Source organism: Phacochoerus africanus, chromosome 11 (assembly GCF_016906955.1).
Source record: "Phacochoerus africanus isolate WHEZ1 chromosome 11, ROS_Pafr_v1, whole genome shotgun sequence".
Lineage (NCBI taxonomy): Eukaryota > Metazoa > Chordata > Mammalia > Artiodactyla > Suidae > Phacochoerus > Phacochoerus africanus.
In genome coordinates, this window is record NC_062554.1 from 132,469,079 (window position 1) to 132,609,337 (window position 140,259).

The 140,259-nt window shown below is 50.3% G+C and overlaps 4 protein-coding genes and 1 long non-coding RNA gene across 12 annotated transcripts in view; 1 reads left to right on the forward strand and 4 right to left on the reverse strand.

Moving 5' to 3' along the window:
• Nucleotides 1-15,156: 15,156 nt before the first annotated feature.
• On the reverse strand, nt 15,157-65,201 carry HSD11B1 (hydroxysteroid 11-beta dehydrogenase 1). 3 transcript variants are annotated; one of them, XM_047753760.1, is made up of 7 exons: nt 65,094-65,201; nt 43,805-43,918; nt 42,922-43,052; nt 41,962-42,073; nt 41,673-41,858; nt 17,478-17,621; nt 15,157-15,776 (listed from the first exon to the last, which is right to left on the reverse strand). In XM_047753760.1, exons 2-7 carry the CDS (start codon nt 43,890-43,892, stop codon nt 15,559-15,561), a joined length of 879 nt encoding a protein of 292 aa, XP_047609716.1. In that variant the 5' UTR covers nt 43,893-43,918; nt 65,094-65,201; the 3' UTR covers nt 15,157-15,558. The 3 variants fall into 3 exon arrangements, with proteins under 3 accessions (XP_047609716.1, XP_047609718.1, XP_047609717.1); XM_047753762.1 differs by lacking the exon at nt 65,094-65,201 and adding an exon at nt 54,074-54,092; XM_047753761.1 differs by lacking the exon at nt 65,094-65,201 and adding an exon at nt 53,964-54,042.
• An 8,657-nt stretch (nt 65,202-73,858) lies between these two features.
• On the reverse strand, nt 73,859-74,856 carry G0S2 (G0/G1 switch 2). The gene is made up of 2 exons (XM_047753763.1): nt 74,692-74,856; nt 73,859-74,544 (listed from the first exon to the last, which is right to left on the reverse strand). Exon 2 carries the CDS (start codon nt 74,512-74,514, stop codon nt 74,203-74,205), a length of 312 nt encoding a protein of 103 aa, XP_047609719.1. The 5' UTR covers nt 74,515-74,544; nt 74,692-74,856; the 3' UTR covers nt 73,859-74,202.
• A 7,236-nt stretch (nt 74,857-82,092) lies between these two features.
• On the reverse strand, nt 82,093-84,876 carry LOC125111708 (uncharacterized). Its single transcript, XR_007130920.1, has 3 exons — nt 84,172-84,876; nt 83,800-83,995; nt 82,093-83,677 (listed from the first exon to the last, which is right to left on the reverse strand). It is a non-coding gene; the product is annotated as an uncharacterized LOC125111708 (long non-coding RNA).
• An 8,576-nt stretch (nt 84,877-93,452) lies between these two features.
• On the forward strand, nt 93,453-138,830 carry LAMB3 (laminin subunit beta 3). 5 transcript variants are annotated; one of them, XM_047753754.1, is made up of 23 exons: nt 93,453-93,471; nt 102,050-102,117; nt 103,449-103,603; nt 113,747-113,861; nt 114,373-114,446; nt 118,887-119,078; nt 120,108-120,171; nt 120,561-120,757; nt 122,738-122,858; nt 123,732-123,920; nt 125,136-125,291; nt 125,593-125,789; nt 126,124-126,235; nt 127,233-127,611; nt 128,674-128,834; nt 128,948-129,168; nt 129,440-129,637; nt 129,934-130,081; nt 133,022-133,229; nt 133,586-133,727; nt 134,102-134,278; nt 135,217-135,370; nt 138,300-138,830. In XM_047753754.1, the coding sequence occupies exons 2-23, from the start codon at nt 102,090-102,092 to the stop codon at nt 138,434-138,436; spliced, it is 3,525 nt and encodes a 1,174-aa protein (XP_047609710.1). In that variant the 5' UTR covers nt 93,453-93,471; nt 102,050-102,089; the 3' UTR covers nt 138,437-138,830. The 5 variants fall into 5 exon arrangements, with proteins under 5 accessions (XP_047609710.1, XP_047609709.1, XP_047609708.1 ...); XM_047753753.1 differs by lacking the exon at nt 93,453-93,471 and adding an exon at nt 99,811-99,945; XM_047753752.1 differs by lacking the exon at nt 93,453-93,471 and adding an exon at nt 100,397-100,625.
• A 308-nt stretch (nt 138,831-139,138) lies between these two features.
• The window catches only part of CAMK1G (calcium/calmodulin dependent protein kinase IG), a 28,339-nt gene continuing 27,218 nt past the window's right edge, over nt 139,139-140,259 (reverse strand). For both annotated transcript variants that reach the window (XM_047753758.1, XM_047753757.1), the window contains 2 exons: nt 140,130-140,257; nt 139,139-139,976 (listed from right to left, as the gene is read on the reverse strand). In XM_047753758.1, the coding sequence (XP_047609714.1) occupies nt 140,167-140,257 (91 nt within the window). In that variant the 3' untranslated portion in view covers nt 139,139-139,976; nt 140,130-140,166. The remainder of the gene's footprint in view (nt 139,977-140,129; nt 140,258-140,259) is intronic.

Sequence of the window (140,259 nt, forward strand, 5' to 3'; positions counted from 1 at the left end):
CCCAGGCTAGGGGTCTAATTGGAGCTTCAACTGCCAGCCTACACCACAGCCACAGCAACGCCAGGTCTGAGCTGCATCTGCGACCTACACCACAGCTCACAGCAAGGCCAGGGATCTAACCTGAAACCTCCTGGTTCCTAGTCGGATTCATTTCCGCTGTGCCATGACGGGAACTCCCAAGCAAACTCATTTTAAAAAAAGAAAATACTAAAACATTTTATCCCTTACAGCAGGATTTTCTGACCATAGTACAGTTAAATTAGAAATAATTAGCAAAAGTTGGAAGAAATAAACACTTTAACCTGTTGGAAAAGAAATCTTGTTTACTCTTGAAATATAGAGAAAACCAAATCTGCAATTAAGAGTGATTTGAAAAAAATGAAAAACAAAAAAAAAAAAAGAAGAGTGATTTGAGGAGTTCCCGTTGTGGTTCAGTGGGTTAAGGACCTAGCATTGTCTCTGTGAGGATACAGGTTCAATCCCTGGCTCAATGAGTTAAGGATCTGGCATTGCCACAAGCTGTGGCATGGGTACCAGGTGTGGCTTGGATCTGGTATTGCATGGCTGTGGTGGAGGCCAGCAACTGCAGCTCCGATTCGCCCTTTGGCCCAGGAACTTCCAAATGCTGCAGGTGTGACTGTAAAAAAAAGATTTGAAAACAATGCTAATGAAAATATAACAAAATCTGAGCGGTATGGTGAAGGCATAGTATTAAATATTTCTATATTTATAATATAAAATATTTTCATTACTTAAATAAGAAAGTTTAAAACATTAGCTATTTATGGAGTTTCTGTTGTGGCTCAGCAGTAACGAATCCAACTAGCATCCATGAGGATGTGGGTTCGATCCCTGGCCTCACTTAGTGGGTTAAGGATCTGGTGTTACCATGAGCTGTGGTGTAGGTCGCAGGCAAGGCTCAGATGTCATCATGTTGCTGTGGTGTAGGCCGGCAGCTGTAGCTGTGATTCCACCCCTAGCCTGGAAACTTCCATATGCCATGGGTGCAGCCCTTAAAAAAAAATTAGCTATTTATTTATTTTCAAATACATTTCTAAAAAATTGATCAGGAATATCAAGGAAAGGAAGTGGGAATAAAAGGAAGATAAAAAGAGAAAGCAATAGAATTAGTTAGAATTTAGAGTAGAATTGATAACTGGATCTGCGTGTGTATGTGGAGGGAGGTAGGCATACCAATGGAAACCAAATCAGTACCATAAACTATTAGCTATTATCCAAATCAGTTTAAAAAAGAGAAAGCACATCTGTAACCGTGTACGCATGGATACATGGAGAGGAAATATAATTCGGTGGAAATGAAAATAAATTTAGAGTTATTTGTGTAACTGTGCTCGTGTTTTGAGAATCTGGATAAGGTGGACTTAGGAAACTGATTTAGGAGTTCCCAGGTGGCTCAGTAGGTTAAGGACCTGGCATCTGGCATTGCTGCAGCTGTGGTGTGGGTTTGATCCCTGGCCCAGGAACTTCTCCATGCCAGGGGTGCTGCCAAAAAAAAAAAAAAAAAAAAAAGAGAGAGAGAAAGAAAGAAAGAAAAAGAAAAAATAGAAACTCTGATGTACCAAATTAGACTCAATTAGAGATACATAGTCTAATTGTCCGCCTCTCCGAGAGGGTCCCCTTTGTCTAGTGTAGGTTAGCAAAGGGGAGGACATCCATCAGGTCCCTGCTGAGGTGGTCACCTGGCATTTACTGGCCAACAGTCTGTGCTTCTTCTCACTATTTCCAGGTCTTTTTGTGGATAGTGATGTCTTGACCTTTGGAGCGCAGTCTCCTTAGTAGATGCTGAGCCTGCCTTCGGCTCCCACGCTCGGATAACACAGGCCAGGCAACACTGTTGCTTTGCCTTTCACGACATCATGTGAGGGCGCGTAGGGCGCTCAGATTTTATGGTGGGGTTGGGGTATTGAAAGGGAACCCCAGTTATGAAAGAAAAATCTTTAAACCGTATGCTAATATGACGTCTCCTACACTCCAGAAAGCAGCACTGAGCAGTTAACCCTATATGGAGGTCCCCCTATGGGAGCTGCTAGTTCTGATCTTGTTTCTCCTTTTTCTCCTCTGCTGGATGACTCCATTCATTTTTTATTTTTTATTTTTTGCTTTTCAGTGCTGCACTCTTGGCATGTGGAGATTCCCAAGCTAGGGGTCGATTCGGAGCTACAGCTGCCAGCTTACGCCACAGCCATGCAGGATCCAAGCCGTGTCGGCAACCTACACCACAGCCCACAGCAATGCTGGATCCTTAACCCACTGAGCGAGGCGAGAGGTCAAACCTGAAACCTCATGGTTCCTAGTTGGATTTGTTTCTGCTGCGCCGCGACGGGAACTCCTCCATATTCATTTTTCGGGAAATGGCGACATTGCCCGTAAGCAGTTGTTCTTGCCCTGGAATCACTCCCTCCACTCCCTCCAGTGTTCCCTCCGCAAAGCATTCCTCAAGTCTAGGTTATTCGTCTTACAGCAAGGTCACAGACATTCGACAGGATAGGACCAGGTGGCCCTGGCAACCCACATTTTGCGGAAGTAGCAGAGAGAGGTGGTGAGGGGAGCTTGGAACTGCAAGTCCTGCAGAGCAGCTCAGGGGGGGACATACTTAAGTCTGTTCCTGCTCAGGTTCTCCCCGGTGCAGACTTGCAGACTGGCCTCTTTAGTCTTCCAGGTGTCTGGCTGGTAGCTGTTTAATCAGATGTCCGTACACACCTCCTAAGGACAAATACTCATGCTCAGAGGTGATACAGTCTAACCTTATCAGGAGGAAGATAAATATTTTCTTAACACCTCCCTTTGCAAGGTTGCCTCTCAGCGGAGTTACAGCTTCACATTCCTGGTGGGACGGAGTCCTCAACCCTCCTCTTCTCTGTGGTTACTTTGTGTCATCATTGTTGACAGAGGACCTTTTATTGTAATAAAGCCTCACAGTTATGCTGGAAGAGGTGATCGGAATTGTCATGAGATTCATCTGTAGTATAGACGCTAAGAATCTTCGAAAGACTTAACCCCAAGGCTCAGCTAACCCTGGATCCATTCTTGTGGGTCCCACTGAGCAAATGACAAGTTACTTTTCATCTGAGGCTTCTAAGAAGGATGGTCTCACTGCCTTTGACCTGGAAGGGCCCACAGATGGAGACAGTGTGTGTGTGTGTGTGTGTGTGTGTGAGAGAGAGAGAGACAGAGACAGAGACAGAGAGACAGAGAGAGAGAGACAGAGAGAGAGAGAGAAGACAGACAGAAAAGCAAGAGGAAGGTTGGCCAGAAAAGGAGGATTTCCCAGGCACGCATCTCTGTTTGGACTAAAAGGAAAAACTATATGTTAATCTTCAGAGCCATTTAGTTTCCCTCGTTTGGACTTCATTTCAGATTGGGTCCCCTTGGGCCTGCCAGAAGGCAGAGTAAGGCTTATCTCTAAGTCAGATAGCATCATGACTTGTCCTCCAGGTATACCATACCTCTTTTCAAAAGTTATTGCTTTTTAGAGTTCAGTTAAAGCTCTGCCCTTCTCTCCTCCTCTCCACAAGTGTGAATTGTCCAATAATAGCACTCTGAGCAGTGGGTTAAGGCTCTGGTATGGCCCCAAGCTGCGGCTGGCTTCGATCACAGGTGTGGCTCGGACCTTGGCTGTGGGGTAGGCTGCACCTGCAGCTCCGATTCAACCCCTGGCAAGTGCAGCATAAAAATTAAAAAAAAAAAAAAAAAAAAGGACTTTGAGAACTCCCAGTTTATCACTAAAAGTCCATATTATTTATTTAAAAACAATATACTTGTGTACATTACTGAGCTACTAAAAATCATTTAACAAAAATAAAGATATGAAGCTTCTGTTCTTTCAAATCTTACTTTACTTCATTTATATATTGTTTTTTCATGATAGCCTAGGTCATCAGAACAGTACCTATACTTAAGCCAAGAATTCTGAAAGCCTCAGCAATAACTGTTTTCACTAACAGTGTAATTCCAGAGATGTTTGCTCTCTAGTAAAATGAGGTTATTTCATAATGTTACGTTCCTTCTGAAACTGGCAGTTTTCCTTCCTAGTTCAAACTCATTTTTTTTTTTTTTTTGCCACAGCTTTGGTGAAGCGATCCCAGTTATTTCGCAGCTGGCCTCACATTCCAGACTGTAACATCCTCTGGAGGCTTTTCTGTATGTCTTACATGTTTCTCCCCTTATTTTCTGATCTATTTATATTCAGCGCAACCTATTAGCCGTAACAGGGAATATAGGGATTGATGCAGTAAAGGAGAACCCAAGCTGCCTTCACAAAGCACTGATGCGTTAGATGGCTGTCAGCCTGGTCTGCAGAGGACATTCCAGCGGCTCTGAAGACTAATAACCGAGGCAGCTTGGTGGAGAAAAGCGTTCAGATTTTCTTTTCTTTTTTCAGCTTTCTAAAAATGACAATCGGGTGCACTTAAAAGAATTTTTAAAATGGAAAAAGACCTCATCTTACCACCCAAACACAGATGGGGTTCACATTTTTCACATTGACTTCTAGTTTTTATCTGTATGCACGTCTTTTTTTTTTTTTTAAAGGTTTTGTGTCGTGAATCTGTGATCAAGTGTTTGCTTCCCACTTGATACTGTATTGTAGTCTTCATGTTTTTACCTTTTAGTGTTGTCATGCTCTTTTGTAATATTAGTGTCCCATGATCTTAATAATTTCCTTAATATTGAATGGCAGCTACCTCTCCCTAGCCGTGCTCAGTATAATTCTTAACCACCGGTTAAAACCATTTGATAGACAGAGGAAACCTAACTATGAGTTATACTGATGTTCTCTAATTGCGGTGAAAGTTTCAGAGCTGTGTTAACCTTCAGTTTTGGAAGGAGACTGCCTTACCTATCACTTCTGACTCCTCTCCAGGGCTGTTGCTCACTCTGAAGCATTTTGCCCTGAGTGGCAGCCTAGGGCCACAGAGCTCAGGGGCACTGGGAGGTAGGCCTGCCTGAGTTGGGGGCCTGGCTTTACCTTTATGGCCTGTTTCAGTTTTGTAGATTATTATTGTTATTATTATTATTATTTTGCTGTTTAGGGCTGCAGGTGCAGCATATGGAAGTTCCTGGGCTAGAGGTCCAATTGGAGCTGCAGCTGCTGGCCTGCACCACAGTCACAGCAACACCAGCTCGGAGCTGCGTCTCTGACCTGCAGCACAGCTCACGGCAACACCGGGTCCTTTAACTCACTGAGCGAGGCCAGGGATCAAACCTGCATCCTTATGAATACTGCTCGGGTTCGTTACTGCTGAGCTACGACGGGAAACTCTGCAGTTTAGTAAGCTGTCGAATCTCTTTACATCTCAGTTTCCTCATAAAACAGCTATAAAGATAATCCCTGCCCTAGGGATTATTAGAGGATCGCATGATCTAACACTTACGTGGCACTGTTATTGTAAGCAGTGTCTGCCATTTGGAGCGCCTGCCCTTGTGACCCATGCATGGTGGACAAAGTGGATCCTGTCTGGGAGCTGCGGTTGTGTGCCTATGAAGGCGTGGTTTCAGTGCATTTTGGTCTGATATAATTTTGTCTGATGTAATTTCATAAGTATTTCCAAAGGATTAAATAGAAGCATTTATTTATTCATTTAGCCACAGCCACAGCATGCGGAAGTTCCGGGCCAGAGATTGAACCCGTGCTACAGCAGTGACAGGAGCCACAGCAATGACAATGCCAGATCCTTCATTGCTAGGCCACCAGGGTACGCCTAAAAAATAATTTAAATTATCACTTCAAAAAATTAATAAACAAGTGGAACCTCTTCATCCATGGGCTGATGGCAAAAGTTAAAATATATAACTTGAAACTCACTCAAGTCAACTGATCGGGTTATTTTAAGTGTTTTATACTCCTCTAGGTGGAAGAAAAATATTTGAGGTGCCTCACAGAGTTCCTCCCAAATGATTGTCTGGAAGGGCATTTACTTCTCTATTATGCTGGACCTAATCAAGTATGTTCTGAAATAAATAATGGGAACCATAATAGCACCCACCTCAGTAGGGCTGTTTTGATGATTCAATGAGTTCATATTCACATAGTAGAACAGTACCTGAACAGAGTAGGTACATGGAAGTGTGTGCTAATAAGTGAGGTAAAAAAGCCATCAAACTGTTCCATTTAGAATGGAGAAGCAATGAGGTCCTGCTGTACAGCATGGGGAACTCTATCCAGTCTCTTGGGATAGACCAGGATGGAAGATAATATAAGAAAGGGAACGTATATATTTGTATGACTGGGTCACTTTGCTGTACAGCAGAAATTGGCACATTGTAAATCAACTATAATAATTTTAAAAAAACAACGAAAAAAATCATCCCAACCTGTTTATACTCTTTTGTTTTTTGTGTGAAGTGATTGATAATTTGATTCATATGGCAATTACATGGAGGAACTTAGTCTTATTTACATGGAGATTTTGGTCATTTCTAATTTTTAGCTTTTACTACACTGCTGCAGGTGAGCATATTATGCCTGCAGTTATGTGTTTTCTTCTTTTAAAATATTTCCTTGAGGATAAAAATCTCAGGAGTGGGTTGGCTGGGGCAGTCTCATGAAGAAGTGGCTTAGTTCTGATGAGAAAGCTTTGCAGGAAGCAGGCAGGAGGACACAGGGCTGGGTTTAGGGCACCGCTGCCGAGTCAGGAGAGCGCAGAGAGGTGGGGGCCTAACAGCATGGTGGCATGATGGGTTGGTGTGGCTGGGTGTTAGCAAAGGGGCAAGACCAGGATGGTCTGGGATAATGGTCGGGGATCCGGAGAAATGACATTTAGGTCCATCTATGCCTTGCTTTTGAGATGCAACGTTGTTTTGACTCCACGGGTCTCAGCTTCCTCCAAAGTCTTTCCCTGTATTGGGGTCTAAAGGTCCTTTACTTTCCTAGACGTTAGTGAAATACCTTGTACCTAAGGTCTGTGCTCAGTGCTATGGGTGCCACAATGAGTAAAATATAGTAAGTCCCTTGCCGTGGTTACATAAGACATTTTTAAAGGTAACTTTAGAGTGTGGTAAAGTCAGGTGGTAGACAAATACAGGAATTTATAGAGGCGTCCTGGGGAGCACCCACCCCAGCCTTGAAGGGTGGGCCTTGGTGGAAGGGAGGAGAGTTTTCCTGGAGGAGGGCATGTCGAGCCGGGTCTTGAAGGATGAGCAGGGGTTAAGCCAACTGTGGGGAGAGAGGAGCACTGTGGGCAGAAGAGGTGGTGGGGGCAAAGGCAGGCGGGGACAGCGCCTCCAAGAGGACCGGCAGTTCCCGGCCCTTGGGAATCAAAAGCAGGGCTGGTGGCCTTGATGTGTCAGGGGAGGTGGCCAGGGTCCTTGCACACCCGACTAAAGCGGTTAGGCTTTGTTCTCTGTTCCGTCTTACTCAAGGATGGCTTTGGAAGTGTGCCGGCTTCCGCTGGAGTCCAGGATGGGCCTTGATTTCCGCCGGCCCTAACGCTGCTCTCCCGGGAGGCGCAGAGCACCTTGCTTTGGCGGGTGACCACTAGTTGTCGCTGCTGAGCAGCTCTGGCTCCCCGCCGCTAAAGGCCCCTGTGTCCTAGGCCGCAGGGGCCAGGGCGGCCCTACCGGATGCTAGAGGGCCGCCCCTCCTCCTCCCCGTCTGTTCATCCGCCCCAAGAGGGGACGCCTTGGCAGGCGCGAGGTGACGAGGGGGCGGTAGCCCTTGAGCAGAACCCGGCACCGGTTGCGGGAGGTAATTGCGGTGAAGAGGGTCCGCCCCACCGCCGCCATCAGCCACTGGGTGGCGCTGCCACCCCTGACGGCAGAAAGCTCTGGGAAAAGGACAAGCCTTTGGAGAGCACTGCTTGGCTTTTCGGTCCTGGGATGCGGTAGCTTTTGCATCCACTCCGTGACCGGGGGTTCAGGGTGGCACAGGACTGGCGAGGACAGTGAGGGAGGTCCCGGAGCACCCCGACCCAACTGTCCCCAGTCGGCCCACGCTGCCGTGTCTTGGGTCCTTCAGTCCTCAGCCGTGGCTGGTGTGGTCTTTTGACCTGTCCCCTGTTTCTACCCTCTGGCTCCAGGTCCAAGATGCCCCCCTCGCCCCGCCGCCACTCCCCTGGCTTCTGCATCCTTATCTTCCTTCCCAGAAACTCCTCTCCCAAGCCTCCCCATTCAGCCGGTGTTCCTGCCGTCCTGTCGGTTTTCTAGGACCCATTGCCCCTCCCTCCTGTGGCACTGCCCTGACTCCGGGCCGCTGCTCATCCTGCGTGTTGGATCTGTGCGGATTTGTCTGCTTCTCCTGGCTGTTTTGACTGTGGGTGTTGGAGTTCTAAGTCCTCTTGTACCTTTTGGAAAATTCTCTCTCATCTGTCTTTTCACACTTACCCCGTCTCCTAACTACCCCACCTTTAAAAACTAGAGAATTTAGACATTTTCTAAGTCTTACTAGAAAACCACTCAAGAGGTGTTAAGAGTGGCTGAGGGGGTGACAGAGGGGGAAGGGTGGAGGGGGGGGCTCCCCTAACTTTCCTTGGCATCCTTCACGAACTGATGGGTCTCTGGGGTGGGCTGGTGACCCAGAGCTGCCCAGAGGCTGACACTGAGCTAGAGCTGCTGGAAACATTCTGAGAAAGCGTGAGCACGGACGCGTTTCCCTCTTCCCCTCATGCTGCAGGTTAGTGTGGGTGGCGTACCTCCCTGGAGAAATGAAGGGATGCTTCTGGAGTTGGAGGAGCGGATGTGGCCCAGTGCTCTGGCCTGGGCGCCCGGGAAGCAGAACGTGGGGTCTTGGCAAATTCCCTGAGCAGCAGGCCCTGCCAGAAGGGCAGTGTGTTCTCCTCAACATGTAGTGCCCTCAGGGAACTCGCTCTGAGCCAGGGAAGGTTTGGCCTGCAGTTCATTTCCCAGAGGACTGGTGAACAGTGTAACCTACGCCGACTTCTTTCTCTCGCCCAACTTTAGAGCCGTAATCTCCAAAGGGGCTGCGTTGGAGGAACTCCTGGGGTGTGGGGAGAAAAATATTAGATTTCTCTTTATTTTTTAAACTTGTCTTTCAAAGATTTCTGTTTTTGCATGGTTTATGTTAGTAAATAGTAGTGCATATATTATATAAATAGTAACCGTATCTATCAGAAATGCATATGCCAATCACTTCTTAATGCTGAAGTGTGGGGATCCGAAGTTTCAGAGACCACTGCTCTGGAGAATCTTTGGAGCTTGTCGTGGACCCCAGAGGAGGTCTGATATGCTGGCCCAGAGCAGTTCAACCAAGGAGAGAGGCCCAGCCTGTGTGGACAGTTTCCGGGTGGCAAGGTGGGACGTAGCCGCCCTGGAGAGGAGCTCTCAGAAACAGCCGGATGACTGTCACCCCTACCGGTGTGAGTCACCGCCTCTGAGGTCACCTCAGGGCGCCCTGCTACCTGATGTCTAGGGCCTTTCATCAGTTCTTTACTGAGGAGAAGATTCACTGTTTCTCAAAGGGACTTGGAAGAGGTGGGAGGCCCAGGGCGTTCTCCACGCGGAGGGAGCTGTGACCAATGGGGACCTTGTAGATGGCCCGTGGGAGTGGATCCTGTCACCTTAGCCAGGAGCCTGGCATCCTCGGGATTGTGTCCTTCTGCTCTGACTGTATCTCAGACTTACTTTTGAGGTGATTTATGTTCGTGACCAACACTCGTGGCTCCTGGCAGACCCCATATTTGTTTGGGGAGGAAATGTGCTCAGCTGAAAATTCCATCTCTTTCTATCTCTTTTTCTTTTTAGGGCTGCACCCATGGCATATGGAAGTTCCCAGGCTAGGGGTGGAATCAGAGCTACAGGTGCCAGCCTTTGCCACAGGCATAGCAACACTGGATCCCAACTGCATCTGTGACCTAAGCCACAGCTCACGGCAACACCGGATCCTTAACCCACTGAGCAAGGCTAGGGATTGAACCCACGTCTCCATGGACATTATGTTGGTTCTTAACCCATTGAGCCACAATGGCAACTTCTGAAAATTCCACTTCTTAACTTCTCTTGAAGGGAGGGGTGGTCCCAAGACATGACTCTGGCCCATGGAATGTGAGCTGAAGTCCTGGCCAGGGTCTTCCGGGTGGGCAGGTCAGCGGGTGTACACCTTCGGCCCTTCACACCCCCCCACCCCCGCTCTCTCTGTTTGATGCTAAAAGTAGAGGAACTGCCTTATGACGCCACAGTGACAAGGTGGAGGATGGCTAGTTGGAAACTGAGAGGGAGCCTGGTTGCCAGAGGTGCTGGTCTCCCCCACCCTGACTTTTTGTCATGGGAGAAAAAGAAATCTCTACTTGATTCAGCCACTGTCAGGGGTTTTTCTGTTACTCACAGGGGAATGCAGTGCAAGCAGACATGAAGGTGGACTCAGGGCTCGCTGACACGTGGGCTGAGGCCAGGGACTTCCCGCATGATGCTGACACTCCTGTATCAAGAGGTGGGGTGTCTGTCCTCTCCTTGGAATGGGTGGATCGTCACAGCTGCTTCACTGACAGTCTCTGGGCGGCCATGCAATGCAATACAGCGACTGCCTGCCTCTGTCTCTCAGGACAGGTGCCTTTGGAGTCTCTCGCAACAGGCGCTTTCTTACACGGGGCACAGGGTAAGAAGCCCGGCGGCCCTAAAGCTGCTGTCCTGAGAAACGACAGAAAGCTGGAGATGCCCGAGTAGCCCCTGGCTGTCCCGGCTCCAGCTAGTCAGGTCACAAGCCGCCTGTGTGATGGAGCCTGCAGATGCGGGCTCTGAGCCAGCCCAGCTGTGCCGAGCGGAGCAGGAATGAGCTGTCCCCTCTGAGCCCTGCCCAGACTGCAGACTCACGAGTGAAGTGAATGTTTCCCTGAGGTTCTGGAGATTGACTACAACTTGTCTTTTAGGGACACCTTTCAACCCATAGCCCCGCCGTTATGAGTCACAGGTCTGCTCCTCCAGCCAGTCCTGATTTGGTCTCAGGGCTGAGAATAGTGCTCCGTGCACACTAGCCCTCCTGCTCCGCACTCACGCACACTCACCCAAGCCCGTCTGCACATAAATGGCATTGTGTTGCACTTAGTTGCAAGCAGCTTGTCTAATACTCTTAACAGTATGTCTCAAGGGTCCTTCCATGTGAGTTCGTGCGCATCCACGTCCCCCCTTGTTATCATGATACGGTGATTTCAAAGTTTGGACCTCCTACAGGCAGATATTAAAGTGGCCTACAGTTTTGTTGGTTAGGGTTAGCCCTACTCGCAAATGTAATGTTTGGTGACTTTTCAGTTTTTCTAAGCTTTAGCACAATTTCTGGTGGTAAGAGAATATTTTTGTTAAAAATATTGCTGCTTAGTGACCTCAAGTTGGAGTCAGAGTCCACCCGGCATGATAGATGAGGGAGCAGAAGGAGGGTGGGGGCTGAACACCCTGGGGGTCAGAGTCAGGAGAGGTGGAACCGGGAGGAGGGACTTTGAAAGAGACCTGGCCCCAGGGAAGCCTGGAGGGAAATGGTGTCCACCTGTCAAATATAAACCCAGCCTTCCTTCCCTGCCCTGAAATATAAGGAGAAGGTGCCATTGCTCACTATACATTCAGCGGGGGTGGCATTGCCTGTGGACTCCACAAAGAAATGCTGAACTCTTCTGTCATTGTGGGTGAGGAATGAACAACAAACATCTGAATTTCACATGCAGTGTGAAAAAAGACATCCATTGCATGTTTTTTTTTTTTTTTTTAATGGCTGCGCTGGCAGCATTTGGAGGTTCCCAGGCAATGGGGTTTAATCGGAGCTGCAGCTGAGGCCTACACCACAGCCACAGCAGCGCTGGATCCAAGCCACATCTGTGACCTGTGCCGCAGCTTGTTCCAATGCCAGATCCTCAACCCACTGAGTGAGGCCAGGGATCAAACCCGCATCTTCATGGAGACTATGTCGGGTTCTTAAGCCACAGAGCCACAGCAGGAACTCCTGCACACATACTTTTGAGCTCATGATAGGCCAGGAGCTAGGCAGGCCAGGATCTTGTTCACTAACAAGGGCCATTATGCTGCTGGTACCACTGATACTGGAGCTTGCCTCTGGAGAGGAGGGCAGAGAGCTGAGCGGTAGGAGAGCCAGGTGGGGAACACTTCGAGGGCCTTTGAGAGAGCCTCTCGGAAAGGGCCCCCTGAAAAGATCGCTGCAACCACCTATTGGTGAGACACAGAGCTGAGTTTATTGCTAACTCAGGCAAGAGGTTCTGCACTCCCTCGATGGCATCTTAGCAGCCTTTCATGATGGGAGGAGGCAAAGTCAGAGTATTTACGAGTCTAGTGTGGGTGGGCCTTCAGTGTGCTGGCTTGATTAGAATTGGGAAAGGATCCCGATGCCAGCATTTGGGACTGGTGAGCACGTGAAGGTAGGGATGGGACGCGAGGCTTCCAAAAAGTCTTAAAGAATCTGTTGATGTTGTCCATTAAAAAGCCGAGCATTTGTGAAGGGGTTTGCAGCATTTATCTTCCTGGACAGAGCTGCTTGGAACGGTACAGTCGTGCTGCTGAAGACGCGGGAATGGTAATGGCCAGGCTCGTGAAGACAGCAAACGATGAGTGTGCCAGTTGCTTTTGGTTCTCAGACCTAGTTTCTGAGATCATCCACTCGGGGATGGTGGATTCTGAGGAAAGCCTCATCCAGTAAGAGGTTTAACCTCCACCCAGGCAAATTCTAACTAGCTTTTAATATTGTCCCCACTCTTCAGTAAAGGAATTACTGCACTCTGTCTCGTCACCAAAGTCTAAGCAGGGGGAGCCTCCTTTCTACAGGAGACTGAGGGGTGTTAATCTGATTGGTCAGAAAGCAAGACATCCCCTAGACCACATTTTGTGTGTGTGTGTGTGTGTGTGTGTGTGTGTGATGCTGTGTGATTTTGGTCTAACTTCTCACACACAGGTGCAGTGAGGTCTCTCCTGCTCCCTTGCAGTGGGCATATACCCTGGGAAGGACCTCTTTCTAAGAAAAATCCAGCCATATTCACACTCCCAGATCCAGCTCCTTGTCCATGTGGCTGGCAGCTCAATGAACTCCAGTTTGTTCAGCTGTCCAGCCATTTATTTATTTATTTATTGTCTTTTTTTTTTTTTTTCCTTTTCTAGGGCCACTCCCATGGCATATGGAGGTTCCCAGGCTAGGGGTCTAATCGGAGATGTTGCCGCTGACCTACGCCAGAGCGACAGCAACGCGGGATCTGAGCCGCATCTGCGACCTACACCACAGCTCACGGCAACACCGGATCCTTAACCCGCTGAGCAAGGCCAGGGATTGAACCCGAAACCTCATGGTTCCTAGTCGGATCCGATAACCACTGAGCCACGACGAGAACCCCTGTCCAGCCATTTAGACTAGGATACGAGAAAAGGAAATTGCCACTGCAGGTCCAGGCCCATGTCTTGTGTCCCAACATCACTTCCCATGGAAACTCTACATTTGGGGGTGTCGGGTTTGTGCTGGATATACTCCACCCGTCCCTCCAAACACTTTTCCTATCCTTTTCCATCACTGCTCTGTGCATGGGGAAGCTGCCCTCTGTGGTTTATGTCAGTCTGCACTCTGGCCCTTTGTTCACCTAGTAGAAAATACCAGTAAGAAATCAGTGAGAGGGAAGAGAGCGAGGCTGGGGTATTTATTTCCCCAGATCCCTCCTTCACGGTCCTTGATTGTCAGGTTGCACCCTTGAACTGGATGTCATTGCTCCTGTCATGCAACATTCTGCAAACAGTTCTATCTGGGCTTGCTTTCTTTTTTTCTTCCTTCCTTCTCCTTTCTTCCCTTTTTCCTCCTTCTCTCCCATTTCTGTTTCCCTCCCTTGCTTCCTTTTCTTCCTTCCTTTCTCTTTCTTTTCTTTTCTATTTCTTTCTCTTTCTTTCCTTCTTCCTTTCCTTCTTTCTTTCCCTTCCTCCCTCCCTCCCTCCCTTCCTGCCACACTCACAGCATAGGGAAATTCCCAGGCTGGGGGTTGCATCAGAGCTGCAGCTGTCGGCCACAGCGACAGCAGCACCAGTTCTGAGCTGCATCTGCGGCCTACACCACAGCCTACCGCAATGTAGGATTCCCAACCCACTGAGCAGGGCCAGGGATCAAACCTGCATCGTCATGGACACTAGTCAGATTCGTAACCTTTGGAGCCACAATGGGAACTCCCTATCTGGGCTTTCTTAACAGTTCTCTCCTCTTGTCCCTATGGTGGGCCTAGGGTTGGAATTAGCTGCAATTAGCCCTAAGACACTGCATTACCTCTGGCGATTCCCTGCAGCCTTGCCCGCACTCCATTTTATTAAACTCTACTCAAATTATCCAGTTTGCCATCTCTTATCTGTTGGGGATCTGGCTAATATACAGCTTTGCTGAGCTGTTAATGTTTTGGTTCCTCTTTGGCTGTAGTCACGTGATGTCTGGTAAGTGTTTGACAGATATTTGTTGAGTGAATGAATGACTAAATCTGGATTTGAACTCCACTCCTTCCTCTACAAACCTCTAAAATGCTGCGGAGCATTCACGTGTAAAGTGTAGAAGCTCGGTGCACTCGGAGTGCAATAAATCGGTGTAGGTTCTATGGCTCATGTTTCCAGGGACCTCCACTTCTATGGGTTTGCCCTAGGGATTCATGCCCAGAGGGGCAAATATGAAGTAATACAGAGGATCTGAAGGATACAAAAGAGCCAAGACGTTATGTTCACTACACAAAGAGTAGGGTGATTTCTTCAACTCAAGAGCAGACAAAAGATTCAGATCACAAAATAAGAAATGCTGGCATTCCCGTTGTGGCTCAGTGGTTGACGAATCTGACTAGGAACCATGAGGTTGTGGGTTTGATCCCTGGCCTTGCTCAGTGGGTTAAGGATCCAGCACTGCCGTGAGCTGTGGTATAAGCTACAGACGTGGCTCAGTTCCCGCGTTGCTGTGGCTGTGGCGTAGGCCGGCGGCTACAGCTCCGATTCGACTCCTAGCCTGGGAACCTCCATATGCCACAGGAATGGCCCTAGAAATGGCAAAAAGACAAAAAAAAAAAAAGAAAGAAATGCTGGAGTTACCTCGTGGCCTGGCAGGTTACGGGTCTGGCATTGTCACGGTGATGGCGCGATTTAATCCCTGGCCTGGGAACTTCTGCATGACGTGGACGTGGCCAAAAACAAACACACACACACACACACACACACACAAAAACCAAAGAAGAAATGTACATTGAAAAATTTCACATGTATAGGTTACGATTTTAATGGAACTGTACTGAATGAACCGAAGTTACAGCCACCAGGTGTGGATTGATAAGGTCTGTGTGACCTTTACTATCATTAGTATTGGTTAAGCCTCATAACGTCATTACCCGTGAGGTAATGTGACGTAACTACCTCGTAATTATACCTACACTTACTATGAATTTCAAAACTGCGGGTTCATGACATTCATTATAATTGCGTTTCCATTGTACAAGTGTTAGAAGAACTTCAGATTGTGAGATGCGATGTGTGACTTGCAACCCCGTGGGGACACTCATTTATCTCTCTGGGGAGATGCCTTCATCATGGAGCTCAGATAAATATCAGGCAGAATACCTGCAAGCCCCCTTATCATGCCCAGCCCTAAACAAGTGCCTAGTTGTTTGTAAACCTTTCCATATTATAATGTCGTAAGGACAGAAATTCCAGGATCTTCCTCCCTGGATTTCCCAGCAGGAGAGAAGTCAAGATTGAGCTGTCATAATACACTTCCTCTTGGCGCAAAGCTGCCCCTTTGATAATTTCCAGGGCGCATTCTTCCTTTGGAGATGGTTGTACGTTGAGTATCCCAGCCACTGCTGTCATGGCCGTGTCTGTAGAATGACAGGAGAAGAGTGGGGTTACCCAAGCAAGTAGGCTCTACACGGTGGAAGGCCTGCAGACACCAGGCTTTCAGAGGCTGTTTGCCAAGTGCTCGCTCCGCAAGGCCCACAGGACCCTGTTGGGAATACGTGGGGAAGACTGGGTATGTTTAAGCCCGTTGGGCAAAGAGAGGCATAGTGTTCATATGGGGCCGGCCTTTCTGGATGGAGATTTATGGGGGTAGCTAGAGTCGCTAGTGGAGATATTTGAGTCCTCCTCCTCCTCTCTGGGGTGTTCTGGTTGGAAGTACGGAGGAGCAGAACGAGGACAGAAGTCACACAGGGACTCAGTAGCTCATGGAGGTGCCAGTGGGCAAAACCAACGTGCCGTGTGATCCTGACTGCTGACTTGGAAAAGGAAGAGACGGCACGATCCCAGGCCTTCGCTCCCTTGTCAGCACCCACCGCTTTCCCTTGGAAGGAAACTATTGTTCCTGCTCCCTCATTCCCCAAATCCGCCTCCTTCTTGCCCAGCTTCTCTCTCTATATATATCCCTTGCTTGTTTCACTGTGTGTCTTTGTCTTTGCCTCTCTCTCCATCTATTCAATTGCTCAGCTACTCTTTTTTTTAAAAAAAAAAAATTATCTATTTTATTTATTTAGCTTTTTAGGGCTGCACCCGTGGCACATGGAGTTCCCAGGCTGGGGTCAAATCGGAGCTACAGCTGTCGGCCTACACCACAGCTCACAGCAATGCCGGATCCTTAACCCGCAGAGCAAGGCCAGGGATCCAACCCGCAACCTCATGGTTCCTACTCGGATTCGTTTCCGCTGCGCCACAGCGGAAACTCCCTCAGTTACTCTTAAAGTTTTCTTATCCTTCCTGCCACATGTTTTAGATCACCTTGCATTTGGACGTATAGAAAAGTAAAAAAAAAAAAATGTGCAGTTTTTCCTTATATCCTTCACCTTTGCTTCCCCTTATCACAAGGTCACACGTAACCCCTGTACAATTATCAACGCTAGATACGCTATGGTTGGAACAGTATCACCGACTACACTGCAGACTTGATTTTTTCACTGATGTCCTTTTCATGTCCCAAGGTCTCATCCGGGAGTATGCTTAGTACTAACTTCTTCTGATGTTCCCTCCAATCTCTGACGCTTCCTCTGGCTTTCCTTGTCTCTCTGGCCTTGGCACTTTGCAGAGTACTGTTCCATAGATCTGTGGAATGCTCCCCAATTTGGTTTTGCCCATTGTTCTCATAACTGGAGTGAGGCGACACATTCTTGGCAAGACCACCCCAACCATGATACTGTGTCCTTCTCAGTGCATTATATCCAAGGGTTCATGATACCTATGTGTCTTGTTACTGGCGGTATTATGAAGAAACATGAACTCGTGTTTGGTAAGTCTCATATAAGGAAGTAATAGCTCTTGAGTGTTCATGAGAACGTAGGTGTTCAGAAGAGGGTCAGGTAATGAATGAGCTGTCACTCAGCACGCGCGTGGCGGTCAGAACGGGAGGAAGGAAAGGTCAGAGCATTCAGAGGCTCCACTAGTGACAGAAGGCTTCATGAAAGGGGGCCTAGTGCTCTCACAGGCTTTCAGTGCATGACCCACGATGATGTCGGGGAGTCTGGCACCCCGTTGACCTCACAATGGTGAGACACTCGATCCACAGGCCATTTATTCCAGTCTGTTGACCTTACCTGTGTTTATGAGACCGAGGATACAGAGCGTGATTGACACGTTGACCTTGGTCACTGAATATTCTTTCCTGATAGAGGAGAAGAACCCGTCCAGAGCAAACTTGCTTGCAGAATAGGCAGCAACAAGTGGATTAGCCATTTTCCCTAAATGAAAAAGAAATGCGTTAACAAGGGGACCCACTTCAGCTCGGACAGAGCTGGTTTGGGCTTTGTCTGTAGAGGTCTTTGTAACCCTCGTGGAGTCCTTTCACAGCCTGAGTCTTAGTTTCTCTTTACTCCCTGAAGAGATGATGCCATGTTGAACTTCTCAAAGACAAAAATTACTACAGTATCAAAGAAATTCCCTTTGAAGAGACTGAGTGGCAGGAGGAAAGCGTTCATTGAAGAGGGGGTAAATATTTTTTTAAAAATTTTATGGCCACACCCCTGGCATATGAGAGTTCCTGGGCCAGGGAGTATATCTGAGCTGCCACTGTGACCTACGCTGCAGCTGTGGCAACACTGGATCCTTTCACACACTGTGACAGGCTGAAGATTGAGCCTGTGCCTCTGTAGTGACCCGGGTAGCTGCAGTTTGATTCTTGACCTACTGTGCCGCCATGGGAACTCTGGATTAGTTAGATTATTAGAAAGGGCAGCAGATAAGCGGGATTACAAAAGAACCATGTAATTCCACAGCTGCTAACTCTTCTGCTTCTGTCCCACGAGCGCTGGAATCCAGGGGTTTGGCAAGCGCTCTCTACCTACACAGCCACCTATCATTGGTTTACTTTCTATGCACCGGAAATGAAAACTCCCTTCTTTGCTTTTCTACCCTCCCCCCCTTTTTTTTTTACTTTTATCAGCCTGGTTAATTCTCACTCAGCTTTTGGGGGGCTATGTGGACATAAGCCTGATAGCATAACATATTTCTTATGCCCTTTCAAAGAGGGGGGCATAGGAGTGTCCTGAGACCTTATGCTCTTTGCAGAGCGGTGTTAAAACAGCTACTTTAAAATCCTTGTCTAATACTTCTAAAATCTGGGTCATTTAGAATTGATCTCCATTGATTGCCTTTCCCCCTGTGCATGGGTCCCATATCTTATTCTCGGACGGAGAGTAGTTTTTTATTCAAACAAGTCTCTGTAGGTAACCACTCCATCCTTAACCTCAATCATAAAGTTTGGCTTGAAATAATTCTTCAGTCAAGTTCCAGGAATGGGTGTGTGACAATCAGAGTTTGTGTTCAGCCCGCGTTTCTGATATTGCTGGGCTACAGACACCTCTAAGGCTGGACCAAAGACCCAAGCAGGGCTTCGGGACACATTGTCGTTGCCTCACCAGGATGTAGTTCCCTTTCCTTCCTCTGTGGTAGAGCCCCAGTTGAAGTCATGTTTCCACCTGTTGCAGAGAACGCAGTATTCTCTCCATATGTATTCAGCCTCTCTTCCCTAGTAGGAGGACCCTGGTTTGTAGCTGGGCTCGTGGTTATCTGGAATATAGCCCACATTTCTCAGCTTCGTTCAGCCAGATGTTGCCAAATGACTAAGTACTGTCCCCTAAGTTGTACACAGAAGTGTGTCATGTGATTTCTGGGATATGTCCTTCGAATGAAAAATCAGTCTCTCCCTTTTCAACCCCTCCTCTGTCTTGGTTCCTGAAGGTGGATATGAGGGCTGGGGCTCCAAAATTATTATGGTCCATGAAGTAGAAGCCACATGATGGGAATGGCAGAGCATTTGGAGAAAAGGAAGGAACCCAGGTGACCAAGGAGCTGCCATCCTGGCCCTATACTGCCCGCTTCTAGGCTTGATTTACCTTTTAACTTATTATGCCCACGGTGCTCTTAGGTTTTCTGTGTCAGAGAGCTGACCTAATCCATGTAGATATTCCCTCTCACCTTTATGTAGCCCAGGTGCCAAAGGAAAGCTGATACCATCTCTAACTCTCACAGTGGGCTTGTATAATTTATTTAATACCATGCTCCTTGCCCATAACTGATACAGAAATAGGCATTGGGCCCATTGTGGACCAATGAGACTCAAGGGAAATTCTGTTGGAGTGTCTGGGAAAGTTCTTTGCCCTCTTGGGAGAGTTTCTGAAAGTAGATATCCCGTTTCTCTTCTGCTGGACATTTTTCTGCATGGATTTGGGGGCTGAAATTCCTACCGCTATCTCATGGGCAGCCTGAGGATGAAGCCACACGTGGAAGAGGGCAGAGTCAAGAGCATCACAGGGACACTGAACTTGAGCCAAGTCAACTGCGAAGCCCGCCCTGCATCTGGACTTCCAGTTATGTCAGTGATTTTCCTTATTGTTTAAGCCAAAAATAAATCCAAATTGTTTATAAGACTATAAGAATGGTTAAAAGTATGCACTCTAGAGTCAGATGACCTGGGTGTGAATCCCAAGTAAGCCATTCCTTAGCTGTAATATGTGGATAATAATATTCCTAAGCTGAAATAATCCATGTAATAGACTTGGCACAAGCTGGCAGATAGACAGCATTTAATAAATGCTATAATTGTTAGTATTAGCATTTCAAATTGGTGAGAAAAGTATGAACTGTTCAAAAAAATCACATTGGAACACATAGCTAGCTAGCTACTTGGAGAAGAGAAAGATGCCATTTTAATAAATAAATTCAAATTATATTAGAGAGCATATGTGAAAAATAAAATAATAAAATATGGATGAATATATAACCTCAAGGTAAAAGATACTTTTTAAAGCATGAACTCAAAGGCATATGCTATAGAGCAAGAAATAAATATGGGAGTTCCCGTGGTGACTCAGTGGTTAACAAATCCGACTAGGAACCATGAGGTTGTGGGTTCGATCCCTGGCCTTGCTCAGTGGGTTAACGATCCGGCGTTGCCGTGAGCTGTGGTGTAAGCTCCAGATGCGGCTTGGATCCCTCGTTACTGTGGCTTTGGTGAAGGCTGGCAGCTACAGCTCTGATTTGACCCCTAGCCTGGGAACCTCCATATGCCACAGGAGCAGCCCTAGAAATGGCAAAAAGACAAAGAAAAATAGAAAGAAATAGATTTGAGTCTCCATGACGTAAAAAGCTTCGGTGTGCTAGAAATGCTCTCCACTCTCTTCCTACACACATCCCCTTCCAAGAGACTTTCCTTTCCGTCCAGAGAAGGTCAGGCCAGTCTTCGTTAATATGCACAGCGGCTTGAACACGTATCATGGTCTCTCTCTCAAGAAACTGAAATAAGCAGCACCGGGATTCTAATTAGCTGCTGTGGAAATCTGCACTAAAAGGTCATATAAAATAGGGACTGGGGTCACTTTTCCAGTCAGGGAAAAGGTCAAGGACGCAGGGACAGGCAGCCACATGGAACAGACAAACTAATCCTAAAAATCGGAGCTAAATAAGAGCTCTGACACGCTAGTTTAAAGTCCAAAGGCTAGCTAATTGCCTAACGTTGCATAGCTGATGAGTTGGAAAACCAGGAGTCAAATCAGCATTCAAATTTTGACTCTAGTGGCCCACAGTCTCAGGCGTAAGGTGGTGTGTCCTCTGTGGAAGCTATTGTTCTTCATATGAGTGTTTCTTAGTTGCCATGTGTCAAATTAGCCATTCCTGTGAAGATTCTCTCTGCTTGACAGTTAAGCTCTCCATAGCCAACAATTACAAAGAGCAGAAACATGTTCACTTCTAAGCTGACAGACAGGGGTACCCAAAAATAGACAGGGCTAGTCACACCTAGTCCTTTTGCCTTAGTTTCCTAGGGCTGTCATAAATTATCACAAACCTGTAATAAACAGGGAATTATTCTCTCCTAGTTCCAGAGGTTAGAAGTCCAAAACCAAAGTATAGGCAGGGCCATATTCGCTCCACAGACTTTAGTGGAGATTCCTTTTTTCAAAAAAATTTTTTATTAAAGGAGAGTTGATTTACAGTGTTCTGTCAATTTCAGCTGTACAGCAAAGAGACCAAGTCATACATACATACATATCTATATACATTCTTTTTTGTTGTTGTTGTTGTTGTTGTTGTTGCTATTTCTTGGGCTGCTCCCGCGGCATATGGAGGTTCCCAGGCTAGGGGTCCAATCGGAGCTGTAGCCACCGGCCTACACCAGAGCCACAGCAACGCGGGATCCGAGCCGCGTCTGCAACCTACACCACAGCTCACGGCAACGCCGGATCGTTAACCCACTGAGCAAGGGCAGGGACCGAACCCGCAACCTCATGGTTCCTAGTTGGATTCGTTAACCACTGCGCCACGACGGGAACTCCCATTCTTTTTCTCATATTATCTTCTATCATGTTCTATCACAAGAGACTGGATGTAGTTCCCGGTGCTATACAGCAGGACCTCCTTGCTTATCTATTCTAAATGTAATAGTTTGTGTCTGCTAAAACCAGACTTCCAGTCCATCCCTCTCCCTCCCCCTCCCCCTTGGCAACCAAAAGTCTGTTCTCCCTGTGCCATATTTTAGATTCCTCATATAAGTGATATCATATGATATTCAGCTTTCCCTTTCTGACTTATTTCACGTAGTATGAGAATCTTGAGTTGCATCCATGCATTGAAATCTGTAGATTGCTTTGGGTAGGATGGCCATTTTACAATATTAATTCTTCCATTCCGGGAGTATGGAATATCTTTCCATTTCTTTGAATCCGCTTTAATTTCCTTGATTAATGTTTTATATTTCTCAACATGTAAGTCTTTTACCTCCTTGGTCAGGTTTAGTCCTAGGTATTTAATTTTTTTGGATGCGATTTTATTTTATTTTATATTTTAATTTAATGTTTGCTTTTTGGAGCCACACTCGCAGCATGTGGAAGTTCCTAGACTAGGGGCCAAATTGGAGCTACAGCTGCCAGCCTATGCCACAGCCACAGCAACTCAGGATCCAAGCCATGTCTGTAGCCTCCCCACAGCTCACGGAAACACTGGATCCCCAACCCACTGAGCAATGCCAGGGATCAAAGCCACATCCTCATGGGTACTAGTGGGATTCATTTCTGCTGCGCCACAATGGGAACTCCTTTTGGATGTGATTTTAAAAAGTATTGTTTTTTTAATATTCCTTTTCTAATATTTCTTTGTTAGAATACAGAAATGCAACCAAGTTCTGAATGTTAATCTTGTATCCTGCTACTTTTGCTGAATTCGTTGATCACTTTGAGTAGTTTTTGTGTGGAGTCCTTAAGGTTTCCTATATACAGTATCATGTCATCTGTACAACATGAGTGACAGTTTTACCTCTTCTCTTCCAGTGTGGACACCTACTTCTTTTGTCTGTCCGATTGCTGTGGCTAGGACTTCCTATACTATGTTGAATAACAGTGGTGAGAGTGAGCATCCTTTTCTTGTTCCAGTTTGGAGCAGGAAGGCTTTCAGCTTTTCTCCATTGAGTATTATATTGGCTGTGGGTTTGCCATAAATGGCTTTTATTGGAGAATCCTTTCTTTCTCCTCAAGCTTCCGATATCTGCTCATATCTTGGTGTTCCTTGACTTGTAGACACATCACTCCAATCTCTGCCTCCATCGTCACAATTTTGTGTGTGTCTTTTGCTCTTCTTCTTAAGACACTTTTCATTGGATTTAGGCTTGCCCAGATTATCCAGGATGATTTCATCTTGAGATCCTTAATTACATCTGCAAAGATCCTTTTCCACATGAGCTCACATTCACAGGTTCCAGGTGGATATATCTTTTGGGGGCCATCCTTCAGCCCACTATGCCCTTCTAGGTGATGATGAAGGTATTGGCGTTTTATAATGGCTCTGTCCTGGTAGTAGTAGAAATGCAGAAGCAAGGGACCACATGACCCCATAGTCTGTATTCCTGTACCTGTGGTTTCTGTCCCCTTAATGGAGCTTAGTGTATCCCATTTTCTATTCTTAATTACGATGCAATGCTCAGAGTACAAAAAAGGATTCTCAGGTGTTTTGGAGGAGAAAAGGAGAGGGATGTTGTTATTGTTCCTGAGAAGAAGGTGAGAAGTGAGAGAAAAGGAAAGAGGAAGAAGAGAGAGGGTGTTAGGAAGGAGCCAGACATGGCAGAAGAGTCTTTGAAAAATTCATCAGATAGAAGTGTGGTTTCAAAAAGCATTCTACGTGGTGAAGAAAAATGCTGAATTATTAGGCAAGGTTTGAGACGGAACAGACTACTGAAAGTTATTCATCTTTATTCTGAAAATTATGCATGAGGTACCCTGTAACCAAACTACCTATGGGAACTGTCAGTTTTTCAGCTGAAGGCTACAGCTGAAGTGGCATCCATTGTAACTATATTTCATCTCTCAAATTCTGTGACCTTCCACTGTTCTGAAAACCTTTCAATTCTCAAATTTAATTCCCATAAGGACCATGTGGGGAGATTCTTCTAGTTGGTGTTCTGGTGGAGGGCTGTGCCGAAGCGTTCAGGAGGGAAGAGGGTCTTTCGCCATAAACTATATTTATGATGGTTTTAAGAGTGGATATGGGAGCAGGAAATGCCTGGCGGCATAAGCTTATTGAAGATGACCTGGAAATTCCCAGAAGTGGAGGGGAAGGGTCTTTGGAGGAGCTGAAGTTTCACAATGACAGTTGGGTCAGTGTCACTAAGTTATCAGTTGTGGAGTTCCTCTTGTAGCTCATCGGTTAAGGAACATGACTAGCATCCACGAGGACACAGGTTCGATTCCTGGCCTTGCTCAGTGGGTTAAGGATCTGGCGTTTCCATGAGCTGTGGTGTAGGTTGCAGTCATGGCTCAGATCTCATGTTGCTGTGGCTCTGGCATAGGCCAGTGGCCACTGCTCCGATTGGACCCCTAGCCTGGGAACTTTCATGTGCCATGGGTGTGGCCCTAGAAAAAGACAAAAAGACACACGCAAAAAATTATGAGTTGTTATGTCTCATTAAAGCCCAAACTAGGAGTTCCCATTTTGGTTCAGTGGGTTAAGAATCTGACAAGTGTCCAGGAGAATGCGGGTTCTATCCCTGGCCTTGCTCAGTGGGTTATGGATCTGGCGTTGCCATAAGCCATGGTGTAGGTTGCAGATGTGGCTCGGATCCTGTGTTGCTACCGCTGTGGTGTAGGCCTCAGCTGCAGCTCTGATGTGACGCCTAGACTGGGAACTACCATATGCTACTGGTGCTGCCATAAAAAGAAAGAAAAACAAAAGCCCAACTGGTATGATCAGGGAAAATACATGTCCCATATCTCAAGTGAATATTCCAGGGAAGAAGGATACCAGACTAACTAGGAAATTTCACCTGCAGGAGGTAAGTTCTGAACTAGGCTTTTTTTTTTTTTGCTATTTCTTTGGGCCGCTCCTGAGGCATATGGAAGTTCCCAGGCTAGGGGTCGAATGAGCTATAGCTACTGGCCTACGCCAGCGCCACAGCAACTCGGGATCCGAGCCGCGTCTGCAACCTACACCACAGCTCACAGCAACGCCGGATCATTAACCCACTGAGCAAGAGCAGGGACCGAACCCGCCACCTCATGGTTCCTAGTCAGATTTGTTAACCACTGCGCCACGATGGGAACTCCTGAACTAGGCTTTGATGAAAGAAAGGGCTGGCAGGACCGGGGGGGGGTCTTGAACAAAGACTAGAGTTAGTTACGGTGACAAACCAGTAGAATGAGTAAAATAATAACAAAGTTTACCATATTTTCTCCTCTATAAAATTATAGGCTTATAAGCACTTATCTGAAACCCTTAGGGCCTGATGTGTTATAGAAGAGTTTTGGAATCTAGGAGACGGTGTGGGACGTGTACCGGATATTACACAACACTCCCAGTGTGGTCTGGGAGGCATCCTCTAAGCAAACACATTATTATTTCTGCACTGAAATATCTGAAGGTTCACACTGAGATCAAGGCTTTACGTAGCCTCAATTTAGTTCAAGTTAAATTAACTATATAGAATTAATTGTGAGAAAAACCCTTGGTTTTCAGTGCTCACCCTCACCCCCTCAACTTTTTGGATTTTAGAATTGCAGATAAAGGATCGTAAAGCAGTCTAGGCTCCCTGAAGGAAAGCTGAAACACATGAAAAAACAGAAAAAAGAGGAAAGAGGAAAGACACCTCCTAGGTTCCCAGTATTCCAGAACAGTCTTGGTGCATTTCATTAAAGTCTGTTTTCCCTTCTCCGTCTTGTTCTTAAACATTTTCCCACATCATGCTAATTAGCTTGTGTGAGGAAGCTTGCATGTTGCTGTAGATAAAATATATTTAGAAGTTTCAGAGAGATGAAAAGGGCAAAGCACCTCTAAAAAGGTGGACTTTTGTTTTTCAAAATGCATCTGTGAGCCAAGGGGCCCTGGTCAAAATGGAATAAATAATGTGGGACAGGAAGTTAGGATTTGACTTTTCCCATTCTAATTTCAGCGGAGGTTCAAAGGCTGCTGATATAGTAATTAGCAAGAGCCTCTATGTTCTGAAGGGAGCTCCAGATGACCTGTGCGCCTTACACAGGGTATGTGGTAACACAGACACTGCCCCCCCCAATCCTAAAAACAAAATCCAATTTGCAGCACGTAGACCCTTAACCATCCTGAGGGGTTAGAAAGGGCCAAAAAAAAAAAAAAAGGAGTTCCCGTCGTGGCGCAGTGGTTAACGAATCCAACTAGGAACCATGAGGTTGCAGGTTCGGTCCCTGCCCTTGCTCAGTGGGTTAACGATCCGGCGTTGCCGTGAGCTGTGGTGTAGGTTGCAGACGCGGCTCGGATCCCACGTTGCTGTGGCTCTGGCGTAGGCCGGTGGCTACAGCTCCGATTCGACCCCTAGCCTGGGAACCTCCATATGCAGCAGGAGCAGCCCAAGAAAGATCAACAACAACAACAACAACAACAAAGACAAAAGACAAAAAAAAAAAAAAAAGAAAGGGCCGAAGGTGAAGCAGTCAGAGAGGACAGGTCTCAGGGCAAGGTCACGAGCAGGGTCTCGCAATCTTCCGAGAAGAAGAGGTCAGTCCTGTGAGATCTGGGTCCCCAGGAGTTTGAGGGGTGCTAAGGGCTTGGGTTTGACCCAGAGAGAGGTGCTGGTTTTGGGCAAGGCCACTGCAGAGCTAGTGTAAATTGTGTCCCTGTGGGGGGCCTGAAATCCAGCCCACACTCTGCCCACCACCCTATAGGCCTTGTCCCCGGGCTCATCCCTTTTGCCCTGGAGTCATTTCAGATCCTGCCCAAAAGGTCAGCCTGCGCGCTGGATGCATTTGTCTGTACCTGCCCTGTATTCCTGGGGTCTGAAGGAGGTGATATAAGCAGCTGCTGCCCAGCTCACAGGAAGAGCCATCACTGTCCCAGCGTGGACCTCCAAAGAAGCCATGAAAGCACCCAATGCCACGGTCAAGTGTGGTCATCCTCCCAGCGCAGAGAGCACGAGCTCTCAGAAAACGCTGTGTCTGGAGGAGACCAGTGCTGCAATGGCTGGGCACCCACCAAGTAAGAGCTTTTCTACCCTGACCTCATCTTCCCTGCCTTCTCCCCTTCCTTTTAGACGAGGGGCTAGAGGGAGCCTGGTGGGTCAAGACGGGGAGCAAGAGGAAAGGCTGGACACATCTCTCATTCCTCGCCCAGGTTTCCTCCAGTAGCAGGTTCAAGCTGGGTGAGCAGAGAAGCTTTAGTTCAAGTTGAATTACAAAGGACTGGACTTGTAGTTTAATTTAATTAAATTTTTTTTTTTTTTTTTAGGGCAGCACCTACATATGGAAGTTTCCAGGCTAGGGGTCAAATTGGAGCTACAGCTTCCGGCCTACACCACTGTCACAGGAATATGGGATCCGAGCTGCATCTGCGACCTACACAGCAGCTCACACCAGATCCTTGACCCACTGAGCGGGGCCAGGGCTTGAACCTGCATGCTCATGGTTACTAGTTGGGTTCGTAACCCGCTAAGCCACAATGGGAACTCCTGGACATTTTAATTACTGAAGTGAGACCCGTCCTGAGACCGGAAGCAGAGGATCTTGTATAACCCTAGGGAAATTGCCACCTGCCCTTGGTCACATCCAGGTTCAGGGAAGGACTCATCATGGAACAGTCTGAAGGAAAGAATAAATTTGTTTACTAATTGCACCCTACCAGGTCCACTTGTTCGACTTCTGCTGTTCGTAAAAAATATGCCAGAAAACCAACCTAATTAAATCACATGAATAAGTAAATAAATGGACTGTTCTAATATGCAGGAAGCAGTCATGAAAGTGAAGGGATTAGAAGCCCGAGTGCCCAAGGATAAGTTTTAGTTTATGTAAAACTAAAAGCATGGGGAGCATGGGGCCATCACAACAGAATAGACATATGGCAGTTAGATTTATCTTCTGGAAACTTTATACCACAAAGAAACAGATATGGTGACCATATTTTCTGAAGCAAAATATGGGACGTGGGTTTTGACAAGAGTGCAGACTTGGTAATAAATGCGACAGACTGCAATTAGCTCTGTCCCAGAAACACAAGGACTTAGCCACTGTAGAAACAGCAAGAGCCAGAGGGCTGGCAGATCAGTTGTGCACTGGAGCTTGTTAGCTGAGCAGAAGAGGTCAAAAGCAGGCCTCACTGCCTTTGTTCATCCACTCCACGCCCTCCATCCCCAGCTGCTTTGCTGGGACTTTGGAATTCTTTCCATTTCAAAGGCAGACTTCAAACTGCTTTAATTGAGAGCTAGGAAGAAAGTGCACAGGATTGAAAAGCTTCATTCCTACGTGCCTTTAGATTTTCACAGTGGCCCCAGGAAAATGTGCCACATCTTCTATTGAGCAGAAGGTTCATCAATTTGAGGTTCATTAGGGCTCAAGGGCTTTGAGGCTGGGAACCCATCCTGGTCCTGCCCACTTTTTCTAGCTCATTCTAAAAATAATTTTTTTTTTTTTTCAGCTAGGACCCTCATGGTCTAAACTCTTTGGTTGTTTGAGTTGAGTTGGAGTCTAAAGATAAATCCATGTCTTTACTCCAGGCTTTTGGATCTGAAGTGTCGTTATAAGCATTGAGACAATTCACAATTCAAGAATAACTGAAGCAGTGGGGATGGCTGGCACTGCCCAGGCAGAGCACGTTGGGTGAAAAGAGATGAGGGCTTAAGCTGAAAAGAATCCCAAGGAAACCCACTAGAGAGAAGGGGGCAGTAAGAACAGCTGGAGGAAACCCAGGGAAGTGTTTTGGTGGAAGACAAGGGAGGAGTGTGGTGTTGAGACAGCACAAAATCCTGCAGAGAGAAGATAGAACCTGTTTCTAAATTGCATCAGGTGATTTTGGCAAGAGCATTTCTGTGCAGGTCCAGGGCCTGGGGAATGTAGCTCCTCCCATTGCTTTAGAGCCTCAGCACATCTCCCAAGGAAAGAAGAAAAAAACAGATTTTAAGGCCCCCCCCACTGTTGAAGGGTGGGCCCAATGCAGCTCCACCAGAATTGCCAAATCTCCCACAAAGCCGCCTAAACAGCTAGGCTTGGAGAGGAGAGTTGTCAGTGGACTGTAAGTTCATCCACCAGGGGTCTGTTTTTCCACCAAGGGCTAGGTTCATCCCTCAGGGGACAGGTTCATCCACCAAAGGTCAGGTTAATCCTCTAGGGGTCAGTTTCATCCACCAAGGGTCAGGTTCATCCACCAAGGTCAGGGGAAGAATTTACATTCCCTTCACCTTGAGCCACATCAGAGGAGCTTCAAGAGGATTATTTGGAGCCCTTTACCAAGGTTCCTCTGGAGTTTGGGGATTGGTATTTGACTCACTCCTGGAAGTCTAAAGGCAGGAGGCAGGGCTGGAACTGCCCTAGCTTGAGAGCAAAGCTGAGTGCATTGTGGGATCAAATATATCCACACACAGCATGCTTTCCAGAGACCTGGAGGGATGGTGGGGGACTGGCCTGAGGTCACCTGCCTAAGGGATGGTGGGTGGACTGGGTCAAGAAGGCTGGACTGATTGAAGCCCTGGAGCTGAGGAGGAAGCTTAAAGGAGTGAGCTAGAGGAAGTATTGCTTATGCTAAGGGGGTCCCCTGCAGGAAATCTCTGAGGAACCCATGGAAAAGCCCCATGAAATCCACCCTCACCTCCTCCAAGTTCCTAGAGCCCTAGGATGAGGATTTCTTTTTTTCTTCTGAAATAATTTCAAACCAAAGGAGGAGTTGCAAGAAGAGTACAAATGGCCTTTTCCCCTCCCCCTCCCTGAACTGTTGGAGAGAAAATGCTACAATTGAGGCAATCACTGACCTGCTATCCCAGCACTCCTGATCTTATTAGCATGCATTTCCTATGCATAGGGACATTCTCCTACATAACCATCCAAATGAGGAAAGTTATTTATTTGTTCCCTAGACCTGTGGAATAAATTATCATCAGCCGAATGATTTAAGACAACAGATGTATTTTCCCATGGTTCAGAAGGCCAGAAGCCTGTAATCAAGGTGTTGGCGGAGCTGTACTCTCTCCAAAGGCTTGAGGGCAAGAAGCATCTTCTCTTGCCTCTTCTAGCTTCTAGTGGCTGTCAGCATTCTTTATAATAGCTGCATCACTGCAGACTCTGCCTTCATCTTCACACAGCCTTCTTCTTGTCTGCTTCTGTCTTTGTCTTCTGTCTCTTACAAGGACACTTGTCATTGGATTTAGGGCCCACCTAGGTCATCCTGAATGATATAAATGCAATTACAGCTGCAAAGAACTTTTTTTTTTTCCAAATAAGGCCACCTACACAGGTTCAGGGAGTTAGGATGTAGACATATCTTTTGAGGGTCACCGTTCAACTTACACCAGGAACACGGATGTATCTCTCTCATCTAGTTCACAGTCCCATTCAAGCTTGTCACATGTCCCAATGATATTCTTTAGAGCAAAGGATTCAACTGAAGATCACATGTTGCATTTAGTTATCACAACTCCAGCTTCCTTTATGCTGGAACATACCCTTGTCTTTCCTAGACTGTCTTTCATGACATTGATAAAGCCAGAGTACTTACCGCTAGTCATTTTGTTCAAGATGGTAATGCTGAGTGGGCTTATCCTGGATCATGAGACTTGATTTGGCAGTTTTCATGAATTTTGCCAGCAGGTTGGTCTTACGTCAATATGGCTGTCACGAAATTATTTACACCACAGAAATGCTACGCATTGTATTTCTTGATGTTCGCCGTCTAGAGAGCTGGTTGGTAAACATTTCCTAGCCCACTGCTGATGAGTGCCCCTGAGTATGGATTTCTCATGATTTGATTCAGGCATATATTTTTGGCAGGATCACGCAAGTAATTCTCTTCACACTGCATCTCACCAGATGATACATGATTTCAATTTATTTCATTACTCGCAACTAACTTCGATCCTTTGATTCTGGTGGTGTCTGTCTGTCCACCGTAAAATTGCTCTTTTTCCCTAGTAGTCAATAAGTATTTTGTTGAATAGCATTAAAAAAAACCTATCTTGGAGTTCCCATCATGGCGCAGTGGTTAACGAATCCGGCTAGGAACCATGAGGTTGCGGGTTCGGTCCCTGCGCTTGCTCAGTGGGTTAATGATCCAGCGTTGCCGTGAGCTGTGGTGTAGGTTGCAGACGTGGCTTGGATCCTGCGTTGCTGTGGCTCTGGCGTAGGCTGGTGGCTACAGCTCCGATTCGACCCATAGCCCAGGAACCTCCATATGCCGTGGGAGTGGCCCAAGAAAGATCAACAACAACAACAACAATAACAATAACAACAACAACAAAAAAGACCAAAGGAAAAAAAAAACAAACCTATCTTAATCCATTTTAAGCCTACAGTTCATATTGTTGTGCAACCATCACCATCATTCATCCCCAGAGCTCTTTTCATCTTGCAAAACTGAACCTCTGTACCTATTAAACAATAACTCCCCATCCTCCTCTCCCTGGAGTCTCTGGCAACCATCATTCTATGTTCTCTCTAGGATATGGACTATTCTTAGTAACATATGAATTTAATCATGTAGCATTTGTCTTTTTGTGACTGGCTCACTTAGAATAATGTCCTCAAGGTTTATCCATGTTGTAGCATTTATCAGACTTTCCTTACTTTTTAAGGCTGAATTGTATGTACCACAGTTCAACTTGCTTATCTATTATCTGTGGATGGGCACTTGGGTTGCTTCTATGTTTTAGCCATTGTGAATAAGGCTACTATGAACATGAAGGTACACATATCTCTTCAACACTCAGATTTCTAAAAATACCGAATCACTAGGTTGTGCACCTGACGTCAATATAAGACTGTAAATCAACTCTATTTCAATTTAAAAAAAGAAAGAAAGAAAAACGACTTTGCTTTCAATTCTTTTGAGTATATACCCAGGAGTATAATTTCTGAGTCATATGGTAATCCTGTTTTTAATTTTTTGAGGAACCTCCATTTATTTTCTGCAGCAGCTGCACCATTCTGAAGTCCTGCCAACAGGGCGCAAGCTCCAGGGTCTTCATATTCTGTCAACAGTTGTTATTTTTCGCTTTTGTTCTTGATGTTGGCCATCCTAACAGTTGTGAGGTGATACCTTCTTTTCAATTTGCATTTCTTTGATAATTAGTGATGTTGAGAGTCTTTTCACGTACCTGTGGGCCATTTGTGTATCTTCTTTGGAGAAGTGTCTTTTCAAGTCCTTTGCCCATTTTTGTTCGTTTTTTGTTGCTGAGTAGGTGGTACTTTGAGACTATGTAGTGGGATTTTTAGTAAACTTTTACCCACTTGGTTTACCATCCATTGATGCTTCCTGGATGACTTATTACTATGACAGTGGCCAAAGGGTGATTTTACTTATTTAGTTGCTCCTTCTATATTTAGCATTTGGTTTTTTACCTTGTGGAAGAAACTTCTCATACCTGCATTTATTCATCCATGTACTTATATCATTATGGCTTCTTTCTGCATGTCATGGTTTATAATCTGTTATTATCATTATTATTCACTTGACTGTCCCAGTGGTCCCAGATTTGGCTAGTCGGAGCTCATAAAAAGTTTCTGTGTTCTAGTAACATGTCCCCATTATTCCTCACTTAGAGGCATAACAAAAATTTCAGGTTCATCTTCTACCTTTCTGGCCACTTCCCTGGAATCAACCATTTCTCTGAGAAGTGGTGGTTTCTTTTGGTGGAGAATGATATTTATAAACCAAGATCTGGGTGCTGACTGTGCTCTCAGGGCCTCTCAGATGACAGAGCTAGGGAATTTATGCACACATATATAGACACCTGTATCTTTATTTCCATATCTACCCATGTATGTTAAAAACTGTTGAGTCATACAACACCTCCAATTCCAATTCAGCATCACAGAGTTCAATCAAATTTTCTTCATTTTCATATTTGTGATTCTGAAAGTGAGAACCTAGTTTCTGTTACTGTCAACATATTTGGTGAGTGTCCACATGTATGATTTTACTTGGGCCGCATTGGGCCTCTATGTGGATACCCTCTCCAGTGCACTTAGGCTCTGACACCCCATGCTAAGTGCCACATGGGCAGCCTCCTCAGCCACTTGGGCTCTTAGACTTTCCACCAGGATTAACACTAGGCTACAACAGCTGCCCCTTGTGTGGAACCCTCATTTCAGTCTTGCTATCCCAAGTCAGGCTGTCGCTGCTTCTCGACAGAAGCTCTATTTAAGGAGGACTACCCAAAAGCTATGCAGGTGACTTGGCCACGTCTACCACCGCCTACCCTTCTTCTAGGCAAGCTCTGCCCTCCCCCAGTGTGGCCTTGCTGATTAGACCTGAGACACTGACTGTACCTTTCTAGGCTGGTTATCATAAATGTCTTGTGGGGGATGACTTATAAAATTCAGCTGAGCCAGTGTTAGATACCTCTTCTTTGGGGGGAAATTTGGAGTTGGAATATTGAGAGACCTAGAGAGTCAAAAGTGTACTGAGAGGTGTCATGCTGAGAAAGGGCTGTGACAGCCACACTGAACTCTGAGCCAGGTGAACAGAGGCTAATAGAGTGGGAAGAGGAGCTGATGAGTTAGGGAGGCAGGTAGGGCCTAATGGTGCTCTCTCTCCCCGGGAAATCCCAGCTGCAATTCCCCTGAGGCCAGCTGTTCCCCCGGAGATAGATGAGTGCCTGGTGTGGGCCAGTGACTTGGCACCCTTTCAAAACAATATTCCTTACATATATTCCCATTTAATTATTTAGGGAGTACAGGGAAAGACTAATTTTCTAACGCTGGAAATAAAGGATTTAGCATACGCACTTGATGCATGGACGTTCCTGAACCAGACAGCTTCATGGGAAAACATTAAATAATTTAAAACCCCTTTTGTCAGCTCAACTCTGCCATACATTTATTGGATTATGACTTTCAGCTGACTGTGGTGGCTGATTTCGGCTCATGTCCATTGCCTGTTTTCAGCATTGGTAGCTTTGCTTGTATGTGCAGACATGTTGAAAAAAATCCTACAAGGAATGTTTTTGTACATATATCTGTGACAGGATTGATGATTATTTCTTGAAGGCATTATATTTGCTGAATGAGGTTGGAACTGAGTGGAACCCTATAGCCCCCCCCCCCATACAAAAGCCCTTCTATGTCCCCTGCCTCTTACTGGTAGAAAAGCTGAAATCTCCGAGGCCTCCCAGAATCACAAAAGGGCAGGCTCAAGCAGGTAACCGTTAATACAACAGAGTCACAGACTCATTGTCTGATGCTCAGTCCTAAGTTGCTTTACAGATGCTGTAACTGCCACCAAAGGAAATGACATAAGCTGCTCCATCATGAGCAGGACTGGATCTAGACTAACACAATTCTAAGAACTGGCCTCAGGAGAATAGGATTAACATTATTGCTCCTAATGATCTGTGTCTTCGTGGGCATCAAAATAATGGTGGCTTGCTCTTCCTGTATATATAAGTGGGCAACCCAATTGTCAGCAAAGAGACGCTACAGACCCATGTTGACGTCTTCCGCTCTGAGAATACGGTGCCCTTACGTCAGCACGAAGTTACAGAAGATGGACCTCTGCCCCTAATCCCATAGACATGGAGTGAGGTTTGACAGTGGGGAATTGAAGGCAGCTCTTTTGCCCCCTTCTTATTTGCCCATCTCCGTGCCCCTCTGATCTTGATTATGGGAACGAGATCCCCAGGCAGTGTACACTAACTCCTGACTCAGGCTCTCCCGAACGTACACCATGCCTTGCCGAACGAGGGGATTCTTTGCCTAGGTGAAAGGAAGTTAGCGTGAAGAATGAAGTAGCTAAAAAATGACTAGCTCTCTGCCCCGGTTACCCCCCTAGCAATCCTGCAGGCAGCTCACACGGGCAAGACAGCATCTGAAGAGAGAGTCGGCCGGGGAGCAGGCAGTGGAGGATGATGCAGAACCACACCTGCTGCCTCGATGATTCACTGAGAACCCCCCCCCCCCGAGCCCCCATTTTCCCCTTTGAAAACTGTCACTGCTGAGCCGACTCTTTAGAGTTGCTCTCAGGACAGGAGTCCACCCCCTCCCCGGGCTGCCGGCTTTTCTGATCAATGCGACTTTCCTTTCTACGGACACTGGCCTCTCGAATTATTGGCTTCTGAGGGGTGAGTGGCCAAAGCTGAGTTTGGTAGCAAAACGATGGGGCCACTCAAGGCTATTGATACACACTGCTAAATTGCCGTAGGTGAAACGGAAAACGAAGGACTAGGCTTTTAAAAGTCTAAAAGTCGATAGCGAAAAACAGTTAAAAGGAATGAAAGAGGCACACCGCCCCCCTCCCCGAGCGTAGGAATGCCCTTCTCACACCTCCTTTGCAGAGCGAGCAGTTTGCAACAACAGACAATGTTGTAGGCAAACAAACAAACAAAAAAACAAAACAAGAAAAAAGATGCCCCTACTCCTTCCATGGTATTTAGTACCTTGAATTCTGTATTTTAGAAGTTTCAGGCATTTGAATTTATTTGAGATTGAGTGCATGCTCTGTCCTCCTGAAGTCAGTCATTCCGGGAGCTGACCCCTCACAATCCTCTCCCTTTCTTTCCTTTCAAAAATGTATTCTCACAAAATTCGTATCAAGCTTGTTGTACAATAAGCCATCCCAACATGCATAAAATGGGACTTCCCGTTGTGGCGCAGCGGAAACGAATCTGACTAGTATCCATGAGGATGCAGGTTCAATCCCAGGCCTCACCCAGTGGGTTGGGGATCTGGCATTCCTGTGGCTGTGGTGTAGGTCAGCAGCTGTAGCTCCAGTTTGACCCCTAGCCTGGGAACTTCCATATCTGCAGTTGTGACCCTAAAAAAACAAAACAAACAAACAAAAAACCCAAACTGCATAAAATGAAAGATAAAAGACCCTTTCCTTAAACACAAGCGAATTCATAATGCATATGTGTGTGTGTATATATATATATATAGAGAGAGAGATCTCTATTTTTCCTTGAATTTAGAATTTTTGTAGTCACTCTGCATAAAAATCTATATAGTATCTCACTACAATTCAGGAAACTGTCCCTAGTGGTGGCTGTTCACATTGCTTTCAGAGAACATGAACAAGGCAGTGACATCGGCTTGCACTGGAACATGGGCTCGTGGTGTCAGGTACTCTGCCTGACGTTCTTGCTCACTGTCATAGCCCTGGCATCTGGAACTGTGCCTGGCTCAGAGTGGACCCTCCATTCAGGTTTTTTGAATAAATGAATGAACAAATTTGGGGAACATCTGTGCAAGTTTATCTATAGAATAATTTCTGAGATATAAAGTTATGCATCTTTCTTCCCATCCGTTTTTCATCTTGAAAGTACCTTAAACGGACTTCTCCTATGCAATCAGTGCTTATTTCAACAGGAATCCTCCTTGGGTCAGCCCCAGTCATCTAAAGCTATCTAGTCGCACCATTCAAATCCACTTTTCACTTTGTTAACTTTAAATTTAATGGTGCTTCATAGATATGTCTGTCAAAGTTTGCAACGAGAAGCTACATGTGACATGGATTTGCTGTATTTATCGTGAGAAAAGCTTTGCTAATATCTCATTGGGCAAGGACATAGAAAAACAACTTCACAGAATAAAAAATTTAAATGACGTACAAACACACGAATATGAAATTCATTCATTCATTATCTGACTGTTATTAAATATCTACTATGTGCCAGGTGCTGTTATAGGAAATAAGAATATAAGTGTAACAAAAAAACAGAATACTGTTGCCCTTAGAGGACAGGGACCTCATGCTCCGTTTCACAAGTCAGCGAAGAATTCAAATTATAACCACTAAGTGCCTTTTTCCTTTACTTAGAAAATTATCACTTGCTGAAAACTTAGCTAACTCTGCAAAGTAGATGTGAGATGAAAACTCATCTGTATATTCAGGGTGGCAATGGAACATGATGCTCATATTCATTCAAATTGGTTTTTATTTTTGTCTATTTAAAAAGTCAGGTTCTTTATTTTTTATTTTATCTAGCAAGTTGGAAAACGGTACCAATAGCCTTAAAAATTGTTCCGTCATTTTATCCAGTAAATCCAGTACTAAGAATTTATCGACTAAGCCACAGAGTTATGTGCAAGATACTTGTTTTAGGGGTGTGTGTGCGTGCGTGCGTGCGTGCGTGCGTGTGTGTGTGTGTGTGTCTGTGTGTCTTTTTCGGGATGCACCTGCACCTGTGGCATATGGAGTTTCCCTGGTTACGGGTCCAACTGGAGTTGTAGCTGCCAGCCTACACCACAGCCACAGCAACGCCAGAGCTGAGTCTCACCTGTGACCTACAGTGCAGCTCGCCAAAATGCGGGATCCTTAACCCACTGAGTGAGGCCAGGGATCAAATCTGTGTCCTCATGGATACTAGTCGGGTTCGTTACTGCTGAGCCACAATGGGAACTCTTGTTTTAGCATTTTTAAAATACACTGAGGAAACCAAGTCCTAAAACTGAGTTTCCCTGCTGAGTTTATGATTCATCTCTCCATCCACAACTTGATATCCTTTCTTATTGCACCCCCATTCCCCTTGAGATTGGGCAGCATCAAAGAAAAGGGGGGATTGAAAACAAGCAAGACCCTGAGGCGCCTTCCCAGGTACAAAAGCCTCTGCATGTCTCCCCTTTCTTGCTTGTAGAAAAAAACAAGCTTTCGTCTCTTAGGTCTTCCCTGAGTTCCAAAGAGCAGACTCGAGCAGTTACTAATTAGGTCAAGAGTCACAGGACCCCTGGTTCCTCCTGAAGGAATATAAATAATAATCTGATGCACATCTTTGAGTTGTTCTGCAGGAACTAAGCCCCCCGACTCAGGTGGAGGATGGTGACTCTGCTGACCACAAGCATGTAGATTTCAGACTGGCTGGAACAAGAAGGTTGACGGAGATTCTCGAAACATCACCCTGTTATCTCAACGCAGCCAATCAGAAGAAGGTCCACGAGCTGACCGTGCGTCCCATGACTCTCTCCCCAACCTGTCTTGCCCCAAAGCCAAAACCCTTGCCCCCAAGCCAGTAGAGAGTTTGAGTCTTTTCCACATGAGCTGTCAGTTTTCCTTACATGGTGCCCTGCGGTAAATGCTGTATGTTCCTTCACCACCACCTGGGGTCAGCAGATTGGCTCTGCTGCACAGCAGGTGAGCAGACCTGACTTCTGCTCAGTAACATAACCTAAATACCTGGCAGCTGGAAAATAATTATTCTACATCTGTCTAGAAGGAAATTCTCCACAATTTTTATTTTCAGCTTTATGCTTCTCTTCATCTTCCCAGTTTTCATAATCCATGTGTATATGTATAGGTTTTATATCACGGAAACATTTTTAAAAAGTTGTTGGAGGCATCGCTCGTTCCATTATTTTGTGCCCTCAGTTTATAATCTTTTATGAGAGGTTTATTTCAGAAATTATTTGCTTCCTGCAGTGCTTCTGTCTTTTGAATATAATCTTGTCTATATACTGATCCTATTCTTTTTCTTTTTGTTAAGAAACTCAAGAGCCAAATTAGAAACGTAAGCACAGTATCTGTATTGGGTCTCATTCTGGCGTTTTTTATATTCTTTTAAGACCTGGTTTTCTGTTTGTGTATTTCCACATAGAATGTATTTGTTCTAAGTCTTTTCCGACTCCTTGGTAAGTAAACGTAGGGGCATGCATGATGGTGGAACCTGCTGTTTTCAGCAGGAAGAGGCCTCGAACGAGAATGGTCTAACAGGTTAGGGAGCTCTGCCCACCCAGCCCTTTCAAGGGAGTGAACGGGAGGAGTGGTCCGGGGATAGCATTGAGGTGTTCTCAGTCCGCACCGAGTTGTCACTGTCGTCGGAAGAGCAGTTTCTCTTCCCCTCTCAAGTCTCCCTTCACCCCTCTAGAGGGGCAGAACCAACACTGAACTCCAGTGTTAAGTCCAGCAACGCGTTTCATTCCTCCACGTGCTTCCCACGCACAGTCTCTTGAATTTAGGCAACAGTGAAACTGACATTTTTATACCCAGGCTTTTGATTCTCCTTTTGGGCCTTCTTCCAGGCCCTGTAGATGACATATCTATACACACACACACACACACACACACACACACACTCACACCTCGCCTCCTTACAGTTCTCCCCACGTGCCTCCAAACAATCCAGACCTGGAGGACCCACCCCCGCCCCCTGCCCCACGTACACCTGTATATCCGCCTGCAGGAACACTTCCACTCACCTTGGAAATTGTGGTCCCTGAACATTATTTCTGAGGTAATTAGATTTAAGGGTAAAGATTTTTCTTTCTTAGAAAAATTAGGACGGTTGGGTGAGGGATAAATTACCCATTCAGCCGGCTTTCTGAGGTGCCATAGGTGCCCTAAAGGGTGCTGAGGGGTGGATGGAGGTGGACGGTAAGGGAATTCCCAGAGGCAGCAACACTGTCTCTGCTGATGCTAAAGACGTAGCTGAGACTTTAAAGAACATACTAAAAGCGTGGGACTTCCAGTAATGCATGGCCTGGAAATACACTGGGGATGAAAACAAGGGCTGGAGTTCCCGTCGAGGCGCAGTGGTTAATGAATCCGACTAGGAACCATGAGGTTGCGGGTTCGGTCCCTGCCCTTGCAGGGCTGGTCCCTGCCCTTGCATTACTGGAAGGGCTGCATTACTTCCAGTAATGCATGGCCTGGAAATACACTGGGGATGAAAACAAGGGCTGGAGTTCCCGTCGAGGCGCAGTGGTTAATGAATCCGAACCCGAACCATGAGGTTGCGGGTTCGGTCCCTGCCCTTGCAGGGATCCGGCGTTGCCGTGAGCTGTGGTGTAGGTTGCAGACGTGGCTCGGATCCCGCGTTGCTGTGGCTCTGGTGTAGGCCGGCGGCTACAGCTCCGATTAGACCCCTAGCCCGGGAACCTCCATATGCTGCAGGAGCGGCCCAAGAAGTGGCAAAAAGACAAAAAAAAAAAAAGAAAAAAGAAAAAAACAAGGGCTGATCACTGTAATTCAATGACAACTTAATGCAGTCCCTGGAAGGAATGATTCAAAAACCATCCCAGGACTCTTTGGCTGACCTTCGCATCAGTTTGAGGTTTAGCATCCCATGTTTGTGGAATTCAGATTTTTCAGGAGAAAGGATTGATGAATTTGCTTGCTGACTGCTTGAAAGACTATAGCCTATGTAAATTAACTATACTTCAATTAAAAAAAAAAAAAAAGAATACAGCCTAGAGCGGACACATTGTTTCATTAGGGAGAGAAAGCAAAGTGTTTGTGCTTTACAAATTCACAGACAGGTTTCAGACTGGCTGAACTCTTGGCAATATAAACAACAGACACGAAGGAGAGTGGTCTGACTAGATTTCTACCTCCCAGAGTCCACGGAAATTGTGAGATGATGTTTGGTAGGTGTAGAAGAGGTGTGGAAACAGAGGTTATCAGAATTTCATCATGCCCTTGAACTTCTATAGGAATTCTGTTCCTTCTGGGAACATTTAGGCTGTGTGTACATTGTAGAAAGTTAAACTCTCCAACCAAAGATGAAGCACAGCCTTGGCCTAGAGTGGATCTGCTATTAATCAGCTGAGACCATAAAGCCACCTACACCATGACTGATGTGAGTGTTTTGGCCAGTGTCCTAGGATGGGTTGGGCATGTGCCCAGCACCCTCTCACTCAGTATGCATCCGGAAGCTCTCCCTTCCTTTCAGCCCAGAGAGACGCTGTGTCTGGGGAGGGGTGGGGAGTCTGTGTTGTCCAGGAAGCACAGGGATGCATATCAATCACTCTGTTTGGCGGGTAGCACAGACACACTGCCCTTTCATCCCGTCCCCAGGCAGGCCGTTCTCGTCCAGGAAGTAGAACTCTTTACAACATTGATGCTGTTCTCATTTACAGTATTAACCAATGTTTTTGAAGTCCTTGAGAAATTGCAAAATCCTCTAGGTTATTTGTTTTAACACTGCTGGGAACCACATGTAGATGGCTAATTTTGACCCTGGTATTGATGTCTCTGGCCACATCCTTATCACTGCTGAATCAACAAGCATGTGTGGAACTTCTCTCCTGGACCCGTTATAAAATGGGTCTAGGAATCCTCCAAGCTGGAAACTCTCTGGCTTTTTTTCACTCGTGATAACTTCGAATGCCGCCACCATCCAAAGCCTAGGAGAACCACTCTGCAGAGTTCGCTCATGAACTGCTCTCTGCGCACATTCTCTCCCGACCCCATTCGTTGATTAAAATGGACTTTTGATGAAGCAAGTTCAGATTTTGGAGAACACACCCAGTATGGACAGGTCTCTTATAATATGGTGTTTGTTTTCAATGTTCCTTTCATTTTGCCTTGGCTTAACCCCCTTATCAGACAACGGTATGCTGCTAAGACATTTCACCTCTCAGTTTTACTTTTGCATCAACCATTTTCTCCAGGCTGCACCTCTTGGTCATGGAGGAGGCAAAATTCTCTTATCTGTGGGGACCAGGTCTCTCCCTGAGTCTCAGGACAGGCTGTCCTTCCAGCAGCCTCTAGGTGACCCTCTGAACCCCCGTTTGATGAGCACAAACCAACAGTCTTGAGGAGAGTGCTCTGACGCACTGCTCTGCCTCTGTTACTTCCAGAAACCTGAGAGCCCCTTTACCTTGAAGAAGCCTTCCTGGTTACGGCCTCCTGTGTCCCTAACCCTGCCTCTTTTACTTAGTGTGCCTGCTCCTCGCTCTGACTCGCTTATCTGGCTGCCCACGCCCAGGGGCAAGTTGTTAATCAGCGCGTGTTTAACCTCACGGTGAGCATTTCAGCTTTGCAGTTTCTATTCGGTTAGTTCCCAGCACAAGAGACTGATAAAAATGCAAATTCATCCTGAGCCCCTCCCCTCCCTGCACGTCTGCCTCTCCTCCCTCCACCCCCGCCCTTGCCCCACTCACCCGCCTGGGATGAGACCACCACGATGCTCCCGTTGCTCTGCTTCAGCATGGGCAAGGCGGCCACGCTGAGGACCACGTAGCTGAGGAAGTTGACCTCCATGCTTCTGCGCACGAGGTGGATGTCGTCACTAAACGGAGTCATGGAGGTGTAGGTGATGTGGTTGAGAATGAGCATGTCCAGGCCCCCTGCAAGAGACGGCTGCGTTGAGAGAAGCCATCTGAGCTTGCTCCCCCTCCCTGCCACCAAGCGCCCTGTGACCCCCAGGGAAAAGTCCAGAAGCTGTCTCACCCAGGAGCTTTCCAGCTTTGGCGACAAATTGCTCTGCGAAGGTCATGTCCTCCATGGTGCCAGCAACGTAGTGTGCTGAAGACGCGCCAAGCTCCAGGCAGTGGGACACCACCTGTGGGGGTACAGTGGCCGTGCTCCCAGTCTTTGCCGAAGACCTTTGGGGCGCCGTCTCTGACGTGATGGGGGTTTACATGAGTGGTTACTCACAGCCCTGCTTTGATAAGAAATGGGTAGGAGCGTGTGCCTGTGGGGGTGTGTGTGTGTGTGTGTTAAATGCAACCCAACACAAATATTTGTCCTGTTTTAAATGCTCTTTGGAAAAAAGTCGGGGTTGTGCTGGGGTTGGAGCCCATGATTTGTGCTCTGGAGTTTCTGAACACATTATTGGTAGGGATGCTAGTTTCTGTGTAGGTAACCCCAGGTTTGTGAGTATCTGTGTATCTTTGGGTTTGTGAGCCTGAGGATATAGGAGGGCATGTGTCTGCCTGGGTACAAGAATTGAATTCATGAGTAATTGCTAGAAGGTTGGGATCTGAGCACCTGTCGGTATGTCTGTGACTCCATGTTTAAATTTGCATGAGTCGGCATGCCTGGGAGCATTTAGAGCCCGAGAACTTTGTGTCTGTGTACGTGTGCCTGGGAAGAACACTTAATGCCTATTTTTATATTCCTGTGGGTGTTTGAATCCTGTGCCCATCGGTATGTAAATATGCCAGATTCTGTGAGTATACGTAAGAATACATCTGGGTGAACCAGGACACTGTGGATATGATTTGAATTTAGAAGCTGAGGAGTAGGGGAGAGAGGGCATTCTAAGGGAGAAATTAATGATAGTAGAAAGTAGGATTACTGGACTATGGGCTATAGTATGAAAATGAAAATAAAAAGCTCTTGAGGCTTAAAGAGAGGATACGTCTGGGCACACATGGGTGCACGGAGTTGTGGGTGCAGGACCCTCACCTTCTTGAGAGTTCCTTCTGACCGCGCTGTCACCACCACGTGAGCTCCCATCCTCGCCAGATGATAGGCCATCTCTCTTCCGATCCCCTTGCTGGCCCCTGTGACAATCACTTTCTTTCCTCGGAGCATCTCTGGGAAACCCCACAAGGAAGTGAGGACCACACTCGGCCGCAGCAGTCCTTCCCCTGCTCTGGGGGTGGGCAGCCTTGTCTCAATGTCTCAAGGCTATGAGCCCAGATCAACTCATCTCAAACCATGTAAATCAATGAAGGAACAGTTCGAGTCTTTCATAAACATGCTCTGAAATGGGCGTTTGGGTTGGTTGTTCAAAACCAAGCCTTTCCTGCTGTCTTTTAAAAAACAAAAAACAAAAACCCTGTGGACAGAGGATTCAGCTAGAACCCTGGAGTTCCAGACATTTCTGGGCTCATCCAATTGCTCAATTGAAATAAAATTCAAAAAGTCATCAAAACACATGTGCTCACAGTGATTCCAGGGATTTTCTCTCGCTTCTCTTAGTCATCAACTCCAGCATGCTATCTCTTTTCCCACTGCTCTGTCTCTCCATAGAGCCCAATTATCTGTACACGTTGTAAATTTTGGAATTACCCTCATTTTTGTAGGCGATCTGAAACGGCTTTTGACTAAAGGTGCCAAATAAAACAGAGACCATTTGGCAATCTTTTAGCACCATGACTATCCCTCCCCACACCCCAGTTACCCAGCCTCTGGCTGGAAGCTGTAAAAATACAGTTTCACCCTCGGGTCCCCTCTTGCCCAGCAAGTCTGGGGATCGAGAACTCATTTTCGATCCTCAGAAACACTCTAGCCATCCCTGGGCTTTTAAATCCATCCCTCCAAAATTAGACACATCGGTACTCACCTGGTCTGAATTCCTCATTTGCGGAATAGTAGTAGTAGGCCAAGAAGATCCCCAGAATAGGGAGGAGATATTTTTTCATAAAAGCCATCAGACAGGGACCTGGCCCGAGGAGCCCTGTAGGACACACAGAGAGAACCTACAGAGCTTTCTACAACCTCCTAGGCAGGCAGCAGCCTCTGAATTGTGACATCAGGGACGGAGGAGGCTGGAGTAGTCTCAGGCAGAGCTAGCCAATTTCCCTGTCAGAGCAGCGATTGGCTTTGGGTGGGATCCATTCGTCCCTGGCAGCCTGCGTGGTAGATTTCATAATGGACAATGTTTACTCCATTTCATTGAGCAAGAAGAGACTTCCAGATGGCCAAGCTCAAGACTGTACAGGACCGGATTCCTCAGTGTCCCTGCCCCGAGCCCATCTTCCCCCGAACGCCATTTACGCCAGGAATCAACAGCCTTTCAAGGGTGGTATATCAAAAGGCAGCGGCAGTGTGTGCGGGCAAGTGTGAGTAACAGCAAAGAGAGCCAGAGTCAAGCAAACCTCACTCTCAGCCCCACCTCCCAGTCAGAAGCAATTAAAAATAACAGCACAAATCAGAAAAATAAGCTTGAGAGAGAAAGGGCACATCTTGGGAAAAAAGAAAAGAAGGCAAACAAGCCCTATAAACCCCACACTCAAGTTGAGTGAACAATATTACAACATCAAAGGGGAATGCAAGCCAGCCAGAACCCAGATGGCGGGAAACCCATGACCGGTCAAGACTCTCAGACAAGTGCAATGGAATGTGCACTTATTACTTTAACAGCAAACAAAGAAGAACTAGTGAGTGCCGAGAAAAAAGGCTCTAGGCTATTAACGTAGGTCTCATAAGTGCTACAGGGACCAGGAACTATGGAGATGATGCTGGGAAGAGAGTTTCTGATGGAGAAGAAAGAAAGAAAAAGCACCTGAAGCAAAGCCAGCCTGAAAAACCCATATTCAGCTAATAGCTGACCTAGTAACAATAAAAGGACCAGAGTAGGGGGAGAAACCCTTAGTAATTCAGACTTTATCGCGGAATGAATATACTCAGAAATACAGAAATAACCACTGCGGTTATGTCTGCAGCAAGAATTCATTAAGGAACAATCCACAAAGAAAGATCTTAAGATACACCGTTGGTACCTTTTGCAACTTCAATCCAGGTAACCAAACCATAAACATTACCCTGTCACAGAGCAAACCCAGAATTCTGCAAGTGACCAATGGCGCCAGGAAACCATTTAATTACTAAGGGTTTCTCCCCCTACTCCGGTCCTTTTATTGGATTTGCTCCCTTGGGATCGGGAGGCTTGTCAGTTCTGGTGTGTGCGTGTGAGTGACTGGAGAGGACGGGAGCCCGTGCTCCACCGTCTTTGGACTGCGGAGCCAGAGTGAGTCCTAACCTGCAGTTCCGCGGAGACCTCATACGGCTTCTGGGGGCCCTCTTCGGGGGGATCCTGACGTTGGGGTTTATACAGTCCCACCTATGCTAAGAGGCGCCTGAAATATCTCCTCCGGGGGAGCCGTCGGGCGGACGAAGCGATTGTTACCTGAGGCCTTGTCCTGGCTGTTTGTCTTACGTCGCCAGCACAGGGTGGGACTTCACACAATGGGTAAGTCGGCTTCCAAGCCCACTGTCTTAGAGTGTATGGTTAAGAATTTTAAGAAGGGATTTTCTAGAGATTATGGTGTTAAACTGAGTCCTGGAAAACTGGGTACCCTCTGTACCCTAGAGTGGCCCTCCTTTGGTGTTGGCTGGCCTCCGGAAGGGACCTTCGATGTGTTCACAGTTGCAGCAGTATATAATGTTAGAACAGGCGACCCTGGACACCCAGACCCATTTCCGTACATTGATCAATGGTTGGAAATTGCCTATTTGAGGCCCCCGTGGGTTCGGTTCTGCACCACAGACCAGGGACAGTGTAGGGTGCTAGTAGCCCAGTCCAAGAAGAAAACCTTGTCTCAAAAGAAGGTGCCACCTATTTATCAAGGGGAACCTGAGGACTCGCCCCCTATGCCACCACCTTATGTGCTGCCGGCCCCACCTCTGGGAGCCGAGGGTCCCCAGGTGCCAGATAGCCCACCACCTTCTGTTTCTCCTCCTCCTTCAGCTTCTGAAGTTCCCGAGGCGATATCACCCCCGCAGCCAGATTCTCCAGAACCAATAAGCAAGCGTCTCCGGTCAGCTCAGGAAGCAGCCACTCCAGCATTGCAAATGCCCTTACGGGAGACAGGGAGACCACGGCAAGACGCCCCCGATGGGACCATACAAGAGGGGGGATGTTTTTTTTTTTTTTTATTACCAGCCCTTTTCCACTGTCGATCTCCTCAACTGGAAACACCATACTCCCTCATATTCTGAAAAGCCTCAGGCACCGATTGATCTCTTAGAATTCATTTTCCAGACACACTGTCCCACCTGGATAGACTGCTGGCAACTCCTTTTTACTCTGTTTGACACCGAAGAGTGCTGGCGAATTGTAACAGAAGCCCAAAAATGGCTTCAGGCCAATGTGGGCGGTGGGGGGGGGGGGTCGAGCAGACTTGGCAAACTGGATGAGGGAAGCCTTCCCAGAAAAAAAACCCACTGGGACTATGACACTGAAGAAGGGAAACGTAACCTAGAGAGGTACCGGCAGGCCTTCCTACAGGGGGCAAAAGCTGGGGCTAAAAGACCTACTAACATAGCTAAGACCAGTGAGGTACTACAAGAGCTGAATGAAAGCCCAGCCAAATTCTATGAGAGACTATGTGAGGCTTTCCGAATCTACACCCCTTTTGATCCCAAGGCCCCTGAGAACCAACGGATGATAAATGCTGCCTTTGTGGGACAAGCCCAATCAGATATCCGTAAAAAGCTACAGAAATTAGGTTTGTAGGAGAGAATGCCACTAAACTGTTGGAAATAGCACACAAGGTTTTTATTAACCGAGACCAGGTGGCCCGCCGTGATGCAGAAAAGAGAATGAAACAAAAAGTGACTCTTCTGGCAGCCGCCCTGTCAAAACCAGTGCCCCCAGTGGAACCACCCCGTAGGGGACAAGGCCCAAGGCCAGGGAAAAGGAGTTCCCTGGAACATGACCAATGTGCTTACTGCAAAGAAAAGGGACATTGGAAAAATGAATGCCCCAACCGTCCTGAGAAAAAGACCAAGGCCCCACCTAGCCGGTACCGATCTGAGCCATTCAGCACCAACCCGATCGGCCTAGCTGAGTCTGATTAGGGGGGACCAGGCTCTCTCCAATGGGGCCCCCGAGAGCCTATGGTCAGAATTCAAGCAGGGGGCCACCCCATAGACTTTATGGTTGACACAGGTGCCGAACTTTCTGTGGTTACACAACCTGTGGCTCCCCTCTCGGGGAAAGAAACCACCATTGTTGGGGCCACAGGTAACCAAACCCACAGGCCCTTCTGCGGTCCTCCACAATGTCGGTTCGGAGGCCATGAAGTAATACATGAATTTCTTTACCTGCCTGACTGCCCAGTCCCCCTGATGGGAAGAGACCTGCTGGCTAAAATGGGGGCACAAATTTCCTTTTCTACTGATGGATCGGCCCAACTCAAATTGACAGAACCCCCCTCTCCTTTAATCATGGCTCTTGCTGTAAAAAGAGAAGAGGAATGGCGCTTGTACTCTTCCCCTTCAGAAATGGGGGCCATTCCCCCAGAACTAAAGACTAAGTACCCACTGGTTTGGGCTGAAGGAAACGCCACGCTCCTGTCTTAATTGATCTAAAACCTGGAGCTCAACTGGTAAAGCTACGGCAATACTCAATTCCCAGAGAAGCTCGACTGGGAATCCAGGTTCACCTGGATAGGCTGCTTCAGCACGGACTGTTAATAAAATGTCAGTCCCCTTGGAACACCCCTTTACTGCCCGTGAGAAAAAATGGGAACACAGGACTACCGCCCAGTACAGGACTTGAGAGCCATAAGTGAAGCAACAGTCACATTACACCCGTCCGTCCCTAACCCGTATACCCTGCTAGGGCTGATCCCCTCCACTGCTGAGTGGTTTACTTGCCTGGACTTAAAAGACGCCTTTTTCTGCCTCCGGGTGGCGCCTGCCAGTCAGCCCTTGTTTGCTCTTAAATGGGAAAATCCACATACAGGGACAAAGGAACAGCTCACCTGGACTAGACTCCCACGAGGATTCAAAAACTCTCCCACTCTTTCTAGCGGCGCCGTAGCCGCTAACCTGGCTGAATCTCCTGGACAAAAACTGGGCTGTGTTTTGCTACAGTATGTTGACGACCTCTTACTAGCTGGCACCACGGAGGCTCAGTGCCTAGAGGGAACAAGAGCTCTCCTTTCCCTACTGATGGAGGCAGGGTATCAGGTATCAAAGAAAAAGGCACAAATCTGTAAAAAACAAGTCAAGTATCTGGGCTTCAACATCATGCAGGGCCGAGGAATGCTGGGGACTGAAAGAAAGCAGGCAGTTTGTGCCATTCCTGTCCCTACCACCCGCCGGAAGGTTCGTGAGTTCCTAGGGGCAGCAGGACTCTGCCGGATATGGATCCCCGGGTTTTCAGACTTGGCCAGGCCTCTGTATGAGGCTCTAAAAGGAGAAAAAAGTCTCCCCTTGAATGGGGACCAAGCCAGGAGACAACATTTCAGACAATCAAAACCAAACTCACTGAGGCTCCAGCCTTGGGCCTTCCTGATGTAACCAGAGAATTTAACCTTTTTGTTCATGAGAAAAATGGGATGTCTTTGGGAGTCTTAACTCAAGAATTTGGGCCTTGGCAGAGGCCAGTGGCATATCTGTCTAAACAAATTGACTCAGTTGCGGCCGGATGGCCTCCCTGCCTCCGAGCGCTGGCAGCTACCACCTTGTTGGTGAGAGAGGCCGACAAGTTGACTCTGGGACAAAACCTCAATGTTAAAGTCCCACACTCAGTTGTAACCCTAATGGATACCAGGGGCCACCACTGGCTCACACATGCACGAACGACTCAATATCAAGGGTTACTATGTGAAAATCCACGGGTAAGACTGGAGGTTGTACGAACTCTGAACCCAGCCACTTTTCTGCCAGATGGAGTGGGGCCCCCGGACCATAACTGCCTGGAGGTACTAGATGAGGTGTTTCCCAGCAGGCCCGACTCGACTGATAAACCACTCCAAAATCCTGACCTGGTTTTATATACTGATGGCAGCAGCTTTATGGAGGATAGGAAAAGGATGGCAGGATATGCTGTGGTATCTGACTTAAAAGTGATAGAAGCCCGAGGTGCTTCCTCAAGGATGGTCAGCACAGAGAGCAGAATTATGGGCCTTAATCAGAGCACTGGAGCTCAGCCGAGACCGGCAAGTTAATATCTATACCGACTCACTGTATGCCTTTGCAACTTTACATGTCCATGGAGCCTTATATAAAGAAAGAGGGAGTTCCCGTGGTGGCACAGTGGTTAACGAATCCGACTAGGAACCATGAGGTTGCGGGTTCTGTCCCTGCCCTTGCTCAGTGGGTTAACGATCCGGCGTTGCCGTGAGCTGTGGTGTAGGTTGCAGACGCAGCTCAGATCCCGCGTTGCTGTGGCTCTGGCGTAGGCCGGTGGCTACAGCTCCGATTGGACCCCTAGCCTGGGAACCTCCATATGCCGCGGGAGCGGCCCAAGAAATAGCAACAACAACAATAACAACAACAAAAAAAAGAAAGAAAGAAAGAGGACTCCTCACTGCTAAAGAAAAAGGGATTAAAAAGCCAGACTGAAATCTTAAAGCTCCTAGAGGCAGTATGGGAACCTAAAGAAGTTGCATTTATCCACTGTAAAGGCCACCAAAAGGGAGACGACCCAGTGACAAAAGGAAACCGTAGTGCTGATGCAGCTGCCAGACAGGCAGCCCGGGGACAACAGCCAGACAAACCTAAGGTCTTGCTGGCTCCAGAAGTGCCAGCTGTCCCCAGATATTCTCCAGAGGAAGAAAAATGGATAAGGAAAAAAGGAGAAACTAAAACTAAGACAGGATGGTGGGTCACACAGGACCACCGAGTTTATGTTCCAGAACAGCTGGCCTACAAACTAGTCCACCAACAACACGAGCTAACCCACATGGACAAAACTGCCTTGGAGACCCTACTGGGCCGGTACTGTCTCATTGCTCGTCTTCCTGCACTCTGCTCCTCTGTCTCCCAAAGATGCATAACCTGTTTGCAGAATAATGCCTGCCAGGGGCCCAACACCAGCTGGGGCACAACACTGTGGACTGTCCCCCTTTGAGGATATGGACGTGGACTTCACTGAGGTCACCCCTAGTGAGGGGTACAAATATTTGCTAGTTTTTATCTGTACTTTTTCAGGATGGGTAAGAGCCTTCCCTACCCAAACTGAAAAGGCAAGGGAAGTAACCAAGGCACTCCTGAGAGACATTATTCCCAGATATGGAATGCCTCTGATCATCGGGTCAGATAATGGACCAGCATTTGTGGCTGAAACGGTACAACAGGTGGCAAAAGCTTTACAGATTCGATGGAAACTACACTCTGCTTATCACCCTCAAAGTTCAGGGAAAGTAGAACGCATGAACCGGACCCTTCAACAGACCCTGGCAAAGTTATGTCAGGAAACTGGCTTGCCCTGGGTAGACATGGTGCCAGTGGCCCTCCTAAAAGTGAGATGTTCACCCCAAACAGGAATAGGATTCTTGCCATTTAAAATATATGGGAGGCCGCCTCCACTAATCAGTTTAAAAGGAAACAGCAGGGAGTTGGGAGACTTGGAATGACCTAAACAATTACAAGGACTGGGGCTCATAAATGGGTCACAGACAGAATACCTGTGTCCTTAGGTATAACAGTACACCCCCACAAGCCAGGGCACCAGGTGTGGATAAAGGACTGGAAAAAGGAGCCTTTGAGGCCGGTATGGAAGGGCCCCTATACTGTAATTCTAACCACCCCCACTGCTCTTAAAGTAACAGGAATAGATGCTTGGATCCATCATTCCAGAGTTAAACCGGCTGGCCCAGCTGAAGACCGTGGAGAGTGGGAGACTGCCCTCGATCCGGAGAGACCTCTTCGCCTGACAATACAGAGGAGGAGACGACAATCTCAAAGCCCTGCCCTGACCACACCGGAAGCTGGTCAGTCAACGCACGGCTGAAGCTTGAGGCATCGGCAGCCTGGTGAAATAAACTGCCTTACCTCCCTTCCACAAGAGACTTTCTTACTGTCATATACTGTTGTCTTATGACCAACATGTATGTTTGCTGCCTGTTGCTGTTAATCTGGTCCCCTTTGGTTCTGCCAGGATCCATGTCCTCATGGGACCTGTGCATTCGAGTAACCTGATCAGATTAAGGGGTTACATGGACTTTGCTTTGCTCCACTCATTTCTCCTGTTCCAGAGAAGTTCATGGAAGTCATACTCACAACAGGACCACTTATTCTATCTGTCAACAGGGGGACCAATATACTTGCTTTGATCCACGATACTCACCAACTGAGGAATGGTTAGAAGTCCGGCGCTCTCATAAATCAGGGCAGCTAATTAATGGGACCCAAATTACCAACCCCAAGTTGCCAGTGTCAATACTGTTTGATGCCTGTGAAGCTATGAATGGGTCATGGACTTCTTCTAGACCATGTGGAAGCCCGTCATGGGAAAGAGAATATAGGCTCCAGCATAAATATATGTGCTGTGGGACCCCCTGGAGCGGTTGCCAGAAATGCACTTCCTGGAGCTGCGTGGCCTGGGCAACCTGGAATAAGGGAGACAAAACAGCTGCCCTTCAAAAGGGTACAGCCCCTCCAGACTGTCAGACTAAAGCTTGTAACCCAGTTAACTTCACTATTTTCAATTCCAGTGAGCCCAAATGGAAGGAGGGTTTCAAAATAAGCATTCGCATTGACGGAAGAGGCCTTGACCCTGGAGCTGTGCTGCATTTCCAGAGAATCACGTTTGCACTCCAAGCTGCCTCTCACAGGGTCTTTCATTCCTTTTATTCCCATTCTGGCCACAACTAAGAACTTGTTCTTAGCCCTGGCAGAAACCATTGCACAAACCCTCAAAGTCTCCTCTTGTTACGTATGCGGGGGAATGAACACAGGAGACCACTGGCCTTGACAAGCCAGAAAACTGGACCCATTAGAGCCTCATAACGAGACTGCATACCCCCAACTCACCAATGGGGTACGGCTCCTCAGAACTGCTATCATAGGGAGAAATCGTCTTGCGAGGCGGGGAGGACGATTTAATGTTTCAGTTGGAAGCCTAACATGTTTGGGCCTAAGGTATTATAATCTGACTGCCCAAAAGACTCAATGGTGGTCATCCTCCAATCTCTCAGAGCCCAAGCCTAATCTCCTGTCTAACTTTTCCCACCTCCGACGAGCATGGGAAGATATCAGTGGCGGGCACCAAAGGGATTATATTGGATTTGTGGAAAAATGGCCTATTCCATACTCCCCCCGAACTGGGCTGGGGCCTGTGTCCTGGGAACAATCAGACCTTCATTCTTCCTGCTCCCACCATCACTAGGGGAACAACTGGGAGTTCCTATATATAGGGCACAGGGTGCCCAGAGAGACCGGAGGGCTCTCCAAATTGGAGACTGGAAAGATGAATGGCCCCCAGAACGGAAAATTCATTATTATGGGCCTGCCACCTGGGCAGAGGATGGCTCTTGGGGATATCGCACCCCTATCTATATGCTGAACCGCATCATCAGACTACAGGCGGTTTTGGAACTTAGAACAAGTGACACTGCAAGGGCCTTGACTACATTGGCCCAACAACAAACTAAAATGCACAGTGCAATCTACCAAAATCGCTTGGCCTTGGCTTATTTACTTGCTTCTGAAGGAGGGGTTTGTGGAAAATTTAACTTAAGTAATTACTGCCTACCAATAGATGACACCGAAAAGGTGGTAAAGGAAATTGCTGACTGCATGACTAAACTTGCCCATGTTGGAAAGGATGGGATGCAGACAGTCTCTTTGGTGAATGGTTCTCTTGGTTGGGAGGAATTAAGACAATGGTCGGAATAGTCATGGTTATACTCGCAGGGTGCCTACTTATTCCCTGCCTTGTACCTCTCCTGATAAGTATTATAAAAGGTTTTATAAGAACCATGGTTAGAAGAAAAACAGCCTTCCACCTGCTATTTATCAGAGGCTGCCAAAGGGTTATGACTGATGGTGATCTCTAAAGGGTGCAGATGCACCCTGAACATCAAGAGGGGGGAATGAAAAGGAGTTTTAACTAAAGAACAACCTCCCCCGCCTTGGCTAAGAAGGCAGCTGCAAGCCTTTCCAGCTGTGCTCATCACTATACCACAACTGTGTGCTCTCTGTCCAAGCCAGCAGCCCTGCTAATCAGGTACCCAGCATTGCTCATCAGTTCCGCTTCTGTAACCTTGCTTGCTCAGTTTCTTAGGGAGGAACACTGTCTGCTTGGGGATGGGGGAGGTCCGGGATGCTTACATGGGAAAATCAAGACCTTGTAGTATATAAAAGTTACTGAGAACAAAGACCTGGGGCTCAGACTCTGGAGGTGACTTCTCTGAGCCTGCACCGGTGCTGAATAAACCTTGCTGTTCCATATCTCCAAGTGCCGTTTGTCTCCTTCCACTGCCACGGTTTTTGTGGTTTCTGCAACAGTGGGGCTGGAGGAAGGGAGCAGCCCTTTCCTCGTGGGGATGGGCAAGTAGGACGGCTTCGGGGGAGTCAGCCTTGACCCACGCGGGAGCAAGAGCAGGAGTGCTCCAGGCAGATGAAGAAGCGTCCGCGTGAACCTGGACACGGTGCAGAAGTGTGTGTGTGTGGGGGGGGGGTGTCTGCAGACCGTCCCGCGTGAGAAAACGGCAGGAGGCGTGGAAGTGCCGGAGGCGCTGGGACCTGCGGGCAATTGGGGGGTGGGGGGGATCGACTGCATTTCCAGCAGGCGGGGTCCCCGCCGCCGCCGAGGAAAGCGGGAGCCGCGTCCTTCAGGGCCAAGGGCCTGCCCGCGCTGGCGTCCGGAGTTCCGGCCCTTCGCTTCCAGACCGGAAGCCTCTGCGCCCCGCGGCCTCTCGAGCCCCATCCCCGATCTCGGCCCGCGCACCGCCCCTTGCGCTCCCCGGCGGCCTGACGCGGAAACCGCGGGTCCGCTGCCTTCCTCGGGCTCCCGCAGCCCCGGGCGGCCCCTCAGCGCTCACCTCCGCGCCCTGCTGGGCGCAGCCGCGTCCTCGCAGCGCTGGACCCGCGCCCCCCGCACGCCCGCTGGATTGCCCAGCCTGCCTTGCACTGCGGGGTTCTGTTCACCCACCCGACTTCCAGGAGCCCTTTCCGCTCGCCTCGCTCCCCCGCCCCCGCGCATCCTCTTCCCTGAACTCCGGCCCTGTATTCTCTGGGCTTTCTTACGTCTCCGCCTGCTGCTGCTTGGAAAAAAAAAAATGTAGTTATGGCTGCACCCGAGGGATATGCGAGTTCCCAGGCCAGGGATTGAATCCGAGCCACAGCTGTCGCAACGCGGGATCCTTTAACCCGCAGTGCCAGGCTGGGGATTTAACCTGCGCCTCCACAGCAACCCAAGCCGCCACAGTGGACTCTTAACCCACTGCACCACAGCAGGAACTCCCCTCTGGGTGTGCTTTAGAGGCTCTCCATTCTTCTGGACTCCTTGAGCGTTGGAGTTGCTCTTCTCCGGGCAGTTGCCTTCACTCTCATGGCTCCAACTGCTCTCCTTACATGGACAAGTCTTAAAAACCTCCATCTCCTGGTCTGCATTGTCTCCTAAGCTTTAGGGGACATAAGCACCTGTTTACCCAACCTCTCCCTTTTAATGCCTCCTAAACACCTCAAACTCAACATGCTGAATTCAGTGATTTTTTAATAAATTTGTAGAGCTGGGGAACCACAATCCAAATTTAAAACATTTCTGTCACCCCCTCCCCCGCAAAGATTCCTCTGACCCATTTACAGTTACCCCCGTCCTCATTCCCAGGCTTAGGCAACCGATAATCTACTTTCTGTCTTTCATAGCAGTGGAAACACGTGATCTTTTGTGCCTGACTTCTTTGGCTTATCATGCTTCTGAGGTTCATCCATATTGTAGTATGTATCGGAATTTTTTCCTATTTATTGCCTAATCATATTCCATTGTATGGATATACCACGTTTTGTTTATCCATTCACAAATTCACGGGCATTTGGGATTTCCTCCTTTTTCACTATTATGGACAGCGCTGCTGTGAACATTGGCGTGAAAGCCTTTGTGTGGCTTTGCTGGGTTGTATGGCAGATTTATATTTAACTTTTTAAGAGACTGTTAAGCTGTTCTCCAGTGACTCTGTGATCATTCAAGGGCTTCGCCCTCCATCCGTTTAATGTTCCAGAGCTTTGGAAGGCCTTTGCTGCTCCCTGTCCAGCTCTCCACATCCCCTTACCCACCAAGCCCAGTCAATTGCACCTCCTAGATATCTCTAGGACCCTTTCCTAATCCCCCCCCCCCCCCACTATGACTGTCCTAACTCAGGCCACTGCTATTTTCTGCATTGGTGAACTTTTCTTTCTGTCGACCCCGCTTTCTCCAATCCGTGTCCTTATTTTTTTAAAAAAAGGTTTGACATGTACAAAAGAATATATGAAGCCATACATAATTTATGAGACATAGTAATGAATGGCTTACCATAGTAATGGCTTACCATCCACCTGAAGACTTGACTGCTGCCAACACCGTGGCAGTGCCCTGTGGGTTCTGACCCATCCAGTTCTTCAATGGTTCCTTATTATTCTTAGGATAAGGTCCAGCCTCATTATTTTTAGCTTTACAAGCTCTTTATGAGTTTTGAAATCCTTTCCCAGGAACCTCTTGCCACTTGACCCTGTTCCTGTTCCCTCTGCAGTCACCCTCCCGGGTCTCCCTTAGACATGTAAGGTGCTCTGCAAACACTGGGTGTTTTTCTCATCATAGCTGCCATCACCTTTTTTTTTTTTTTTTTTTTTAGGGCCGCACCTGCGGCACATGGAGGTTCCCAGGCTAGGGGTCTAATCAGAGCTGCGGCTGCCAGCCTACACAAGAGCCACAGCAACGTGGGATCCGAGCCATGTCTGCGACCTACACCACAGCTCACAGCAATGCCGGATCCTTAACCCACTGAGCAAGGCCAGGGATTGAACCTGTGTCCTCAGGGATTCTAGTTAGGTTTGTTACCACTGAGCATGGCAGGAACTCCAGCTTCCATCCCTTTGTACTCACAGTTACTCCTCTGCCCATTTTTCCCCATTGCACTTGGCTCTGGGAGACCAGATGCTTGGTCTACCCCAGTGAACCTCCAGTACTTAGTGCTGTGTGTGGCACACAGTAGGTGCTAGGAAGCATTTTCCAAGTCATTTAAAGGAACGTGACTCCTATATATACCGATAAAGATGTCTGCTGGGTATTTGAAAGCTGGGAGAGAGGTCTAGGCTAGAGAGATAGATCTGGGAGAATGAAATCCTATTAAGTTGAAATCACAGCAGATGATACCCCCAGGGAGGAGGTGAAGGGCACAGGGGGCTCTTACAAAAGGGGGCTGAGGCAGGGGCACAAAGAGAAGCCTTGGGGGCAGGAGATCCTGAGGGCGGGGGGGGGGGGGGGGGGGGGGGGGGGGGGGGTGTCTCAATGACATGGGTGAGGTCACAGCTTGGAAGCTTCTGAGAGATCCAGGAGGATGAGAAGTGACAGAAACACACAGGGTCTGGACGCAGGAGGCCCTGGAGGTCGGCCAGAGTGCTGAAGGCACTGGAGCCAGAAGGCTGTGGGTTGAAGAGTGGTGTCACGAGGAGAGAAGCATCTTCAGTGTGAGCGTGGGGATGGGGGCGCCTGAGGAGCGTGGAAGGCATGCAGGTCGGAAAGAGGGCTCTGATCTTTAGCGTAGCAATGAGTTTTCATTCAGATATTTCCCAGCATATTCTCCGTGCCGGACGCTGTGCTGGGCTGAGCATGTTTTCAGCTTGTGGGAAAAGATCTAACGGAGCCTGTAGACAAAGTCGCTTGGAGGGGCTGGTTTGTGGGATCCGCCCGTGGCTCCAGAAGACTCCAGGAAGTAAGGGAAGGGAAGCACGCCCGTGTTCCGCTTTCACGTTCAGTGAGCTTTTCGCCTAAAGTGTTTCCTTCCTTCGATTTTGAGGCGCATCTGTCCGTCCATCTCTCTCGGGGAGGGGGAGGGGGGAGGGAAGAAGGTGGGGAGCAGAACTCCTTCAGCTCACCTTTTCTTCAGATTTGGCCGCAATATGTACAGTTTATTGTTATTTCTGCCTCAGGCTGCGCCCTTCCTAATATTTATGTATTCCCATTTGTAGGGCAGGAAAGTTTTTCCTGGGCTGGTTGGATTTTTCCCTTTCTGTCTGATGGGAGCTTCCTGAAATTTGAGGGCTTGATAAACAGCCTGGGAAAATGAATGGCCTTAGAGGAACACGGCGGGGAATCCAGGTTGAAGAGTTTTAACAGGTTTCTGCCAGCAGAGGGAGCCCTAGGGCCGGGCGAGAAAGCACAACCTTGCTGGGGTTAAAATCCCAGGATGGGCATCTTCATTTCTGGCGGCGGTGAGGGGGGATTTATGGGTCAGGATAAAAGACGAGGAAGGCGGGCTGGAGGGAAGAAGACAGACGCACACCACACCGACATGTACGCAGAAATGTGGGGATCACAAAAGCCGCCCTCCCTCACCCCTCCCTATCCACACTCACAATTTCTGCTCTAGTTCAGCGGTTCCTGAACCTGCTGTGCTAAGCAATCATCTGGGGAACTAAGGGCACATTTCCAGGCCCCGCCAACGCACGTTGACTCGGAACCATCGAATGCGGGACCCAGGAATCCGTATTTTTGCGAAGCTCTTCCAGGCGGTTGTGCAGTAACCTTTAGACAGACTGGTGAACTCCTTCTGGGTAATTAGGTAAATACTTTAAATGTAGCTTGTTTGAGACTTAATGTAATGGCTCTGGCGATCACCATGTTCACTGGTAGAGTGTCATCCGTGAATGCTGTTATGACCGAGCCATTTTCTTCCTTCCACCCTCCCTCTCCCTTCCTTTTTCCTTCTTGTAATTTTTGTATTATTAATGTAATACCTAAGGAGGGTTACCGCATCACACGGTGTCAGAAGGCTTGTAATGATGAAGGCACCTCTTGCTGTCCTTTCTCCTCGGCCCCTTCAGAGTCAACCTCACTTTAAAATCTTATTTCTTTCCTCTGGGAATCAACTCGGTATTTTACCTTTAAATTTGTATTTATTTTATGGCCACACCTGCGGCAATAGACATTCCTGGACCAGGGATTGACTCTGACCTGCAGCTGCAACCTATTGCCACAGCAATGCTGGATCCTTTTAATCCACAGTGACAGGAGCTGCTGTAGTCAGGTTCTGAACCCACCGCACCATAGTGGGAACTCCTCAAACTCAGTATTTTAAAACATGTACAGCTATTTCTTGATTTTGCAGTTTTAGAGATTATTAATTGATTTCCTACTAAGGAAAATTAGAACTTTTGCTTTAAACACACACACACGTATTCATTCTCTTCCTTCTAGATTCCTAACACTATTAAACCACAATTTTAATTACATCAGCCATCAGCGTTCATTATTATGAATCATTTTTTATAGCTCAGCAATGTAATATACTATGATTGCATTACTTCTATTTTTTTCCCCTCCTCTGGGTGTTAATAAGTTAATAACCACCCCGGTTTTGTTTGCTTGCTTACTGAGTGGTCCACGTCCTCTGATGTGAAGAGCAATGTAACTTAAATAAATTGGTTGCATTCATTGGATGATCTATCCATCTTCCCTCCTGTTCCAGTCTGGACGGGGAGCTCGATAGGCTGGTAGCTGGGGCCTCTCTTTGCCGTCCGCCTGGCAACTCCGACCTTTTTCTCCTGGCTAGGTTCCTGGTGGATGGTGGGGGAACTTTTGCGGGGACCTTGGCTGCAGGAGAGCTATTTTCATCGAACATCTTTACATGGGCTTGAATCCACGGGCCCGGGCCGCCTACAGCCCAGCGTTCAGCTCCGCCCGCTTGTCCGTCCTTTACCCTGCTCACTGTTCGGCCGGGTAAGGATTTCAAGGTCGGAGATTACTTTCTGCTGGAATGGGAAGACACTGGTGTATCGCCTTTTAGCTTGTAGCTTCCTGTGTTGATACATGGAAGTTCAGTTTCTGTCTAGATTTCTGATCCTTGGTTTGTGAAGTGCTTTGCTTTTCTGTAGAACTTTCCAGATTCTTTTTCCCCCTGGGGTCCTAACATTTGGGGAGTTTTTGCTGTTGTTTGTTCTTGTGTTGAGGACCCACTGGGTCCTTTCAGTATGGAAATTCAAACCTTTCATTATGGGAAGTTTTGGAAAAATTACCTACTTGGTTCATGTATTCCATCCCATTTTCTCTGTGCTTTCTTTTGGAATTTTTTTTTTTTTTTTTTTTGGTCTTTTTGCCATGTCTTGGGCTGCTCCCGTGGCATATGGCGTTTCCCAGGCTAGGGGTCGAATCGGAGCTGTAGCCACCGGCCTACACCAGAGCCGCAGCAACGTGGGATCTGAGCTGTGTCTGCGACCCACACCACAGCTCACAGCAATGCCGGATCCTTAACCCACTGAGCAAGGCCAGGGATCGAACCCACAACCTCATGGTTCCTAGTCGGATTTGTCACCCACTGTGCCACGACGGGAACTCCTCTTTTGGAATTTTTATTAGAAGAAGTCAGAGCTCCTGGATGGATCCTGTAAGCTTCTCGCTTTTGTCCTATGTTTCATCTCTTAACTGATCTGTCATACTTTCTGGGAGATTTTGTTGATTTTATCTTTCAGTGATTCATTTTAATTTTTAAATTTCCAGTTATATTTCTATTTTAAAAAGCTCCTTTCTGTTCTCTTCCACCTTTTAAAAACCCTGACTTCCCGATCTTCACTGATGGATACACTGCCTGCCTTAATCCCTGGGGGGATATTGCTGTTGCCAGGGCTGGTGCTAGTGATTTCTTCTGCTCTCGCTGGATTACCTAAATTAGGGTCTCTGCTGTCAATGTCAGGGGCTTTTGTTTTATGTATGGCCATCCTTGGAGTCCATTCTGTAGCTGTTGGAAGTTTTGTGTGAGAGCAGAGCTTGTCAGCTGTGCGACTCCACTGCAGGATAATCCAGAGGGATGTCAGAATTATCCTTGGGGGACCCCCAAATATCCATGTCTATAGTCTTTTTTCCCTTTGCTTTTTTTTTTTTTAGATCTTTGAGTCAATTCTTTTAAAAAAATTTTTACTCAGTGGATTTTATTACATTTGTAGTTGTACAACACCCATCACAACCCAATTTTATAGCATTTCCATCTCAAACCCCCAGGCCACCCCTCCACCCCCCAACCTGTCTCATTTGAAAACCACAAGTTTTTCAAAGTCTGTGGTTTAGTATCCGTTCTTCAAAGAAGTTCATTGTGTCCTCTTTTTAGAGTCCACATGTAAGTGATAGCATATGACATTGGTGTCTCAGTGTCTAACTTCACTTAGGATGATAATTTTTAGGTCCATCCATGTTGCGGCAAATGCCATTATTTCTTTACTTTTTACGGCTGAGTAATATTCCATTGTATATATGTACCACATCTTCTTTATCCACTCCTCTGTCAAGGGACATTTAGATTGTTTCCATGTCTTGGCTATTGCAAATAGTGCTGCAATGAATATTGGAGTACATATATTTTTTCGAATCATGGTTTTCTCTGGATAGATGCCCAAGAGTGGGGATTGCTAGATCAAATGGTAATTCTATTTTTAGTTTTTCTGAAGAATCACCATACTGTTTTCCACAGTGGTTGCACCAATTTACGTTCCTACCAACAGTGTAATAGGGTTCCCTTTTCTCCAAACCCCCTCCAGCATTTATTGTCTGTAGACTTTTTGATGATGGCCATTCTGGCCAGTGTAAGGTGGTACCTCATAGTAGTTTTGATTTGCATTCCTAATAATTAGTGATGTTGAACATCTTTTCATTTGTTTTTTTGGCCATCTATATGTCATCTTTGGAGAATTGTATTTTTAGTTCTTCTGCCCATTTTTGATGGGGTTGTTTGTTTTTTTGGTATTGAGCTGTAGGAGGTGTTTACAAATTTTGGAGATTAATCCTTCATCCGTTGCTTCATTTGCAAATATTTTCTCCTATTTTGTGGGTTGTTTTTTTTGTTTCATTTAGGGTTTTCTTTGCTGTGCAGAAACTTTTAAGTTTAATTAGGTCCCATTTGTTTATTTTTGTTTTCATTTTCATTACTCTAGGAGATGGGTCTGAGAAGATGTTGCTGTAGTTTATGCCAGAGAGTGCTTGGCCTATGTTCTCCTCTAAGATTTTTATAGTGTCTGGTCTTATATTTAGGTCTTTAATCCATTTTGAGTTTATTTTTGTGTATGGTGTTGGAAAGGGTTCTAATTTCTTTCTTCTACATGTGACTGTCCAGTTTTCCCAGCACCACTTCTTGAAGAGGCTGTCTTTTCTCCATTGTGTATTCTTGCCTCCTTTGTCAAAGATTATCTGACTGTAGGTGTGTGGGTTTAATTCTGGGCTTTCTATCCTGTTCCACTGATCTATATCTCTGACTTTGTGCCAGTACCATACAGGTTTGATGACTATAGCTTTGTAGTATGGTCTGCAATTAGGGAGCCTGATTCCTCCAGCTCCATTTTTCTTTCTCAGGATGGCTTTGGCTATTCTGGGTCTTCTGTGCTCCCAAACAGACTTTAAAATATTTTGGTCTAGTTCTGTGAAAAATGTCCTTGCTAACTTGATAGGGATTGCATTGACTCTGTAGATTACTTTTGTTAGTAGAGTCATTTTGACAATACTGAATCTTCCAAACTTTCCGTCTATTTGTGTCATCTTTAATTTCTTTCATCAGCATCTTATAGTTTTCAGAGTACATATATTTTGCCTCTTTAGGTAGGTTTATTCCTAAGTATTTTATTCTTTTTGATGAAATGGTAAATGGGATTGTTTCCTTAAATTCTCTTTCTGATCCTTCATTGTTTGTATATAGAAAAGCAGTCAATTTCTGTGTATTAATTTTGTGTCCTGCGACTTTGCTAAATTCATTGATAAACTCCAACAGCTTTCTGGTAGCATCTTTAGGATTTTCTAGGTATAGTATCATGTCCTTAGCCTACTGAGTGAGGCCAGGGATCGAACCCGAGTCCTCACATATACTAGTTGGGTTCTTTTCTGGTGAACCACAACAGGAACTCCTATTAAATCATTTGAATGGAAGAAAAGGAGGAGAACTCTTTCATTTGTTCATTTATCCCTTTCTCCCAAATGTTTGTTGAGCACTAATGTATGCCCAAACTGTGCACAGCACCAGGGATATAAAAGCTGAATGATATTTGACATGTTTCTTCAAGGATATTATAGTTAAATATAAGGAAGGTAGGCAAGTAAATCAAAGCTCATAACAGCATAATAACAGCATCACTGTTGCTAATAATAGCCATAGTGAAAGCAAAGCCCACAATAGTGTAACACTAATGTGTATGGGGTGCTACCAGAGTCTGGAGTGGGGCATCCAAGTTGGCCAGGGCAGTGGAAAAGCCTTCTGGGAGGAAAAGCCTTTTTGAAAAGTAAGTATAAGATAAGGAGACGAAATTGGGGGAAGGCGGTCCCAAGCAGAAGGAACTGTGTGTGTTTAGGTAGAGTCTAGAAATAGCTTTGAGATGTCAGAGCGACCTCAAGTAAATTGAAATGGCTGGAGCAGGGTCCATGTGGGGGAGTGGCCTGAGTCAGACTGACACAGTCACATTGAAATGGAGTTTTAACTAAAGAACAACCCCCCCTTGGCTAAGAAGGCAGCTGCAAGCCTTTCCAGCTATGCTCATCACTATACCACCCTTCTTGTAATAATGTAACAACCATGTGCCCTATGTCCAAGCCAGCAGCCCTGCTAATCAGGTACCCAGCATTGCTCATCAGTTCCGCTTCTGTAACCTTGCTTGCTCAGTTTCTTAGGGAGGAACACTGTCTGCTTGGGGATGGGGGAGGTCCAGGATGCTTACATGGGAAAATCAAGACCTTGTAGTATATAAAAGTTACTGAGAACAAAGACCTGGGGCTCAGACTCTGGAGGTGACTCCTCTGAGCCCACACAGGTGCTGAATAAACCTTGCTGTTCCATCTCTCCGAGTGCTGTTTGTCTCCTTCCGTTGCCACGGTTTTTGCATTTTCCGCAACAACCTGACTATAAATATCCACGCTACTCCAGAGCATGATACCAGGCCTATTAGAGAAAAATGCGGAAATAATAATACCTCATTCTCTCTATGAATCTGAGCAAATTAAAAAAAGTGGGGAGTTCCCGTTGTGACTAGGATCCATGAGGAAGCGTGTTCGATCCCTGGCCTCACTCAGTGGGTCAGGGATCTAGCGTTGCCTTGAGCAGCGTAGGTTGCAGAGGTGGCTCTGATCCCATGTTGCTGTGACTGTGGTGTAGGTCAGCAGCTATAGCTCCGATTTGACCCCTAGCCTGGGAACTTCCTTATGCTGTGGGTGTGGCCCTAAAAAAAATTAAGGCAAAAAATAATAAAAAAATATTCTCTGTAAAATGAGGATACTATGTAATTAGATAAAGAGATGAGGTGTATAAAATGCTGGGTCAAGGGTAGGAATGTAAAGAATTCTGGTTCTCTCATGACAACCTGCCTGAAATCCTTCTTCGATTCTAGTTCCCTACCAGATACAAAACAGATGCCAGAACAGCTGAGCGATTAGGAAACGCTTCTCCCTTCCGTTCTGCCAGGCGAGGGCTACTTCAGCATCTTTTAACTGAGTATTTTATTTTCTTGAGTCAGTTAAAATGCCATGTCTGGGGCACTTCGTATAAAGTTTGGATGGTTTCTTGAAAGGCCCCTGGGTGAAGCCAAGATGACTGAGTTCCAGTCTCCCCTCCACCTCTGACATATCTGTGATCTTGGACAAGGCCCTGCCCCTGTCTTGGCGTCAATTCCCTCACCTGGCAAGCAAGAGGAATTAAATTAGATTACCCTTAAGAGATGTCCCAACTCAGAAATTGGATGCCCAGAGCTTTTTTAGCTGTACTAGAAATTAGTATGAAGAGCTGGGATTTTTGGATTTTATTTTCATATCATACAAAAGAGGGAAAGGCAATTCCTTTCGAATTTTGGCAGGCAAGCCGAAGTGAGGTTCTTCCATCTCGCCTCACCTCTCCCGTCCTCCTTTCAGCTTCCGACTGTGATTTACTCCCACAAAATCCAGAGAGAAATACTGGCCCCGAAAGAAAAAAAACAAACCACTTCAAGTGTGGCCCTTTGAACTGTTAAGCTCTATTGGAAAAGTTGAGGGAGCAGGACTCTTCAAAGCCAAGTGCTGTGAAAACACACCATCATTGTCTATAGGCACTTTCCAAAGCATGAGCTGAGCTATTTTAATCCCCCCAAGTGACGGGACCATTAAACTGCAATTTTCCGGGTGGTTCTGTCTATTGATGGCAAGTGAGTGTTTTGGTAAATGGGGGGAGCGGGGTGGCGGGGGTGGGGGTGGAGGATGGAGGCGGGGGGGGGGGGGGGGGAATGGAGTTTCCTGTTCCTGTCAGCTTTTCACTAATGGAGAACCTAAAAGAATTCTGTCTGCACAGGTCCTTTTAAAGCTCAGAAGGCCAGTATCCCAAGCTGCAGGCTGCACAGGAATTCAGGAATAGGCGAAGAGCACAGGAAGAATTTGGATTGACAACTTTAGGCCTCCCTTGGTCCCTTGAACAAGACTCCTTGAGATAACATTTGCCTCCTCAAAGCTCCAGATCTCAATATTAAACATATTAAAGTAGCTGATGATTGGCTGCAAAATGCAGATAGCAGCACTCTTAGCAACTCTCAAGAAACAGCCTGTTTGCGCTTTTTCATCACTTTAAAGCCGCTTCATAAAAATGCTTACGACCTGCAATCTTTGTACGATATCAAAAGAATATGCAGACATTTTTTAAACTATTTTTGCAACTGTTTGTTCCAACTTTCTGTCCCCAAATGATCAGAATGTACTCAGTGCCAGTAACAGACATCTGGTTCCGTCTGTGTCTTATCGTATCTTCCCTCCTACACACTGTAAAGCTCATCGGGCATTTCTCTCTCTCTCTCTGTCTGTCTGTCTGTCTGTCTGTCTCTCTTTTTTTTTTGACCAGCATTTGACATTGAAAACCCTTTCAGCCCAGCCCTGCAGTTTCCTCCAAATAGATGCATTATTTCAATGGCGGTTTTTTAAGGATCTCCCTGGACTACGTCCTGACCCAAATGGTGATGCTATTCTATATTATTGTGATTTAAAAAAGTCTTACCTTGGGGTTTCAACCAAATTTGACTTCTTTTTATTGATCTCCTTTTTCCTTTTGCGTCTTTTCTCCCTCTCCTTCCTCCTCTGCTTCCCCTTCTGTCTCATCTCTTTCTTCCTCTGAAGTTTCCCAATCTTTGGGGAGGGGCAGGGTTTCCTGCTCAAAAGTTGGTTGGTTTCGGGGAGGAGTCAGAAAACCTGATTCAGGACTGGAACCAGCTGGTCTGCCACCTGATACAAGAAGGTGAAACTGGGACCAAGGAAGAAGGCCTTTATGTTAGAACGGAGCTTGCAGCCAGGAGGTGCTGGCAGATGAGCCCCAAAGGGAAACCTGAGTGGCCTAGTCCTGGGCCTCAGGCCTCAGGCCTCCTCAAAGGACAGAGGCCCCCGGTGGCCCCTCCTGGTGGGAGTGCTTGGAAATGGTCCTGGTTGCCTTGGAGACTTGTCCATTTCCTAAGGGTTGCTAGCTCTAAACATGCCAGAGGCTCGTCAGGCAGAACCCCCATCGCACCCTTAGCGAGCGCTCGCTCTCAGATTCCTGGCTTTGCCTCAATGGAAAGTACTAAAACAAGGATTGGGTTTGGATGGATTTGCCTTTCCCACCAGGAAGGACAAGCCGTCTGAAGTACTCTGTGGGGCCATGTGTCCCCTCCGTAGAGAATCATCTGGGTGACTTAAAAGTCATTAGAGGAGTTCCCGTCGTGGCGCAGTGGTTAACGAATCCGACTAGGAACCGTGAGGTTGTGGGTTCGGTCCCTGCCCTTGCTCAGTGGGTGAACGATCCGGCGTTGCTGTGAGCTGTGGTGTAGGTTGCAGACGCGGCTCGGATCCCGCATTGCTGTGGCTCTGGCGTAGGCCGGTGGCTACAGCTCCGATTGGACCCCTAGCCTGGGAACCTCCATATGCCGCGGGAGCGGCCCAAGAAATAGCTAAAAAAAAAAAAGAAAAAAAGACCAAAAAAAAAGTCATTAGAATGATCACAGCGGTGTGAGAGTGGGGTGGACGGCAGAGGGGAGCCAGGAGCCACATGGGGTAGAGACAATAATTCCAGCCTGATTCCCACCAGTTAATAATGGAGGGTCACATCCCCATTCAGGGGCTTCCGTTCTTTTGAACTAAGGCACAGACACAATGTGTCAACAAAAAAGCTCACTCTCTTTATCCATTTATTTATTCGCTATTCAACAGATATTTAATAAGCACCTGCTCCTTGCTGGCACTGGGGCAGGAGCTGGGAATAGAGCTGCGAGCCAAACTAGGACCAGCATTGCCCTGGTGAGGTGTGTCATTGACAAGGTTACACATTGCTCTCTCTGAGACTGGGGACAAAATTGGGAAGGTCTGGAATGGTTCAGGTCTAAGGTCTCCCTTGGACAGATTTTTATAGTCATCTTTCTGTCTCTTGGCCAAAATGGAACATTAGTTCTTCCAGCAACCCTTATACTTGCAACATCTGCATGAATCTCTATCTACAGGCTCCCAGTTCTTAGAGGGAAGACTTTTTGTCTTGCTTTCCTTTAGGAGCCAGTTGTTTCATCTGGAGAACCATATGCTCAATTGATTTCTAGCTTATTTACTTTCTAACCAGGCCCGACTCTGCTTAACTTCTGAGATCAGAGGAGATTGGGTGCATGCAGGGTGGTATGGCCATAGACTAGCTTATTTCCTTTCTAGGGCTCTCTGAAAATGCCTAGTCACCCATTGGATAGTTTCTAAACTGCCAGCCTTGGATTTCAAGGAATGTTTTTTCTCATTAAATTCCCTAATTCATATTTAAGCTCATTGAAAGGGGGGAAAAGGTGAAAAGACAAGTCTCCTTTGCTTCAACTGTTGGGGGTCTACTCCAGAATGCTCTTTGAAAGTTTCCTGATGTCTATTTTCATTTTTAGTTTATAATTTTGAAATTTCTCTAATGGAACTTTAAAAGGCAAGCTTCTGGAATCGTCTTCTGTACTGTATTTTCCATTTTTTCTTGCCTTCTTAAGGCACTTTTTTTTTTCATTTTATATACTGCAATATTAAAATTTTCTCCAGCTGGAGGGAGAATAATTAACAGAACTAGTTGGCAAAGATCTGTAGGCCAGAATAATAAGTACCTAAATTATGCTAAAAAAAAAAGAAAATTCTACTTACCTTACCTTAACATTTAAGGGAACTTTAATGGTAACTCTTGGCATGGCTCCAGACTAGGGTTTAAATTTAACTTCTTTAGAGCTGCCTTTTTGTTTTGTTTTGTTTTTGTTTTTTTGGTCTTTTTGCCATTTCTTGGGCTGCTCCCACGGCATATGGAGGTTCCCAGGCTAGGGGTCCAATCGGAGCTGTAGCTGCCAGCCTATACCAGAGCCACAGCAACGCGGGATCCGAGCCGCGTCTGCGACCTACACCACAGCTCAGGGCAACGCCGGATGGTTCACCCACTGAGCAAGGGCAGGGATCGAACCCGCAACCTCATGGTTCCTGGTCGGATTCGTTAACCACTGCAACACAACGGGAACTCCTAGAGCTGCCTTCTGATTTAGCAAATTTACAAGTAATTGCCTCTTTTCCAAAGAAAACTCTGAAAAAAGGGCAGCTCCTGTAGAAGGTCAGGTCAAGATGAGTGGAAGGAAGAGAAATGAAATGAGGTAGGTTTCAGAAGGTAGTTATTTGAGTCTTTTCAAGAGACCGGCTGGAGTTAGAATGTTGTTTTTTAGGCACCAGCGTAACAACCAAAGAAGCTAACTACTGATTCTTTAGATTTCTGGGATGGCTCTTAAATGTATTGATTTATTTTGGGGTGCCTTTTAAATGAATTAATGTATCAATTTTTGACATGTCAGGCGTTCCCCCATGATGGCCATTGTTAGTCTAAATTCAAAGTTTTTGCCTTTTATCAAAGTTTTTTTGCAAGGGTTAGAATTATTGCGCAACTTTATGCAGGGAGCAGGCGTTCTTCCCTGAGGAGCGTGCAGATTTGAGGTAGAAGAACTGAAGAAAGGCACCGGAGGCCGCTTAGTGAGAAAGTGTGCCTGCAAATGGTATCTCGAGTGCCCTTTCCAAACAAAGCTTGGGAAAGGGCCGTGCAACCAAAGACATGACAATTTTTGACCCTCAGAATATAGACTGAAAGTGACCTTCTTTCACACACTGATGAGACAGAGACTATGCTCATGGAAGTTTTAAAGGGGACCCAAAGCCACGTTTGATCATTTACCTCTTCCTAAACTGGTCGCCCTTAGGACCAGCCTGGATGGATTGGTGGCTTATCGGGCCATTTCATATGGAACACTTCCTTATTCGTGTGTCAGAAATAAGGCAATCCGGGGCAACACATAAAACTTTATCATAGAGATCAATAAAAGCCAAGGCAGAACGAGCAGTGGGGGTTCAATGGAAAAGGCAGTTATCAAATAGTATACCTCTAAAAAAAAAAAAATCTAATGAATTTTTACTGGGCCTATGTCCATTTACTCAGTGGTGTTCCCTCCAGAGAAAATGTCTAATGACCTTACACAAAGGCCTAGGTGTAACTATTTACCAGAATGTACATCTGTAAACAAAAATTTCTAATTACTTTACGCAGAAACCGAGGTCTAATGATTTTATCCAAAGACATAACCTGGTTACAAATTATAGATACAGTGAGAGCTCAGTCAAACTCGTCAAAGTCAGGTTGCTGTTGAGACTGACGTACCTAGCAGCAGATCTGAAGGACAAATAGAGTTTGGACACAAGGAACCCAGTACGTGTATCTCTCGGTTTGGGGAAAGTTTTGAAGTTCAGAGTTTGGTGTACCCTCCTGGGCATAAATTGGCTGACAACCTCTGGAGAAGCATATTTATTTGTTGATTGGCTGGCACTTCGAAATATATTTATGGAGTGAGTCTGTTCCTGGTTAAATGACCCTCAGCAGTGAGGGGCTGTCCTTGATTGGTTGGCTTGTAAAAGCGTGTTCCCTGAGGCAAGTTGTGGATTGAGCCAATGCGTTTAGTATTGGTTCTGGCTACCATGGTTCTAGAACACACTTTTTCTGAGAACGTGTGAAACTTTTTAATGTTCTCACAGGACAAATTATATACACCAATCCATGTTCATCGATCAGAGTTTTGTGGTGTTTTTAAAGAGCAAGGTGATGGTAAATGATTCACCATGATGAACCGTGAGACCCATTAGGTTCAGCCTTGAGCTTGAGGTATTTTCTAAGAGACAAAAACCATTAGTTGAGTAAATTTAATCAGGAAATAGTTTATTTCTAAAATTAAATTTATTGCTTCTAACAGTCATCCAGCAAGAAGGAAAATATTTGTCAACATGCTAGGAAAAGGAACGAGGAAGCATTGAACACACAGAGAAGGTGGTGGGTTCTAGAGAAGTGGCTGGAATGAAAAAATATATTCCCTGCTTGGTGGTTATGCCAAACAGCATCATCCTCGCATCCTGTAATTGGAGGGGACCTCAGAGGTCGTATAACTGACCTCCCTCCAGGTTCAGAAATCTCCTTTCTAGTTTTACACCGTCCCTGACATCCTCTGCTTGGGCGCTTTTAGTAAAGAGGGGAGCTTACTGTATATTACAAGGCAACTCATTACGTTTTGACTTGTTATTATGATTTCTTAATGATCTAAGATCTGTTTTCTTGTATTCCTACTTGCTAGTTTTAGTTCTGCATTTTCAAGCCACATAAAATAAGTGTATTTTGTTGGACTTTGTTGGACAATATAGCGGCCCTTCAAATATTTGGAGGTGAGATATATATATATATACACACACACACACACACTCATATGTATATATGTCTTTTCAGGGCCACACCTGAGGCACATGGAGATTCCCAGGCTAGGGATCAAATCGGAGCTGTAGGTGCTGGCCTACACCACAGCCACAGCAACGCGGGGTCCAAGCCGTACCTGCAACTTACACCTTAGCTCACAGCAACACCGGATCCTTGACCCACTGAGCGAGACCGGGGATCGAACCTGCATCCTCATGTATACTAGCTGGGTTCGTTACCATTGCGCCACCACGGGAACTCTCAGAAGGTGCTGTTTTATAGATGAGGAGAGAACTGAAGTAACTTGAGAGATCCAGTTTATACGTGAACTGGTCTGAGGTCTTAGAGCTATAGCAAACAGAGGAGTTAAAGCCAAGCAAATCCAGGCACTCTGACTTACTTGGTTTCCCACCTGCCAGGCTGCAAAATAAAACAAAACCTACCTCTTCCCGGAGTTCCCGTGGCGGCCCAGCGGTAACAAACCTGCGTATCCATGAGGACGCAGGTTCAATCCCTGGCCTCACTCACTGGGTTAAGGATCTGGCATTGCTGCGAGCTTTGGTGTAGGTCGCAGGCGTGGTTCGGATCTGGTGTTGCTGTGGCTGTGGTGTAGGCCAGCAGCTGTAGCTCTGATTCAACCCCGAGCCTGGGAACCTCCATATGCCGTGGGAGTGGCCCTTAAAAGACTAAATAAATAAATAAAATTTAAAAAACAAACAAAAAAAACCCTACCTCCTCTTCCCTTCTTTTGGACTTTCTACTTCTATAAATAAGGTGTTAGTTTATTTTAGCAGCCCTGTCACAAACTCTTGTTGGGTTATACTGAGCTTGTAATCAGTGAACATACCTTCATATGATCTACCACTAGCATACGCCTTCATAATTTTGTGGTCATTCAGCTGATTTTTTTGGACCTAAATTCTGTGCTGTATCTTCTTCCCTATTCAGTTTCAGTTGCTTAGCCTCAGTGCATGGTTCTAACATGTTAAGTGCTTTTGAATCCTGACCATCTTAACTCTGCCTCACAAATAGAACAGATAAGTATACCTTCTGTCACTTTCCTGAGGCTGCTGATAAAATCGTCAAACAGGATAGAACCAAGGACCGTTTCTGTTCCTGTGTTGGGAGAGGGACTTAGGTTTGATCAGAACCAGACATAGTCTTTCTAGACTGCCTCAAGATCTTCATGACGAAACTATTAAGCATACTATTTTCCTTTAACCCAGGGTTCCTCAGTCTCGGCCCTACTGAACTTTTGAACGGGAGAATTCTTTGTTGTAAGTGACAGCCCTGTGCATTATCAGATGTTTAATGGGCAGTTTCATCGTGGTGCAGCAGAAACAAATCCAACTAGGAACCATGAGGTTGCGGGTTCGATCCCTGGCCTTGCTCAGTGGGTTATGGATCCTGTGTTGCCGTGAGCTGTGGTGTAGGTCACAGATTCGGCTCAGATCCTTCATTGCTGTGGCTGTGGCGTAGGCTGGCGGTTACAGCTCTGATTCGACCCCTAGCGTGGGAACCTCCATATGCCGTGGGAGCGGCCCTAAAAAAAAGACAAAAGACACACACACACAAAAGATGTTTAATGGCATCCTTAGCTTCAACCCACTTGATGCCAGCAGAAGTCCTTCCATCACTATCAGACAAGCAGTAATGCCTTCAGACATTTTCAAATGTCTCCCCTTCCCATTGAGAACCGCTGCTTTCACTTATAAGCAGATTAATTGAGAAAACAAGTATGTATCAAGAACTTACTAATTGCCTAGGACTTGACAATTTCACTCACTATTAAAGAGAAAGATGTCAAGAAGATCTTATACTGTGAGAGATAACCGGCTCCATAAAACAACTAGGAAGGAGTTCCCTGGTGGCCTAGTGGTTAGGATTTGGCATTGTTACTACTGTGGTGCAGGTTTGATCCCTGGCCAAGGAACTTATGCATGATGCAGGGATGGCCAAAAAACAACAACAACAACAACAACAACCCTGGGGAAAAATATCTATTACTGTATGATCCAGTGTGAGACCCAGACTGACCTGTAAGAATTCAGAGAAATGAGATCAGTGAGGACAGAAAAGATTTCCATAGCTTGGATTTGATTGGTTTGGGTAGTTTGAACATGTATAGGCATGGGGCAAAACCTTGAAACTAAAAATATATGGGCCTTTCCTATATATTTAGGCAAATGTGAAAAGGATAAATATATTTAGGCAAACCAAAAAATGTAAGCATTACCTTCTAAACCAAAAACTGGAGGACATGATTTGATAGATAGTTTGACAAGAGGCAGAATATTTGAAATCACACCTCTCTTGGAGAATTTGAGGTATATGATATTGGAAGGTGTGGAGCTCCTGGGTGGGCAGGCATTCCACTGCGAAGAGTAATGTGCACAAAAGTGTAACAAACAGAAGGGGAGTTCTCATTGTGGCTCAGTGGGTTAAGGGCCTTACGTTGTCTCTGTGCTCAATCCCTGGCCTTGTGCAGTGGGTTAAGGACCCAGTGTTGCCACAAGCCACAACAGATGCTGCTTGGATCCCTTGTTGATGTGGCTGTGGCATAGGTGGAGCCTACAGCTGGTGGCGTTGCAGCTCTGATGCCCTGGCCTGGGAACTTCCGTATGCCAGAAGTGTGGCTGTGAAAAAGGGAAACAAATGACCAGATGGGGACTAGGAGGGTCCTGGGGTTCATCTGAGCAGCCTGAGAAGCCTAGAGGGAGGGCTGAGAGGCGAGCAGGTCGTGGAGACGCAGGAAAACCTGGCACGGGAGTTGAGGCTCTGATGGGTTTTGAGTGGAGGAAGAACGGCACTGAAGGGAGGGTACCCCAGCCTGGCAGTGGATGTTTGGGGGCCAGTGTGCTGGAGAGTGCAGGAGGTGGTCTGACATGTTGACAGCTAGACCAGGTGGTGGGAGAATAATAAACCTAACAGACAAGGCACTTGCGAAGGAGAACTGGAGGAATGAGTGAGGGTGAACTCCTGAGGTCTCTGGACGCTTAAGGTGAGGCTGTGTCACCTTAATATAAGGTCAAGTTTCCCATTTGGGAAACTAGGAGGACAGTGTTTCCACTGATAGTCTTCTTTCCCCTTGATAAATCTCACCCTCTCCTGACCCCGCTTTCATGTGGAGTGATAGGACCGATTGGGGGCAGAGACAGCACTTGATCCGGGCCAGGAACACTGGGTAGGATTTGAGCTGGCAGAAATAAAACGGAAGGGTTTATTGCGGAAGAGGGTGGTGGTGGAGCGAGTCTGGGCATCGTTACGTTTAGCGAAAATGCATGGCTCTTGATGGCAAGAGTGACACATCTGTACCTGGACAGGGCAGGAGACGTATTAAAATGGAGAAGAGAGTGGCATCAGGCCCATGTCCCTTGCCACCTCTTTAAGAGCCGTTGCTTAAAATTTCCGGAGCTGAGCACTGGACTAGCTGTTACTACAGAGCAAGCGCTGTCCCTGGAGGAAGAGGACTCAGGCCTGGGGTAACCAGTCTTTTCTCCTTCTAACTTAGAGTTTCTTACTGTGATTTGACTTTGTGAGGAGGAAGGCTGGGTAGAGCCAGATAATCCAGTTAAATGTTCTTGGGAGGCTGTTTTCCCTCTTTGCCTGCCAACTAGCCAGTTCCCGCCCCCTCCCCCGCCCCCCTCCCCACTAAAATGCAGTTAGCAAGGAAGAGGCATCAGTCATGGGAGCCTCTGGTTGTGCAGGTGTGAGATGGCAAATAAGTTTTCTACCCTAGAATTCATCAGTGTCTCTCACTCACTCTAGCCCAAAAGTTGATGGATCCTCTGCTCTTCAAATGTTGAGTCCAGTGGGACTTAGAAATACGTTCCTCTCGTCCCACTGGTAACACAAAGCAAAAACAAATCCTCCACAGACTTGTAAGCATGTAGCATCAACATGGGAGCCCTGGGCAGGGAAGCAGGTATCGCCTGATCTTCAGGCAACCCCCTTCAGCAGCATGCCCGGCCCCCTACTGCCCGCCCCAGGGAACCGAGCTGCTCTGGAATCCGAGGCTGAGATAAAGTACAAAACGGTTTTTATTTCAAAATGCACAAGGGTGTTCACTGAAATCATTATCATCATAACACCATCATCATCACAGTGTAACAATAATAACGTAGACAGCACTTCTCAGCCTAGTGCAAAGGGCCAGATAACTCGGCTCAGGTGCCTCGTTCTGGACTGGGCCTTCCGCGGTGCTGCACAGCAGCAAAACTCAATCCCAAACGCCTTTGGGTGGATCCGAGTGACAGTTCAGTTCTAGCACTCAGGGGCTTCTCAGAAGCAAGTCCAAACGTAAGGCGACGCTCTGGCTCGCTCTCCTCGCCGTCTCTCCGCCACCCTCCGCGGCCCCGCAGGGTTCCTAGGAGGCGTGCAGCCGGTGGGAGAGGGCCCGGCAGCCCCGGCCCGCCTGCCGCCGCTTGTCCTTCTCCAGCCGGGCCGGCTCCGGGGGCGCCTTTCGCTCCCGGGCGGCCCGCAGCTCGGCCACGGCGGCCTCCCGGTCCCGCAGGCGGCCGGCGGCCGTGAAGGGGCTGCACACGGTCTCCATCAGGCCGAGCACCGCGCCGAGAAAGGCCAGCACGCCGCCCAGCAGGTACAGCTTCACCAGCTTGCGGCTGGGCTTGTGGGCCATCAGCTCCTTGGCCAGAGGCATCAGCTCCTGGATCGTTTCCATCTCGGCTCCGGGCTCTCGGGCTGGGGTGACCTGCGGGGGCAGCGGAGCAGGGAAGGGGCCCGTTAGCCACCGGGGACGGCTGCCGCCTCCTGCGCCGCCCGCCCGCGGCTCCCTCGGAGGAGGCCCGCAGACCCGGCAGCCCGCCCGAAACCCCGCGCCCTTCGCCGCTGGCTTCACCTGAAGGCCCGCGCGAGCGGGAGGCAGCGCTGGCCCAGCCGGCGATCGCCGAGGGCGTGGGTCCCGCGCCTCCGCCTGCTCCGCCTCCGCAGCCGCGGCTCTTCGGGATGGAGACGCAGCAACTGGCCCTGGTCAGCGCCCCGGGGCGCTTTATAGTTTCCCTCCGAGCCCCGCCTCCCTGGCTCCGGGCGCTGGGGCCTCTGCAGCGAGAGCCAGAGAGGAGGGGGAGGAAGGGGACGGGAGGAAGAGCAGGGGGGAGGAGGAGCAGGGGGAGGAAGCGGAGAGGGTGGCGGGGAGGGGGGGGGTGGAAGCGGGCCAGGGACCATGAGGGAGGCGGCCGAGAGAGCTGTGCCCGAGGGCGCTGGGGCTGCGGGGGAGGGCGAGCCAGGCTGCACGCGGACGAGGACCGGCGGCCGGGGCAGGTGTCCGCATCCGTTGGCGGTGTGGGTGGGCCGGAGCTTGCCTCGGGCCAGGGGGCAGTCTGAGAAGGACCCCTTATGAGGACACCCGGGGTGCTCCCCAACTGAAAAGTCAGTTTTTATTCGGAAAGTTTGTCATCGTCCCACACGTGTAGGGATGAAGGTAGAAGGCAAGGGTCTCCAGGCTGTGGAAGGCAGTTTGTCCTTGTACTTTTTCTTCCTGGTGAAAAGTAGGCGCTTGAATTGCTGGAGTCGTATGATAGACTCATTGAGAGTGCCCTTTATGCATAGATGTGCGTTTACATGTGTGTGTGTGTGTTTGTATATGTGCTTCTGCGTCTCAGGGATCTGCCATTAAATCCAACTTGTCCTCGTTCCGTTTGGGAAGTGCAGTTGGGGGCTGGGAGGAGGTGAGCATGGAAGGGGTAAAAGTTTGCCTGCATCTCATGCTCTCCTCGGTAATTACACACCGCTCGCTTCCCCAGATCTGGGGCAACACAGCTGTACCAGCTCAGCTTGGCATAGAAACAGTTTAGGAGCAGAAGGGTGGGAGCAGACAGTTTGGGTAAGAGGCTAAAGGATAGAGAGCGTTCTTGGAAGCATGAGGAAGGTAGGGTTGACATTAACCAGGATTAAGCATCATCCACCGTTATGGGGGGTGTTCTGGCTTAGCTTGGATTATTCACACCCCAGAGTCAGCAGGTAGGGGAAGAGGAGAGACCTGAGCCAAAGCTCTTCAAGTACAGCCAGGGAGCCAGCAGGGAGAGGAGGGGAAATCAGATGGACCGAGAATTGCAGAGGTCGGTGACGCAATCTTACAACAGCCTGTGCACGTCCGTCAGGCCGGGCTCTGCGGGCAGGGACCCAGGGAAGGCTGTTTCAGGGAGCACATATTTGGGTCGTTAGAAATTGTAGCAGTAATCTTTCTTTGGGGTCTGAGGCAATTTTCTAGCCAGTTTAATTTTAAAAAGGCAGTAATAACAACTGCCCTTCGTTTTGGCTATTAGTAGTTCAGTTAGTAGCGTTTCTACGTGTGGACTGGGCAAGGTTACCTAAAGAGCTTCTTTGAAATTCTACATTTTTGTCTGTGCACGAGCAATCGAGGTGATAAGGGGCCAAATAGGGATGATTCCTAGAGGCTTGTGTCCCCTGCCTATTATTCTTTTTAACCTTGTCAGGCAGGACAATTATGTAACAAGTCAGATGAATATGAGTCTTGACATTTTCTTTGAATCGTCCTTGTGATTTTGGAGAAGTCTCTAGTAACTGGCAGAAATGATCTATGAGCTTTCTCAAGATCTGGGAGACTTTCAAACCTTGCGGCTTCTGGGAGAGGCTGTGCCGTGCACCTCAAAATTGGGGCTTTCACGTGGTTTCCGCTCTGAAGGTGAGTCAGCCCTTTGGAGCTTTGGACCCAAAACTCCGAAATTGACTCTTCAGCAAGCATTTCCGGTATTTCTGTAACTCGAAGACGCAAACCGCACATGGTCCAAGGTCAGCAGGCTGTCATTCATCTGGGGTTCCCCCTTCATGTGGTTGGCCGCAGTAGGACACATCACCACCTTGGGTGGGGTCCCCTCTTCCCCTCTCTGATAGCCCAAGTTTGATCCCCAGGCCCTACCAGCTTGCTAGGCAGGGCTGGGCAGAGAGGGCGGCTAACGGCACGGATTGGGGTCACTGGTGGTTTTGGTGTTCCTGGGTTAGCTGGTTGCTGGGACTGAGTGCCAGATGGTGGGACCAGAGGGCTGAGGAATCCAGGGTCACCTCACACCTAAGAATTTCTGACACAGCTTCTCTGTCTGGGTGGGAGAGAGAACCCAGTGTGTAGAGTAGGAGTTTGGCTAGGGCTTGGCAAACTAAGCACCTGCTTTGACTGTGCTGATGTGTCCTTAGGGACGGAAAGCCCTGGGTTGCATCATGCTGGTCAGACACAGGTTGCAGCCATCAAGGTCACATCAGCCGTAGTCTGGCCAAACCATCCCGGTTTGCCTGCGGCTGAGGAGTTTCTCCAAGATGTAGGCCTTACAGCACTGCAGCTAGGGCAGTTCTGGAGCCCTTGAGTCTATCCCAACATGGAATTCTTGCTATTTCTAGGAAGGCAGGAGTGGTCAGTTTAAAATTAGTTTATTTTGCTTTCTAAATTCCTCCTCCCTGGAGTTCCCATCATGGCTCAGCGGGAACAAACCCAGCTAGTATCCGTGTGGCTTGCTCATTGGGTTAAGGATCTAGTGTTGCCCTGAGCTGTGGTGTAGGCCACAGACGTGGCTTGGATCCTGTATTGCTGTGGCTGTGGTGTAGGCTGGCAGCTGCAGCTCTGATTGGACCCCTAGGCTGGGAACTTCCATACACCGCAGGTGTGGCCCTAAAAAGACAATCGATCGATCAATCAATCAATCCATTTCTCCCAAACGTTAAAACATTCAGAGCTATCAGCAGAAGAAGCAATCACACAGGGGCAACAGGTGGTCCGAGGAGTAAGTACAGAAGAGGGTACAGCTGTTCCAACAACTATGCCGAGGGGTTTGAGGGAACAGGGGACAGAGGTCTTTTGGATGGTTAGTTGTGTATAAGCCTCAATTATTCATGTTATTATTTTGTTACCAGCTCCTTGCTACCAAAGTCACTGCCCACTTCTGCGAACCCTTTGTTGCGCAGATGGGTTCCTCACAGCCCAGGAAGTCATTCATTCTCATTGCGCTGCCTCGCTTTTGCTCCCCTTTCTCTCCCTACCTGAAGTCCTGTTCCCTTTCTGCTCCGTCTTCCTCCCTTCAGGTCATGTGCTCCAAGAAGCCACCGCTGCTGTGCCAGCACACCCTGCTCTCGCCTTTCTGTGAATTCCAGCTACCTTTCTTTGGGGCTTGTACCGTGCAGGTTGGCACTGCCTTGTGTTTTGTTTCCTACAGCGCTCGCATCGTTTCCCGCGGCCCTGTCTCTGCAGAGGGCCAGATCCTTGCACCTTTCCTGGTGCGGACATATAATAGGGGTCCAATCAGGGCTAGTTATAGGGACCTGAAAGCCAGAACTGGGATAACAGTTGCAAAATGAATGAGTTAAGACTCTCTTGGGAGGTTGTTTTAGGCACAGTGACTTGTCCTTGGCTCAGAGCCTTGGGCTTAAAATTGCCCAAGACCTGGCACCTCCCCTCTGCCTCCCTCACCTTTCACTTCCACTCCCAGCTTAGTGTCTGACATTGAAGCCCACAGCTCACTCTCAGGCATCCCTCCACCCTGCTCCCAAGACCCCAGGGCCTTGACACATCAATACCATGGAACAGACCCTTCACAGACATTTTCCCTTTTTTTTGGTCCCTTGTGGCTTCTGGCCAAGCAGAGCCACTAGCTTCCCAAGCAGACAGGATGGGCTGGGAGCAGTGTCACCCTGCTGCCCACACAGCCCAGCCCAGAACTGTACTTGACAAGTGTGAATCTGCACAAGGAACCTCCTTCAAGCTTAAGTGCTAACTGGACTTCAGAGTACAGGGCTCTGGAGTCAAATAGACGCGGGTTCCTTCAAGTCCTGGCTCTTCTAACCAGGGTCTGACCTTGGGCAAGTGACCTAACCTTTCTAGCCTGCATGTCCTAGTCCGTAAATTGAGGGCGATGTGGTGAGCCCTGAGCTAGGGCCCCGTGAGCGGCTTAGGGGTCTGGTGCAAATGAAGCCGTTGACTCAGTCGTTATTTGGTTCCTCTTCAGTTGTCTTCACCTTGTGCTCCATGGCAGCAATTCTCGTGGTCCTTTATCCTAGCCTAGGATGGTGGGTTTCCCTTAGGTGACATGTAGGCAGCGGTGAGGTCCGGAAACTTTGTTGAAGCCAGCCATGTATCAGGTACTGTGCCAAGCATAGCTATAAAAAAGCAGAATACAAAATTGTCCCTGCCCTTAAGCAGTTCCTAGTCAAGTGGAGGATGGAGGACCCAGACATTAAATAAGTTATGAGGGCATACCAGGGTAAGCACAGTCACGGGCGTATACACCCGGTAAACCAATCCAATGAGAAACGCACTGATCCAGTTTGGGGAGGAGGCGGTCAAAGAAGGCCTGAGAGCAGATGATGTCCGAGCAGTTTAGGGTATTGAAGGATGGACAAAGTTTACCAGGTGATGGGGGAGGGAATAGAAGCTTTGGGGCTGGGGGCTCAGGAATGAGAAGGACCACATGTGAAGAGGGAGGATGCACAAGAATACACCGCATGGTCCAAGAGGAGCGAGGTGAAGCTGGCATTAGAGCACAAAGGATGAGTGCAGGGAAATGGCGAGAAAAGAGGAGGAAATAGTAGGAGCAGGAAAGGAACGATTGTGTAAATGATCATTGATGCGCCTAGGACGGTCAACCATTCCCTTCTTCTAAAAACACATTCTTCTCGGTTTCCATGATTTCATATTCTCCTCATTTTCCTGCTGTCCTATTCTGGGCATTCCTGAGTTCTTCTTCCCCCTTTTGCTTTTTATCCAACCCCTAAATACCAGCATTTCTCAGGACTTGGTCCTGGAGCCTCTTTTCACATGCTGCATGCTGTCTTTGGGTAATTCAGTGTATTCCCAAGCCTTCCATTACTGCCTCTGTGTAGATGACATACAGATCTGAGTTCTAAACCTATGTATCTATCTCCCTGCCTAGATTACATTTCCACTTGCATATCTTGCAGGTATCAAGCTTACCAAGTCTAAAGCCAAATTCAGTATTTCTGCCCCATAAACTGGCACCACTACCTTTCTTAGTCAGGCTTTACTGTTTACCTAGTAGCTCAGGTACTAAATGTGGGAGCCATCCTTTGCTCTTCTCTCTCTGTCGCCTGTCATATGCAGTCACCGAGACTCATCATTCTACCTCTTAAATATCTCTTGAAGTTATTTACTTTCCATTCTCTCTGCCACCTTCCTGGTCTAAGCCCCCATCATCCCACCTAGACTATGACAGTAGTCTTACGGCTGGTCTCTCTGATTCAGGACTTGACCCATTCAGTCCAATCCAGTCCAATCCACTCCAATCCAATGTAATCTTATTTTTAAAAAAAGCACACTTGATTGTGTCACCTTTCTCTTTAAAACCCTTCAGTGGATCCCCAGAGTGCCTTTTGGATAATGTCCCAGATTCTTAGCATGGCTTACAAGTTCATTCCTGATCTTGTCCGTCTCAGTTTTACCAGTTTCGTTATATATATAAAATTTCCCTCCACCCTGGCGTTCTAGGTGCCACCGCAGTTCTTTCATAACTTCAGCTCCTTCCTCATGTTGTTCCCTCCCCTTGGGACACTTTTGCGTTTTCCCCTTGACCTGGAGAACTCTGACTCATCCTTCTAGTGTCCCGTTCCTCCCACGTTCTCAGGGAGGCTGGCCTACCGCTCAGATGAGGCTAGTTCCTGTTGCTACCTGTGCCCACACAGCCACTTCACTTTCCCTTTCCTAACTCTTGCCTGTCTCCGTTGCGGGACTGTAAGCTCTGTTTGGGCAGGAACTCTCTCTTCTTTAGTGCAGTGTTCCCAGAGCTGGCACAACCCAAAGTTCCTTGCAGTGTTTAACCATAGCTGTCAGTTTGTCTTCTGTTGCACTGGTAATGCTCTAGGCTATGGGAAACATTCATGAATTTTAGCAGCCGAGCAGTTCGTCAAGGTTGCCATCTGGAGTGGGTTGCTGTGGCAGAGTGAAGAATGCTTACGAGTGGAGCAAGCTAGAGGTGGCAAGTGGGGCATTGCTAGAATAATTCCAGCAGGAGGCGGTGGGGATGGAGGGAAAGGTTTGAGTGATAAACTGTAGGAGAACCTGGCAGACCTGGAAGAGAAAGGAGCTGCAGGTGACTCCCCGGTCTGGAGAAGAGAGGCACACATTTGGTGAGAAAGAGAGTGAGTCCCCTTTGGGAGAGTTAAGTTTGGGCTGTTTATGGGACATGTGTGGAGATGGCCACCAGGCACTTGTATGTGAATCATGAATCTGGAACCTCTGGAGAGAGGTTAGATCTGGCCATGAAGATTTTATTTGGTGGTTGTTTTTAGGGCCATACCCAGGGCATATGGAAGTTCCCTGGCTATAGGGGTCAACTCAGACATGCAGCTGCCGGCCTACGCCACAGCCACAGCAACACCAGAGCTTCATCTGTGACCTACACCACAGCTCACGGCAGCGCTGGATCCTTAACCCACTGAGCGAGGCCAGGGATCAAACCCACACTCTCATGGCTCCTAGTCGGGTTCGTTTCCGCTGCGCCATGACGGGAACTCCTCTTAGGATCTTTCTGGAGACTATTTTTCATTGTCCAGCACCGGGTTGAATGCCTGTTCCTAAGACTACTTATGAAAGAAAGGATGGCCTTAGACCTGTGGCTCTCAAAGGTTCTTCCCAGGACCTCCGGTAGTAACATTGCCTGAGAACTTGTGAGAAAAGCAGATTTTTGCGTCCTACCCTAAACCTACTGAATCCGAAAGTCTGGATGCAGGACTAGCTGTCTGGGTTTTAAGAGTCCTTTAGGTCATTCTGACGCACGCTCAACTTGGAGAACCACTGGCTACGGCTAATACCGGAACTGAGGAAAGGGCAGCTGAGGGCCCTGAGGACTTGGAAAGCAGGGAGCGGGGAGGGTAGGGATTTTGAACAGGAAGTCAGCTTCCTGTCAGCTCCTTGCTCTTTCCTGAATAATCATTTTAGCCTTCTTTATTATAGCATCCCATCAGCATACAAACACACTCTAGTATCTGTACCTTAAAAAACTTGGTCCACGACCCCAAGTCACTAGCCAGCTGCTGCCAAAATTCTTTATAAGTGAAACTGTTTATTAACAGTTATCAACAATCACTGTATCTATTTAAAAAAATCAACCATTCGCTCTTTTACCCACACCCACCTGGCTTCCATTCCCACCCCCACCCCCACCCAAGCTAATGGGATGCTTATTAAATACATTGAAATTTGGTATTCAACAGATAGAAACATTTCTTCCTTCTAGAAACATTTTTTTCCCCCTCTTTCCTTCAGGGACATTTTGCACTCTCCTGTTTTTGTTTTTTGGGTTTTTTTTTTTTTTTTTGGCTGTATCTACAGCATGTGAAAATCCCCTGGTCAGGAATCAAACTGACACCCCAGCAGTAGCCTGGGCCACAGCAGTGACAATGCTGGGACCTTAACCTGCTGAGCAACCGGAGAACTCCATTTCCTGTTTTTCAGAGTATGGCTTTTGTTTCTTCTTCCTACCTCTCCTTCACGACATCTTTCTCTATCAGTCAGTGGTTCTCAGCCTTGAGTGCACAGTGGAATCACTGGGGAGCTTTCAGAATTTCTGAAGAACAGGCTGCACTCCAGACCAATTCAATCGGAAATCTCTCCAAGCAGGATGCAGACATCTGTAATACTTAGAGCTTAACGGTGATTCCGGCGTTCAGCTAAGCTTGAGAGTCACTCTCATTAATGCTGGAGCCCCCCAGGGCCCTATCATGATCCTGCTTCCCCACCTACATTATTTCCTTAGGTCAGTGGTTCTCAGCCTTGGCTCCACTTTAGAATTATCCCGAGAGGTTTTACGAACTACGCTTGCCTGGAAGTTTCCCAAGCTGAATTGATTCTGAATTCCTGGGGTGAGACCGAATTACGAACCACTTCGTAGATGATCTCCTGTGCTCCCATGGGTTGAGATTCAGTGCTTTCCCATCCATCTCTCTGTAGCAATGGAAATGTTCCAGATCTGTGCTGACCAATGTGGCAGCCGCTAGCTACCACCCTGAGATGTGGCAAAAGTACCTGATGAACTGAATTGTTAATTTAATTACCATAGATTTAAATTAAATAACCTCGTAAGTGTGTCTAGTGGCTACCATATCGGACAGCCCCCCATGTGTTAATGACTCTGAAATTTGTCTTTCCTCTGCTCCAGGATTACATATTAAGCTGTTTAATAGGTAGCTCTGCTTGGATATCTAAGAGCATCTTTAACTTAATACATAAAAAATGAAATTCTGGATTTTTTTTTCTTCAAAATTTGTTCCTCTTCTAGTCTTCTCTGTCTTGGCAAAATGTTACCATTTGCCCTCCAGTGGCTGAAGTCCCGAACACGTAAACCATGTTTTATTCCCTCCTTTTCCTCATCTCTGTCAGCCAATTTTTCAGCAAGTCCTGTTTGTTCTACTTTCAAATATGTAAATTAACTCTGTTGACTCCTCTTCACCCCCAGTGCCTCCAGCCTGGGTCAAGCTGCCATTATCATGTACACAGAGTGGTTAAATGTAAATGTCATTGAATCCTTAATTCGTGCTTTCTGAGACCACTGGATGTCTCAACTTGTTAATCCTGCAAACAACTCTACAAAGTGGGTTCCCTGCTGCCCCCATTTTTCAGGTGGTGAAACTGAGGAACAGAAAGCTTAAGTAATGTGCCTTGGATCACACAACCACTCGGTGGCAGAAACGGGATTGAAAGCCAGATTGTCTGATCCCGGGGTCTGTATTCTTCATCATTCACTTTTCTGTCTCTCTGACTGGTTGCGAGGCCCCGTGTCTGTGGTTCTTCATCCCGGCTACAAACTGGAATCACCTGAGGAACTTTAAAAAATACCAGTTTTCATAATCCCACTGGAGACCAGTTAATTCTGTTGGAGCAAGGTGTAGGGCATCAGAAATTAAAAAAAAAAAGAAAGAAAGAAAATCAGGGAATTCTCTGCTATAACCAGTGTTGAAAATACTCCATCTCTGAGTCCAGGCCCTTGCCTACCTTGCCCATCAGTTTCAGCTCCTATCTCGGTGGCCGTCCCTTCTTCCTAGCTCTAGAAGAGGCCAAGCTCTTTTCCGCCCCAGGACCTTTGTACTTGCACTTCTTCTTCCTGGAACACCCCTTTCTGGTGTCTCCTGGGGCCTGAGTAAGACTTTAGAGGTTCTAATCCTTGAAAAGACTGGGTGCTCTCTTCTGCCTGGGTAAATCAAGATAAACAACATTAAACTTTAAAACATGTGCAAGGGAGACATAGAGCGTTCTAATTTTGTCCAAGATGTCTATTTCCATGTATTTTAAAATATATTAGATATAAAAATTTTCAAAGAAATTCTGTTCCGTCTGCTTTGCTGGCACCTTCAGTCCATGTCTCACCTGCTGTGGGAAGTCCAGCGCTAAAGCTCTCAGCTCATCCCAAGGTTACCTCCTCAGACAGACCTCTCTTCCCGTCCTTTCTAATGGCACTCCCAGCATCTTGAGACCCCTCTCTATCATATCATCTGAAAAGCATTGAAATCTGTAATTGTCAGAGTTAATTTCTCGTTTACTTGCTTACTGTTTATCGCCTCCATGAAGGCAGGGGTTTTCTAGTCAGTCTGGGCTGCTGCTGTCTTTTTTTTTGTCCTGACCTAGCACAATGCTTGGTACAAAACACATGTTCAGTGATTATTGCTGGAATGAAAGGATGACTGCATGCAGGCTGATGCGTGGCAAGTAGCAGTGAGCAGATGAATCCCAATGTAGATGGGCCCGCTTGGGTTGTTAGCCTGTAATCAGCTGTCTTCATGGAGCGAGATGGGAGAGGTGAGCTCACAAAAGGGGAGGACTCCGGACTGGTTATAAGGAGGGAGGGCCCCGGCTGCAGCCACCTGGCGAAGGCTTAGAGCTAAGGAGGGAGATGGCAGTGGGAAAATGCAATGATGCTGGATGGATTCTGCAGATGGTGAAAGCTAATACTTATCATTAGGGTGTAATTTCCATGTGTCGCCTTCAAATTTTCAGTAATTTCTCAAACTCAGCTGCTGTGTCCTTTGTTCTTAGGAGAATGGAGAAGGGACTGCTTGCTTGGGTTTGGGGCCACCATCTGCTGGAGAGACCGGGGCAGCGTGGAGGAATGGTAAGAAGGCAGGCAGGAGTATTTGAGGCTAAGCAACCACTGGAATGAATGTGCATTCTCTGTTAGCATCTCTCTAGAATTCTCAGAATTGTGGTTATTGGGAGAGTGGAGGAAAGAGTGACAGATGGCTACGGAAGTGGAGGTCACCCCGGTTGCATACTTAATGAATTGTTTGGCAATTCTGTGTTTAATGTCTGATAATATCCCATGACATTCGTAGTCTGTCTCTGGACAGTGATGTGTCTGACCTGTTTGCTACTGGGTCACCGGATGCCTGGCAGCGGGTGGGTGCTCTGTAAATATTTATTTTGTGAATGTACGGTTCTGGGTGTTTTTGTGTTTCTTGGTCAGAGGTCAGAAGGGTTTGCTGAGATGTGAGGAGAAGCTGGAAAAAAAAGCCCAGGCTCTGAGGGTGAGGACCCGGCCGAAGCTGCAGGCAGAGGGGTGTGGATGTGCAGACTGGTTTGCTGGGAGGATTCAGACCCAAGCTCAGGCCCCATGGCAACTGGCAGGAGAAGAGGTCCTATCAGAACCCCTGGCCAGAGTGCCAGAAAAGCCACAGACTGGCCACACAGAGGAATGTAGGTGAGAAGCCCCCCTCAATGCTCAGGCTAGTGCCTGGAACACCTGTTCCTCAGTCAATGGACTTAGACAAACAGCGACTCTTGGGCCCATTTGGCTATGGGAAGGGGTTCTTACTCTATAGGCTTGGTGCTCATTGGCCAAGGGCTGGGCTGGGCCTGAAACTCCTGGTGGGACACATTATCTTTATCAGCCTAAGGACAGGCAGGGACTGACAGGCCTTTGCCCACACATGCCCCCGATTCTCTGGGAGTGACCAAGAATCCCCAAAACATGTTTAGGAATTCTTGCTTCCAAGACCCTCTCCATTTGTGCCCTCCTCTCCCTGGACCCAGTTTATCCCCCTCCTCACCTCTCAGGCCTCCAAAAGCTGGGGCTTGAGTGCCATGAGGATCTGGGTCCGTGGCCTGACCTTGGAGGTATTTCTGTTCCAAATACCACAAGTCCTGCCGGTTTGACTCCTGGCCTTTCTACTCCCCAAGCATCAGCCATGGTGGATGGGAGGAGAAGCACAGCCTTGGAAGTCTGCTGATTCATGGGTCAACTCATCCTGAATTTTCTCTGGTTCTAATTCTTAAGGGGAAGAATTCTTTTTCTGGAATTTCTGTGTTGTCTTGAGAGGGAGTTATAGGGTGATATTTGTGGCATCATTTTCTTCCAACACTTTTTGGTGGCTTTTCCCCTTGCCCCAGGGATTCATACCAATAAATCAATATCTGTTTATTGAGCAATTAATTATATGCAAACCATGGGTGAGGCACTCATTAAAGAATAAAAAGAGTGGCCAAGCGTTGCCCCTGTCGTCGAGGAGTTTGCAGTGGAGGTTTGGGAGCAAGTCACAAAATAATTAAACATTGAATAGCTGTAAGTATGTAAATTTGAGATACAATGTATTTACAAAACAGAACTGGTTGCTGATTGAATTGTATCAGTAAGGTCTTCGGCTAGAATTTGGGAAGAATTTGCCGAAAACAGCAGAGAAGCCATCAACTATCCAGGAATCTGATCTGAATCTTGGATTGAGGATTTAGCCAAGTATGTGAGAGGTGGAAAGGGCAGTGTAGACAGTCAGAGCCAGATGAATCAAGCTTAACTGTGGTCAAGGGAATGGGGGGCTGTGTGAATTAGGACCAGAAAGGCAGCTGTTTTTTCAGCAGGACTCTGAGACCCTGTCTGTGGACTCTGGACTTTAACCGGGAGATGATGCAGAGGGTATGGGTCAAAGTGCTTTTACCAAATTCAACTCTGCGAATGGAGCACTAGACCAAAGCTAACAAGATGAAATGCAGTTGGAAAAAGTGCAAAGGCATGTGTGTGCAGGTGTGTGCGCGTTTGAGTGTACACACCCGTCTTAAGAATAGCACAGATTGACGATGGCGGCCACTTGTTTTAATGGTATTTGACTTGAAAAAGGGACAGATGCTAATGTACCTATAGATTCAGTGCGAGTCCTTGGGGTGCTGGCTGGGAAGAGCCTCCTGCACCCCAGGCTGCCGCAGGAGGGGTGGTGCCATACTCTTTTCCCTGAAGAGGACTGCTTTGCTGGGGACTGATGTCCTCACAGGAGCTTCCTGAGCTTTTTCCTGCAGGAGAGTTTTGTTCTCATGTGCTGTTTCCATCCAGGGTTTTTTTTGTTTTTATTTTTTTTAATTTATTTATTTTTGACTCAGGGCCAACTTCACTTTCTCAGATCACTGTGCATCTTCATGCAGTTTCCTGAGCTGCTTCAGGTGACACCTTCAAAAGTTGTCAGGCAGCCACAAGTCTCTTCCCCACGTCCATGATTTTCTTTTCTGAGGAGATGTTCATTTGTGCTGGATGTTAGATTCCAGTTATAAGTGATATCATATGGTATTTGTCTTTGTCTTTCTGGCTCATTTCACTCAGTATGAGAGTCTCTAGTTCCATCCATGTTGCTGCAAATGGCATTATGTCATTCTTTTTTATGGCTGAGTAGTATTCCATTGTATATATATACCACATCTTCCGAATCTAATCCTCTGTCGATGGACATTTGGGTTGTTTCCATGTCCTGGCTAATATCCAGCACAAATGAACATCTCCTCAGAAAAGAAAATCATGGACTTGGAGAAGAGACTTGTGGCTGCCTGATGGGAGGGGGAGGGAGTGGGAGGGATCGGGAGCTTGGGCTTATCAGACACAACTTAGAATAGATTTACAAGGAGATCCTGCTGAGTAGCATTGAGAACTTTGTCTAGATACTCATGTTGCAACAGAAGAAAGGCTGGGGGAAAAATGTAATTGTAATGTATACATGTAAGGATAACCTGACCCCCTTGCTGTACAATGGGAAAATAAAAAAATATATTAAAAAAAAAAAAAGTTGTCAGGGAGAGGGAGTTCCCACTGTGGCACAGCAGGTGAAGATCCAGCATCGTCTCTGTGGTGGCTCAGGTTCGATTCCTCGTCCAGCACAGTGGCTTTAGGATCCGGTATTGCTGCAGTGGTGGTTTAGGTTGCAGCTGTGGCTTGGATTCAGCCCCTGGCCCAGGAACTTCCATGTGCCATGGGGACAGCAAAACAAACAAACAAACAAAAAAAAACATTGCCAGGGAGAGAAAGTACTCATGTCCAACCAGGTGACCAAGCATTTGTATGGGGCCAAAGAGTGTCCTGGAAGGTGGAACTTTCTGAGCTACAGTGAGAGAGAGTCCTGGCCAACGAGGATGAGGGCAGTTGGTCACCCTGTGACATACTCGAATCTTCTCCTTGATGAATTGCCTCCACCTCCACCCCCCCCACCCCCCGCTGCTTTCTTCCTCGAGGGTAGCCAGCACTGTCAGAAATCTCACTGTCTATGTGTAAGGTTTTCCAGGGTGTAATCCTTTAGGTTTTGCAAGTCTAAAGCATTGACCGTGGCTCTTTCGTACCAGTTTCTTTGAGGTGTCATATTCTACAAATTATCCTGCAGGAATTTTTTTTTTCCTTTTGTCTTTTTAGGGCTGCATCTGCAGCATATGTTCCTAGGCCAGGGGTTGGGCTGGAGCTGCAGCTACTGACCTACGCTACAGCCACAGCTACCCCAGATCTGAGTCACCTCTGTGACTCATGCTGCAGCTTGTGGCAACACCGGATCCTTAACCCACTGAATGAGGCCAGGGATGGAACCCACATCCCCATGGATACAATTTAGGTTCTTAACCTGCTGAGCCACAGTGGGAACTCCTGAGTTTTGTTTTTTTTAATGAAAAACAAATTCCCTCAATCTCCGGAGGTTACATATAGGGGAAAGAGCATGGATTTTGAAAAAGCTTAAAGATCTGCCATTGGGTTCTGGTTGCAACATATACTAGTTGTGGTGGACAGTGCTATGTATGCACAAAGTCCTACCTCAGTTTCCTCTTCTGAGCACATAGGAGGACCGCTTAGGAGCCCTGGGAGTAGTTCTGGCTGGTAGGTTGTAAGCAGCATGACTGTGAAGACTGAGTAACGGGGGAGTTCCTTCATGCTCTTCTAACCTTACTGCTGAGGCCATTAAGGCCACGTGTCCTGGCTGGTGCAGACACCAGACCAGGAGTCCCTGGGTGACTGTGCAGAACAGAGGGCCTCTCTCTCACCGTTTTCTTGCATCGCGCTCTGTGCAAGCAGCAAATAGGGGTTTGTTGTGTGAAGCCGTAGAGATGTTGTGGTTAGTTTATTACTGCAGCAGAGCCTAGCCTAACTTGACTAAACACTAGTTCTGTGTTCTCATCACTTTGGGCTGCTCTAACCAAAATAACATGGACAGTGGCTTAAGCAACAGGACATTCATATTCACAGCTCTGGAGGCTAGGAGTCCAAGGTCAAGGGGCCAGTAGATTGGGTCCTGGGGAGAACCCATGACCGCCTGTATTTTCACATGATGGAGCCAAAGCCCTGGTGTCTCTTCCTCTTCTTATAAGGGCACTGAATCTTTCATGAGGATTCCATCCGCATGCCCTCATCTAAACCTAATTATTGCCCAAGGTTCTGACCTCCTAATACCATTGTATTGGAAGTTAGGGCTTCACAACACGGATTTCTGGGGGGAACGTGTTCAGTCAATGACATTCTGAAACCTTGTACAAGCTACCAAATAATGCTGAGGCTGTAAAAAAGTGGCATAATAATAAATCTTTCAAAGAGTCATCTTAAAGGGCTACTGTGAAGCTTCAATGAGATATTATGGATGTGATGTTTAGGTGCTGCTCTACTTTCTCACACACGTATTGAGGACCAGTGATAAGTGCTTTCTTGACATAAATCTAACAGCCCCAGGGAGCAGTACCTCTTTTTTTTTTTTTTTGTCTTTTTGCCATTTCTAGGGCTGCACCCGCGGCATATGGAGGTTCCCAGGCTGGGGATTCAATCAGAGCTACAGCTGCTGGCCTTCACCAGAGCCACAGCAATGCGGGATCTGAGCCGTGTCTGCGACCTACACCACAGCTCACAGCAATGCCAGATCCTTAACCCACTGAGCGAGGCCAGGGATCGAACCCACAACCTCATGGCTCCTAGTCGGATTCGTTAACCACTGCGCCACGACGGGAACTCCGCAATACTTCCTGAGAAGGGGAAACGGTAACTTAGACAATCCACAACATCGCAGAAAACGCTGGCTGTCTGCAGGTTTAGTGGACAGAGTTCAGGGCCACGGAGGGAGCAGAGAGAGGACGGATTCATCACTTATAGGCGGACAAAAAACACCCTCCCCCTCCTGGAACTTTTACTTTATTTTTACTGTTTAGTTTAATAAAATACACTCATTGTGGAAGATGTGGGCACACGGAGAAATAGAAATGGGAAATATCAACCTTTTGGATATTTTCTCCCTGTGCTCTCTGAGAATTATGTTTTCTTATTGAAACTGAAGTTTACGAAAACAGACATACAGACCCATGGAACAGAATAGAGAACCCAGAAATAAACCCAGACAACTATGGTCAGTTAATCTTTGACAAAAGACAGTCTCTTCAGCAAGTGGTGCTGGGAAAGCTGGACAACTGCATGTAAATCCATGAAACTAGAACACACCCTCGCACCACGCACAAAAATAAACTCAAAATGGCTGAAAGACTTAAACATAAGACAAGACACCATCAAACTCCTAGAAGAGGACACAGGCAAAACATTCTCTGACATCAGTTGTTCAAATGTTTTCTTAGGTCGGTCTCCCAAAGCAATATAAATAAAAACAAAAATAAACCATTGGGACCTAATCAAACTTACAAGCTTTTGCACAGCAAAGGAAACCATAAGAAAACCAAAAAGACAACCTATAGAATGGGAGAAAATATTTTCAAATGATGCAACTGATGAGGGCTTAATCTCCAAAATACACAAACAATTCATACAACTAAAAAGCAAAAAACCAAACAACCCAATCAAAAAATGGACAGACGGGAGTTCCCGTCGTGGCACAGTGGTTAACGAATCCGACTAGGAGCCATGAGGTTGTGGGTTCGATCCCTGCCCTTGCTCAGTGGGTTAACGATCCGGCGTTGCCTTGAGCTGTGGTGTAGGTCGCAGACGCGGCTCGGATCCTGCGTTGCTGTGACTCTGGTGTAGGCTGGTGGCTACAAACTCCAATTGGACCCCTAGCCTGGGAACCTCCATAAGCCTCGAGAGTGGCCCACGAAATAGCAAAAAAAAAAAGACAAAAAAAAATGGACAGACGACCTGAATAGACATTTCTCCAAAGAAGACATACAGATGACCAATAGGCACATAAAAAAATGCTCAACATCACTAATTATTAGAGAAATGCAAATCAAAACTACAACGAGGTACCACTTCCTACCAGTCAGAATGGCCATCTTTAGTAAATCTACAAATAAATTCTGGAGATATTTATTTGTGGAGGGTGTGGAGAAAAGGGAACCCTCCTTCACTGTTGGTGGGAATGTAAATTGGTACAACCACTATGGAGAACAGTATGGAGGTTCCTCAGAAAACTAAATATAGAACTACCATATGACCCAGCAACCCCACTCCTGGGCATATATCCACACAAAACTTTCGTTGAAAAAAACACACGCACAAAAGAAACAAACTCATGGACCTGGAGAACAGACTTGTGGTTGCCGAGGGGGAGGGGAGGGGGAGGGATGGACTGGGAGTTTGGGGTTAGTAGATGCAAACCATTGCATTTGGAGTGGATAAGCAATGAGATCCTGCTGTACGGCATCGGGAATCGTGTCTAATCACTTGTGATGGAACACGATGGAGGATAATGTCAGAAAAAGAATGTATATATATTCTTTTTTTTCGCCCTTTGGTCTTTTGAGGGCCGCACCTGCAGCATATGGAGGTTCCCAGGCTAGGGGTCCGATTGGAGCTGCAGCCGCCGGCCTACGCCAGAGCCACAGCAACACCAGATCCGAGCCGTGTCTGCAACCTACACCACAGCTCACGGCAACGCCGGATCCTTAACCCACTGAGCAAGGCGAGGGATCAAACCCGCAACCTCGTGGTTCCCAGTCAGATTCGTTTCCGCTGTGCCACGACGGGAACTCCATATATATATTCTTACCTACATAACTGGGTCACTTTGCTGTGCAGCAGAAATTGACAGAACCTTGTAAATCAACTATAATAAAAAAAATAAAGTGATCTCATGGTGTAAAAAAAATAAACTACTTGCATCTCGGAAAAAAAGGAAATTAAATATAATCGATTTACAATATTGTGTTAGTTTCTGGTGTACAGCAAAGTGATTCAGGTGTGTGTGTGTGTGCGTATCCATATTCTTTTTTTCAATCCTTTTCTGTTACAGTTGATCACAAGATATTGAATAGTTACTGGCGCTCTACAGTAAACCCTGTTGATTATCTAGTTTACACACGGTAGTGAACATCTGTCTGGTAATCCCACACTCCCATTTGTCCCTCCCCCCTTACCCTTTAATAGCCTCAGTCTGTTCTCTACGTCTGTGGTCTGATTCTGTTTTGTGATTAGGTTCATTTGTACTGTTTTTTAGGTTCCACATATAAGCAATATCATATAATGTTTGTCTTTCCCTGACTTACTTCATGATAAGTTCCAAGTCCATCCATGTTGTTGCAAATGGCATTACCTCAGTTTATACATATATATGTATTTCATTATATAAATATATATGTACACCCCCCCCCACCCCCGCACACACCCACACACATCTCTATCCATTCATCTGTTGATGGACACGAGTGTTAGTTTTTCCTTGGAGTCAGTGGACTTCATGCACATTTGTTGTATTTTCTCCCCTAGAAAACCGTATCTCATAAACATGTCCCTCGGGTTACTAAAACCTCTTTATCCGTACTTTAGATCAGAAGGGGGTCGATGTTGAATGACGTTTTAACGGGAAGGAATTAGACTGGAGAAGGTCTCATCACCCCTGTCTGGTAGGATGTAGACCAGCTCAATCCAAGTAAGCAGAGGCCCCAGGGAAGGAAAGCGTCTTTTCACTGTGAACTTCGGCTTCTGTGGGAAGTAACAAACTGCTGTCCAGACCAGTTTTGACTCCTCTCTTTATCAGGCCTTGAACTCCAGTCTTATTAACTCTCGGAGGCCATAAAACAGTAAGTCTGCCAGGCTCCAGCTCGCTCCTCTGCCCTCTGCCCTCTGCCCTCTGTAAACACCCTACCCCCGTCCTTCCCTGTCCAGGAAGGTGGAAAGCAGCACCCTGCTCTCAGGGAGCTGAGTTCTGTGGCCCCCTGAGTGCCCCCTCTTCCCTGCTGGTCCAGATCCAGCCCCAAGGAACAGAGTGGAATGTAGGACCTGGGGCTCCCCTGGGGGAGAAAGGGGGAGCAGCCCAAGCCAGCCCACAGCCCCAGTAAGCGAGCTGTGAGACTCTGGTTGGAATGGTATTTGCTTTTCGTTACGTACAGCTGCAAAGACTGCTGCTCGCGCATGTGTGACTCCCATGTAGGGACAGAACTTTTACGGAGCACACCTGGCCAGGCACTTTGCGGAGAGGATTATTTTCTCCCTTGATCTTTACCAGGATCCGTGAGGTAGGTTCTTATTATTCCCACTGGATGCAAGGAGCTTCGGTTGTGCAAAGGCACATGGCTGGTGAGTGCCAAGACTTGCACCCTCGTCTCTCTCCCTCTGTACGTCTGGGCATTTCACTGCTGTCCTCAACCCCCACCCCTGAGAGCAGTGTATTCTAGAGCTGGCGGGGGCTGCAGGGGAGCTTGAAAAGCATTTTGAATGGCCCTGCCCCTCTGCCAGCCAGTTAAATCTCTGGCTGGGGCCCAGCCTAAGTATATGATTATGCAAGTTTTGCAAGAAATTGCAAGGGCGGCCTGGGTTGAGCACCAGTATAATCTAGTACCTTTATTTACAAATGAGGAAACCGAGCCCCAGAGGAGGGCTCTCGTGAGTTTACGCTTCCGCCAAGAAGCAGCGATGGAGCTGGGTCTGGGCTTTCAGAGCTGCTCAGGCCCGTGCGTGGACCCTATGTGGCCACAAGCGCTGCAGGGAGGTGCTGATTCAAAGCCTTTGGGTGGGGTCGATTCCAGACAAGAAGCCAGACGCGCCCACGCTCCCTCCCTCTCAAACCGCAAGACGCTCATTTCTCCAGACTCAGCCCTCAGAGGCCAATTTTTTTTGGGGGGGGTATCATTATTTTATTTATTAATTTTTATTTTTTAATTAAAGTATAGCTGATTTACAATGTTCTGTGCAGCGAAGTGACCCAGTCTCTCTCTCTCTCACACACACACATTCTTTTTTTTCATGCTATCTTCCGTCATGTTCTAACCCAAAAGACTGTACACAGTTCCCCGGGCTGTCCAGCAGGACCCCATTACTTACCCCTTCTAAATGTAATAGTTTGCATCCACGAACCCCAAACTCCTTCAGCCCCCCTTCCTCCCCCCTCCCCCTAGCAAACACAGGTCTGCCCTCTCCATGTCCACGATCTGTTTCTGTTTCGTAGGTAGGATCATTTGTGCCCTATCTTAGATTCCACACATAAGTGACATTATAATTAACAAGTTAGCAAACAACAAATGCTGGAGAGGGTGTAGAGAAAATGAAACCCTCCTTTACTGTTGGTGGGAGTGGAAATTGGTATAACCACTATGGAAAACAATATGGAGGTTCCCCAGACAACTAAATGTAGAACTACCATATGATCCAGCAACCCCGCTCCTGGGCATATATCCAGACAAAACTTTCACTGAAAAAGATACATGCACCCCTGTGCTTATTGCAGCACTGTTCACAATAGCCAAGGCATGGAAACAACCTAAATGACCACCGACAGGTGAATGGATTAAGAAGATGCAGTGGAGTTCCCGTCGTGGCGCAGTGGTTAACGAATCCGACTAAGAACCATGAGGTTGCGGGTTCGGTCCCTGCCCTTGCTCAGTGGGTTAACGATCCGGCGTTGCCGTGAGCTGTGGTGTAGGTTGCAGACGCGGCTCGGATCCTGCGTTGCTGTGGCTCTGGTGTAGGCCGGTGGCTACAGCTCCGATTCAACCCCTAGCCTGGGAATCTCCATATGCCGCGGGAGCGGCCCAAGAAATAGCAACAACAACATCGACAACAGACAAAAAGACAAAAAAGACAAAAGACAAAAAAAAAAGAAGATGCAGTACATATACACAATGGAATAGTACTCAGCTGTAAAAAAGGACAAAATAGTGCCATTTGTAGTGACATGAATGCAACTAGAGATTCTCATGCTGAATGAAGTAAGTCAGAAAGAGAAAGACAGATATCTCAGACAACAATTTGATCATTAGGAAATTTAGTTTGTCTCTTGAGTGACCCTTTGAGGGGGTGATATTTGGAATTTGAAAGTTCCATGAGGCGCCCTCTGCACGGGAACTGCACACCTCATGATGCAGGTCCCCCCACCCCTCATCCCTCTCACCATTCCCACATGCTCCTGACCTCTCCTGTGGCCGCATCCTGCTGCCTTCAGGTCTCTCCTCTCAGGCCACATGGCCAGCTCCACGTGGCAAAGCTGTGGCCAAGGGTCACAGAGGCTGGACTGAGATCCCAGGAACCTAGTCCCCTGAAGGCAGTGGCCGGATAGGAGGGCGAGTTGTTGGAGGTGCAGAGGGGGGTGATCTGTGCCCGCCTGTCTGACAAGGCAGCTCGGAAATTTGAAAGGGCCGTGAAGGGGGCCAAAATGCCAGATCTTCCTCCCTCTTCTCTGGGGAGCCGTGAGACAGCCATGAGCCGGCGCTCGACTCCATTGGGCTTGTCACCCTCAGGAGGGAGAGGATGGGACATTTGGGGGGTGCAACGTGGCAGATAGAACAGAAGAAGCCAAGGCCACTGACCCAGGAGGCTGACCTCGGGGGAGGAGTCCCCTTCCTCCGGCGAGGGGGAGGTTGTGTCATCCTGTTATCGTGTTCAGTCTGGTTCGTTTAATCTCGTCAGCTCTCTGTGATGCTTGTCCGTTCACTCTGCTTGTCTTCCCAGCCCTTCTAGGGCGCTCACGTCCTCACACAGAGCAGCTTCCTGTTGGTAGGAGGGGGAACCCCCGCTGGCATGAGCCGGAGCCGCTGAGGTGGGGCAGCTGGAAGCCCACACCTTCTTCTCCCTCCGTGCCCACACTAGAGAGGTTATCTACCTGGAAAACAAACAGGAAGGGACCTAATGGTGTCTCTTCTGGATGTTTCTACAGCGTCAGTGTCTCCTCGGGCCTCCCCCATCAACATTAGTGCTTCAAGGGGGCCCATTTTCAGATATTGGGTCTTGATTAGGTTTGGGAACCATGAAGTGTGGGGTCTGGTGGACTCTTATCAAGGATTGCCAAGGGTGCAGGCAGGGAGTTTAGGCCTCTTGGGCTTACGTAATGGCTGAGAACACGAGTGCTGAGCAAACCAGTCTGGGCTCAAATGACCACTTACGAGCTGGGACCAAGCTATAGAAGAGGTACCGCATTTTCCCTTCTCTGCGAAGGAAGGAATGAAGGGTCTAGTGCACAGCGACGTCGTGGGTGTTAAATGTGCCACATCTAAGGGCTTAGAGCATTGCCTGGCACAGAGTGAGCCCTCGGGGAATGTGAGCTGTGGTCCATTTAGGCTGACTGCCTGGTTTCTCCCAGCCCTCGGGCCCTGGCTGATGCACACAGCTGTCAGTTAGATGGACATCAAGGTGGGAAGCTGAAGGTGGGGGGAGAGGGACTCTGGAATAGAGTCACCCAGCGACAGCAGCCCAGGCTCCTGTTCTTTCTCCTGGCCCCTGACTGAGGCTGGGTTCCTGCCTCTGCTCATAACACAAGGCCCCGCCTCCTCTCTCTGGTTCTTGGAGAAGCCTGTGGAAGAGTGACCGATTGTCTGGGCAGCTGAGCGGTGGTGCTGGAGTGAGACACGCCAGCTTTAGTCACGTGCAGATCCCCAGGGCCCATCCTTGAGCCCACCCAGTCTCACTCACAGCCGAGGACTCAGCCATGACTCACTGCAGCCAGGTGGTGCCGGAGCCTTAGTCACCTGGCGCCCCTGCCTCCTACCCGGAGGATTCGGTATTCACCGCCTGGGCCAATTTCCTTTGCCTTCGCACCCTCCTCGTCCTCCCTCCCTCCTCCCCGCTCTTCCTTGCTCCGCATCCCTTGGTCTCTCATTGAGCAGATCTTGGCTGGTCTCCCTAGCAACGTGGATGGTTAGAACCTGACAAAGGATGATGGAGACAGTGGCTTCTCAGGCCACCCTCAGCCCCTGTCTGAGACGTTGCGAGGGGCCAGGGACCAGCAGGCAGAGTGGGAGACTGCCTGGCCTGACGTGGTGCTACTTCTGTAACTCGGGGGTGGGCGCCTCCAAAGAGACCTTCCTCACCCCACCCTCTGCAGTTCACTGACGCACCAATGGCCGCTATTAGTCACCCACTCTGGTGACCAAAAGCCCAGACTGCCCCTTTGAGAATGCAACTATGCCTACAGGGCATGGGGAGCTCTTTGAATTAGGTCAACAACGTCCGCTTCGGTGTGAATCCATTCCGTTCACAAATGTCGAACACCTGCTGTGTGCAGGCGCTCGGAGAACAGTGGCCAATAAAATGGACAAGTGTCTCTGCCTTCTTGAATATTACATTCTAGTGGCAGTGGGCGGGGGGGGGACAAAATAATCATGACAATTAGGTAGATTATCTAGTTGGTTAGAAAGTGGTAAGGATTGTGGTTTTTTTTTTTTTTTGGTCTTTTCTAGGGCTGCACCTGTGGCATATGGAGGTTCCCAGGTTAGGGGTCTAATCAGAGCTGTAGCCACTGGCCTATACCACAGCCACTGGCCTACACCACAGCAACGTGGGATCCTTAACCCACTGAGCAAGGCCAGGGATCGAACCCGCAACCTCATGGTTCCTAGTCTGATTTGTTAACGACTGAGCCTCACCTGGAACTCTGAAAGTGGTAAGGATTGTGAAACAAAACAAAACCAGCCCTCCACAACTAGGCAGGTGGGGTTGGGAATATGCTTGGGGTGGGGGCAGGCTGGGGGGGGGGAAGGTTGGTGGTCATTTTAAATGCCATACCCTCCTTGAGAGGGTGGCATCTGAAAAAAGGGTTCAAAGAGGTGAGAGAGGATGGGCCTTCCAGGCAGAGAAAACAGCTCCCTAACTTGGAAGCAGCCTGGCAATTTGGAGGCAGAGCAAGGAAGCCACGTGGCTGGAGCCAGAGGATGGGGTGGCGGGGTTGGGGAGTAGTGGTGGAGGTGGAGGAGGAGTGGCGGTGTCAGATCCCAAGGGGCTTCATGGACCCCAACTGAAATGGGAGCTGGTGCAGGGCTCTGAGCCGGGCAGTGATGTAGCTTGCTGTGTGGGACTAGACCGTTAGGAGTTGGGGCTGTTGCAGAAGCCTGGGAAGAGAGGCTCAGGCCAGGGGATGCAGGTGGATTCAGGCTGCCTTTGGAAGGGGGTGCCGGCAGAATTGCTGGATGGATTGACGTGGGTGTGAGAGGAGTTGGGCCCAGGGTGGCCACGCTCCTGAGCATCGGTTCTAGGCTCTGGGGAGCTGAGGTGGCCAGCTCTGGAGCACGGTGGGGAGCAGGAGAGGAGGGGACCTGGGGAGGGTGTTGGAGTGTCGCCCCACGTCACCTTTAGGCTTGGTTCGGTCCAACCCCAGCCTCTGCTTTTGTTCTAGGGCTTCTTGTCTCTGAACAAACTGGGTTCTGAAGTTCAAAGCCTGTGCTGGGATCCTGCGGTCTGGGGGGGATTAGACCCCCCACAGGGAGTGCTCAGTGACCCTGAGGAGTGAGGCTGGCTGGGCCTTCCTTGGGGTCTGCAGAAGCAAAAACCTGACTTGGGGACCTCGGGGGTGGGGGTGGGGGAGCACGCAGAGCAGTAGCCTTTCCCCGCTGCGAAGCCAAACACCCGGGACCTGCCCCAGCCTGTGAGGCCTAAGACACCTATTTACCTGGGCTCCTGGCCTCATCAGGGAGGGGGAGGGGGATTTCGAGGGCCCCGCCCGTCTGTGGATCTGGGATTGCAACACCTGCTCCTTCTGCTGAGTTAACTCTTGGCGAGTTCTTTGTCACATCCTCTCCCTGGTGGTGGGCAGAGGGCGGGCACCTCCAGAAACGGCAGGCTTCCTAGAAGCCTTGTGTTCAGGGAGTTGGAGACGTGGAGGGAAGCGGGGTGGGCTCCAAGCCCAGGGGTGTGAGCAGTAACCTTTCTCGGGGGGGGGGGGGGGGAAGGGGTCTCTGTGTCCTTGTTCCAGGGATAGGGCCCAGGAAGCCAGGCTGCTTGTGCTGACCCCGGCTGGCTCAGGCAGCTTTCCCTGGAATGCTCACAGGGGTCAAGACACTAACATTTACTGGACTATCCGTTATGCATTGAAACGATTTATTGCCCATTTGCTAATCATAGTATTTCCCCTGCCCAGTGAAGTCAGCTTCTGGGGCTACATTAGAACCCGAGGGTGAGACGTGACCGTTTAGTCCACAAACCCCAACATCTTCCCTGAAATGTTCTCCAGCCGGTTGCTTGGCCTTAACCCTCCAGTGATGGAGACGCGCCGGCTTAGGAGACACTGACAAGCTGGAGCGGCTGGTTGGGGCTCCTTGAAATCGAAACCTCGAGGGGTAGTTCCGAGCAAAGCCAGCATGGGCTCTCCAGGGCCAAGATCTGGACTGGGTGTCCGGATCTCTCTAAAAGCCTCTGACCCTAACCCGGGCAGGGGAGGCTCGGCGGTCCTCCGAGATCGGCGTCTCGATCTGGGCCTGGGCCTGCCGCTCCCAGCGCGCTCAGCCCAGAGCCCGGGGGCCCACAAAGGAAGCTGTGTTCTCAGGCCTGGCGGGGCGCCAGGGGAAGTGGCGGGTCATGCCCGAGGCTTCCATGCCACCCCTGTGGTCAGGTGTGTTTTCGGGCCCTCCAGCGGACCTGCTTGCCCAGGGCGGGAGGGGCTGGGCGAGCAGCCCTCCCCGGAGCAGGGCCGTGACTCACAGGCACTTACCTGTCTCGGGCTTCCTGCCAAGGCTGAGAGGAAGCCGGAGGGGAGACATTCCTGTTTGTTCCTCCTAAGCTTCCCTTGGGTGAGTTGGCTTTGACCCCTTCCTGACGAACCATGGCTCTTTAATACCCCAAGAAGCAGGGATTTTCCACTTTTCTGTTTTCTTTTGGGGGCGGGGGGGGGGGGGGGGCGGGCGTCTGGTGCTTTCCAGGGTCTTGGATGCTCATTCTGCTCGGACGAGTCTGGGGCTGTGACACCCTATGGACATGCCCTTAAGCTTGCGTTCCCCGCTGGGTCTTCTGTCCAGGGGTGCTCCAGGGCTTGGAGGAGGCTGACCTCAGAGGAGGAGGGCCTCGGGGAAGTGCCACGCGCAGTGCCTGTCACAAGGGCCCTTCCCCACGCCAGGAATCCTGGTCTGCAGTGACACCTGCGTTTGCCTGGTGCAGCCCCCCTCCCCCTCCCTGTAAGAGACCCCCAGGCGGGCGGGCGGGCGGGCATTGCCGAGCTTGCCGCGAGGCCTCTGGGAGCGACGCACCTGCCCGGTCCTGCCTGGGTGGGGGCGGGGCGCTTAGGTGACGGCAGAGGGGCGTGCCAGCTGCCAGATTCCTGAGGCCCGCCCTGCAGTGGGTGACGCCCAGCCAGGGAGTCTCCAGGGGTGAGGCCGTTGTTCAAAAACTGGGAGCCAGGAGAGGAGACCCCCACGTTCAAGGGCAGCTCTCAGAGAGGTGATCTGGAGAAGGAACTGCCCAGGCGCTGAGTGAGGTATGTTACCTGCCTTCACCTGCCCGGTGCTGGGACAGGATGCGGGGCAGGATGTGGGACAGGGGTTGTGTTTCTGGGTGCCTGGGACCTAGCTGCAGGGCCTGATTGACTCCTCTTCCTGGGAGCTCAGCTGAGCTCGCTCGGAGCCAAGGGCTGGCTTTTTCTGCCACTGTTTGGATTGCTGTCTCACTTCTGAGAAGCATCTTGGTGACTTAGAAGAAAAGCAGGTTCAGAGCTGGGGCTGGGCACAAAGGCAGGAGGAGGGGAGGGCGGGGTGGGCTAGAGCTCTTCTAAGAGCTGCTCAGAATGCCTCGTTCTGGGCCGAGAAGGGGATGGTTCCAGCCCCGGGTGGGGAGCAGAGAGGCTGCTAGAGGAAGCGGGTGGTGGGTCTCCTTCTTGGGCCTCAATTGGCTGTGTGATCTCAGACCACCTGTCTCTTCCCGGGTCCCTGCCTCCTCTGGGAGGGGATTGGAAGAAAAGGTTTTGAAGCACTAGGACGCATGATTTAAAGATGCCAGGAGCAACCCGGTTCTCCTCTGCTCCTGCCCTGCCAACCCCCCAGTCCCTCTATCCCAGCCAAAGGGATTTGTGGATCTCATTGGAGCAGAACGAGCATCTGACCCAAGGCAGAGGTGGGCACTCGGGACATGCCTGAGCGGGGCACAGCCTGCCTCTTGGGCCCTTTAAGCATTACCTGCAGCCTCCTCAGAATCTCTGCTCTGCGCTCCCACCCCTGCCCCTGCCATGTACAGACTCAGCCCTTAATTGGAGACTTCTTGGGTTTTGTCCAGTTCAGATGAAATCTTTGCCCTGATTTTTAAAGACTACCACGTCTGCCTCTCTCCGCATCCCATTCCACTACCTGGTCAGCCCAGACATGCGGCCCCCACAGCCTCACCCTCGAGGTGGCCCCGGCTGGTGCTGAAGACCCTGCCAATGGCAAGAGACGGCTCCTTTCCAGGCCTTCAGCCTCTTGACCCACTCACCCTTGGGCCTTGGGTGGGCCAAACCCCGAGAAAGGCCAGTCCTCTTTCTTGGGGCGGGTGGCATCGAGGCCTCAGACTGCTCTGACTGCTTCTTGCCTGCAAAGGGCCGGGTCCTTTCCTGCTCCCGCATTGTCCTTATGCGCAAGTGGGGCAGGGCAGGGTCAGCCCCCTTCCCTCTATTTCAGAGGGGGAAGCTGGAGTCTGGAGGAGGTGGCATTATCCCAGGGCACCGGGGGAGTCACATGGCAGCTGGGACCAGGGGCCACACCTCTGACATTTTCCAAGCTTTTGGCTACAGATGCAGCTGCTGCTCAGAAGTATCCTAGATCAAGACCCTAGGTGTGGGCTTCTGAGAAAACATGAGGCCAGAAGCAGAAAAGGGCTAGTGCGCCCTGGGCCTTGGCAGCCGCTCACCCGGGCTACTTTGCTCTGTCCCAGGTGACGTCCTGGGTGGCCCTCGTCACCCCCGTGGCTGAAGATGAGGCTGCTCCTTCTCTTGTGCTTTGGTAAGTGTCCCTCCCTCCTTCCAGGCCCCGTCATGGAGCCAGGAGGCAAAGTCTCCCGAAGTGTGGGCATCACCTGCCACCCTGCGGTCCTTGGGTTTGGACCCAGCATCTACACTGAGATGCCTGTGAGGCTTCTCTCTTCCTGGGGAACTTCGAGGAGCTGATCTTGAGAGGCTCCCAGATGCCCTCCTCTTCCTCCCCGAGGGTGCTTGGTGGCACCCAGTGCCTGGTGGTTTACTTCCTGTCCTTCACTCCGAGCTGGTCGCAGGTCCATCACGGCTTGAGGTCTCGATTTGCCAGTGAATTGCAGCTGGATATCCAGCGCAAGTGTGGTGGGGGCCCTGTTATGGATAAAGGAGCAGACAAAAGGCAGGCTTTGCCAGTCTCTGGCAAATGGCCGGCAGCCAGTGCTCCTCCGGGCTGTGGAAAGACCAGGCTACACGTGGGAAGAGCTGTGTGCTGTGTCCTGGTGGCCGAGCATGTGTCTGCAGCTTCATTCTAAAAGCCACATGTGGAAGCCGCATTTCAGGATCATCTGAGGGTTTTGGTTGCCAGTGTTTCTCCTTTTTTCTTTCTTTTGTTTTTCTTTTTACATCTGCCCCTGCAGTATATGGAGGTTCCCAGGCTGGGGGTCAAATCGGAGCTGCAGCTGCTGGCCTACACCACAGGCACAGCAACACGGGATCTGAACCCCATCTGTGACCTACACTGCAGCTCAGAGCAATGCTGGATCCTTAACCCACTGAGCAAGGCCAGGGATCAAACCTGCATCCTTCTGGACGCTATGTTGGGTTCTTAAGCTGCTGAGCCACAATGGAAACTCCTCTCCTTTTTTCTTTTAAGTTGTGGGCTATGAACTATAAGAATCAGCTTTTTTATCAAACAGCATCAGTATTGCAATTATTACCACCGCTGGCTGGTGGGACCTCGAAGAGGGTGAAGGAGAGGATCTAGTCTTAGCAGCTGACCTCTGCTTCTCCGAGGGACACTGGGGTGGCTGGCAGGACCCTCCTCTCTTCTAGGCTGCACTTCAGGACCCCTGTGATTTCTGTCTTTTTTTGTTTTGTTTTGTTTTGTTTGCCTTTTTATGGCTGCTCCTATAACCCATGGAAGTTCCCTGGCTAGGGGTCGAATCAGAGCTGCAGGTGAAGGCCTGTGCCATGGCCATAGCCACACTGGATCGGAGCTGCATCTGCGACCTACCTCACAGCTTGTGGCCATGCTGGATCCCTAACCCACTGAGCCAGGCCAGGGATCGAACCTGTGTCCTCCCAGACACTATGTTGGCCTCTTAACCCGCTGAGCCATGATGGGAACTCCTGTGATTTCAGTCTTGAACAGTGTCCTGTGTACCCAGCAAGCCTGCTCCCGCGGGGCCTGCTATCCACCTGTTGGGGACCTGCTCATTGGGAGGACGCGGTTTCTCCGAGCTTCCTCCACCTGCGGACTGACCAAGCCTGAGACCTACTGCACCCAGTATGATGAGGTAGGCTCTGTCTCCACGGCCTCCAGAGGCTGGAGGAAGGCGAGCTGGGTGGGGGTGGGTGAGCCTGCCATTTGTTCCTTGAATACTTGGAGTGTGCTTAGTACAGGCCCAGCCCCATGCGCTATGGAGGTTCGAGAAAAGCATAAGGCCGGACCTCTGCCACTTAGGAATGTTCACCTTTGTTTCGCAAGAATAGATATACTCAGAACTAGCTGAGTAGCTCTTTTCTCTCCTTGCTTGAGAAAGCTGGAGTTTTTTCTCAGCCCTTGGGCCTGGCCGGGACCGCTTTCCACGTCTTGGGAATAAGCAATCTGATAGCTATTGATCCTTCAGGTGTGTGGAGTCTAAGTGGCCATGTTGGGTCGGGACAGCCTCAAGGCTGGTGGAGCACAGATGGGGTGCGTTGTACAGATCTTGGTTCTTGCAGAAGGAGGACTGAGCTGGGCCTTGGCCACGCTCTGGCCGCCATCTTTGGCCGGCGCTGGGGTTTGGGTGTGGCTGGACTTGGCAAAACCTCTATGAGGGTCGGCGGGAGTTTATCCTTCTAGGTTTTGCACTTGTCACGCATAAAGAGCCAGCCTGCTTACCTCTCAGCCTCCACGCGTTTGGCCTACATGTTCCACTACTCTGGGCGCCGTGGGAGACACTCACGCCTCCGTCAGATCAGTGAGATAAAGGCGGAAGTGACGTGAGGTCAGCAGGGCAGTTTCGTGGCTCAGCTGATAAGGAAACAGCCAAGCGAATCCAGGACCCGGACACTTTGACGTGGGTCCATCAGCGTCGCCCGTCTGGGTAACTGGTTGTTAGGAGCCATTGTGATTTTTCACTCACATTGCTTCTAGACTTTTCTGGCAGGAATTTAGGTTTTCTTTTCTTTTCCTTTCCACAAGAGTGGGGTCTTTTCTTGCATTTTGCGGTTACCAAGGTGGAAGTCACTCCGTGGCCTCTTGTTTTCCAGTTCCCTAACTTTTTTGGCCATTTTTCTGCCCTCAAAACACAGGTTTGGATAAAGGGGAGCGTGAGGGAGTGATTTTCCCCGAGCGAGAGCATCTTTTGGGGGGAAAAGAGAGACTGAGAGAGGGAGGGAGTCAGAGCGATGGATTGCCACGAAGAAGACCTGAGTTGTCTGTAGTGTCCTCTTTCCAGAACGTCCTTGTGCTCAGGACCACAGAGGTGTGTCTGATTCTGCCTCTGGCCTCATTGCCCTCTAGTCCCCAGTGTTCTCTTGGATACATTTTTTTTCCTCCCAGCTGCAGCGGTGGTACGTGGAAGTTCCCAGGCCAGGGATTGAACCTGTGCCGCAGCTGTGGCAAAGCCGGATCCTTAACCCACTGTGCCACCAGGGAACTCCTCTCTTGGCTCCTTTTTTAAAAAATTATTTTTTTATGGCCACACCTGCAGCACATCAAAGTTCCTGGGCCAGGGATTCAATATGAGCCACAGCTGCAACCTACACCATAGCTGTGGTAATGCTAGATCCTTTAACCCACTACGCAGGGCCAGGGATTGAATCCACACCTCTGCAGTGACTGAGCTGTTGCAGTGGGGTTCTTAACCCACTGTGCCACAGTGGGAACTCCTGTCTTGGCTCCTTTTAACCACAGATGATACTAGGTAGTGGCTATGGAGGGGCAGGCAGCTGTGCTTGCTGCATCTTACCCACTTGGATGTAGGAGAGCCCACTGGACAGTATTGGGCAAGATGGCCAGCATCAGGCGGTTCTCCCTATGGACCCAGATTGCTCCACAGGCATCAGGGGCCTGGCAGTATTGGGCCCTCTAGGCAACAGAATGATTTCAGCTGCCCTCTTCCCATACATACATCTTCTGATCTTAGGCCACTGAGCCATGTCTCAACATTCCAGGGTGTCGTCCACTGATTCTTTTCCTCGGGCTGACCTGCCTTCAGGGACGGGAAGCAAGGAGAGACCAGAGACCCCTGTTCCCCGGGCCCCGGCCCTGGCCCTGTCTGGACAGCCTCCTCCCTCTAGGCCTGGGGCTCTTGGCTCCACCCTGGCCTGCGCTCTGCCTCTCTCAGATGCTCCAGGGAGCCAACCACCTCCCCTGCTCTTAAGTAGCCCCTCAAGAGCAAAACAGGGTGCTTGCAAAAGAGAAGTCTAGACTTTTACAACCCTGGGGAGGGTGAAATATCAGCTATTTTGTGGCTGTGCAAGTCGAGAAAGCATTTCTTTTCTTTTTCTGTGAGAGGGAATGAATCCATGCAACGTCCTGGAAGAGTGGAAGATACGGCATTTTGAGAGCAGGGTCTCAGGTCCACCCCTAACTTATAGTGCAATCTTGGCAAGATAGTACCCCTCTCAGAGTTCCAGCTGTGGCACAGCGGGTTAAGAATCCAACGGCAGTGGCTCAGGTCACTGCGGAGGCTCAGGTTCGACCCCCCGGCCCCGCTCAGTGAGTTACAGGATCTGGCATTGCCGCAGCTGCGACCTGGGTTCAGTCCCTGGCTTGGGAACTTCCATATGTTGTGGGTGTGGCCGTAAAAAAAAGAAAAGAGATATGAGCCCTCTCTAAATCTTGCTTTCCTCTTTTGTGAATGAGTGTTACCTGAATGGTCTCTAGGGTTGTGCTCTGCCGCCACTTTCTCTGGGAAGGAGCCGACGGCTGAGGACCAGCGTCTCTCCCCCGCCTGCCTCCGCTCTGCCCTGCTCTCTTTCCCTCCCCTTCCCTGCCTAACCTCCTCCTAGAGGCCTTTGGGTGCCCACACTGAAGGGAAAAACACCTTCTCTGTACGGCTGCACCCCTCACCCCTCACCGGGTGCCCAGGCAGCTGTGTGATGGAAATTAGGAATCCAGATTTGATTCAGAGGAGTTCCAATATCAGTTTTCATGTTTATTTTCTTATTAAATGATGCTATAGTAACTCTAATTTATTAAGCACATAGTATGTGGCCCAGGCATTATACTAAGAATTTGGTATGAATTATCTCAATGAATTTTCACAATACTCCTTGAGGTGGCTCTCATTATCCCCAGGAGCCATTGGGAAGGTTTGGGTGTGTGCTAGGACCCCCAGACCTCAATGGAAACACACAGGGATTGGGTTTTCTGAGTGGTTAGAGGCAGGGGTGTAGCTGGCATGGTGCAGGGCTGTGTATCTAGTGCTGCCATTTCACACCGCCCCCGGCTCCTCTTCCGTTAAGTCAAAGCCTCCAGGGAGTGCCTCTGTTCTAGTTCCATGTGCGGTGACACAGTGAGCCCTGAGCCCAGTAAAGCCCTCCCAGCACCTGCTGCCTGCCTACCGCTGTGGGAGGAATGCAAGTGCCGTGGGGATTGATGACTCTTGGACATTTCAGATGGCTCGCTGCCCCCTGCCAACTCCAGGGAGCCTCGGGAGTGGTGGGGACGCCTTCCAGCTCCAAAATTGTCCCTCCTAGCTCCTGATCTCTGGCTCCTTCTTTTGTGAGTCAATCTTAGCTTGTTGGTGTGTCATCTTCTCTGCCTAATTTTGTCTCACTGGCTAAATCCTATCGGTCTTATTGGTCTGCTCCTGTGGGCCTTGGATCCGTATTCCAGTCCTTATGATGGATTTAGGACTTGTACCTCCCACCCCTGCCCAACTTTGCCCTCCTGGGCCCGGGACTGCCCATTAACTCTCTGGGCTTGAACCCAGGCTGGTCTTTATCAAAGTGGCTGAGGCTGCAGTCCCGCCCTGTCCCCTGGTTCTCTCTCCTCCAGCTCCCAGGTCTCCTCTGGGTGAAGTCACTGCACCTTTATTCCCTAGAGCCCAAGGGGTGGAGGAGAATGTCCCGATGTCTCGCCACCCTCATGCCCTTCTGTGCCTTCCCCGAGTCTCGGCCCCTCATTCAAAGATGGGAGTGATGACGGCGCTCACTTGACGAGTTGTTTGAGGGCCATACAAAGGAAGGAGCCAAGGGACCCCTGGCCCAGTGTCTGGAAGATGCTCACTGTTCCATCCACCACCCAGGGACCTCTGCCCACAGAGGCTGCCCCATCTGTGAATCATGCCCCCGAGCACCTCTGCCAGCATCAGGACACACACTCGCAGAGTTCCCGAAGTCCACCTGCTCTGCCTCCGCCTCCAAGGTGACCGCTGCCCATCTGCTGTGCAGCGGGCTGCTGGACAATCTGGAGGCAGCCAGGAAGTCACCCGACTGGAGGGGAAGACTCTCTAGTCCTGGCTCTGACACTCAGAATAGAAATGTGACCTTGGGAAGGTCATGGCTTCCGACTAGACCGCCATTTCCCCACTCATGAAATGCAGGTGTTGGGTTGGTCAGCCTTTGTTTGCTCAGCTTTAACTTCTCGCCAGCTTCTCAGTGATGGCTGGGCTGTGTGTGACCCTGAGGGTCCATGACGGGCTCTGTCAGGTGGGCGCTGGCAGAGGCTGAGCCATGCCCTTCAGTCATCTCTGGGCTGGCCCACGCTCCTAGGAAACTGTGGCTGTCACCTGACAGCTTTCCCGGATTTCTGCTCCTGACAGTGTCCCCCCCAGTGTTGTGTCTGTTTCCCTAAATGCTGTATTTACCAGCCCTCCTCCCTTTCTGGGGAAACGTAATTACCCAGCTGCCTTAATGACAGCCCTACACAGTGCATTCCGCAGGTTCATTAGCGTGTAAACTGAAGAGCTGTCATTTTTATCTCTTGGAAACAGGCTTAGGAGCAGTAGCCAGTTGATGTCCCCTCCTCCCCAACACACACACACATGCACGCACGCACGTACGCACGCACGCCAACAACCACTGCCTGCCTGTGTTGGACAGTCCTCTGCTTTCTTGACCTTTGATGTGGCCAATGTGTAGGCAGAGGACCCGGGGATGTGTTCCTATTCCTCTTGAGGTCCTTGTCCTCTGCTCACGAGCACTTTGAGCCTGTCTCTGACCAAAACATCTGTCCTCCTATTTCCCAGAAGCTCTTAGCAGGTCTGACACTTTCAAAGTTGCTACCGTTGCGGATTTTTTCTTTTGGACGAAGTGTCATTGAGTTCCTAGTTTAAAATGCAGACATCCTTGAAAATGGCATTGCATCAGTCTCTCATCGTTTATATTTCTGCAAAGGTTTGCTTGTCAGAAAATTAGCTGTGGCTTTTGAAAAGGGTCCCACAAGAGGAAGACCCAGGATGAGCAAGTTTTGAGAGGCTGGAAGGAAAGGGGAAGGACACTGGGCAGAGTCGCTCTCAGAGGGGAGCCGAACTGGAGTTGGTGGAATGTGAGATTCTTGAGTCCCGCTTGTTGTGGGCTGGAGAGCATGGCTTGGGGGGTTAAAAGGAGAGAAGAGAGAGGAAAGGTGAGACGGGGAGGCCTGGACACAAACCTGGGTGGCCTCACAGTCTTGCTGGCCTGGTTTCTTACCCCCACCGCCCTTGGGTCAGATCCCCAGAAGTCTCCGGATGGTGTCTCCAAGACCTACCCTGCTTTTTCCTCTCGGGGGCCGAGGAGGCATCATCACTGGCAGAGCTTTCAGAGGTCCAGGCGTGCAAGTCCACTCTCTGCAATCAGGTCTAGGGGGACACTTCTGTTTTTGGAGAGGTCTGGGTTGGGGTTGAGGCTGCCCTTACTAGGAGACAAGAGAGGGAACATCCTGAAAACCAGTGTTAGTTCCTGTAATGTCCCATGGTTACCAAGGGTCTGCTCTATCCCTTGAATCAGAACAGGGTGCGAAGGTTTGGAGGCAGGGAACCCGGGAGAGAAACCCCTGCTTCCTGTCTTCCTAGCCCTGTGGATTTGGACAGGGCTAAGACTTGCTTTCCTAATCTGGCAAATGGGGATGCCCAGCATTTAACACAGTAGGCCTCCTGCAGAGGTTTTGGAAGGACAAAAGGAAATACCGGATGCACAGTGCTCAGGACAGAGCCTCGTGCACTGTCACTTCGGGGTGTGTAGTATCCATCATCTCCGTCATCAGCTTCAGAAACCGACCTTTCTGGAGTTCCCGTTGTGGCTCAGTGGGTTAAGAACCCAACTAGTTTCCATGAGGCTATGGGTTCAATTCCTGGCCTTGCTCAGTGGGTTAAGGATTCGGCGTTGATGCAGGCTTTGGTGTAGGTTGCAGATGTAGCTTGGATCCTGTGTTGCTGTGGCTGTGGTATAGGCCGGCAGCTACAGCTCTGATGTGAGCCCTAGCCTGGGAACCTCCATATGCCATAGGTGCAGCCATAAAAAGAAATTTCAAAAGCAAAGAAACTAAGCTTTGTAAACTTAGTTTGGATGGAGAAAAAGGTTGTGTTAAGTTAAGGTTTGGGTCAAGGTGTCGGTTCATGATGGGAAGAAGATGAAATTGAAAGTGCCTCATGGCACCGGAGCTGGCTTTCCGCTGCCCCCCCCCCCCCGCCCCCCGGAAGCCTTCATCATTGACCTTTGCTGGCAACGTCCACTGACATGGAAACGGGGAGGCCTGTGCATCACAGTGGGGTCTAGTGGCGGCCTTGCTGACCAAGGCCTTGAGGGCTCCCTCTTCTCCTGCCCGCTTTGTTGGGAATGTATTTCTCCAGTGCAGTCAGTGCCTTCTTTTTGTCTCTGGTTTCTTTTGCATTCTTGCTTGGCATGTCTTTAACCTCTGAGCAGATAAGCTGGAGTAGGGAGAATTCTAATGCCATGTTAGAACAAGAAGGAACTTCGTGATCTCATATCCCACCCCTGCATTTTACCAAGGAGGAAGCCCAAGTGGAGACAACTGTTGTTTTTGTTTGTTTTTTTAATCCCGGCTTCCTTTCTTTTGACCCTGGCTGGCAGCCATGACCCTGACTTCTTCGGGGGGTGCAGGCAGTCTCTGGCTTGCTCGTGGGAGGCAGCCGGGCCATCTCTAACCACAGCCTGTTTTCCTGTTTTTCCCCAGAATTAGCTCCATGTTCTGCAAGGACACAGAGCTTCCATGTGCATTGCTGTCCTTTTCCTGCCCTCTCCACCGCCACTCAGGCTCCTGCTGGTTCTTGCTCTCTCCTTTGGCCTCCCGTAGCTCTCCGGGAGGGTTTGTCATCTAGCCAGACCGCTGAGCTTCTAGAAAGCTCCTGGGTAAGGGAAGAGGCCCAGACTTTCCAGATGGAGAGCGGAGAGGGAGCAGGAGCCAGACTGGCTGGAGACCTGACAGGCCGAATGGATCCTAACGCTGTGTCTCTGAGGTAGCGCGGCCAGCGGTGTGGTGGCCAGATGACTCCGGAGGGGACAGCAGCTGCAGCGGGGAGTTTCTGTCTCTGGGAGGGACAGAGGTATGTAACCCACACAAGGGGAAGAGCCTCACGTTGAGAAGCCCACACACGCCCACACACCCACACATGCATGCATGCACTACCTGTAAACACACAAGGATAAAGCAGGGCAGCTGAGGCCCAGAGAGAGAGAGAGAAGTGACCACTTGTCTTCACGTGGGCTTCTGCCCTGAGCCGCCCTGTTGGGGCCTCTCTCCCTCTAGCTGGCTGACAAGCAGAGCTACTTAAAATACCTGTCCCAAGCCCGTTGGCTTAGCCCATCTCCAAGGATTGAGATAAATCCTTCCATTAACTGGTGTTACTATGATAAGCGGCCCTTAGATGTTAAGCTTATGAGGCCATCTGATCCCTCCCCGAGTGTCTGCACACGTGGAAGGAGCATGGAGGAGGCGTGGGTACCCCAGGCAGCTTCTGAAGGCGGGAAAGGGGCCGGGTAACATGCCACGAGAGCATCCTGGGCATTTTGAGTTTTTCTTATTTTACAATAATGCCTGAATATAAAGGTGAGCACATATCCAAGGTAGCAAGGTTTAAAATTATGAAAATAAGAATGTAAAAAAAAAGAATATATATAAAAGAATATATATATAAAGAATATATATGTATGTATAACTGAATCTCTTCACTCTGTACCTAAAACTAACACAACATTGTGAATCAACTCTATCTCAGTAAAAACTTTAAAAATCAAATGATTGAAGAGATCCACGAAAAAAAGTTAGCTGTCATCCCATTTTCCGGAGATCATAGGTTACACAGTGGGCAGTTGCCGTTTTTGTGGGTCGAGACGGCTGCACATCAGCCGTTTCATTTGCTGCAGCCTCGTCTGCTGGGCCGTTCCCTTCCACACACTCTCTAGTCAGTAAAGAATGTATATTTGGGATGATCACCTATATACAAGCCTATGTCCAACTTTTTTTTCCCCAAAAACATTATAATGTAGGCATTTCCCCCATGTAATTCAAAACCTTCTCTCACTTAGTCGTTTGCAGCGTTACGCGATCTTCCATCACTCGGGGACAGCAAGGGCATTTCCCAGGTGGAGCTGTCCTAGCTCCTGGGTCCCCTGGTCCAGGGAGAACGAGCCTTGTGTCTGGACTCTCTCGGCCAGGGAACCGGCCGGGATCAGTTCCCAGCAGGCAGGGGGGAGCTCTGGGGGCAGCTGGCCCGCGTCTCCCCGAGGGCCATGTGCTGAGTGCAGGCGGAGGCTGGGCAGTGGAAAAGTTTGCCCCCGAGAGGCTGGGCAGAGTGCGGAGGAGGGCACGCCTGCTGCCAGGGACCAAAATAGGATTCTGGAGGAGGCTCAGATTCCATCAAGAGGTGTCTTTTGCCCAGAAAGGATTATTTTAAGTGCTCAGGTATTTATTTTAGCCACTGACACATCTGCAGTCTCTGTGTTAACGGGGCTGGCTTAGCCCGACAAGCCAGCTTTCTGTCCAAGGCGCTCTCTCTGCCTGGGCCTCCCCCCATGGTCAGCCTCAGGGTCAGACCAGGTCCTTAGGAGGAGACAGGACCGATCACCCTTTACCGCGCTTCCACCATGTCTGTGCACCCACGTGGTGTCCCATCGAAAGTGAGAGGGTGAGAGAGGGAGGGAGGAAGAGAAGAGGGGGCGGGGGCAGTGGGGAGGGCCCGTCTGGCGCTGCTGCTTGCTGCCTATCCGTCGACAGGAAAGCCTCTTGGGGCCTCAGCTCTTTTGCCTGTGAAATGGCAGTCATGTTACCATGTAGGTGGTTGGGCGGCTTAAAGAGGTTGCACTGAAGCTCCTGATGCAGCGCCTGGCACGTGATAGGGCCTCCGATCACTTAATATCCATGTTCGTCACTCCCCACCCCCACCCCACCCCTCTTTTTCCACTCCTAGGATGGGGGTGTCTAGCAATAATGTTAATGCACTGGCCTTGCTCAGTGGGTTAAGGATCTGGCGTTGCCGTGAGCTGTGGTGTAGGTCGCAGAGGCGGCTCAGATCCCGCGTTGCTGTGGCTCTGGCGTAGGTCGGCGGCTACAGCTCCAATTGGACCCCTAGCCTGGGAACCTCCATATGCTGCAGGTGTGGCCCTGGAAAAGACAAAAAAATAAAAAAAATTTAAAAACCGAAAAAGCCCTTTGGGACATGGTGAGGACACCCCTGAGCACCAGGAGGGGTGACAGTTCTCTTATTTTGAGATCGGAGGTGGGAGCTGGAAAGTGGGGTGGGAAGAAGACTCCTGGCTCACCTTCTGCATCTCTCCTGTGGGTAGGAGATGCCAGACCCAGGTTTTGAGATCCTCTAAATGTTACTAGAGTGTTGGCTTCCACATGGCAGGATTTTCGTTTTCCTCACTGCTCTAACTCTGGAATCTAGAACAGGGTCTAGTTCCCAGTATGTGCTCAGTAAATATTTGTTGAATGACTGAGCGGCTTTACTTCAACCTCCACCCAGTTTACAGAGGAGAAAACTGAGCCTAGAAAGTGGGGTTCAGAGCTAGGTCTGGAACCCCAAATTCCCGTGTCTTTTTTCCGGGCCCCTTTCCCTGATCCTTAGAAACTCGATTGTCCTTGGGCTGCCAGGATGAAGTGAGAGGAGATGGAAGACTGTCCAGCCTGCATCTCGCATGTAGTAGATGCTAAGTTAATGTGTTTCTCATCGTTTCTTCTTTTTGTTCTTAGCATTCTTTTCAGATTTCTCTCTGAGGCACTGTCATGTATGAAAATTATTTTTTTTTACCCCCCATACTTCTTTCTCAATCATATCCGTTTACTATTTAATAGTTGTGTGTTGGGCGGGGGCACGAAGGACTAATTAAAAGACGGCCGCTAGCCTTGTTTTAAGAGGTTGATCCTTCAGAGTGCATTGGTGAAATCGCTGAATCAGGATTTCCACAGAGGGCATGTTCTGGGCTCTCAGGATACGAGTGGGGTGTGTGTGGGGGGATTCACTCTGGCCCCACCCCTGAGTCCCTGGCATCTCCCTGTCCCACAGTGGAAGATGAAATGCTGCAAGTGTGACTCCAGGTTGCCTCACAATTACAACAGTCACCGAGTGGAGAATGTGGTTTCGTCCTCGGGCCCCATGCGCTGGTGGCAGTCACAGAACGGTAAGGACCTGCCTCCACCCTCCGGGAGCCCAAACATGTGGAGGCTCCCGCGGGATGGGGAGGGTGCCCGGGAGCCCTGGGGTTTCCCAGGCATTTCTTATGGTGGTGGGACCCAGGGGTGCACAGACCTCTGTCTTTGGACTTGAGGTCTTTCAGACGTTGTAGGTAGAAGAATTTATTGGAGGTTAATGAAAGGGTCAGAAGAGAGAGAAATGCCGTAATTTCCCTCTGCTTCGTCACAGTGGGCTGAAGGGACTGAGCTTTGGGAACAGATCTGTGTCCAACAGAGAAGTTGAAACTCTAAGGTTTTAGGGGAAACTCTTCCCACTCGTGATGGTGGGAAGGAAATGTGGCCAAGAAGAGACAGGATCGAGAGTGGGCGCTATGGGTAGAAGCACACTGGCACCACTCCCCTCCGAGAGGGCGAGCGGAACATCAGGATCAGAGAGTTCTGGACTTCCTGGAGCCCGGAAGCTTCTGCTGTAGAATTCCTCTCTTTTTGTCTCTCCAGATGTGAACCCTGTCTCTCTGCAGCTGGACCTGGACAGCAAATTCCAGCTTCAAGACATCACGATGGATTTTAAGGTGCGCTTCCTGGGTGTGGCGGTGGATGGGAGAGGGGGACACTGGGCCACGTGGGCCCAGATGCAGGGGGAGCACAGAGTCCTTGTCTCCTCGGGCTGGGGCGACATGGACCCTGAGCCTATAGCAGAAGTCCCACCTCATGGAGAACAGTGGCGCCTCCAGGCTCCCTATCTCGGTGTGCGAGGTTATCTGTCTTCTCGCTCTTTTGCCCCCACCACCCTCAGTCCGTCTAATTAATTCAGCCCTGCCAAGACCAATTCTCCTAAGCCCGGCCGCTTATTCTACAGTTGTGTATTCTTTATCGCCTCTGTTTTAATACCTTTGCTGATGAGATTGAGTTTAACAAGCAGTGAAGACTGGCCCATCCACATGTACTTAAGGAGCAATCTGCTCGCGCACTGTTACTGCGTCTCAGGTTCTGCTCGCAGACCAGCCTTCTCAGAGAAGCCTTTTGGAGGGAACGTTTTCACTCATTTGTGAAAGGTCTTTTTTTTTTTTTTTTGATCCCTTTCAGAGATTTGATTTCATTCTTTCTACAGATAGAGTCCAACACTGAAGGATCAGGTTTGGTTGATAAGATTAGGGGATTAGGAAGGAGGGTATCATTTTCGGGAATTAAACGAGCTGTGGCTGTAAAGCAGCTGGGGACCTAATTTCCTACGTGACCGAGGAAGTTGCTCTAAAAACCTCGCCCCACGAATAGGTCGAGAGTATTTTGAGGAATGCCCGTGTCATTTGCATACATGCCCACTCTGTAACACTGACAGTTTTGAAGGGCAGCATTCGCTTGGAAGGATACTCGTAGTCTCATTGCTCTTTTCAGGCCTCGCTCATTCATTTATTTGTCCCTTCTTTCCACACACGTATTAAACACTGACTCTATGCTATTAAAAAGATAAACACAATTAGATCCTGATACTCAAGTTGCTTTGGTGGAGGCAGGGAAGACAAGGAGCCAGCAGGAGGAGAGTGTGATGTGTGCTCTGATCTGCTGAGCAGAGGTGCTGGGAAGCCCAGGAGGAGGCCGTCCAGCTTGAGCTGTCTTGGGGGGGGAGGTGGGCCACAGAGTACACGCGGGGAAGATGAAACTTCCTAGGCCAGTAACAGCCAGGTGGAGCGTCAGGCTCATTCCAGGCAAAGAGAACAGCAAAGCGCACAGGCCAGGAGGCCAGAGGCAAGAAGGCATATAGTTGGGGAGGGGGCAGAGGAATGCGCAGAGGGTCTGGGGGGCCAGATGTGTATACGGTGGCGCGAGGGAGGCTCTGGAAGGCTTCAGGCTGATGAGAGATGAGTTTGCGGATCTGAATGGGGAGGGGCAAGTAGAAGAGAGATTCATCTGTTCATTCAACAGATGTGCTAGAGTTTCCCTCGTGGCCTAGTGGTTAAGGATCTAGTGTCGCCACTATTGTGGCTCAGGTCACTGCTGTGGCGCAGGTTCGAACCTTGGCCTGGGAACTTTCACATGCCATGGGTACAGCCAATAAAGCTCCCCACCAAATCCCCCAAACACAAGTGTGCTAAATGCCAACTCTGTGCAAGATGCTGGGGGTTTAACGGTGAATGAGACAGACACGGGAGCCTGCGGTTTACTGCAGTGCTTCTCAACCAAGGCATATGTGGCAATTCGTGGATTTGTTTTGGCTGTCGCAGCTGTGGGCCTGCCATTGACATCCGATGAGTAGAGGCCAAGGATGCCCTGACCACCTCACAATGACCAGGACAGACCCCACGGCGAGGAATTATTCAGCTCCGAATGTTAACAGTGCCAAGGTTGGGGAACCCTGGTCTCGTGGGCGAAAAATAAAAAGCAAGAAACCAAGAAATGCATAATGGGAAATTGTGGTGGAATTTACGAAGGCAACAAATGAGACCCTAGAACAGGAAATAATGGGATGGGGTGGGCAGAGTGTGGGCGGAAGAGCGCATGTGAGGGAGGTATAAAAAGACCTCCGTGAGGAAGTGGCGTTTAAGCTGAGAACAAAAGATGAGAAGGGGGAGGAGCTCTCCAGGCAGAAGAAAGGACGCTTTGAGGGGAGGCTCTGAGGAGGGTGAGTGTGGTGTGGCCAAGGGCCTGAACAGGGGGAGGCACACGCTGGCAGGAGGCAGGCGGGCTCGGTGGCACAGGGTCTCTTTCCCCGTGGCCAGGAGCTCAGATGTATCCAAGAAGAGCGGGCGGAGGACTGAGTGGGTAACTCCCCGAAGAAGACGTGCATATGGCCAAAGGTGCATGAAAAGATGCCCAGCATCCTTAACCATCAGGGAAGTGCAGATCAAAGCCACAGTGAGGCATCACTTTACACCTGTCAGAATGGCTATCATCAAAAAGATAAGCGGAAGGAGTTCCCGTCGTGGCGCAGTGGTTAACGAATCCAGCTAGGAACCATGAGGTTTCGGGTCAATCCCTGGCCTCACTCCATGGGTTAAGGATCCGGCGTTGCGGTGAGCTGTGGTGTAGGTTGCAGATGTGGCTTGGATCCCGCGTTGCTGTGGTTCTGGGTAGGCCTGCAGCTACAGCTCCGATTAGACCCCTAGCCTGGGAACCTCCATATACCTCGGGAAGCAGCCCTAGAAAAAGGCAAAAAGACAAAAATTAAAAAAAAGATAAACAGTAAGTATTGGTGAGGATGTACAGAAAGGGAAACCCTTGTACATCATTGGGCAGGAACATAAACTTGGGCAGCCACTGTGGAAACAGTATGGAGGGTCCTCAAAAATTATAAACAGAGTTCCCGTCGTGGCGCAGTGGTTAATGAATCTGACTGGGAACCATGAGGTTGCGGGTTCCATCCTTGGCCTTGCTCAGTGGGTTAAGGATCCAGCGTTGCCATAAGCTGTGGTGTAGCTTGCAGATGCGGCTCGGATCCCGCGTTGCTGTGGCTCTGGCGTAGGCCGGCGGCTACAGCTCCGATTGGACCCCTAGCCTGGGAACCTCCATGTGCCACAGGAAGCGGCCCTAGAAAAGGCAAAAAGACAAAAAAATATATATATATATATATATAAACAGAACTACCATATGATCCAGCCATCCCACTTATGCATGTATGTCAGAAAGCAATGAAATCACCTTCTTAAAGAGATAGTGGCCTTCCCGTGTTCATTTGCAGCCTTGTTGACAATGGCTAAGATATGGAAACAACCTGAGTGTCCATCAGTGGCTGAATGGATAATGAACATGTGACACACACACCTATACACACAGCGGAATATTCAGCCATAAAAATGGAGGAAATCCTGCCTTTTGTGACAACAAGGATGGACCTAGAGGTATTACGCTAAGTGAAATAAGGCGGATAGAAAAAGACACATTCTGTAGGTTTTCACTTATATGTGAAATCTGAAAAAACAGAACTCAGGGAAATACAGGCGAGAACAGTGGTTGCTGGGGCTGGGGCTGGGGGAATTGGGAGCTGTGGATCAGAGGGTGTGACTCCCAGCTCTAAGAGGACCGAGTTGTGCAGATCTGATGAACAGCACGGTGAGCGCACTGAGCTGTATTGTATTGTATACCCGAGAGGTGTTCAGAGAGTAGGCCTTCAATATCAGCATGACCCCAAAGGTCCTAACGGAAGAGGATGGGAGGTCGCGTCACAGGCTGTGTGTGTGTCAAGTCACTGCACTTGAAGACCTCAGGCACGGACACGTGTTCTTACTTGATACACCTTACACACAGACACGGCTTCCCATGTCCCTGTCTCAGTAGAGCTGGAGAAACATGAGGAGCGGAAAGCCACGGGGAGATTTCTAGCAGAGGGTCATAGCCTACTTTATGTTTCAGAAAGTTCTCTCTGTCCGGTTGGGTTTACGAACCCGAGGAGGTGTTCCTAGCTGGGAACTGTCAGCCAAACGACCTTCAAGGCCATGAGAAATGGCTGAACTCACAGAGGGACGAAGAAAAAGACACCCTCGTGTCCTGCTCAGGGGCTCGCATTTTATGTTCAGGCCAACGCAGCTGCAGCGAGGGCCTCCTGCAGGGAGAGAAGTGAAGTGAGAGCCTGGCTGGGGGAGCCTGGACCGAGCCTGGGCTTGCGTCCCTGCTGGAATCCACGCTCGGCGTGACGGGGCCCTGCACTGTGGCCGTGGCCGTGAGAGAGAGCTGGGGGAGGGACGGAGGCAGGAGAAGATGGAGAGCAGGGATGAGAAGGGTTGGCTGTGGGAAGTGCAGTGGCCGCCTGGCTGGTGGGCCGAGCTGGGGAGCTTCAGGATGGTCTCAGGAAGCAGAGTTGCCTTCCTTCCTTTTGGTGCTTCTCCCGGGGCAACCTCCTGGAGCCTGCGGTTTGCCAGAAGAATTAGGCCTGGGTACCCCTGAGCCCACTTGCCCCAAGCAGCCCGCTTTCTGCGTCCTCGCTGGGGCTCTCGGGCCACCAACACCTCTTTAGGAGCCTTCTCGGTGATTGTCCCCTGGCGAGGTCGCCCAGGCCCCCGTGCTGTGTGTCTCCGCAGGGGCCCGTGCCTGCCGGCCTGCTGATCGAGCGCTCCTCCGACTTCGGCAAGACCTGGCGGGTGTACCAGTACCTGGCTGCCGACTGCACCTCTGCCTTCCCGCGGGTCCCCCAGGGCCAGCCTCAGAGCTGGCAGGACGCTCGGTGCCAGCCTCTGCCCCAGAGGCCTGACGGGCGCCTGGATGGGGCCAAGGTAGGCAGAGGGGACCCTGAAAAAGCAGGCTTGGCTGAGGTCTCTGACATCCCATGGCTCGCAGGGTCACCCAGACTTTGGAGGATCCGTGAGAACCAGTCCCCTTCCCCCAGAGAAGGAAGCCTTACGGTCCTTCCTGAGCTCCCCGATAACGACCCCTCTGGGCACCCCCAAACATCCCCCGCGCGCCCTCTTTGCTGCCCAGGAGGGACTTTTCAGAAACACACTGAGTGCCCTGCACACCTGACCCGCGCGCTTCCCGAAGCCTCCCAGTCACGGTGGGATCTTTTCATTCCTGTCACCGCTGCCTTTTCCCTGGAAAGCCTCGTGGGGGCTGTGCTTTCTCTGGCTCAGGCTCGGGGAGCCCTGGGAGCTGCTCGGAGCCCTCCCCCCCCCCCCCCCGTGGGCTGTGCGTCTCTTTCCGTCCCTGCCATGGCCGCCCCTTGGTTACCCCCGTGCCCCATGCCCCGTGCGCATTGACCCCATTCCCAGACCCCGCGTCAGAACGCGGGCCTTTCCCCGCCTCGTGGGAGGTTTGGATGTGGAAACTCTTCCTGGGATGTGCAGATGCAGTCACATCCAGTGAGTGTGGGTTTTTTGGTTTTTTTTTTTGTTTTTTAATCAAAAAGGAAAAGCACAGTTGACATTGGGGTGATCCTGCCCCATCCGAGCATCCGTGGGCTCTGGGCCCGCTCCCTCATCCCGGTCTTTGGAAAATTAATATCCTCTGGACCCTCATATGAATGTTACATGTCTTACTGTAATTTTTCGACACAGGGAAATCAGGAAATTCTTGGGCTAGCTCTCTTTTCAATTGGAGAGGAGAGGTTGTGTACACACATACACACACACACACACTCAGGCATCCAGGGCCCAGTGATCACCTTGCTCCCCCACGGTGATTGGGGAGCCCCTCAGGCTCCAGAGAAGAAGGCCGTCACCTCAGTCTGAGCAGGACGGGCCACTGAACAGCGAGGAAGCCTCCAGTGTTTGGGGCACAGTCACCGCCCCCTTCCTGTTGCTCTCTAGGTCCAACTCAAGCTTATGGATTTAGCCTCTGGGATCCAAGCAAGTCAGAGTCAAAAAATTCAAGGTCAGTGTGGCCACGCCTCCCGCCTGTGGGACTGCGGGTGGGGAACAAAGCCGGCTCGCCCCCCAGATGGTGGACCTCGGGAACCAGATGGGCTGTCCTGGCTCGGTCAGCCCGGGGGGAGTTAACGCTTTGCCCCGCCTGCCTGCTGGGGGGCTGTGATGGCCCCAGAGACTCAGAGGCGGGAGTCAGAGTGGAGGGGTCTTCTCTGTTGTGGGAGGGCTGGGGGCTGGGGAGGAGGGTTCCCGGAATGGCCTCATGATGGCAGGGCAGGAGGGCGGGTGAGACCAGAATTCCTTTCCTTAGCATCCTGCCTTCTCTTTGCCTCTAACTTCCTTTCTTTTTTCTTCCCCCGCCTGCCCGCCCTCCTTATTTGATTCTCCCGCCCCCAGAGCTGGGGGAGATGACAAACTTGAGAGTCAACTTCACCAGGCTGGCCCCCCTGCCCCAGAGGGGCCGTCACCCGCCCAGCGCCTACTATGCTGTGTCGCAGCTGCGTCTGCAGGGGAGCTGCTTCTGTCACGGCCACGCGGACCGCTGTGCCCCCAGCCCCAGAGCCCCCGCTGCCGGCCCCTCCACCTCTGTGCAGGTGACAGCCCTGGGGAAGGGAGAGGGGAGGGAGAACCAGGGCCGGCTGAGGCCCTCGGGGGCTTGCGAAGGAGGGAGCACACTGCACGGGGGATGAGAGTCTTGAGTGTTTTAGCAGTGGTGGAAAGAGCCTGAAGGATTACTCTTTCAAAGATCAGATTTTGAAGCACCTCCTTCGACCTGCTTTATGGTTTGAGAAGATTTTTATTCAGTCACAGATAAGTGTATGTGCGGACGCTGTGGGGAGCTGAGGGCCACGCTTCTCAGCCCTGTCTACACATGACGTTTTCTGGGGCACTGAAAAAGCCGCTCAGACCTCCACCCTCAGTCACTCTGATTTTATTACTCTTATTTAAAGCTCCCAAATGATTCTCACATCCTGCCAAGTTGAGAGCCACGGGTTTGGGGACTCGAAAGTCCCATCTGGAGGTGAGACGGGGGCAGAGCGGGAGCAGAGTCTAACCCAGAGGCTGGGTCCACCCCGGACCAGCTGAGTCTGAGGCGTCATGGATGGAAGCCCGCAGGTCCAGCTTAACAAGCAACCAGGGACTTTGCTGTGAAGTCAAGCTCGAGAGCCAGCTTCGAGAGCCAGGAGGGGAGAGAGAAGCAGAGAGAACTGTCAAGTTTCCTTTCTCTGGGCCTTCCGTTCTCCTCTTCACACCTGGGAGCGCAGCCTTTGCCCCAGGGACAGAGAGAGGCACACGGCAAAATCACATAAATCGGCCTGCCAGGGCCATACAGGTGGCACAGCATTGGTCAGCTTTCTCCTTTCCGCTTCTGGGGGAGATCAGCGCCTGGGAAGTGCCCTCTCTTAGGGCCCATAAACGGAAGACCAGAGCACAGGCTGACCTCGGAGGAATACGATGTACTCTGGCATGTGGGGGAAGAAGGGGCCTGCCCAGCCTCGGCGGCTCTCCGGTCTGGCTGCACGGTAGAATCACCACTTTGAAAAGCACCAGGGCCTGGGCTCTGTCCCTGAGATTCAGACTGAATTCGGTCTGGGCGGCAGTATTTTTTTTTTTTTTTTTTAAAGCTCCTCAGCTGACTCTGAAGTGCCTCCAGGATTGAAATTCATGGAATGAGAGGGTCAGGGAAGGAGGGGCCATTGCAGCTGGCGGGAGGTTGCTGGTGTGTAGAGAGAGGGACCTCCAGGCAGGAAGACAAACATCGGGAGAGGCCGGAAGGTGGAGATGGGGACTTGTCCAGGGAGCAGTGGTTCAGCCTGCGGGTGGTGCTGAGCTTAATTTGGAAGACAATTAGCACACAATAGCTATTCTATTTTTATACCTTAATGAGTCTAGTAACAATTCATCATTGCAGTCTCATTAGCCAAACAACTGCAGTCATAGATTGTTGGAATGGAACTCTCTGGAGGGCCCCCAAGCTTCTATAATCACTCCCAGCAAGGCGCTGCTTTGGACTGGGCAGCATGGGCGTGGCCAGGTGCAAGGCGGAGCTTTTAAAAGCCTGACTGGAGGAGCTCCCATCCTGGCTCGGGGGTTAATGAGCCTGGCTACTATCCATGAGGACTCGGGTTTGATCCCTGGCCTTGCTGCTCAGTGGATTAGGATCTGGCATTGCCGTGAGCTGTAGTGTATGTCGCAGATGCTGTTTGGATCCCATGTTGCTGTGGCTGTGGTGTAGGCAGGCAGCTGTAGCTCTGATTCGACCCCTAGCCTGGGAACCTCCATATGCTCTGTGTGTGGCCCTGAAAAGACAAAAGCCAAAAAAAACCCAAAAAAACAAAAAAACCTAACTGGAGGAGTAGCGCATGCACACATGCACACACTCACGCACACACATACACACCCCGCAAGCAGGCAGCTGGGAGTGTCGCAGGAGCTGAGTGAGGGCTGGAGCTGGAGTCTGAGCTGGCTTCTGGGGTCTGAGCTGGGCAGGAGGATCAGGGCGGAGAGGGCAGGTCTGTCCCTGGGACTCTCCTGTGATCATTATTCCTGGTGACCGATGGCCCTTCTCCTAGGTCCACGAGGTCTGCGTCTGCCAGCACAACACAGCCGGCCCCAACTGTGAGCGCTGCGCGCCCTTCTATAACAACCGGCCCTGGAGCCCTGCCCATGACCAGGACCCCCACGAATGCCAAAGTAGGAGCCTGGGACCAGCTGTCTGCAGTGGGGGGTGGGTGCTGGCCCCTCTGGGCCTTAGTGACCTCACCTGGGACACAGGGAGAATCCAGTCTTCATTTGTTATTTTTTCAATTATTTTTTTGGGCCACGGCTGTGGCATGAAGTTCAGGGCCAGGGATTGAACCTGCACCATAGCAGTGACTGGAGCTGCTGCAGTGACAACGCCGGATCCTGAACCCACTGCACCACAAGGGAACTCCCGAGTCTTTTTCTTTAACCAAACCCAATTGCATCCAGTAACTTAAGCTTGCCTTGCTCTTTGGGGAAGGAGAGGGCATTTGATTCCATCCTCCCACTGCCCCGACCCTTCTCCTCTACCAGGCCTGGAGGGACCACGGCTTGGTCCATGTGTCTGAGGCCACACACCTTCCGTGCTACCCCTGGGTCCCTCTTCTTCTGGCTTCTCCAGTGACCTTATCCTGTGTGGGATGTATCTAGTTCGCTGTTGTCATTCTTTCTACTTCAGATATACTCCTGGAGGGAGGGTCCTTCTCTGCATAAATGTGGGTGACAAGGGTCCCCCCGCCCAGAGAGGCAGTGACCCAGCAGGAGATCTGTGGTGGCAAAGGGGGAGGGTTAGCATGGACCATTCAGAGGGCTCTCTCTTTGGCCTAAGATGGACATTATTCTTGGTTTAGTCAGGAGGCCCGACTTCTCTCTTTTCCTTTCTTGGAATAAACTACAGAAATCTCCCTGGGCTCCCGTGTACCTGTTTCCCAGGCCTGAGCATCTTGCAGAGTTGCCGGAACGCCGTGAGTCAGCACTAGCGCGGTACATGCTTTGTAGACGGCATGGGACTGGTCACACAGCCCAGGGACTCTCCTTTTGCAGGGTGTGACTGCAACGGGCACTCAGAGACGTGTCACTTCGACCCCGCTGTGTTTGCTGCCAGCCAGGGGACACAGGGAGGTGTGTGTGACAACTGCCGGGACCACACCGAGGGCAAGAACTGTGAGCGTTGTCAGCTGCACTATTTCCGGAACCGGCGTCCTGGGGCTCCCATTCAGGAGACCTGCATCCGTGAGTAGGGCCTCCGGGGACCCACGGCATCGTCTGTCCTTTACTCTCCATCGGCTCTGGGCTCCACAGGCACATGTCCTGGGGGTACGCATGCTCTCAGGAAGCATGAAGACTTGGTTGTGTTCAGGACTTGCGGGTAATTGTCTTAACTTAGCTGTGCCCTTCTAAGCAAGTCACCTAACCTCTCTGGACCATCAATCACTCAGTCAATCAGTTATTATATAGCCCTTACTTGGGGCATAGGAGAGGAAAAAATAAATATCAGATACAGTTCCTGCTGTCAAGAAACACACACATGCACGCGCGCACTCACACACACACACACACACACACACACACACACTGGTACTGTAAAGCATACACACATGAAAAGAGAGACGAAGTACTTTGTCCATATAGATGTTATAAAGTGGTTTGCTCCTTATTTTTCTGTTTCCACTGCCAACAAGAACCCTACTATGGCAGGGATTATTCTTGTATCCTCAGGTGCTCTAGCACAACGACAGGCAAATAACTGAGGTTCCAGGAATGTTCCTTGAATGAACAAATAAGTCACACCTCCAGTGCGAGGGCCAGTGGAGAGAAAACAAAGGGATGGAAGCCCTCAGATTCAGGCGGGGTTTATTGGAAAAGACTTTGTAGTTGAATGAAGAGTCTCTGTTTTGAGAGCCACGCAAGGGACCCAAGTGTGGGGATGGCAGGAAGTTGGTTCGCTTCCTGTTGGTGTCTGTTCAGGGCAAGAGTGAGGAGGACTTGTGACTCGGATTTCTGTCTCCAGCACGTAGTTGCCGTGTGACCTTGAGTGTGTCCTTGGAACATCTCTGAGCCTCAGTTTCCTCATCTATTCAATAGGGATAAGCCTCTCAGGATTATCACGAGGATTACACGGGGCAGCAGGCAGAGGGCCCAGCGCAGTGTTTGCCGCAGCGTCGTTGTTCAGTAAATAAAGCCCGTGAAAACCTTCACGGCGCTGAACAGGTGCTGAGCTTGGCAGCTCCACAGCTAGTCCTCCTGTGAGTGCTGCAGGATTCTCTCTGTTTTATAGATGAGGAAACCGGGCACAGAGGTTTCAATAACCAGACCCAGGCTGTGAGGCTGTAAGCCAGTGAGTGGTGGAACAAGGCTTCGAGCCAGGAAGTCTGGCTTCTGGCACGTGCTCTTAACTCTCTGCTTTTCTTCTTTATCCCTCCTGCGACGGCTGCCTTTGTCTCACAGCCTGCGAGTGTGATCCGGATGGAGCCGTGCCGGGTGCTCCCTGTGACCCCGTGACCGGGCAGTGTGTGTGCAAGGAGCATGTGCAGGGGGAACGCTGTGATCTCTGCAAACCAGGATTTACAGGGCTCACCCACACCAATCTGCAAGGCTGCCACCGTGAGTAGGGGGCCCGGCTGCCAGGGCGTGGGACAGGTGACCTTGGGCCTCCCAGACTTGTCACTGGTCCTGCTCACTGTGCTGAGTGCTGGGGGCTATGCCACTCTCCTCCAGCAGGTGGCAGCACGGGCCCAGGTTGGAAGGTGTGTGGCCAGACAGCCAGGTGCTGGGACTGGTGGGCAAGTGGGGTGACCTTGAGTCTGCAGGGTTATCTGGAGGGGACAGCCCTGCCTGGGTCTTTTCCCTGGGGGGAGTTGGGGTGGCCCCTCTACCCAGCCCAGCAGCGCTCCCTCCTGTGCAGGCTGTGACTGCAGCGTCCTGGGCGCCCGGCAGGACATGCCCTGTGACGAGGAGAGTGGGCGCTGCCTGTGTCTGCCCCACGTGGTGGGCCCCAAATGTGACCAGTGTGCTCCCCACCACTGGAAGCTGGCCAGCGGCCGGGGCTGCGAGCCGTGTGCCTGCGACCCACACAACTCCCTCAGCCCCCAGTGCAACCAGGTACTTGGGACCTGGGGGCCCCTTGGCAGGGGAGGGGTCCTGCCCGCCAACCTGCCTCCTCTCTGCCTGCCCTTCCGGGCCTTTCCAAAGTCGGGCTGGGCTGCTTCTGTCCCCATTCCCCTGGCGAGGCCACCAAGTGTCCCTCTGTCTGCGGCTCTAAGCCTTTGGCAGTGGCACGTTCGCACACCTTCTGCAGGGCTTGTGCTGTGTGCTAGGGGCTATGCCACTCTCCGGGTTCTGGGCTTGGACCTCAGAACTTGCATCCCAGCGGCAGCCCTTGATTTGCGGGTGCACGGGGGAGACTCAGCCCCCTGACTGGGCTCTCCCCCCACAGTTCACAGGGCAGTGCCCCTGCCGGGAAGGGTTTGGTGGCCTGACCTGCAGCGCTGCGGCCATCCGCCTGTGTCCCGACAGGACCTACGAGGACGTGGCCACGGGATGCCGAGGTGCGAGCGCTGAGCAGGGGCCTCTGGGACTGCGGGGGTTGGGCTCATGGGGCGTGTGCAGTCTGTGGTGCGGGAGGGCATTCCCCCACTGGGACACAGGGGTGAGCCCTGTGACCCATGGGAGGGCCCGCTCCCCACCGCTGCCCCTGGCTGACGTCAGGTCATCCCCACGTGCCCATGTCGCCGTGGCAGGAAGGCCGCTGTGTCCCCACTTCCCTGAGGATCATTTCCCAGGAGCCACCTCCAGGAACTGTCCTCCCCTCTCCCACTGGCATAGGTGGAGAAAGCGAGTCCCCAGGGGCTATCAGTTTGACAAGTGGTGACAAGAGCAGGCAGACCTGGGGCTGGTCTCAGCTCTGTCCCTTGGGGTGAGTCATTACCCCTCTTTGCACCTCAGTTTCCTCATCTGGGAAAGGGGTGTGCTGCCTCAGCTACTTCAGCTAGAAGAATGGAAAACAAGTGTGCGAACTGCCACAGCATGGGTGTGACGGAAGGTCACAGGTGTTAGTGGGCACCCCTGAAAGTGAGCCTTAGAACGGTGCCTGGCACTAGACGTAGGAGCTGCTACCTGAGGGCTTGCTGGCCTTGTTCCTGTACTGTGATTTCATTCCGGCCCTGACAGTCTTATTCTAAGTCTGACAGACCCTGAGGACAGAACTCCTTTTTTTTTTTTTTTTGCTTTTTAGGGCCGCACCTGCAGCATATGGAGCTTCCCAGGCTAGGGATGGAATCAGAGCTACAGCTGCCGGCCTACGCCACAGCCGCAGCAGTGTAGGATCTGAACCTTGTCTGCAACCTACACCACAGCTCACAGCAATACTGAATCCTTAACCTGCGGAGCGAGGTCAGGGATCGAACCCGTGTCCTCATGGATGCTGGTTGGATTTGTTTCTGCTGAGCCACATTGGGAACTCCCAGAACTCCTGTCTAGGCTCTCACCACCAGACACCTGATCTTCCTGAGCCCTGGCCTCTGACTGTCATTTCTCCCACCCTAGCCTGTGACTGTGACTTCCGGGGAACCGAGGGGCCGGGCTGCGACAAGGCCTCGGGCCGTTGCCTCTGCCGCCCCGGCTTGACCGGGCCACGCTGTGACCAGTGCCAGCGAGGCTACTGTGACCGATACCCAGTGTGCGTGGCCTGCCACCCCTGCTTCCAGACCTACGATGCTGGCCTCCAGGAGCGGGCCCTCCGCCTCCGCAGCCTCGGCAACGCCACCGCCAGCCTGCAGCCCGGGCTGGGCTTCGAGGACCTCAGCCTGGCCTCCCAGATGCAGGACGCCAAGAGCAAGATGGAGCAGATCCAAGCGGTCCTCGGTGGCGCCTTGGTCACGGAGCGGGAGGTGGCCCAGGTGGCCAAGGCCATCTTCTCCCTCAGGTTACTCGCTCTCCCTGCCAAGCCACGGGGCAGACGAGAAAGGCCACGTGGGTCCACACGAGCACAGAGGGTCCTTCCTGCCATCCCCACGGCCCTCCTGCCCACAGAGCCTTTCCACGGACGCCTCTCTCTTATCTGTCCCACCTGTCCTGGGGGTTGGTGTGGAGGGTGTCGTGACTTGTTTTGTGGATGAGGAAATAGGTGGGTGAGGAGACAGAGCGGGGAGCGCAGCCACGAGCCCGAGCCCCGCTCTTTCAAGTGGCCGGCACTGCCTGCGGGAGGGAGGGTCAGGTCTGGACTAGTCACCTGGCCGGGGGCACCCGAGAGGCAGGCCTCTAAAAATAACTCGCCTTTGCCTTTGGAGTGGGAGGCGTCCCACCCCCGGGCCCCCTCCTGCCCCTGGAGGGGCTGTTTCGGTGGGGTTTGGTTCTGGAGGTTTTCACAGTGCGTTTGCCTTCCCCAAGTGCGTGCTGACTGCAGGGCCCAGAGCCATCCAGCCATCTGTGTGCGCAATTGACCTTGGTCCCAACGCTCTGTAGGGTGTTGGCAGCCTTCAGTGGGTTGGGCACATAGGCCTGCAGGGACCTGCCAGAAGGAAGAGATTGCGAGATTGGGAGGCTGGTGGGAGGGGATGTGGTGCGTGGAGCTGCAGAGGCCTGGGAGCGAGGACCCCTGAGAGCTCAGGGGTCCTGGGCGGGGGACCCCCTGCAGGTGGAGGCGGCCAGCAGGCAGCAGCTAAGGGAGCTCTGGGGGGAGCCTGGGCGGTGCAGGCCGTGGCTGACGTCAGCTGCAGCAGGAAGGAAGGGTCAGCCTGCAGGGGGCCGAGGAGGAAGGGCTTGGGAGGCCTGGGGAGGGCGAGATTTTGATGGATCCGCTGCAGCAGGAGGGACAGAGGGAGGGAGGCTGTGTCAGCCTTTGCACAGCAGAAGCCGCTTCAGCCTGTGGCTTTGGCTGAAGACCTCTCTTTTTTTCTGACTCGGGTGATTTCTCTGAGGGGATGGCTGGTTCTGGGGAGACAGCCCCCGCCCCCCGTATCTTAGTGGAAGCTTTTCTCCACCTCAGGCAGACGCTCCAGGCCCTGCAGCCGGATCTGCTCCCGGAGGAGAAGACTTTTCTGCTCACAGGAGACCTGGAGAATCTGGACAGAAACCTCAATCGCCTCCTTGTTCTGTATCAGAGCAAGAAGGAGCAGTTTGAAAAAATAAGCACTGCCGACCCTTCAGGTGAGGAGGGGTCCCGAGACCCCGCACCACGCCCCGCCTCGTCTCGCCTCTGCTGCTTCTCCGGCTCCAGGCCTCCGGAGCCAGGGTCAGCTGGACTCCCCCTCTTCCCGCAGGAGCCTTCCGGATGCTGAGCGCGGCCTACCAGCGCTCATCCCAGGCCACTCAGAAGGTCTCGGACAGCTCCCGCCTGCTGCTGCGGCTCAGGGACGGCCGCAGAGAGGCGGAGGGGCTGGTGCAGCAGGTGGTGCGAGAAGCAGGCGCCGGTGGCCCCCAGCTCGTGGCCCTGAAGCTGGAGATGGCCTCTTTGCCAGATCTGACATCTGCCATCAACAAGGTGACTCTGTCCTGGAGCCCCACTTCCTGGGCCCCCGGCCCCAACCTGTCACTCACCCCCTGCTGCTCCACACATCCCACCGAGGGGACATAACCTACCGAACCCATCCCGACCCCTGGCCCCACATGGTATGCTCAGCAGTTACCAAGGAAACAAATTTCTGGTGCCCAGTTGCCATGGAGATGTCTGGCTGTTGGTTTCCCAGGTGTGGGATGGGAGTGGTTGTAGAGGAGCCTTGGGGACCCTCTTTGACGCCTGCATCTCCCCACAGCTCTGTGGGGGCTCCAGGCAGACGCCTTGCACCGCAGGAGCATGCCCCGGCGAGCTGTGTCCCCGAGACAATGGCACCTCCTGTGGCTCCCAGTGCAAAGGTGCTTTCCCCAGGGCAGGGGGCGCCTTCCGGACGGCAGGGCAGGTGGCCGAGCAGCTGCGGGGCTTCAACGTCCAGCTCCAGCAGACCAGACAGATGGTAGGTGCCCCTGAGGTGGGGTGGGCACACCTAGGAGAGGCAGAAGGGACAGAGCTCCTGTTTTGCCGCCAGGAGGCGAAAGCGCAGAGATGTCAGGTGACTCCCCGGTGGCCCCACAGCAAGTGAGAGAGAGCGTTTGAGGCCAGCATCTCACAGCCTTTCTTCCAGGGCCAAAGCGAGTTAGTTACACATGGTTCCCAGGTCGATCTTGCGTAGCAGGTGCCCACAGAATCCTTGAGGGCTGCTGGGGGGCTCTCCTGGGGCTCTGGCTACTGCTGAGCCAGAGCACGTGTCAGCAGATCCAGGCGGTGGAGGAAGCCGCCTCGAAGGTGCAGGCCGATGCTCGGCGCCTGGAGACGCAGGTGAGCACCAGCCGCACGCGGATGGAGGGAGACGTCAGTCGCACGCAGTTCCTCATCCAGCAGGTCCGGGACTTCCTCTCAGGTGAGCCCGTCCCCCACCTTCTGCCGGGCCGATGTTCGGACTGTTGCCCGTCCCCAGCGCCCCACCCCTGTCCCTGAGCCCGTTCACCCATCAGCTGCCTCCTTCCCTGGTCTCCACGCCCCCGGGCCGGCCCCGTCACTCTCCGGCCAGCTGCCGTGGCCCCTGGGTGTCCTCCCACCTCTTTCCTGCCCCCCACCTCCCGTTCTCTGCAGGACAGCCTGAAAGCTCTTTGAAAAATGTGTTAAGTGGCGTCACAGCCCCCTCATACCTGAAGTCCTCCCTGGCTGCCTCTTGTTCTTGCAGTCCACTCCCAGCTCCCCATCACGGCCTCTGTCACCCCTGGCTGTGGCCTGCATCCTCATCCCTTTGCTCACGAACCCTCCTGGAACAGGCCAGGCTCTTGCCAGCCTCAGAGGCCTTCGAGCTCTGCCTGGAAACCCTGTCTCCAAGCTGCTGATTCTTGCCCTGCCTCCCGCTCTGGGTCTGAATGTCTCCCTGGAGAGGCCTTTCCCGACCACCTGGTGGCATCACCTGCCCAAAGCCCTCTGCAGCCTGGTCTTCTCGGCCCTGCCCTGAGCCTGCTGCGGTCGTTGAATCCATCCATGAGTGTAGGGCTGGTCTCTCCACTAGACCTGAAACACCGAGGGGCCAGAGATGGTTGTCTGGTTCTTTGTGTCCCTGGAGTCTAGTATAAGGCCAGGCCCAGGAAAGTGCCCAGTGTTGGTTGAATGAATAAACGAACCCAGTCCCTCCCTGGCCAACCTGGGGATGGGGAGGCTCCCTGCACAGGACTCAGGAAGGCTGCAGGACTTGGGGCAAGTTGCTTTCCTCTTTGCCTCACCTTTCGCTTATGCCCACCAGGAAGATGGCATTTCACAGGTTTATCCAGGAATCAAGCAACCGATGTAAAAGTCCAGGTGCCTCAGGAATACGAAGTGACATTCTTAGACTTCTGTCCCCGCCGGGGAATTTGCTTGGCTGGGACCCCAGTTAACATGAGCTGAGGGTCTGGTGTAACGACAGTCATGCTTCCTGCTGCTCTTGTGGTGTCTTTGCTCCAAGAGGCCAGAGTCCTCTCGTGAGTGCAGGTGGCAGGTTGGAGGAATGTGGGGAGGGTCTGCTAAGGTGCTTCAGCTACTCAGCCTCCCAGGGAGCTCCAGGATGGGGGAGAGTGTCCCCTGGATGCCGGAGACAGCGCCTGACAACCGGGGATGAAGGGACCAGCCAGAGTTTGGGGCCTAGACTCACAGATAAGGGAGGTTCCCCCTGAGTGAAGCCAAGTGAGGCTGGATGGCACCCCATCTGCATCATCCCCGGTCCGGGGGTGGCAGGTGGGTCGGAAGCAGCCTGTGCTTTCCAGCCACCTGCTGCCTGTCACTCAGGGCTGTGCTTCCCTGTTCCACTCGGTTTTGAGCATCATGAAGGTAGGGACCAGGTCCAGTTTGATGGGCAGCCTCAGCTCCCCACCTAGTGCTGTTCAGAGCAGTCAGCGTTTGCTGAACCCAGCCTGGACGGAGCAGCCCCTGAAACTGGGGCTAGCTCCGACCAAGCCCGTAGTGATGAATGCAGTGAAGTGATGCAGGACCAAGGAAGGGCCGGAGCAGGCGGGAGCTTGCTGGCCCTGGGAGCCATTATGGGGAAGGCACATACAGGCTTTGTTTAGAGAGTAGGATTCTGGGTCGAGGCGAGAGAGACGGAGGTGGTCTCTATGGGGCGGTCCCCGGGCAAGCTCGTAGCTGGGGAAAGCCCACTGTGTTAGCTTCAGCTGCAGTTACGCCTCGGGCTCCTTGAGGTGCACAGCAGTAAAGCGGCACAGCTTCCACCTTCCAGCTATGTCCGTCCATGGGCATGGGAGGGCACGGGGTCTGGGACCGGTACAGCCAGCTGACGAGGAAGCCCTCAGATTGCAGAGGAAGGCTGGGCCTGGGGCCCCAGCAGAGGTCAAGTCTCAGGGCAAAGCATCTGGGGTTGGGGGGGCGGGGGGCCCTCTTCCCAACATGTCAGTACTAGTGGCATCTGTTCAGGTGACCGTGGGGACAAGATGCCGTCTCTGTACTTCTGACCTCCCTCTCTGAGCCAGAGTTGGTTTCTCAAGTCCCCGCACAGTGATTGCTTCCTTTCCTCCGTTGGGATTGGGGGTTATTATTCCCATTTCACAGACCAGGACACTGAGTTCAGAGAAGCCAGCGGACTTGCCCAGGTTGCTGGGATAGCAGAGGCGAGCCCAGGGCCTGGAGCCCTTTCAGTCATTCATTCACCGCACAGATGGAGTGCCTCCAAGCGCCAGGGGCTGGCCTAGCTGTGAATGAGAGCCGGTGCCTGCCCTCATGTTGCTTGCCGTCTGGTGGGGAAACGACAGGAAACCTGCTAAATGAATTAAGCGTTGGGCACGTGGGTGGTGATAAATGTTAGAGGGAAAGATGAAGCCAAGAAGGGGGATAAGGAGTGTGGGCATAGGGTGGAGGCTGCGGTTCTGGACTGGGTGCCCTGGGCCGGCCTTTCAGAGGTGAGGTGTGAACAAAGCCCTGATTGCCTTGATCCAGCTTTGCAGAAATGAGCCCTCTGGCCAGAGGAGGGGCACGGGGAAGGGGATGAATGCCAAGGAAGCTGTTCCAGTTCCTGGCTGGTCTCCCCACTTGAGGGCGGATGGCGTCTGTATGTTGTTCAGTACCAGCTGTCTCGCACCTCCTCCTCCCCAGTTTCCTGTGGCGCTACTTAGTTGCCACAGCTGTGCCCGCAGCCATCCTCCCACAGCAGCAAGCCCGGAAATTCTCAGGGCAAGGACGCCCAAGTGTGCCTGGAGGGGGCAGAAGCTCCTTGGGCAGCAGGGGCAGAGATGCCAGGGTGGTGCTGCCCGCGGGTACTGCGCAGCTGGAGAGGCATCTGATCTTTGAGAGGTTGGCTGGGCTCCCCCAGTCTGACGGACGGCTTGTCTTCCAGACCCTGACACTGACGCGGCCACCATCCAGGAGGTCAGCGAGGCCGTGCTGGCCCTGTGGCTGCCCACGGACTCGGCCACGGTTCTGCGGAAGATGAACGAGATCCAGGCCATCGCAGCCCGGCTCCCCAACGTGGACCTGGTGCTGTCCCAGACCAAGCAGGACATTGCGCGGGCTCACAGGCTCCAGGCCGAGGCTGAGCAGGCCAGGTATGGCCCTGGGCCCTGAACGTCTCCCAGGACAAGGCTGAGGTTTTGCACCCTAACTCTGTGACTAGAAGCAAGAGGGGAGCCTCTGCAAGTCAGAGTGGTGCCGGGGGCAGGGAGGTGATAGGCAGCGCCCAGGGTCAGCTGGCCACGGCCCCATCTTCCGTGTTAGGAACGGAGCCCAAAGGCTGCCTCCAACCTACCTGCTTGGTGGAGGCCTAGGATGGAAAAGCTCCCGAGTTGTTACTCGCCTTTCGGCCGGAAAGGATGCTCTGCGGGATTGGGGAGTGAGTTGGACCGCACGTCTCTTCATTCACTGTGCACCCCTTCTCCCCTGCCCTGTGCTCCCTTCGCCCCAGGAACCGGGCGCACGCCGCAGAGGGCCAGGTGGAGGATGTGGTGGGGAACCTGCAGCAGGGCACCGTGGCGCTGCAGGAGGCACAGGACACCATGCACGGCACCCGCCGCTCCCTGCAGCTCATCCAGGACAGGGTTGCTGAGGTGAGGCATCGCGTGGGGAAGGAATACACAGACTCAGGCGCAAGGCATCGGGGATGCCAGAAAGGGACCTGGGTGCAAACCAAGCTGGGGTCCTCAGGAAGGAGGGCCACCAGCCTGGGGTCTGGCCTTGAGCCTGTGGTTTTCTGGACTCAGGGCTGGTGCTGAAGCCGGGGTGAGCTCTGAGCTACAGCAGGCGTGGGGGGACAGCAGAGCTGGAAAAGCGGGGAGGACTGTGGGTGCCGGGGGCAGATAGGGGATGGGGGAGCGTCCTGACTGGAGAGAGCTTTTGTGCCCTGACGAGTTGGAGGAAAGAAGGATGAAGACCACCGCCTAGGAGACCCACCCTGAACCCCAGTTTGTTTCTCTCCACAAAGGTTCAGCAGGTGCTGGGGCCAGCAGAGAGACTGGTGATGGACAGGATGGAGCAGCTGGGTGGCCTCCGAGCGCGGATGGAGGAGCTTAGCCTCCAGGCCAGGCTGCAGCAGGCGCAGGCGGCCCAGGCCCGGCAGCTGGCAGAGGAGGCCAGCGAGCAGGCGCTGAGTGCCCAGGAGGTACAGAGATGGCAGTTAGCCCTGGGAAGCACAGCCAGCGGGGGCAGGAGAGGACGCTGTACGCTTTATAGGATTATAGGCTCCAAAGCACTCAGGATAGAAGTTATTCTAAAATATCCGGAAGGGGCTTCAGTTTTAATGCAGACCTGGCCAGGCCCCCGAAGTCTCCCTCTGGCTGCCTCTGGTGGAGCTGGTTCAAGGATGTTGGAAAGAGCTAGTCCAGTCCCTCTCCTTTCACAGATGAAGTGGGTGACTGTCCAGGGCTCAAGCTCATGTGCAAAGCAGGTGCCTTGACACCTGATCTGGAGCTTGTCCTCTGTAATGGCTACCCAGCCCAGACAGACACTCTTTTTTTTTTTCTCTCTCTTTCTTTTTAATCTTTTCTTTTCTCTTTCTTTTTCATCTTTTTTTTCCTATTTCTTTTTAATCTTTTTTTTTTAAATCTTTTTTTCTTTTTAATCTTTTTTTTTCTTTTCTTTTTTGGCTGCCCTGCGGTGTATGGAGTTCCCAGGCCAGGGATCAGATCCAAGCTGTGGTGACCAATGCCAGATCCTTTAACCCACTGCACCCAGTGGGAGATCCAACCTGTGTCCTGGTGCTGTAGAGATGCCACCCGTTCTGTCGCACAACCGCAGGAACTCTCTGACAGACACTCTTGACTTAGCCCAGCCCGACCCCCATCGCTGTCAGAATTAGATCAGGGAGAAGAGCAAAGAGCCATTCTCGGTGTCTGCAGGGCCGAGCTGCCGAGGGTACTGTTTGGGGACAGCTGGGTGCCTGGCCCTGCCCTGGAACCGACCCCTCGGGGACAGTGGGAGGAGCCCGCTTCATCTTGGTGGCCTCATCTGGGTGATGTCAAGTCCTTTAGCCAAAGTCTTTCGGACTTTGCAGGATGAGGGTGGAGGCTGCTGCTGCTGACACCGTCCTTCCTTTCTCAGGGATTTGAGAGAATAAAGCAAAAATACGCGGAGCTGAAGGACCGGTTGGGCCGGAGCCCCAGGCTGGGAGAGCAGGGCGGCCGGATCCTGAGCGTCAAGATGGAGGCGGAGGAGCTCTTCGGGGCGACCGTGGCCATGATGGACAGGATGAAAGGTGAGGGCGTGCTTCCTGGGGCTCGCGCGCGGGGGCACCCCCGAAGGCTGGGCTTCTCACTCGGGGCTTCCCAGGCCCGCTCTTGTGGAAGCTAGCAGGGCTCAGGGGGTGAGGTCAAGCCGGATTTCCTGAGCACCCAGGGAGTGTGAGGCCTCGAACGGAGCGGTGAGGAGTCCGGAGATGCTCACAGGCTAGGCCTGCCCTCGAGAAGCCTGCGGTCCCCATGGGCCCGTTTTTCTTATTGGCTCCAGCTTCATGAACCCGTATGTAACAGCACGAGGAGGTCTGGGGTGAAAGCCCGAATCGTCAGAGCTCCAGGGCTTCAGAGCATAGATGAGAAAGGTCAGAGAGAAGTCTTCAGGGAAGGTAACGTTCAAAAAAGATAAAATCTGAAGTGGACCGGAAGGATGTGTAGGCCCAGGAGAGGCTGCAAGGAAGAGGGGGGACGCGAAGGCAGGTTGGGCGCCCGTTCTGAGGATGCAGGCAGGACCACCAGCTGGAGAGGAGGCTTGATGGGGACCAGAACGGGTGGGAGGGAGCAGCGTGGAGCCCACGTGGCTGGTCCCTGCGGCTGGCCCCATGCCAGGATGAGGAGGGCAGACTCGGCCCTGGAGGCAGTAGGAAACCATCCGAGGGGGTTGCATATGCCAAGACTTAACGAAGGGAGCTTTCAAAAGGGTTCTGGGCTTCCTGGGAATGGAGAACGGAAATTTCCAGGCTCAGTCTCTAAGATGTGACCATGGGGTCCCGGACCTGGTGTGCCCTGTGACTGCCACAACCTGAGTTTCTTTGGGTTTTAGAGAAAGCTCTTGACAAAAATCTGTTTGGCTAGCCAGACGGACTCTGGAGAAGGATGGGCTGGTGAGTTGACAGGGCGTAGCTCTGAGGCCCTGGCCAGTCACCCCTGAAGGGGGAGGCGAGAGGGGCTGACCTACATGGAGGTGTCTGGGCTGGGTCAGGGTGCACACTGGCCTGGGCCCTTTGTGTTCTGTGTGAAGATGAAGGATTGGCTTATCCACTCTGAGCATGATAGATAGTCAACACGCTAGATAACAGAACCAGCATCCGAAGGCCCTTTCAGGACACCAAGAGGATGGGCTGAAACCAACAGGGGGAAACTAAGTAAGGAGAAAAGGCCCCTCTCACGCTGGCCTTGTGTGGACCTAAACTCACAAGTATAGCTCAGGCGAGGCCTGGCTTCTCAGTGGCGGATGTAGCCAAAGATGCTTTATAACCCATGAAAAGCGTACGAATTATTGCTCACCTGAAAAAGACCCAAGAGTTCTGAGTAACTATAAGCTTGATATAAGTCCATAGTGTCTTGCTCCTGCCAAAAGAGCTAATAACTACAAAGCAGCCAAAGCAAATGAGGGAAGTAATTGCTCAGACTGATATTAAAAATGTTTGGGGGAGGACAGTTCCGTTGTGGCTCAGCAGAAACGAATCTGACTAGGAACCTTGAGGACGCAGGTTGGATCCCTGGCCTTGCTCAGTGGATTAAGGATCTGGCATTGCCGTGAGCTATGGTGTAGGTCACAGATGTGGCTTGGATCCCATGTTGCTGTGGCTGTGGCGTAGGCCAGGGGCTATACAGCTCTGATTCAATCCCTAGCCTGGGAACCTCCATATGCTGCGGGTGCAGCCTAAAAAAAAGACAAAAAAAAAATTTAGGGGAGTTTCTGTTGTGGCTCAGGAGTAACAAACCTGACTAGTATCCATGAGGATGTGGGTTTGATCCCTGGCCTCCGTCAGTGGGTCAAGGATCTGGTGTTGCCTCAAGCTGCAGTGAAGGTTGCAGATGTGGCTCAGATCTGGCGTTGCTGTGGCTGCAGCTCTGATTTGACCCCAGCCTAGGAACTTCCATATGCTGCAGGTGTGGCTGTAAAAAAATGTAGTAATTGGTGTGTCTTGTACCTAAGAGCCAGAAAAGGCTTAGGATGTAGCAGTGGAGCGAGCATGTACCGGCTCGCAGGCGTTTGCCTTTGATTGCAGAGTTGCGAGGAGGACACGTGTAGGGATGCTTCGGGGATGGGGCCCCGGGAACAGAACAGCAGCTGTAAACGGGGGCGGGGTGGGGGGAGTGGGGAGGGTGACCAGTGCTGGGACGGGAGGAGGCCCGATGATTATATCAGAGGAGGACTGGGTGAAGGAACAAGGGAGGGTGCATCTGGGGAAGACAGGGCCGCAGACGTGAAGGACAGAACACAAGCCTCCACCCCGGGAGACAGGCCAGGACAGTGCGTGGAAGCAAAGATGTGGCCTGATTCCAGCTTAACAGGGAGCCTTTTTCACAAGAAGAACCACCCAAAGGCGGAGGCTTGGGAAGCAGTGTTCCCCGCCCTCACCCTGGAAAGTGCAGGCCAAGGCTGGGGACCAGCTCTCACGAACAGGCTCCTGCGCAGGATGCCAGGAGGGACAGGCTGGACCAGACCCCCCAGAGGCCTTCGCCTCCTCCTCTCATAACCTGGTGGTGGTTTGTAGAACGGACCGGAGGCGGAGGTCTGGGTTCAGCTGGGGTGACCCTCTGGGGAGAGAAGGTGGGGAGGAATTCCGGCCGGCCAGCTCTTTTGCCCTGATGCCCATGTGAGCATCACTGGCGGGATGGCAGCTGAGTCCAACAGCAGCGGGTTTCTGATCATGGAGCCAGTGGCCTCTCTCACCAGGCTGGGGCACCTCCGCCTGGAGCAGAGAAGAGCAGGGGCACGGGGACCCTTGGGGTCAGGGTTTCCTGGGTCTGGCCCCTGCCACGCTTCTCTCGGAGTGGGATAGGAGCTGGAGAGGCCTGAAGCTGGAGGGAGCTGCCTTATGGGCCTTGGGATGGAGGTGATTTTGCGCAGGTGCTTCCTCCTGGTGGAGAAGGAAGGGGTAGGAGGCTTCCAGGTGTCTCACCAGCTCCTCTTCGTGCCCCGGTTGTTCCATCTGCCATCAGACATGGAGTCGGAGCTGCTTCGGGGGAGCCAGGCCATTTTGCTCCGCTCGGCGGACCTGACGGGGCTGGAGAAGCACGTGGAGCAGATCCGCAGCTACATCAACGAGCGTGTGCTCTACTACGCCACCTGCAAGTGATGCACCGGCTGGCGTCCAGCCCACGGCCCTGCTCCTCTGCTCTCTTTGCTTGGGGGCGTCAGCCTGCGTTGGAGTACCTTCCAGCCCCAGGAGACCCTTATGCAGCCGAAGGCACAGCCTGGACCGCCGCTGGTGTGCAGCCCTTAGGCCTGCTCTGGGCTGCAGCTGAGCCTGAGCAGATGGCACAGCTACCCTTGAGGGACGACGATGGTGGAGGCGGGCTCTGTCGTTGTGACCAGGAGCTCTTAGGTCGGGGGCGGGGAGGGGGCGGGGAACTTGGCTGGGCTGTGTCCTTGCCTTTCATTCTCCATGGAGGCTGAATCCCGGCCCAACACAAAACCGTATCCAAAAAATGATGTCCCAGTGAAAAGCCAATAAAAATCTCTGGAAAGGAGCCTGGGGGTTCGAAGAGGGAAATTGCTCTGTCTCCCACGAAGTACACCTTTACCCCTCTTTTCTGTCTCCCATCTGGGGCTCCTGGGTGCTCCTCTGCTCAAGCCCGAGGCCTGGGGCGTATGGAACATGGGCTGACCCGCTCTGCTCAGTCTTAGCCTGCTCATCACTCCGACCTAGCGAGACGTGGCCCCTGTGCACCGGGGACGGATGCATCCGGGGGGCCGTTTTCGTCTTGGAACCTTCACCTCATGCAGGCCCAGGAGCCCCTCAACAGCTTCTGACTCAGAAGAACCAAATGAAGCCTCATAGAGAAAAATATGTCCATTTTATTCAGCACAACACAGAGCATGAAGCAGGAGGGGGCAGGGGAGCCAGGGAGGCAGGAGAACCGGAGCCAGACAAGAACAACGGCCCATGTTCAGGATTTTCGGGGAGAGAAAGAAGAGCAGACACAGGCTTGGAATCACTGGCTGAAAGGGGGCCTTCCAGTTTGGGCTGAATCGAGTGTGGGGGGGCCTGGCCAGGACCGCCACTCCTCACAGCACCAGGTCGTGGGTTCTTTCTTCTTCATCCGGGACACGGGGTCCTGCTCTGGGCCTGGGGCTGGGAGGCAGGTGGTTCGGGGGTGTGGGGTAGGCTGGCCGGCTGGGGCGCTAATCCAGGAGAGGGGATTTGAACTTGGAGAGCTCACAGGCAGGCGGTGAAGCTGCCTGTCATTCATGCAGATGGGCAGGCCCAGGGGGGTGGAGACGGAAGAGGCCGCAGCCAGTGTGTGCTGAGCGGGGACTCTGGGTGATGCCCCGTATGGCTTTGCTCGAGAGAAGGTGGCGCAGCCTGGCCAGCCCGCAAAGCCTTTCACGACGGACAACACGGACTGGGCAGGAGCTCTCTGGACGCTGCGCGGAGCCGCGGCGCGGGTGGGGGCGCAGAGCCGGCCGCCCGGGAGCCCTGGGGACCCGGCCCCAACTGCTTCCCGCCCACCGCTTCAGCCGGGCCTGGGCTGGGGGCTCACGCTGCCGCCTTCCCGGAGGGGCTGCCCCCGTGGGCTGCTGCTTCCGACCAGGTGCTGCTCGGCTGGCTCCCCTTCCTCCCGTGCAGGGTGGACTCCAGGCTTGGAAGGGCAGAGCAGAGCCGAACATCTTTCCTGCGAGGCAAGGGGTTCAGGGTGGGGGTGGGGCCGCCGCCTCTGGTTACCCCTTGGGCCCCCATCCTTGAGACCCTGGGAGGGGGCTTGCTTTCTGGCATGGAAGCTCCCTGAGCCCAGGGCCCTGGCCCTCCTGGCCTCTGCTTTCCTCACCTGAAAAGTGTAATGACACAGAGGCGAGCTCCAGGGATCACATGATCAGACAGACTCCAGTCTGCCCCACTCGGCAGTGGGAGCTGCCGCCCGCTTTCCCTGGCACCATGACCTCTGATTTGAAGTTTCT

Excerpts from the sequence above, each read along its gene's own strand:
- G0S2 (XM_047753763.1), bottom strand. The coding sequence starts at position 74,514 with ATGGAAACGATCCAGGAGCTGATGCCTCTGGCCAAGGAGCTGATGGCC.
- LAMB3 (XM_047753754.1), top strand. The coding sequence starts at position 102,090 with ATGAGGCTGCTCCTTCTCTTGTGCTTTG. Across the intron at positions 120,172-120,560 it reads TCAGAGTCAAAAAATTCAAG|AGCTGGGGGAGATGACAAAC; the intron begins GTCAGTGTGGCC and ends TCCCGCCCCCAG. Across the intron at positions 129,638-129,933 it reads TCCAGCAGACCAGACAGATG|CAGATCCAGGCGGTGGAGGA; the intron begins GTAGGTGCCCCT and ends AGCACGTGTCAG.
- HSD11B1 (XM_047753760.1), bottom strand. The coding sequence starts at position 43,892 with ATGGCTTTTATGAAAAAATATCTCCTCCCTATTCTGGGGATCTTCTTG. Across the intron at positions 43,053-43,804 it reads AAATGAGGAATTCAGACCAG|AGATGCTCCGAGGAAAGAAA; the intron begins GTGAGTACCGAT and ends GGGGTTTCCCAG. Across the intron at positions 42,074-42,921 it reads CAGAAGGAACTCTCAAGAAG|GTGGTGTCCCACTGCCTGGA; the intron begins GTGAGGGTCCTG and ends GTACCCCCACAG.